This window comes from Cimex lectularius, unplaced genomic scaffold, assembly GCF_000648675.2.
Source record: "Cimex lectularius strain Harlan isolate CLEC.00 unplaced genomic scaffold, Clec_2.1 scaffold5, whole genome shotgun sequence".
Taxonomy (NCBI): domain Eukaryota; kingdom Metazoa; phylum Arthropoda; class Insecta; order Hemiptera; family Cimicidae; genus Cimex; species Cimex lectularius.
The window spans coordinates 3,339,555-3,480,431 of NW_019392993.1; the positions used below are offsets into that span (position 1 = coordinate 3,339,555).

Genomic DNA, 140,877 nt, shown 5'->3' on the forward strand with positions numbered 1-140,877 from the left:
CAAAACCTGCAGCTCTGTAAACATACTAAGATTCAATAATAAAATCATTGCTAGGTTCAGTTATAAAACATAAAATAATAAATGTTGTGGGTGTTAGTGGTCGCAATAGTTAAAGAGTTGACATGGTGACTCATCAGTCATCAACAGAGCCTGGCTTTGTATGCATTGCATTTTTTTTTTTTTTTTGCTAACATTTACAAACATGGTAATCAGATATTTTTTCTTTTGAGCTAAAAGATTAAATGCAGGAATTATATTACAACAGTATTAAAAAAACATCCTTGACAAAAATACTATAATATTTTTCAATTTAAATGAGTAATAATAATATATAATTTTTCTCAAATCCCGCCTGCTGAGAGAGAGGAGTTTCTTTGCTTTCCTTTTTGAGAGATTTATACATCTTTTTGACTTTGGTCCCTGAGACATCATCTCAACTTCCAACTATTTGAAATTAAATAACATTATATTAAATATTAAAAAAATATATAAATACTGATGTACCTATACATCAATAACAACTCCTCCATTACCAATTTGTGAATTGTTGAGAAACTATTTGAATATTTTGCGAACAAACAACACATAATTCTGATTTAGATATATTAGACTAAAAACAAAACACCTCAGCACCAGGATTTGGTGTTCAGGCAAAAATGATCGCCAAACCGACCAAGCTTCACATTTGTTGTTTTAAGACAAATATTGTCTAGGAAACATTGTAATCACAAATAAAAAACATAAAATGGGATAAAACAGCATCATGATCTTGAAGAAATGTTACGAAGGGTTTTTGCAAGCTGTAACGGCGCTAGGTCAAGTGGCGTATGTCCTTCTTTATTCTTAATGTCGAGTTTGGCACCGTGCATTACCAGCAGTTTGGATTCCTCTTCCCTATTTTCTTCGCAGCTCAAATGCCTAGAAGAATGAATTCATGTTAGACATTGTAATTTTTTAAATTGCATTTAGAACATACAGAGCTGTGTTCCCATACACATCGGTAGCATCTATTTGTATTTGGTTCCCGAAATCAAGAAGGATTTTAAGCACAGCGGTTTTTCCTTGTGAAGCCGCTCTGTGGACAGGACGAGCACCTCTTTTATCCGCGATATTTATGTCGGCGTGGTTAATTAATAGCATTTTGACAATCTGAAACATCATTTTTTATAATGGATTAACTGAATAAAAGTAAATGTACAAATGCTCAATAAATATGCAAGGTCTTACATCATTCCAGCCTTTGGAAGCGGCGTATTGCAGAGCGGAATGTCCTTCGTCGCTTTTGGCATTTATTGTCGCTCCTTTTGATATCAGCAAATGACAGACTTGCACTTTTCCTGCTGACGCACCAAGTATCAAAGGTGTCATGCCAATCTGAACATAGATAATTAAAATAAAAAACTATTGTTTTAATATTGCCAGTCTTACATCATCTGGGTGATTGACAGGACTTCCTTTATCAAGTAAGTACTGGACAAGTTCCAACTTTCCACTCAGAACACTCCAATGCAGTAAGTGTCTCCCATTCTAAAAAAAGAAGGAAACTTACAAAAACACCAACACAAGAAAATATCAAAGAGAATATAAACTACAGAGTCAAGTTTTGTCGTAAGGGCTGGGTCCTCTTCTATTTTCATTTTGACATATTCAAAGTTTCCACTGTAGGCCTCGTTGAAAATTTTATTTTGCTCGTCTGCCGACATATCTGCCTTGAATATTTCCCCAATTTAAAAATCCTGAATCATTTATGTTTACAAACAGAGATCGGCACAGGGAGGTTGTTTGTCTGCCTTGAAGAACAACTAGCACCATCTAAAAGTCTCATCTAAATATGAACTGTCTTTGTAAATACCAAAAGTACAAAATTGGTTAACTTCATATTATTTTTCATGACAATTTCAGCATCTTATTAAAGGAAAAAACTTTAAAAATGTGTGCTATGAATATACAATATATACTATCTTATTATGGAGTAAAATCAGGATAGACACTATCACAAAATACTTTAGCCCACTTAGTATGATATAGTTGTTTTGTTTAACTTCTTAACTAGTTCCATAATTATTTTTGTTTTTATTTGACTTATATTTATAAAATTCACCATTTTTTGGCAGGCAGAAACTTTAGTGATTGAATAACCATAACCATTTTAGATTAATGATTGATTTTATGAGGGTTTTAAAGTATTGTCAAATCTCAAAGTTGCCAGGGTTTTTTAAAGTAATTTCTGGACCTCTTACAGGTCATCAGAAGTCTCCAGAGAACGTATACTTCTATTTTGGTCATTTTCAATTATATTGATCCAAATATCCTCTTTGTTTTGGCATGTGACATGTTTTAGCACTGAGTATCATGTCTTAGCTTGTTAGGTCACTTGTATATAGCCAGGACTGCATGCAGAATTAAATATTGGAATTTGGAAGGACGATCCTTGCAAATGTCATATCTTGCATAATCCTTCTTAACAATAAAAACAAATGGACCTAAATAAATAAAAACAATATAAATGAATAAATTGCACAGAGCAATTCTTAGGCAACACATTCTCAAATTAAGAACCTTGTCAGCATTTCTTGATTTTTTAAAAGTGCTCAGATAGAATTTAATTTTCTACTTTGTTGGTTTTGATTATTTTGCTCCAAATATCATCACAATTTTCGGCACTGCTTTAAATCATCTGCTTTGTTTGCCAGGCCATTTGTATAAAGACACGGTTGACAATATAACACACACACACCTACCTCTGAAGTTGGCAAGAAGCAAAAACTCTTTGACATGACAGAACAGTGAGGATAGCCTGACCGCTTAAATGAAGTGAACTACCTAGGCGACTTTTGGTTTTGGATTAAGGGTTGATTTTTTAATGGTTTTGAAATAGCCTTGTGTAACATTTACGTACATCCAACATTGCTCTAAAGTGACCAAAATTAAAGGTCCGGATATAACTCAGGACTGCATTTTGCTGGTTGAGTAAAATCACCATTTTTTTCTTTCTTTAAAAGGTTCACAACAACATATTAGTCATATAAACCCTCTGAGTGCCAGTGATTTTGAAAAAAAAGCCCATGTAAGGATTATTAAAAATAAATAGAATTTGATATAAAGTAATTTAATTAAAGTAGCTAGAATACAAAACGCCGTTGTCCCAAACAACCACAACTGCGCAGTTCTCCGTGCGTACTACCGTTAGTCCCGTTTCTTTGTTCTTCCCTCTCGTCAACACCAACCCCTCAGCGTTGCCAANCAGCATCGAGTCAGGGTTGTTCTCCACCAAAAGCCTGCCAATATTCTCTTACACTCTCTGCACTTCCTGTGGAAGAAGTATCATCAATTATACCAATACCAGGTTGAAATGATGCAGCATTTGTGTAAGGCGAATGTTGAATCACCTGTCCCTGCTGATTTTGCAGCATTTGAAGCTCGTACTTTTGAACTGTTGAGAAAATCTCGGACTTGGCTAAATGTTGTAAATAAGGAGGCATAGATTTCATAGTTGCCGATATCCCGAACAGGAAACAGTCGATAGGGTTATCTAAAGTTACGGTGGGTGTATTTTTTTTACCTTCGTTATTCTCGATAACATACTTCATAAGTGCAGAAGCTGCTGTCTCATGTTGGGGGGTTTTCTTCCTACCAGTCACAGGGGTAGGTCTGGCAAAGCAAGCTGCAGAGGTGGAGGGTATATCATTGCTAGTTGTAGGATGTTCTTCGAATGGTGGGCTTGATGGCTGGTTCGATGATTGTGGAGGAGAAACAATGTTGTTTGTTAGTCGAGTTTCTTCTTCATTGTCATCGTTAAATTCTCCGTTTTCTGAGTCAGGATGCAATCCTATGTTTCCCTTCGTTTCACGTTCTTCCATGAATTCCAGCAAAAATTGTAGCTGGTTTTCAAATCTATACGGTTTTGATTTCTTAGCAGCTTGTCCACTTTTTGTTTTCCTTTTTCCCCAAGACTTTTTGAAGTTATCCCGTATATTATTCCACCTGGATTTGCACTGACTGCCTATAAACAGAGAAGGATAAAATTGTGTAAACAAAACATTACACACAAATATTTTTCATAAATTGACCTATCTTCTAAAGTATGAATAATATAATAATATAGTAACAAATATTATGGCCTTGTCACAAAATTATTCAAAAAACTTGTAATACTATCAACCATGTTTTTTTTCTAGATATCTTGCTACAGGTGATTCGTTCAAAACGATTTCGTTCAGCTACCGGATGGGGCACTCAACTGTTCAGTCAATAGTGACCGAAACATGTCGTGCAATAGTTGAAGGTTTGATGAGTGAAGTGATGCCTGAACCATCAGAAGAAGATTGGAAAAGAATCTCACAGGATTTCAAAGGCTATTGGAATTTCCCGAATTGCATCGGGGCTGTAGATGGATCCGATCCGCCTAGCTAGATCCAAACTAACAATATTGCATGCACTTCCGGTATCAATGTAAATATTGATGTTTTCACCATTCGACAAGGTGCCAACACGCAAATAAGTATCATTAAAATTTATATTAATCGTCTCTACTTGAAAACTTGAGCCAGAAGGCTTTTTAATTTCCATCTGTATCCCTTCCTGGCGAGACTTACAGTTTGCCACTGTATGTCCTTCTGCTCCACAATTGATACACCTGTCCACCTTGGGTAGTGGACAATCCCGGCTGACATGACTGCCCAACTTTTGGCAGTTGTAACACCTGATGAGCCTCTCTTCTCTTCCGCCTCAGTATTGTCTAACAGACTCTTGCCTCTTAGGACGTTTCGCCTGTGGACGGGTCGTCTCTTCCATGTCTCCACCTGTAACACAGTATGTCTCCATACTGGCTAAAAATTTATTGTAAAGTGCTTCCGGTGTTCGACACTTAGCCGCATGAGCATTGGCCTTCAATTCTTCAGGAAGACCACGAATTATGCAAGATACTGCATTCTCGCCTTGTATGCAGCATCTTGTGCACAATTCAAGTTTTGCTCGATAATACTCATGGTCTCAGTTGGTTCTTTACGCCTCAGAACCAACTCTTCCAAGACGGCAGCAAAATCGTATCGCCTAGGGAATGCCTTTTTGAGCGCCGCCTTCCACTCCTCCCAAGTCAAATCGTACCTTTCAAAACGATTGAACCACTTCTTAGCAGCTTTCGCCAGCTTGTGCTGCATAATAATGTTCTTTCGTCCTCAGACCATCCATGAATTCGACCAAGTTGGTCTATTTTGTTCAACCACCTGACGACATTGACTTCGGAATCATCCGGGTCAAAGGGATCGATGATGTCGCCACTGGCCGCGAACCGACGCTTACTTCCCTCTGTAGACCCGGAAGTCCCTTCACCAGTCGACTTCGATGAATCGGTCATCTCACCCAAAACCAACGCCGTCTGTAGCTGAATTGTCCGCCTTATAGTCTTTTTTGTGTTTGATTTCGGCAATTTTTGTTTCTTCACTAAGAACACCAGAAAAAACGAAAATTATTTTAAACTAATAAAATTTATGCATGTGGGATACTGTAAGAAAAAGGAACATCATAATAACAGATATTAATTTTACAAATATGTTTTATTTTGATATGTACAAAAATAATAGAATAAAAAAAACAGATACAAGTAGAAAAAGTAAAAAATACAAAATATAAATTGATGAAAAAAAATCAGATACGTCTTCNCAAAACGCCGTTGTCCCAAACAACCACAACTGCGCAGTTCTCCGTGCGTACTACCGTTAGTCCCGTTTCTTTGTTCTTCCCTCTCGTCAACACCAACCCCTCAGCGCTGCCAACAGTCCCAGTCTTGCCGCCGGTCCTCTTCTAATGTTTCGGAGGGGCGCCTCTTTTCCCTCCTCTTGTCCTCTTCCATAACACCCATTTAAAAGTGTGTTGGGTTCAAATACATGGCTGCTGTATTCGAATCTGGGACCTTTACCTTACAGTGATGAGCGCCATATCAACACCTAAACTGCTGTGGTCGCTGACACCCATATTTTTTTAAAAATATGTAATCGGTTTTAATAGTTGAAAAAGATGGTTTTACTCACAAACTGGTTTTGCAGTGATCTGTATTTTGAGCATAATTGCTCATTTAGACTATGCAAGTTATCTAAAGTACGTATTCCACACATATTATAGAACTAGAACGTTATATATACTCATTAATCATGCATATTTTACAAGAAAATTTCAAATGAAGCCCAAGTCAAGTTCATCAGTCTTCAGTTAGGGCACACCAGTGACACAAATTATTTTTATATTTAATTCTCTTCAATTGACAGTGTGCTTAATAATAATTGTAAAAAAAAGAGAAAAAAAAGAAGAGGATTTAGTAGATTAATAATGCAGATATGAAAATAAGTTTAACTTTATTCTGAAATTAATTTATTTAACAATTACCTAGAGTGAACACAGTAAACAAGTTATAAAAAAATTAAACACAACATAGTATGTTCATTTTCATAATTTACAAAATAAAATGGGAAAGAATTTTTGGTTTCTACATGATAAAAAATCACCTTGGAGTTATCAATCTTTGAAAATTTAAAAAAAAATTAATTAAACTATCAATTTAGATAATTTACCCTATCAAAAATCGACTAGATTTTCGTTAATGCTTATTACAACAATATTAAAACTATACTATAAGTCTGATATTCACTGATATCTAGTTTCAATGAAAAAAAGTTTTGCAGTAGACGTTAAATTGATGCTATAAAATGGAAAATAAAATGAATTTTTGTGTATGTATAGATAAGGACTGAAGAAAATTGTTATAAAAAAAACAACAAAGGAAACCTTACAACAATAAAAAAATCGTTTTTATGTTTTTTTCATATAATTTACAACACTGTACAAAAAAAAGGAAATTGTACATTTTTCCTTGAATGTAATTGTTTTAGAAATATCCAATATGAAGACTATACATTTCAACATACATCGTCTATAAATAAAGGCAACTTCATTTTCTAATTTTAATAATAGTAAAATAAAATTGTCCAATTGACAAAATTTTAACAGGTTTTGAGTGTGGTCACTCTGCACAAAAACATTCAAAACAGCATCTAGTTCAGATATACTTATATAAAAATATATAATATATACATGTATTGTGTATATTCAAACAAATATGGTTAACACAAGGCATGAGATACATATATATATGTAGAGAGAGAGGCCTTCTAAAAACAATTGCATACGTCTGAAATACATTTTTCAAGTTTGTGAAAAAAGAAAAAAAAAAGAAAAAAGCTCTATGTGTATAGTGTACATATTCAATTAAGTAGACGATTCAGAAGATGCTGTTGTGAGGCATGCAAGCTCTGTTGATTGTTGAGTGTCTGGTAACGATTCGAGGGTCGTGATACACTCCTGTATTCGCTTGATAGCTTCCTTCCTTGCAGCTCTCACCTCTTCTCGTCCCTCTATTTCGATGTTATCTAACTTCAAAAGATTCCTTGTGAGCATTTCATCAAGATATATATATTCCCTGTCGTTTTTCGCAATGGACTTTATGGAATATATCTTTTCTTTTAGATTTTCAACCTCTTTTTGAACGAAGGCAACCTGATCGAGTGGATCTATTCTGGGAGGGGGTGGAGGGGACTGTGATTGAGCTTGAGGCGGAGGTGTTGGTGAATTTTGGTTTTGCGGAGGCTGAGGAGAGGGCTGGTGCTGTTGCTGCTGTGGCTGAGGTTGCGCACAAGGCGGTGCTTGAGGCATCTGAACAGGTATGGGAATTGAATAGTCCTGCTGAGCCCTTTGTTGTTTCCTTACTGGCCTCATCGGTTGTTGGTTTGCAGATTGTGGCTGGTAATGTTGTTGTGGATGTGGTGGACAAGAGGTAGTTTCAGTCGCTTCCTTAGGAAGCAAAGGTTCATCTCTTCCTTCCACAAAAATGGGAATATGTCTCACAGTCGGTCCACGCATACCTTGCTGGTGGTGCTGGTTATGATGAGGAGGCGGTGTACAGTTTGGCGACTGGTTAGTATTTACATAATCATTTTTCTGAATAGGAATCTCTTTTTGAAAAGCTTCTGGGGGAGCAGACTGCGATCTCTGAGCCCGGTCAACTTCATCCTGGACCTGGTTGTTATGCTGCATGTCAGGTACGGTATTCCGTAAATTGCTGGCTCCTTTTGGCGCGATGTGCGCTTCGTTTTGTCTGTCTGGGACGTCTTCTTTGTTATCACTACTCGTACCACTTGACGGACCTTCGTGCCTTGGTCTCTTCTGAATGGTATTCCAATCTTTCAGCTGCTCTGCGATTTCTGGATGCTTTTGGGCTAGTTTGTCCAAATGTTCATCGATTGTGGATTTCCCAGATGTTATATCATTATCAAAAGGAAAGCCCTGAAACCAAAACATACATTAATTTATTATTATTGTTTATAAATTATTAATAAAAAATAACACAATGATGTAATAACTAAATTATGTTTATAAACCAAATTGAAAAATAATAATAATCTGAACAAATCAATAAACCTAGAAATAATTTCCTACCATTGAATTGACCTACACTTGAATTAATATAATTTTAAAACTCCCACTCGTGACATTACTTTTTCATTTCAACCAAGACCTTACATAAAAAGATTAATTAATTGAAAGAAGTAATTTGGTCAATCAGACCACTAAGTATAATGGATTTAATAATTTTAAAACTTTTATCACATACTAACTTAAAAAAATTAATGTAATCAATTTCAATCAAAATTAATTACAACTTATTTTATAGCTATCGATTTATCAAAATTTCCCATCATACTCCAAGATAAGAAAAAAAAAAACTGAAATAATTTTATATATTGTTGATGAAAATAAAAAGTCATATGGGCTTTCATAAAAGGAGAATGGGTTCAACAGGCAAAACAAATAGAGAAGATATTTATCACTCGATGTATTTTAAAATTTTCTGTTGGATTTGTGAGGAGTGGTCAAAAATAAACACATTTTTTAAAATTTTTCATGGAAAAACCCCCTGTTTTCTAACCCTTACATGGGCACTTACTCTTTTTCCGGAATTTTTCATTTCCGGATTACCACAGCAAGCAGTTCTATTACCCAGTTTGGATGGTTAAGAAGCCGGTCTGGTTGAAAAACTGATAAACGTGTGGGAGGGTCGAGAACCTAGTGGGGGAGATGCTTGATTGGAGGGGATCATACAGAAACCATGAGACACCACTACGCTTTCTCAAGTTCATTGTCTGAACTTGGCTCAAAGCAGCCTGGCTAGTTGAGTTGCTAAATCCAAAAAATTGGGATAAAGCCAAACCAACTATAATTAGAACAGAAGGGATTTCAAAAATTAGAGGCTTGGGCTAATTAACATGAACTCATGTAGCCTCTATTTTAGCTCATTCCAACAACAAAAAACTAAGCAATTTATAACTGTTCAGAATCTCAACATCACTCATATAATTTTATAACGTACAACTCAGTAGCAATTGTACATACACTTTAAATACTATACGACATATCAACAAACTATTAAAACTTAGCCATGTTTATATAACTTAATCATTAATCCTAAATAATATAATTTAAATATGTTCAATCATGCATGATAGCTTAGTATAAAATACATTCAAAATAAATGATTGACCAATTTTAATCAAATGAAACAACAGAAAAGATATTTCGTTCCATATACGATACGAAAATTTGTCTTCACTGTGATACAAGTTTCTAGATCCACTGTAATAGGAGAATCTTCTAACGTACATTAGCATGAATGTATAGAGTGAGAGTATAGATGGCACTTATTAAGTTGAGTTGAATATCAATAAATTTAAATTTGTTTAGTCCATGGTGCTTAAATTATGAAATGAAAAAAAAAAAAGTTAAAATTCAGCAGATAAAATCAACTGCCTAATGCAGCAGAGTGGTAGTCTGAAGACTTGCTAGGAGAAAATGAGGCACCAGTTTAAAAATAAAAAATCTATTATGTAACCACGATAAAAATCAGTATGTTCAATTATTTCTACAATTGCCCATACAAATCAATATGTTGGTTAAAAAATGTCAAAATAAAACGAAGAGTTGATTTGAATTTTATTTATTAGTTAAGCACAAATAAGAGCTTAATATTTAAAGCATGTCGGCTTAAGGAAGGAAATGAGTTTTCTTTCTAATTGGCCTTATCCCTTTATTTTCAATGTAAAAATGTAATGCTAAAGGCTGATATTAATTATAATGGTCATATTTAATCTGCTCTCTCAGGGCAAAACTGGATGAATAAAAAACACGACTTTTCAAGATTGCGATTTTAAAGCTTAGATCTTTGGAACAAATTCCATTTTTTGTGGTATATTTTTTTATTGTGTTTCATCAAGTTTAATGTAATTGTCCTAGTTAAATTTATTTCATTAAAACTTCATTGACTACAATAATGCCACTGCACAAGGTTATTTATTTAATTATATTGACTTTTTGGTACTTATCACATGAACTCGCTAATTATAGTACCACCAATATGCAGTTACCAAAGTTAATATACCACTTTTTTCAGAATTCTCCGATAAGTCTATGTGGAAAAAATTCTAAAACAGACAGAATTTTGAATTAGAATTAATACACTTTACGTCTTCAGCAAATAAGGATTTATATTATAGCTAATTTTATTTATAGAAACCATACTCTATAAGAGCAACTAAAACAATAGTTACATAGACAGTGATTTACAAGGCAACAAAATTAAATGGATAATCAAGTCAAAATGTGAATTAATTAATAGCTACAATTATATATAAAAGGTCAGGGATAAGGCAATTAAAAAATGTGGACACTATTTTTAACAATTTAAACAATTACAATCATGACATCATATAAATGTTCAACCGCTTTTTGAATTTCAACATGATTGAACATCAATATGATGTCATCGTATGTAAATTGGACAATAATAAGGAATTGCACAAAAACTATGTATTGATATGGAAAGGTCGATGTACTGAAGATAGAAGTCACAGTGGCTCATGTTAGAGCAACGGGGAACAATCCAAAGACCGTAGGTTCAAATCCCATCCGTGACATTGGCTTTTTTATCTCAAATTAAATTAATGAATTTTTGTTAATTCATTATTAAAATTACCTTATGTATTATTTATTGTAAAATTCAATGGTATAATGACCAAGGAGTATTTTCTAAGTCTCGAAGTGATAAAGAGGATATTACATCTATTTTTGTAATAAACTGACATTTATTTATATAAGCTTGGTTCTGCATGTACAGTTGAATCTATGATTTCTTATGGCCTCCTGCTTTTAGTTTACAATAAATTACCGGCAAGCTTTGAGAATCACCCACCCTGGGGTTACAGTCTGGGGCCAAACACTCTTACATTCTTTCCTACCACCTACCACATATTAGGATGGTGGAGTACTCAATACATAGCATAAAGGTTTACATGTTATGAATGTTAATGAACTGCGTTCAAAACCCTCAAGCATAGCAAGTCTTTGTACACCTTAATTAAAAACTATGAGTTACAAGTCTCTGTTATTAAAATTACTGATATAAAATAAATTTTTTTTAAAAATATTATTTTGAAGTAAAACATGTATAAGTATAATCATTAATTATTCAAAAAATCATTAAATGATGGACATTAGGGTCATTTCGTGGTCTCCCTGCTTCATATTGCACCATCAACCCTCTCACCCTAAATTAATAAATGCATTCTCTCGCAATATACAAAACAAAATTCTTTCAGTGCTATATACATTAAAACAGCCCTCTATCCTCCAAAAATAGTAACGGGGAGCCACATGCTCAAGCACAATCCTCATATCAGGTGGTATTCGTACTTGCTCACTGTACGGAGCCAAAGAATGATAACGTGTGATACGTGCAACCTTTCTCTACATGCTGGACACATACAAGGGCTTTTGCTCGAAAGCGATTGTCCATGTGTCAACCTCGCATGGCCTATTCTTAACCAGGTAAGGATGACTCTTCTACAGTACAGATACTCCAAGGGCCACCCATCGAAAGTGCACTTTTTTTAATAACGAGTATTATTATTAAAAAATAATTCTTAAAAAAGGATCTTTCCACTTTTTGACACGCTGGGAGAGTGTAATTGTAAGTTTATGTTGATTAATATAATAATGTTTTTTACAGCAATTTTATTCTGGAGGATCTGTAAAAACACCTATTAGGTAAACCTGATAAAATCATATTAGATTTCAGATTAACATTCAAATCGACTGTATTTTCATTTATTCAAGTGGTCATACCAATATATACTTAAGTTTAAAAAAAAATCAAAATAAAACCTTGTATTTAAAATTTATGTTAAACAAGAAATACATTTTTTATTTATTAAGCTATTTAATTACCACCTTGTTAGAATTAGCATTTTTCTAAATAGTTTTTAAATCAAGGCAATTAGGTCATATAAACAGAATCTTTGTCCTATAAAACAATAGTTAAAAACCCTTATTAGATCAGGAGAGTTAGTCAATATTGATTTTTCCCAGTGAAAAGAAACACTGTGTCAATAAATCGTGTACCTTTTCAGACTCAAAGTTGTGCCCTACTTTTAAAGCCTTGAAGTGGTGTGCTTGTGAAGAACGGCAAAAATTTTGTCGTTTTGTAAAGGGCCGGATTTACAATTTGACGTGCATATCGTAACAATATCGACTTACTCAGTTGTGGAACGTCGAACGGCGAAAACTGTGGACGTGAAGGGTCAGCCCTTTTGGACAAATCAATCGGGACGAGTGTGTTAGAGACTGAACCCGGTGGACGAATGTTCCCAGGTGTCCTTGGGGAGACAACGATAGTGAGCCGGAGAACCGGCTGGAAAATGGAAACGGCCATCTGCAAAGTGGGCAACGCCATCTGCAATAAACTCCCGCCCAAATTTGAATTTAAAAAGTATTTTCGCAATAAGGAGGGTTACGTTTTTTAAAAGTGGACATCTCGTAAAGCGCGATTCGTTGGGTTACAAACGTGAATTTTTCCCAACTACACGAAGTAAAAAGTAGTTTTTAAAGTAAAAAAAAAATTTTCACGCAGAAAAATTTTTCTTATAAAATAGAAAAATAGTGACGTTTTGAGCCAAAATTTTAGTTTATGACCAGTAAGCAGAAAAAAGGCGCTTTATCTTTTTCAGCATTGCTGTTGATAGTTGAAAGTGAACAAGTGGGCATGCCAAGAGTCAATACTTCACGAAAACAGCAGCAAGTTTCGGCTTTTGGGAAGGAAGACTTGCATGTACATAGTTGTCACCTTTTCTTTTTATTTAGCTAGACAGTAATAAAATAAAACTATAACGAAATATTATGAACCCATTGACCAATACTAAATTTTGGACTATGCTAAATATAAAATGATAATACGCCAGATACGGTTTAACATGAAAACCAACTTTTAGGACAAAGCTTTTCATGGCCGAGTATTAAGAGAAAATACTCGCTTTGCCTTTTGTCCCTTGAGCAATCCAAACTGTTTTTGAGAAGTACACCTCTGTCTTTCAGGCTGAAATACATGCTATTAATGCGTGTACCTTGTGGCAAAAGAATCCTCAATAAATAGCCTCCTAATAGCCAAGCTTTTAGTGTACAAAATGTATACAAATTCTCTAGAACTTGGGAAAACACGACAACCTAGTGTCAGGACGCAAAGAAATTCTGATTAATTAATAAACGGACAAACTGGCCAGAGGAGGAAGTCCATATACAGTTACCATAAGTTACCTATGGTATACCTATCCTATAATTGGGATAACAAGGACACTCCATCTCAGAATGGTACAAAAAAAGTAGACAGCTCCAAAGGTGCCAGCCCCAATAAACTTATAATTAAAAAACTATTACCGAAACTGGCAATTATATTGCTACAACTAGAGAGGGTAAAGCTCAGGGAAATGAGCCTGGTCACTACAATCTGAGAAAACGACTACCCAACCTGGGTGTACTCAATGATTAAGAAGAAAATGCCACCTATGTTATTCAAATGTGAAGTAACCACTCAATGAAGACATACGCTATGATGTCAAGAAGACTCAGGGGAAAGTATTTAGCAATGATAGTCAATGACCTACTTTTTAAGAGAAAAATCGAGTCAATGTACTAAGTAAGTTCACCTCTGTGTACGATTGCTTCCTGTCTAAAAAGCTAATGCAAATGGCTAGTATCGAGGGCTACACGAACACTCTGGATCAAGGTATGGTCTTGAAAAAGAAAGCAGATTTAGTTGTTACTGCGAAACATTCGACCAATTTTAAGGTCTCATCAGGGCAAACCAACATGCGATATGTCTACAGATGGACAATTTTTTTTTTTTTTTTTTAAACAGGGGATCTCAAATTTCCTTGAAGTCAGACTCAGTCCCAATACTGCCAAGGACTGTGAACACGAGGACTACCACACCTCCGCCGGGGGATCAACTGGTACGCTATAGTAAACCTGCCCAAGCAACCTACGCCACAATTGCTAAAACCTATACTTTACTTACCACCAGATACCTCGAACAACTTCAATGGCGCAAAGGAAATTTACCCAAAGACTAAGTTCCACGCCTACTCAACACCCGATCTCTGCGACAACGACAGCATTCTCGAGTCACCTCTTTACAGTACATCTGGGTAAGTGTCATAATCCTCATGCAATGGCTCTATCTAGAACTGATTCTTAGGCGCTAATTGCCATAAATATGTACATAGCATGTAGGAGTGTAGGTATACCGCCGCGTGATGGCATAGGTAGTCATAACCCTGCTAGGAGAACATTCAGTTCACATAAATGAAATTATATAAGAATGGAAACAACCAAACAACATTTGCATTTATGTTTAAAATTTGGTAGCTTAGATAAAATATATCGACCTGCCAGCATCGGAGTTTTCGTTTCGTAATAATATTGCCAAATTTGTCTCAACGTTCTTTTTTTTTTTTTTTTTTTTTTTTCAAAGCAAAAAGGGAAAATAATGCTTTGAATGAAATATCACTACAATATAATCTGTACACGAAACTCTTATACAATTGGTAGGAAAAAAAGTTTATTGCAAAATAATACAGTGCGGTATGTCAATTGCCAACATTCTTATGATAAGATAACAACCGACAATTCAAACTAAGGGGTTCTAGTAATATTGAACGGGAGGTAAGCGATATTAATTATTATGAATGAACCGATCTGATAAATCAGTAATTCATACAAAGAGACAAGTTCAAATGTGTCAAGGCAATGACCTTTGTTTAAAAAAGAAAAGAAAACGGACGGAGTCATTTTAGGTACCAAGAGGAAACGGAAGTATCATTTTAGCGTAACTAAATTGATACTTACTAATATGCACGTGACTATGCCAGAGGCATTCAGTATCCCGTTGACATTAAATCGAAGATAGTTTTGAATTTCTTTAATTTCTGAACAAAATAAATGCAACTGCTCATAGGGCAAACAGAAGGACGATCTCACAAGGAAAAGGAACATCCAAATCGCTGACAATTTTAGACCAGGCGTAATTCAAAGTGCAAAGCAGTTAGATCTTACTGGAAGAAAACAAGCAGCCCCATGCAGACGACAAATAGTGTCAGAAAACAGTAAGAAACATAATCTAGATAAGACACTGAAGTCCCAATAGACACCTTAAGAAGATTGAGTTAACCGGCATGTGTTGAAACAGCAGTCACAACCCTGGTACATTCCTCTGTAAAATAAAATCTTTCAGGACATAACACTACCATGAAGAAACTAATAATATCGTACCGTATACAAAAAGGGATAAAAAATTTCATGATGTGCGAAGTTTGAGCATACACCAGATTCTGTCAGCTACCAAGTGTAAGTGAAGTATGTGAAACTAGCTGTCAAAGACAGCTTGCAGACAGCACAAATTTTGTATTCGAAACTTTTTACCTACGGATGACAAGTTGGATGAATCGGATTCTATAATAGCTCACTCAGTATTTATATAAAATTGGATAAGGTGGCGTAGATAATAGCAATGTTAGCAATGCGTAGCTAAATTTTGTTCTGCCAATCATCGCTGTGTTGGTCCGTCAGACGCGTTTCGGTATTACGTCATCATCAGTTGTGTGTGTTTACATATTACAAAAACAATAACAGCAATAACCTCATATGTCCTATTCCATCTGAAGATGGCCATAAGTTGAAGCGCGTGACAGGCCAAAACAGCTTGTATAGGCGTACCCAAATTTACGACCGAGTTACAAATATGGTGGGCGCCAGTTTGTTTTGTGCCATTTTCTGCCCTTGGAGTTGATTTTATTATCCAACATAAATCTCGGTTTGCACACGTTTTGGACAATTGTCAATTGAACGTTTCCTATTCATGCCAAAAATCGTTTCACAATTCGCAGTCATGTTTTTCAACGAAAAAGCACTTTTATCATTAAAAAAATTATCAACGTTTCAACTACCACAGAAATAAGAATATTTTTGTCAGTTTTGTCAAAACTGTCAAAAATCGAGGGATGCAGTTGCAATTAGATTTTGAAATAAAATAACTTCCCGAGATGTTTATTATTTATCTTTGCTGCCTGTTCAAACAATTAGCTTCTTATGCTAATTATTTTTTCCCTTGCCCGACGAGGTACATTATAAAAGGAATGTTCTAAGACTTTTAACTCTGAAAAACTTGAGCCATTGTGTTCACAACTATTTAAGACTGCTATGGTTATAAAAATAAATTCTGCTGGTTTTAATCTATTTAAAAATTGCCAAGAAGCGATCATTATAATCTTTTTTTTATATTCAAAAATTAGTTAGTTTTATTTTGAGATGTCTTGAATCTTTACGAAGTTTTATGTAGTTTTTGTTTCAATTAGTCAGATGAATGTCATGTTTGTGTATTTATTATAGTATATTTTAAAAAAAACTACTGGAATTAATATTGTGCGTTTGTTATTACACATTGGTTGGTGTACATCTGTAAAAAAAAATTAAAGAACAGTATAAGGCTTACTTGTAAGGGAGGACTATCCATTATTACCGGCGCCGACTCCATTAATTAACAAACAAAAATATTTCCACTGTAATTTAAATTATTTTTAAATTATCCAAATGGCTCACAAAGGTATGTCGGGAGATTGGAAACGTGTATGAAGCCGGATCGGCCGGGTGGGGAGCATTTAAGGCAGCTCTCCCCACTTGGAGGCTACATGGGATCTACAATGTCCTAGAAAGGGCGAGACTGGTCTGGCCCACGGATTCCCCTTTGGTCGTGATACGATCGATAAATTTATTACAATTGCACATTTGGCCTAGTGACTTGAAAAGGAAAGAGAGGAAAGAACGAGGCAAAAGTAATAGGTCACAAAAGGCACACTATGGTATGTGATTTTTGGGCAAGACACGCATTTTCAGGATGGCTATATTTTGGCGTTAATAAATTCAATTTATTTCCTAGAGGTAGCAAGTAAAAAAAAAAAATTGCAATTCATGATGCAACTATTATCTACGACATATGTACTATTTAAACAATCAAGTTTGTGTTAGTTGTTACTTAGGCTAAAGGTACCCATAGAACACCATTACTTCCTACCACTGAACCTGAATAAAATTAAAATCTACAATACTAATTTTTTCAATAAATAATTGACAAAAACTGACACAAAAAAAATCAACCAAACAATTGACAGAAACTGAATAAGAGGGGGACAATTTTTCAACAGTCTTTGGATACCATAAAAGGAAATCTGAAGGCAGCATGCGTCGGGCTAGTGCGATATTGTTGGAAATGCGTTCATACATCACAATTCCATTTGTAAATAAGTCGGCTTAGTTTTAATTATTGAATATTTCGAGATAAATTAATTTATTTAAATACAGATCGGTCGCACTATAAATTTATTCTTTTATGTTGTAATTTCAATCAAATGAATTGATTTTCGAAAGTTTTGCGTGTCAGAGCTTCGGCATTTTACCATCTTTAGTTTCCCTCGTAAGTGTTATATTTTGTGCCTTTTACGGATTATGTCTGTGTTTTTATATTCCTTCCAGCCGTTTTCTTTTGATGTACGGTATTTTATAATGTTGTAAATTATGTGTCTAAATTGGTGTTGATTTGTGGATTCATAAGTTTCCTCGTGTTGATTGCGTACTGTAATCTCAAAGGTTGGCGATTTTTATACTCGTCTCTATTGTTTTGACTGTTTTGTAAAAAAAAGGTTTATAAGATGAATTTGTTGGATATTCCATCATTGGCCCTTTAATAATTTTAAAAATCTTTATTTTCTACCAGTCAATCTTGAATCTTCCCCGCAGTTGCAATTTAACGAATGAATAAATAATTTTTAGAAATTCGATTATCTCAGTGGGTTTTCAACTGTTTGTGTTGTCATTAGTGCGATTTGTTTACCTAATTTATTAAATGTAGGTTTTATGTCCCAATGTATATCCAGCTTTAACATAGCAGCCCAGCATAGCAGGTTTGCCTAATTGCTAGGCGTCCTGAACTACTAAAACAAGAACATATGTCGTTATTTAGTTTTATATGTGATAATACATTTTATGTTTTTAACTTAAATTTCAAAATATGCAGTATCGTTCTGTGTCTTTTTGTTCTCTCTACCTCCTTCTGGTTTTCTTCTCACTAACTCTCTCTTTTCTCATTGTCTCACTCGATTTATTTTCTTCCTTACTACTTTCTCGTCTTTCACACTCTCCATTTATATTTATTTGCTTTACACTCTCTGTGTTCTCTCTGTTTCTTATTATCTTGATCGAGATATCAATCAATTATCCATGGTAGGTGGTAGAAAGGATCATTTGGCGAGGTAAAATAAAACATGTCCACCTCACTTTCAGTGTCTATTTACTTTTTCCTGCTGGAGTCGTAGGGATCTCCCGTTTTGCCTTTAAATTATCTTCTATTGTGTCCTTCACTTCTCACTTTCAACCTCTACCTCTTCATTTCTCTCTGTCCCTCTAATTCGCCATTTTTCTCAATTATCTACGTTAAGTGGTATTAAAGTCTTCATGACAGAGATTTCTCTCTCTCTCTCTCTCTCTCTCTCTCCGTTTCTTTCTCTCTCTTTTTTTTGGAGTTTGGATTTCCGCTTGTGTCTGCCATACCGTTTTACTTCTCACTCTCACTCTCTCTACCTCTCAGTTTCTTTCTTTCTCACTCCCTCTGGTTTCTTACTCTCTTAATCTCTGTGTCTGACACTCTTTCTTTTTCACTTCTCTCCCTCTCTCTCTCTCTCTCTCTCTCTCTCTCTGTCCCTCTTCGTGTCTTTCTTCCCCTTCCCTCTCTTCCTACCTCTTTCTTTTTCTTTTCTGACTATCTGTTTTTGTAATAATTCGCTAGATTTATGTTCTCTCACATTCCCTATCTGTTTCTTACTCTTTTTTTGTATCTGTCATTTCAGCACAAAAACACCTTGATATAAATGTCGATTGTATACACGTGACAAAATACATTTTGCACTTTTCACCCCCATTTTTCAACGAGCAACTATTTTTCGATAAGGCGTAAATTTCGATGGATCGATCGGAAAATAATTTTGAATTTTTTTAAAATTGGCAAACTGTCCAATAGTTTTAGTAATGTTTACCTATCGACACTTTCCCCAACAGTTTCACACGCCCTTATCGTTGGCAAGATGCGACAAAATGAAGTCTATTTTCGCTGCTTAACGCCATTTATTTTCGGTAAGGGAAAACCGGTAGAGTTAGCCCGTCGGAAAACTGCGCGGTGAAGTTGTTATTGGCTAACGAATGGGGGAGGTGGCTCGCCAAGTTTAGAGCGGAAGATCGTTCAAGAAGAACGATAAGGCAAGATGGCAGTACAAGTTTAACAGTTAAAGTGTATTTCATTTACTATTTGGATGAAATTTAAGATAAGACATTTCAATTTGTAAACTACTTTCAAAGATATAAGATTTTTGAAGAATGACAATTCAAGGGTTGAAAAATTCTTTCTGTATAACACACTCATCATTTTTCTGCTAAGAAATACACAAAAACGAATAATTTGGAGCGAATAGAGTGTAATATTTTACTAAGATCTACTTGGCTAATTCTATTTGTATCGAATACTGATCTGAACTTGACCGACTTCTTACCTATCAGGCCTGAATAGGCTGAAAGAAATGTGAATCCTTTTCCTTTATCCTAAATAACATTGCAAGGTCTAGTCATATTTTTTTTGGTGTCGAGGCGAAAGGTGGACAAAGCTGCCCTCAAGGAAAAAATTGGATCAGTTTAAAAACCAAAAATAATCATAAAATACTTCCGATCGACTTACATTTCTATTTTTTTTTTTAAATTATCAAATGGCAAGATTGTTTAAAAAATAGACTAGATTTCTTAATATTTGTTTTAGCAATAACAATAACAGTACAACACTGAAGTAAAAATTAAATAAACAATCTACAATTAATCCGACACAAAGAAGTGAGGAATTTTTCTAACTTGTTTATTACCAGTACGTGACCATGGGAGCAATGCTCATCAGACACGAATTAGCTCTTGCTAGATAAGATCTTCAAAAGCAATAGCTTCTTAGTTTTTAGTTAAATTCAAATACATTTTGTTTTTATGTTTGACTTTTTAATCGTTACATTATTATTACTTTTGTATATTGTTGTAGTAAATTTGTATGTAGGAGATTTTGATTAAAACCGTGTAAAAATTATGTAAAATCGAGATTCATCCTCGCAAGAATCAGGTTTAGTTTATATGGGAATCAGACAGTTTTGTTCAATGAAAATCTATCCTATTATTGAAAAATGAGCAATATAGAAAACAAGATGAACATCTTATAATCTAGATCAGTCACAACACAGTAAAATTTTAATTTTAGCCTAACCTCCTTGTTCTTATTTTTAACTTCAAGACTAAATAGTTACATAAGTAACTTCTTATAAATCGAATGGATAAGACAAGTCCGCCCAGGCTTTTAAAACAATAGACTTTCGACTAGTTCATATGCATTATTATAAAGAAATTGTTTCATTGTTATTCTTTTTTATTAATAAAAGGACTCCTCTGTTATAATTAGTTTATTATACATTGTGTATTTTTAAACTATCTGTTCAACGACTATTGGCTTATAGTTTGGTCATAGCATATCTTTATAGGGTCCTTTTTGTTTTGCCGCTGTTTTTGATAATACTGTATTTCTTTTTGAGGTTTTCTGTCTATGCCCATATGATGAGATGATGGGTTTCGGTATGTGAAATAGGCACTACGTACATTACAAATGAAAACGGAGAAATATGACTGGAATGTTTACTAAAGCTCAAAAATTGAAATGATTTATACCTACTTTACATACATTACCAGCAAAATAAATTTAGAATATTGCTTCTTTAAATCTCACATTCGAAATTTTTGGTTTTCCTTTAAAACACATTTAAATGTTAAAATCTGATGTCTAGCTTTAAATAATTTATTAAATAAATGTTAGAAATCAAAATATTAGAAGGGAATATGATGTTTAAACATAATTTAAAATATGAATTTTCACAATCTTTTTTACTTGTGCAATCACGATAAGATTATTAGTGCAAAATCTATTCTTTGATTGATGGTGCCAAAGTAATTCTGACTGATGGATTATTCCATGTAGGCCTACACTGAAACATAAGTTGTTCTAAAAACGAAAGAGGCCCCATATTATTTTTATTCACGATTTAAAGCATGCAGTCAGAAGTTGAAGCGAAGCTAGAAACTGGGGTATAAATCAGCTCCAGAGACATCACACATCTACGTGTAATGTCTGCCAAAACTACATTAACTCCTATATAAATAAACTGAGGGGGGATTACGATACGAAATTTCGAAAGTTCAGAGATTGACCCCATTGCGAAGAACAGATCGAAAGGACGCCCACCGTCGACCAACTTGCCTATAGATCAATGATTCCAAGGAAGTAATAAAATGTAATGTGAACGCTTTTTTCAAAAATAATCAAACACGCAATAAATAAGAGGATGATCTTTGCCCTTGCTGAGTGGAATTCGCGTTGATTTACTTCTAAAAATACATCATCTACCCTCTCCTGGCAATGTTTTCCTTTCTCTACTCAATAGATCCGTCCGTGAAAGTATTTTTCTATTACGTACACCCACACCCGGGCAGTGATTAGACACAAACAAAATGATCTTGTCAACACAAAAACCGTTTTTGGCATAGGAGTCATTAACCACTAAGTTTTGGAATAGCACAGTCAGTGGAAACATTGTCTTTCAAAGGACAACGTTCAATTTACCAAGTTATTTCAGTTGTTTTTTCCTGAAACTTTGATTCTTAGAGGGTCCGATCATCAATTGCCGATGACATCTTCAATGGTTGAGGAAAGAGCGGTCACACTGATTGCTCAAGAATCATCAAGATAGAGGGTTTATTAAGTTTTAGTTTTTAGTTTTAAAAAAACTATTTATAATTTATCTTCAACATTCCAGCCTTTCTAACAAGTCCATTTTCTTTCCAGTTCTGTTTCGTATTTGGACCATTTTTTAAAAATGGAAGTCGACAAAAGTTATTGCAGATATTCAATGTAAATATAGATATATTTAAGGGGTGCCTATAAATATATTAGAAGGGCCGGATGTAAACCGAATACCGACCACCTACACATTCTAATCGAAGTCTACTTTCTTAAGGCGACGTACTTTCGGAATGAAAACTTCCAACCTACCCTCCAAAAAGCAAAAACACAAATTTATGTAAATCTGTCTAATAAATTCACCCCCTCTAATGTTTATTTTATTTTTGTACAACTTTGCGAATATAATTTAAAAAATGCTAAATATTCGAACATTTTAGCCAGCAAGTTAAACTAATGTATGAAATGCCTATCGATTTTCGGGGGATTTGTGACTCAAATCTGGAGATCAAATGTCAACAACAACAGAAAGAATAAATATCCCATCTACTTTAGACCTGTACATAGAATATAATTAGAATATATAGAATATAGAAATACCGTCTTATAAATTAAAACGACGAAATTACATACAATAAGTTTAAATAATGATGAGGGGAAACATTTCTACAAAGTTATACGAACTCCCAGAAAAGAATTATGATTATTTATATTCATATTTACGTAAAGTATAGAACACTGATTACATTAGCCAATTCTTACCACGCAAATAAATTTAATCTTCATTAATTTTATGATAAATCGCGATCCAAAATACGATGTTAGTAGTTTAATACACTACCGCTTTGCTTCTATAATTTATTAATAATAATACAAAAACAACACAAAACGCATGGAGACTAAAAAATCTACCACAGCAATCTAAGGCAATACTGGGAAATGTGTACTATTTACATAGCGGTGGCCTGAAGTTATTTGGCCAGAAATTATGGTGGATAAATAATAAGGCGAGATTTTCCTGGAATACATGAAGACTCACCTGGCCTTAAAAGGGTATTAAAGCCACCCAAAGACTGTAAACGGTTTTTTTGGAATGGCAATATTGTTTTGGGCAAGTTTCAACTGCCCTTGATTTGTGTATAAACTGTTGTTGTAGGGGGGCCATCGACTTCCCTAAACTTCTAGACAAAATAATAATAATATATAATACACTCATTTTTTGTGGTAAGTCTGGTTTTAGTTTTAAAAAAAAACCAACCGTCCAATCTGACTAAAAGACTTGCCGAACAGATTTATTTTTAGCAGCTGGAAAAGCGAAATGGCGTAATTTTCAAGAAACATAAAATATCAAGTTACTCAATTGTAACTTTGAGGTACAAAACGCGTACCTCCGTACATCCATTTCTTCGGGGTTTTTTTATACGAAAAATAAATATCAACTCCTTCAATTTTATCCTGGAATTTTTATTACACAATGTTATAAATGAAACGGTACAGGAATAGACTGGGGTCAAGACTGACACAGTTTTGGGGAAGATGAAAACACAAGAATAAGTAGACGAATTCCCTTGCAAAAGCACCTCCTGTGCCAGCAGTAAACAAACGACCATTCATTTTATAATTTGTTGCAAGCTTGTTTATTTACAATTCGGTTTAATTGGCATACTGATTTAAATATATCATCACATCAGTGAGCACGAAGCAACAATGGCAACTCATGTGATGACAAATCAAACCTAAGCGATACAGCAATAATTAACATTCTAAACATTGATCTAAACATATATTTTTTCTACTTTTTCTTTATCCGTCGTTCCGGAAAATTCCTCTAGCCTTGTTGTCACTGTTCCGGATCGTTTTGACTCCATGACCTACCCACAAAACGCGTAACAGTCGAGCCTGGTCATAATTGCATAATGACTATTTCCGCCAACATCCCACGTCCACTTGTGGTTGTGGGCTGGATGGCACGTTGAAAAACAAATTCGCTCAGCGGTATTTGACGGATGACGAAGACGTCAATTCGAATCCAGTGGGCGTGGGTCGTCGCGACGTCCCCCATCAGCATGACATCAATTAAAACAAGGAACGGAAATCGTATTTTCAAATTAAAAATGAAAAACTCAAATCGCGTCGAACTTTGGAATTTCCACTCTTCTTCAAACAACTAAAGTGAAATCCCAGCAATAAATAAAATACATAAATTGTTTCGAAGCAGAAGCAATCTGTTACTGTAATGCTACTAAATATAAACATGCCAGGATGTGAAATAACTGGATGGAAAATTGGCTTAAAAAATAGCTAAACCTAAATTTAGTTCCGACTGATGTTCAATTTAAGAAAAGGTTGAACTAAAAGATTTTTATGAAAGTTGTGTGCGAGTGAAAAAACTTTTTGATAATTGTAACGTAATGCTTTGAGAATTTGTCCTTCATTAATGGATAAAAATACTGGCACGAATGCCTCTCCACCAAATAATAATAGAGTTATCACAGAAATATGAGTAGAAACTTTTTTCTATACGAATTTGTCCTTCATTAATGGATAAAAATACTAGCACGAATGCCTCTCCACCAAATAATAATAAGGATAGCACAGAAATCTCCGAGGAAACTTTTGGATAATTGTAACAACGCTTTGAGAATTTGTCCTTCATTAATGGATAAAAATACTGGCATTAATGCAATAATAATAAGGATAGCACAGAAATCTGCGAGCAAACTTTGGGATAATTGTAACTTAACGCTTTGACAATTTGTCCTCCATTAATGAATAAAAATACTCCAAAAATACTCGCTCAAATAATAATAATAAGATAGCCCAAAAATCTGCGTAAAAACTTTTTGCTATGAAAATGTCCTTCAATAATGGATAAAAATACTGGCACGAATGCCTCTCCACCAAATAATAATAAGGATAGCACAGAAATTTCCGAAGAAACTTTGGGATAATTGTAACAACGCTTTGAGAATTTGTCTTTCATTACTGGATAAAAATACTGGCATGAATGCCTCTCAAGCAAATAATATAACAGAAAATTTTTGGATGGTTATTTTTGGAAGGTTCCAGAAGACGACGTGAGGGTGATATTCGAGTTCCAACAAAACTTCTTAGAACGAAAACGAAAATTAATGGGAATCATTGGAATATCAAGAAAGGTACACAGTTGGATCAAGACATCGATATACAGACCTAAAATCATATACCCCCAACCCCTGGACACATACAGCATCTTTCACATGGAAATTCACGCTAATTCAGTAATAAAGACATAGCTTTAGTGACAGATGGCCAAGCATCACAAATCTGAGCATCAAACGAGAAGATAAAAGTGTGATGCAGAACGGTCATCACTAGGTTCCAGGAACGGTTGACTGTCACCAAGCAAATTTTTTACCTCATCTCTAACAATATCAGACCCTTCTTTTGGTTAGTAATACTTACTATCTAGTATCTAATACGTTTTTTAAACAGACGATAAGGGAATAGATTTCTCACCGGGCTACAGGCTATCTTAAGTATCTCCTTGGAGGATTTGGGAAAAAGCAATTTCAGGATGCGTAAGATGAATCAGAAAGAAATTCAGGCAATTACCAAGTTTCTTTACAGGACGTTGTCCGCGAACAAGTAGCTTCTGCAGAAAAAAACCGACAGTAGAAAAAGCAAAAATACATTAGTACAATAATTATTGAGTTGAACATTAAACATTCAATATAGATTTATAGGACTTTATCGCGAAAGGTAAATTTCGATAATGCAGATATAATTTTGCAAGTTTAGGTTCAGAGTTGTACTTTGAAGTCATAACCATTTTCGCTTGAGTTTCGGATTTGTATGTAGCGAGCGCACTTATAGATTCTAAATGTTTCATATCATCCTATTCAAGAACTAAAGAAAAAGCTTAAAGCTAAAAAGCTCACTTATAGCTTTCTCTATTAGAGTGATAAGGTTTCTGTTAAACCGAGATCTGTTCATTCGACACGCTAGTTAATTTGTATGAAGAAAAATTTCTGTCTAAACCCAATTAAGGCAAAATAATAACCATTAAAAATCAAAAACTTAATAATTTTTCTAGGCAAGAATAGAACTTCAAATATACTTATTTTATCAGTTTAAAATTTGTGTTTGCGTCATGATCGTGTGCTTTTTTTACAAGAAAAAAAAAAGAGTACGAGTTGTAACAGAGCATTTTTCAATTTTGGTATTTGAAAAAGCACAAACGTTTCACAATCATTTGAAGCGACGAGAAGGATGCAAAAAAGCGTCAAAAGGAAAAAAAGAAGTTAACTTAAATTATCTATTTGATTTAAAATTTCTTTTTCTAAACGATATATATACATATATATTTTTTAAATGAAGCCAAACGAGAATTCATTAAGCAGAGAGCATATTGATCGCGAAGCATGACCTACATGACCACCTTTCAAAGCAAAGGTGATAATCTGACAACAAAGAAGAAAGAACTAAGCGCCAGACTTCACCTGACTTACTCTGTTCGATGTCAACCTTTTCTTTGAAAATAAATTGTGTTGGAAATTTATTAAAATTCAATAAAAAATTAGTTTTTTTAACTTGGCAATATAAAAACATTTTACAAACTTTAACTTTTCTTATTAGAGACTTGACTTTAGTGTTAAACATATCTCTTTTTTTAATTATGTCACACAATAAAAATGTGATGACCATGATACTAATTTCCTTTTTTAAATAGAATAATAAATGTTTAAACGAAAAAAGTTCAAACTACTGCCATTATGTTATATACACTGTATACCATTATGTATTCGACAGCAAGGAGAAGCAATTATACAATGGATTGTTCATTCTTTCAATGCATTTTGCATGCCTTTTAGTTGTGAAGTGAACAATATTGTTTTAGATAGGTGAGAAAGGATTAAAAATAAAAATTGTCAATGGCTGTTTACAATAATGCACAAGGCCTATAATTAAGCAAACAACATAATAACAAAACCTTTGTGTCAGAAAAGGATTTTTAGCCTATTATCCCCAGTGGACTTTGGACAATTTTCCATTATCATTATATATCATCATTATTTCAAGACTTTTTAAGTAAATATCACAAAAAGTAATTTTACTACTGGCCATACTGTATGGCCATTTATCCATTCCATTTAAGATTTTTAAATATCACAAAAATTAATTTTATAACTGGGTATTAAAAAATATATTTTGTTCGTTTCCAGATATTTTGGTTCTGCTTATACTTGGCATTCTGGTTTGTCAGACAAAACTGAAGAAATAAATGTAATTTTATGACCTAAAGAACATCTCTTTTGTTCAAACACTGGCTGCTAATTTATTTTTTAAGACATAATTTTGAAAAAAAAATATTTCAAGAATTTTATTTTCGTTCCTTTATCAACTACATATATGTTTAGTTTTAAGTTGAAAAAAATTAGATTTGTTAAATATCAACCGTTGTATATTGAACTAATTGACTTCGGTTAAGAGTTACATTTATCAATTCCATTTGATTTTTAAGTATAACCAAATTAATTTTATAAATCAACAACAAATATAGTTCAATGGTTTCGGTCATTTTGGTCTGCCTATATATTGTTTTGGTAAAATCAGACTTCCTTCGTTCGTCAATTACATATAAGACTAATGTTTTAGTTTTTAAAAAAGCAATGTCAGGGTTGTTAAATATTAACCATTGTGGAATAAAAGAATTTTTGACTTTGATAAACATTTGCACTCATTAATGTTTTATAAGGTATTTATATAATTATTATAAGTCAGGTGGATTTTGTTTAAACAACACTGGTTGGTAAGGTATTATTTTTGGTAAAAGTGTTTAGGAATTTTATTATCATTAAGGATATGAATTTAACTTTTTTATACAATTACAAACCAGACAATGTCAGAGTTGTTAAATATTGACCGTTGTTTGATAAAGAATTTTTGAGTTTGGTACTCAGTTGCACAGATTTATTTATTATTTTATAAGGACATTTCTATGATTATTATAGGTCTTGTTGATTTGTTTAAACAACACTAGTTAAGTTATTATTTGTAAAAAATGTTTTTACGAATATTGTTATTGTTGCTGATTTAAGTTGAATTTTTTGAAATAGTTACAAAAAAAGGCAATGTCAAGTTTGTTTTTAAATATTCTGTCATATAATAAAAAAAATTTTAACTTAGGTAACATTTTCATTCATTTATATTTCTATGATTATTGTAGCTCAAGTAGATTTTGTTTAACAAACTATATTATTATTTTTGAAAAAGTTTTTAAAGGTTTTATTATTAATGATTTACCAAGTTTTTTTATTGATTTTTAATATACTTAAAATAACAGGCATTGTCAGAGTAATTGTTAAATATTAACCGTTGTTATAACAAAACAATTTTTGACTGATTTAAATTTATATGATTATTATAGGTCAAGTGGATTTTGTTGAAACAACTGGTTGCTCAGTTATTTTTGAATAAAGTTTTTAAGAATTTTGTTATTGTTGCTGAAATAATTTGAATTTTTTAAATAGTTACAAAAGATGCAATGTAAGGTTTGTTAAATATTAATCGTTGTATAATTAAATAATTTTTGACTAAATTATATTTGCGTTATTATTATAGGTGAAGTGGATTTTGTTGAAACAACTGATTGCTCAGTTATTTTTGAATAATTTTTTTAAAAATTTTGTTTTCGTTATTTCAAACAACAATGTTTAATTTTTTAAATGATTACAAAAGATGCAATGTCAGGTTTGTTAAATAAATATTGACTGTCATATAACAAAAGAATTGTTGACTCATTTACATTTCTATGATTATAGGTCAAGTGGATTTTGTTGAAACAACGCTAGTTGTTAAATTATTACTATGGTATAAAGTTTTTAAGAATTTTGTTATTGTTGCTGATATTTTTTTTTTAAATAGTTACAAAACAAGCCATGTCAGCGTTGTTAAATAAATGTTAACCGTCATATAACAAAAGAATTATTGACTCATTCATATTTATATGATTATTATAGGTCAAGTGGATTATGTTGAAAAAAAAAATGGTTGCTAAGTTATTATTTTTGAGAAAAATTTCTCAGGGAATCGTTATCACTAATGAAGTTTAATTAATTCATTTATGATAGTTACAAAAAAGGTACTGGCAGGGTGGTGTAATAAACGTTAATGTAATTCCTTACTATGCACTGGATAGATTGAGGAATGTTTTATTTTATAATAAAAGGGAAAAAATACTAATTAGCCCTTGTCCTTTTCTTTTTAAGGTTAACAACCGAGTTTCTTTCACAGGAAAAACTGTCCTATTAATAGATAATCAAGTTTCCCAAATGTCGAGGAGGGTGTTCCAACCACTGGCAAAACAAACAAAAAAAATGTTAGTAATTTTAGAACACAATTTAGTCAATAAACAAAAACCGTTATATAAACATTGAACAAACAAAACAAAAAATTATGAACACACAAGGCTCAAGCTCCTATAGCAGGTTTTCTCGAAGGTATTAGGAAAACACAAAAGGCATTCTTTCGTTTGTTTTATTTTTTTGAGCAAGGAGACTCACTTTGGGAAACTTGGAGGCCGCATGTGATCGTGAATGTCCCCACTTTGGGTTTGACTCGAAGAATTTCTTTCTGTTCTCATCCATTGATTGCCTCATTTCTTCAATGATCTCGTTTCCGGACTTGCCTCGAAAGCCGTCCCTGAAGCTGGGCCTGTCTTGGAAAGGAAACGACATTGCAACGTATGACAAGAGACGGATGAGAAGGAAGAAGAAAAAGGAGCGGCGAGCACGTCCGAGTTCCGACTCTCTCCCTTGCCTATAAAATACTACTCAAGTCTCAAGAGAAGCAGCGTTAGAGTCGGCCCTCCAAGAAAAATGGTATCACAATTAGAACTGACTCGACAAACCCTAAACTGACCAATGAGGCTCCTCCTTTTTGAATTCAACAACCAATCCAAGCACGTATTAATTTCAGTACTGGTACAAAACTGGCTTCAACAAACGATTAATACCAACGATGGTTACGTTTAAAAAAAAATTCCATACCTAGATTCCTGTAAAATATTTTTCATTTGTTGATATTACAGTGGAAAATAGTTTAACAATTTGTGAAAGATTAGATTATAGTACACTCTGATAAGAGAACCCGCCAATATTTAAAAAATCCTACAAACCACCAACTTTGTGATCATGACAATTCAAATTTCCAGACTTAAGTCGTATTATTTTTTTTCTTCAATAATAATAATAAAGACTTTATTGTTCTCTAACTTTTTATAATATGCAGATCTTAATAAAAATTGAACAAGTAAAACTAAAAAGGAAATTATAAATAAACTTAACTTTTTTTTTTAAATTTAAATGAACAATAAAGAATACATTTGATGAAATACATTAGCGGGAAAGTTGCTACATGCTAATTTATATAATAAAATAATTTTAATTAATTATTCTTTTTCCCTGCATAAATTGTTAGAATTTAATAACAATAACAGTTTTCATGTGCTTGTTTATGAAAAAATAATAATTAAAAAAAAACTTTTTGCCTGTTTTTCCGGCAGATGGTTGTTAACCATAGTCGTAGTGGGTTTTATTTATTTTTATATTTACAATTGTCACTCATAATATTGAATAAAGTTATTGTCATTTCATAATCACTAATAATTCAATCATCTTGCATTTCTCACCACACCTTAAATATCATCAATTTAATTATTGATTAGGGTCTAGAAGAAATAAATTTAACATTAAAAAATTATACTTTTTATCTAAGGTCTGTGTTGAGATGGAAAAGTTAATGTCACAAGCAGTATTCGAACCCACGACCTTCGGCTTAATACGCTGCTACTCTAATCACTTGAGCTATTGTGACCTCGAATGGTTAGAGCAGCGGCGTATTAGCCAAAGGTCATGGTTTTGAATACCATACATGACACTAACTTTTATAAATCAACACAATAATATAATACCTTTTAATATAACCTTAATAATATAATACCTTATATAATTTAATCAATTGGACCACTAAATGTAAACGGATTAATAAAAATAATTATAAATGGTGAAATATAAAGTTGCTAAACTTGAGGCGATTTAGAGAGCAATCACTGACCAATTCATAGCTATATTTTCAAGCAGATTAACAATAACTCAAAAGAGGAGCACAATTTTGAAAACCACTCAAATATTCTATCACGTCTCTCTGGATAATCTCGCTTTTCCTGAATAAGCCATAGAAAATTCATTTAGAATAGGGCAAACCCCCCCCCCAAAAAAAAAATGGTACTGGACATCAATTGCTCCCATGTTACATAGAGCACAAATTGGACACATTAGAGCTCTGAAAAAACTCGTGTTTAAATGCACTAAAATTAAATCACCCCTGGCTTTAAAAATCCACCGCATATGATTTATGGTTCTGGTCAGTCAGGTAATTTTTACTTTTCTGATCCCAATTCAATTCTTTATAAATTCTGCTAGAATTCATTGCTTTAATTTTAAAGTTCTGTCTAAATGTTGGTGCTAGTTTCAAAATTGAGTAAACAATTTTGGCCAATCCTCAATTTTTGGTCATTTAAGTTAAAATTTAAATGAAATTCAACAGAAAGCTTTTTTAATTCATTAATCCAAAATCTTTTTTTAATAATTTTATTAGTAATTAATTTGGTATACCTATAATGTGCTAATTTAATTGTCTTATATAAGTATTTCTGATGGACCTTAAAATATACAAAAATGGATGTGTTATGTTAGACTCTAAATAGATTAAATAAAATGGTGTAAATGTTGATAGATTTGGTAACTGCTTTGCAAAATGACTCTGAACTTTACTAATTTTCTTGAATTGCTTGCAACCCTGAGTTTGTGCTTCCTAACAGATCATGGTTCTCGAGACTGAATAAAATATTTTTAATTTTAGTGAATATGGTACTTTATTGTTATTAATAAAATCTTTCTAAATAGTGGCCTAACTTCGTTTTCTCAAGTTTCTCAACAAAGTGCACTCTATATGAAAGAGGGGGAAGCAAAAGTATACTATATCTATTTACTTATTTTGTTCTATATATAACTTTCATTTGTTAACATTTATTTTAAGCATTACCTAGCATAATTCTGAATGTATTAATAATGTACATTGGTCAATAGTGTGATATATTTATTTGCCATTTAATAAAAAATCTGGATACAAACAAAATTCTGGCAACAATGATTCTATTTGTTTGTCCGAACCTTACCCTTGTGTCGGTGAATAAATAACTTGATGATGCAACAATGTATTTGAATTTTTTTTTTTTTTTTTGGTATTGGCTTTATAGCCATAAACCATGTGTAGCCATGCCGCAGCCAACGCCCCGTGAACCGCCGGAATGGGGGAACCCATCTACCCCCGGCACTGCACCCCCATGAAAGCCAGCATTCTCACCTTTTTTTCTTACTGTATTTTGTTTGTTTTATAAACCGTGGCTGACTGTTTTCGAAGAATATGCATGTGTGCCATGCCATTCACATCCTTCTCCAGTCAGAGGTAGAAACCCAGCTCAGCACCGGCAGTCACCGAAGTACCGCCCCCCAAAGCAGTTGACCCCCACAGACCAGTGGCCCCTGCGTCGCCCGGCCGCAACCACTGTTTGAATTTTATTTAAAACTTATCCAAGTGCCAATTAATAAACAATCTGAGCGAAGCATTGCGGTGGCCGCAATGGTTTAGGCGTCGACACGGCACTCATCACTGTAAGTTAAGGGTTTATATGACCTCTGCTGTTGCAGGGGGATGGGGGAAAAATATACAGACAAAATCAGAGCAACAATGAGTCTATTTGTTTGTTTAAAACGTATTTCTACTAAATTAAATAAATAATATGCATAAAGACAAAATTAGAGCAACAATGAGTCTATTTGTTTGTTTAAAACGTATTTCTACTAAATTAAATAAATAATATGCATAAAGAAAAAATTAGAGCAACAATGATTCTATTTGTTTGTTTGAAACTTATTTCTACTAAATTATATTGTTCTATGATTGACGATGATTCTATTTGTTTGTTTAAAACTTATTTCTACTAAATTAATTAAATAATATGCATAAACACAACATTAGAGGAGCAATGATTCTATTTGTTTGTCTAAACCTTATCCCTATGTCAGCAAATAAACAATCTGGATTTTGAATAATATATGATTTGATTATGCAACTATGATTCTATTTGTTTGTTTACAACTTATCCAAGCGCCATTTAATAAACCATCTGGATACGGACAAAATTAGAACAGCAATGATTCTATTCGTTTGTTTAAAATTTATTTCTACTAAATTAAATATATAATCTGCATAAAGAGCAAATTAAAGCAGCACTGATTCTGTTTGTTTAACTCTGCCAACTGCCATTTAATAGACAATCTGGATACAGACAAAAGGAGAACAACACATTCTATTCGTTTAAAACTCATCCCAACTTAATTGAATAACGAATTTAAATAGAAAAAAATAAAATAATAATGTGTTAAATAAAATTCGTAAATTATAAACGTTGTTAAAATTTACGAGATATATATATTGGTGGAAACTTCTGGTATGATTTGAAAGCGAAACAATTTTAGATTTTCCCTCCTTAGTGAACCGTCATTTCCGGTAGATTTATTTTAGAGTTCAATTCGACTTTTAATTACAGTTGGATTAGATGTTTATTAAAATAAACTGTAGAAAGCACTGAATGGTTTTAAGGGCTATTGGTGCTTAAGGATAACATATGTTTTTATTGCATATATAAGTCTTGGATCTTCAAGTGCCGCGTACAAACAATATTTAGACCTTTAGGGAAAAAAAGGCGACTTTTCTATTTTCCAAATTTTTTTGACTTTTGTGGGAAAGAATGTCTGAAAGTGGAGAAAGTAGTTGAAATCCTGTCGACGTTAGCGGCTGGAGAATCGGGCGCAAAGCGGTGCCGACTTCCGGCGAGGAGGGCCAGTTATCCCCTGTAGATCACACGAGGTGTTCAATCCCCCTGACGGTGCGATAGGGAGGTGTTTTTTTTTGTTTTTATTTTTCCCCCATTAGAACGTCTCTCGTTTAATAGCCGGGAATTGGAAAAATCGCCCCGAGTCCTGAACACAGGAGAAATGGCAAGCAACGCGGCCCCAGATTCTTGGGAGCAACAAGCGGATCTTTCCAGCGGAGATGCGACCACGGCCGAACAGAAGGACATGTCCACCAAGTTCTCCACGTTGAACGTCAACGCGGCAGAATTCGTCCCTTCCTTTTCGTATTCGGAGCCCCAGGAAGAAGAGGACTCGGACCAAGTCGAGAAAAAAGCCGACTCGCCGGTTGCCAACGGTGAATACCAACGATATCTTTAACATTTTTAACCACAGACATCGTTATTTTAAGGTTAACTTTCTAGAACTTGTCAGTGTCACACTTTCAGGCAATGTGGATAGTTCAATTCCGTTATTAACGCCAATTCATCTCTTTTAAACCGTATTTTCAATTACTAACAGACCTTCTTAGTAAAAGTTTAAATCTACTCTTATCCAAAACTGGAGAAAATATTTTTTTTCTAAATTTTAAAAGAATTGACCTTTTTCCAACGTGCAATATTTCTAAATAACGTGGTAAAACGATTCGAATAACAGCACTTCTCAATATCGAACCATAGATTTCTCCCAGTATTAAATAGTCATTTGTTTTTAATAAATCAATTTTCACCAATAAGTAGTAGAACTTTATTAGGAAAATACACCAATTTATGTAGATAAGGGGACAAAAAAGATGAGTAAGTCTACATTGATTCTTTTTCAACTTTCATATTTCCTTAGACAACACTTCTATACTATTTAATAGCTTTTTAACTCTAGAATACATCTGTTGGATCAACCTGCATTGCAAAACTTAATTTTTTTGTAATGTACTTAAATTCCAATAAGAAAAATGAGTCAGTATTGAATCAAGATGTATTATAAATTTTGTAATGTACTTTTGATAAACGATGTACTTTAATCTCTTGTTCATGAGGTGATAAGAAAGATGAGTAAATCTGCAAAGTCGTTCATATTTTCTTTAGTCTACACTGCTTCTATCTTATTTGGCTTAAACTCTGGCTTGTGTTAAGGTGGCTCCAGATGTGTACTCGCCGAGTGCTGCCGAACATTTGCCAATTGTTGAGACGCTCGTCTTGGCATTGGCCAAATAGCATGCCTACGTTCGTACAACTAGACAATTTGTGTGGAAACGAATACAACAATTGGAACGTTCCTTCATTAATACATCTGTACTAGTTAGGAATAGTTTATTATTGAAAAGTAAATAGTGTTGATCGATGATTATAGTTGATATCCGTACAGTACAGTTGATTCCCGAATGTGTGGATGATTTGAGTTGGCCACTTCGAGAAAATTTGTGCACTTTGAAGCGGACAAGGAAACTGACAATTAGCTGAGCATGGCGAGCACTGAATGTTGTTGCTTGGCGAATAACCAAGCAACCATCCCCACTACTTGGGATTTGATGAACCTTTAATCAGCATTCAACGGATCCTGTACGTCTGGAACCACTCTTAGGTCACATATTTTATAAAATGCTCAAAAGGCAAAAAAAAAATTATTTATTTTCCATAACTAAGCATAATGATTAATAGTTCACTTAAAACGTAAACTCAACATCAATAATTTTTGTTTATCTTTATAGGGTGTACTAATCATTGTACACTCTTTAGATTAAAGTAAGGAAAATCAGTTCAACTTCATACCTTCAAGAGCAAACTTGTCAAGCGAGTTAATTGTTATTATTATTTTTTATTAAGCAATAAATTTTGAGTAAACTTATCATTCATTATATGGCCCAATGGTCTATAGAGGTTTAAGGCCACTGGAAGTTTCGATCGAAGAGAAGGCAGTGGTTGACCATACGATGGAGGCAATCACTTTAATGCTTTTCCGTACTATAGAACCATCATTTAATGGCTTCCTTGATATGCACTCAACTCCACACGTTCGTAATGTAAGGGTGAGCTCTGAAACAGACATCAGAAGGCTTCGGGAGAATTCCTCCTCTATTCCAAATCAGCATTTTGCTTTGGCACTTGAACAATGCAGGGCCTGCTCTCTACACTGATGAATTCCAGTTTAGTTTGTAGCAATCAGATGTGGAGAACGTTTTGTTTCTATGCCAAACGTGAGTTACGCCTTTTCAAAAGCATTCAATTATGGTATGAGGTGGAACCAGCCTGTACCAAACTGATTATCATAAAGAAGGGATCTTTGATTGCACTAAGGAAGGAGAAAGTTATTTCTGGAAGATATGATCCCATTTGCTTCCATTATTGGGGACAACTTCATATTAATGTGTGATAATGCTTTACCATTTAGCTCAAGTTGTCACCCATTACTTAGTGTATGATTGCCACCGTAAATTGGTCTGCACGTTCTCCAGTCATGAATCATATAAAGCACTTATGGATCTTGATAAAGATACTGGTTACACATTGTTCGCCACCTCCAACAAGCATTGAGCAGCCTCAAACTATTCATGCTAAAGAATGGAATTTTGTTTCACAAGGCAGAATCTGATCGCTTATTTACTTACCAGGATCTCCGTGAAACCAGAGGGTGTAGCAGGCGTTATTAAGAGCAAAGCTTGGTAATAAATTGTTAGTAAAATTTTAATCTATCATTAAATGATTTTCCGGTGTTTTGATGAATTTTCTTTCAAACCATCATAATTACATAATTTTTATTAAAACTCATGAATTCCGATTCTTGTATAGTTTGGTTTACATTAAAATTAATATAACCATAAAACTACATATATTTTGAAATACACAACAAAATATGGGCTGTTGCTTGGCTGAAGGAAAATATGAATAAACCAACATGTTCAGGAATAAGAAGAATTAATGTACAACAAAAAATAGTTAACGATTAAAGTGTATTATAAAATTCAATATAAATTGAGTTCAGAGGTTGAATCTCATTGAATTGGCTACAGGAAGTAAACCATTAGATGTAGATTCGTGGGGGTGTAAAATGACCATAATCATTAAAATGACACGGCCCATTTGTTTTTGTAAGTTTTTTAAAATTAGACTTTTTATTTTTACAGGTGTTGGAGGATACGAAGCACCACCGGTTGGAGTTGCTAGTGAAGAGGACATGGAACTGCCTGTACCACCAGCTGCTGACTCTTGGGAGGCGGCGGCCGAGGATTCAGACCCTCCGACCCTACTCACACCAGACGACGAGGACCTTGACCTTGAGGATGAAGAGGTTGTGATCAAACCCAAAAAGAAACCTGTCCGCGCCGAGGAGACCCGGTCGAAAAAGGAGCATGTCAATGTTGTCATTATTGGACATGTCGGTATGTAAACTGAAAGTTAGGATCTTCCTCCAATAGTCCTTTTTGAATTAATTTTTTTTTAATGTCTTGAAATGTTTTATTTACGATCTTCCTCCAATAGTCCTTTTTGAATTAATTTTTTTTAATGACTTGAAATGTTTTATGAATACCTAGTTTTTCAACTTTATTTTTTATGTTAATGTTTTTCTCTTATTTTTCATTCATGTTGTACAATTTATCTTTTATATATAATTTTATTCAAATAAATATTATTCTAAGTGTTTTAATTGTTCATTATGTAATTTTTGAGATTATATGATGTATTTTATTTTTATTAGTAAGTTGTCCTCCTTTTTATAAATAACTAAAATTTATGTCTTTTAATGTAACATATGTGCATAGTCAGGAATTAAGCAGCTAGTAATGACTAATAAACAAAACATATTTACAAATACAATTAGTATTTAAGTTATTACTAAATTAAATTATATTTATGATCCTTAACAACAACTGTTAATCTGAAGAAAATTAACACATTCCGTAGTAAGTTTTTACTTGGTCTCAAAGGTGAGCAATGTCAACAGATTTAGAAATTTATTATAGTACTTTATCTTATATAGTATTTAGAGATCACTTTCTTAATGCTGCTAATTGTAGTAGTTTGAAAAAAAAAAAAAAAAGAAAAAAAAAAAAAAGATTTTTAGGCTCTAGTCCATTATAGTGGATAGCTGAATTTCTTTTTTATAATTAGTGTATGGGCTGGTGATTTAGTTTATAAAAATGACCTTATAGTTTAAACTAAATTTCTTAAAATCATTTCACTTTAAAGCAAATGTCTTGTACAAGATTAACTTAAATTACTAGCCATATTTTTGTTACCTACTTGAAAATAATTTTGTGTGAAGTGGTTGTGTTTGTTGATTGTTGAAAAATAAATTGATTCATTTTAATTTTTTTTTTTTTTTAATTTTAGATGCTGGAAAATCAACTATTGGTGGCCAAATTATGGCTTTGACTGGTATGGTCGATAAAAGGACACTGGAAAAATATGAGAGAGAAGCAAAGGAGAGGAGTAGAGAGTCATGGTATTTGTCCTGGGCTCTTGATACAAATCAAGAAGGTATGTAATTAGATTCTGCATAAATAAGTAATTAATATTTAATTGCTATTGCATTAATTTTCAGAAAGAGAAAAGGGCAAAACCGTAGAAGTTGGTAGAGCGTATTTTGAGACTGACAAAAAGCACTTCACAATTCTCGATGCGCCTGGGCACAAAAGTTTTGTGCCAAATATGATCGGCGGCACTGCACAAGCTGATTTAGCTGTTCTTGTATGTATTTATTGTTCAATGAAAAACTCTAATTTAATCGTTGTAACGGGAAAAATAATTTATCGGAACATTTTTCCATGCAAGGTGATATCTGCTAGGAAAGGGGAATTTGAAACAGGTTTTGACAGAGGAGGCCAAACTAGGGAACATGCCATGTTAGCAAAGACTGCGGGCGTGAAACACATGGTAGTTCTTATTAACAAAATGGACGATCCGACTGTCAAATGGTCTGAGGATAGATATAATGAATGTAGAGATAAAATCCTTCCATACCTTAAAAAACTAGGATTCAACACCACTAAGGATCTCACTTTCATGCCAGTCTCAGGACTTACTGGCCTTGGCCTAAAAGAACAAATCGATGAAAAACTGTGCCCCTGGTATAGGTGAGTAGAAACTTTTCATTGATGTATTATCTTTCTTAACACATTGAATGTTGGGTTTGCACCCAAATTGTGTTGAATGAGAGTTGGGAAGATCAAATGATTTTTATATATGACTAAGAACATACTAAGGTCTGTGAAAGAATGAACTAATTTAATTGATTTAACCATTACGATGAGAACTTTTGTATAAAATAAGGCAAGGCGCATATTGAGAGGCATGCAATGTGAAGAGAATTAGGTCCCCCTTTTGTAGCATAAGGAAATTAATGGATCAGGGCAAATTGAGATGCTATCAGCTCAGCACAGCTGACAGACGTGTGGTGCTGTGGCAGTGGCACAGATTTTGCGTGTTGGACTTTGCATTATGGGATGGGATATCATTCTTCTGGATGTCATCATCATTCTTTTGTTGGAATGGACCTTCTGTTCCATCTGATTTCAGCAATTTTATTTTAGAATACAGCTCTAGGATTCGTGATGTTCAAAAAATTTAAAGATCCGTTATATGCAAAAGAAATTGGAATAATAAAAAAAAAAAAAAATATCTTTTTAACTTCAGTTTTATTACAAAATTGTTCATATTTTCACATTTAATAAACTTATAAAACAATCAAATTATAACCTCATCTGGCTTAAAAATAAATAAACAGGAATAGTATTGAACTATTTTGCATTGTGCGCATCATCAGTAACATCATGACGTTCATCCACATAATGTCACCGCGCATTAATATGCGCCTTAAAAGAAAGTGGTCCTATGACGTGCGTGAACTGAAAAATGCTCATACGTTTCTCCACTCAAAAGTCTATATTCACTATAAATACAATATTGAAATTATATTAAAATCCCTTATTTAATTATGGAATTTATTGGTTCAGTTATATTCTTTTATCAAATTGTCTTATGATTTACTTCTACTTTTCAGAGGAGTGCCATTTATAACATTCATCGACAACCTTCCATCTCTTAACAGAAAAATGGACGGACCGTTTCTCATGCCTGTCGTTGAAAAATACAAGGATATGGGAACAGTAGTCATGGGAAAGGTTGAAAGCGGCGAAATGAAAAAAGGACAGTCCCTCATTTTAATGCCTAATAGGGTAATTTGATGAGTTTTTAAAAAAACATTCCAATCGTAATGTGTTATAATGAGTAAATTTTTGCATTTCCAGACCCCGGTAGTAGTAGATCAGTTGTTTTCAGATGATGAAGAAGTCACGTCTGTAGGTCCTGGTGAAAATATAAAAGTCAAGCTGAAAGGCATTGAAGAGGAGGATGTTTCTCCTGGGTTTGTTCTCTGTGATCCCAACGCACCTGCCAAGACCGGCAAAGTTTTTGATGCTCAGGTATAAATTATTAATAAAAATTTGCTTTATTATTGAATAATACACAATGTATAATGTTTAGGTTGTCATTCTCGAGCACAAATCTATTATATGTGCGGGCTATTCAGCCGTTATGCACATCCATTGTGTCGCTGAAGAGGTCACTGTCAAAGCGTTGATTTGCCTTATAGACAAGAAGACTGGAGAAAAAACTAAAACTAGGCCAAGGTTTGTCAAACAAGACCAAGTCGCCATCATGAGGATAGAATGCGCCGGAGTAATCTGTTTAGAGCAATTCAAGTTGTTCCCACAAATGGGAAGGTTCACTCTCAGGGATGAGGGTATGTTAAATCAAACCATTAATAATTTATCGGATTTCTTATTATTATTGAAATTTCAGGTAAAACCATTGCAATTGGTAAAGTGCTCAAAATCATAGAATGAAGATGTGAGCAGTGCCTAACCAGGCGCCTCCGTTTAGTTCTTCGCGAGGATCAGTCACTAAGACGAGCGACTTGCGGGGGATGGGAAGTCAAAAACTGGGGACAAATGGAATTGATGCAAAAAGCAACAATAAAAACACAAGGGAGAGAGATTAAGCAACGTCATCTGCAGGCTCCCAATATTATCATCAAATCTATTAAACTCACTCTATTGTTATCTCTCTCTCCCCCAACATCTTACTTTCACTCCCCTGTTATTGCGCTTTTAAGTAATGATTCGAAGATAAAATAAAAATAAAACGATATATAAAGATGCGCATCACTTATCAATAGAATAATAATTGAAGATTTGGGGGCAAATTTCTTTTTACGTTGATGATTTCTCCGAGTTTTTAATAAAAGGAGCTCTTAGACAGCATATTTTTTAAAAAATACTAACTTCCTAATTATTATTTAGAATCCCTTGTCTTTTTATTTATGGATTTGAAATCAAATTATGTTATTGCGTTCTCAAAATAATTTATTTTTCAACTTATATTTTTTTGTCATAATTTTTTAAAATGTAAATATTATAAAAAAATATTTAAAAAAAGAAGGAAAGATAGACCATAAGTTTATCTCTTAGTAATATAATTATAAAAATTACATCTAGCCTAATTAATATCCATTAATTATTATATACAACTGGTATTTCAACGTTTTTATTTTTTATTTTATGATCAAATGGAAAAAATGATAGTCTTTATTGGAGGTAAATAGGGTATCAATCTAAAGAATGTAATTAATTTTTGACTATTATGATAAATTTGTAGGAATGGCTTTACACTGTAAGGTCAGATAGGAAACAAGATTATCAAAATGGGTGTGGTTTTTATTAAAAATCAAATAACTTTTTGTGTATTTGTTTATTTTTTGTCACATAACTGCCTTAGGTTTTTGAAATCGAGCTAATAAATGAAATAAATTCTCTATATGATCCATATATTTTTGCTCCTGTTTGTATTAAAAAAAAAATTATGAGGAGGTGTTGATTTTTTGTACATGAGTTTGAGGTTTAAGGGTTATGTATTGTTTAATTGCATAAGTTTGAAAGTAAAAGATTCTTTTTCATTTTATTTTCGTAATTCCGAAGGAATGAAATATTGTTTTTGAACTTCTTTATTTGGAAATAAATGAGATGTAAAGATTACTGTTATTTTGTATATATTGTTAATTGTTGTTGCTTTGGCAAAATGTTTCTTTTATTATTTCACAATGCAAATATATTATTTAAAGCAAACTTTTGCAAAGTCAAATTATTCGCTTCGGCTCAATTCAAAATTTGTTACTCCTCAAGCTAACAATTCCAAACGGCGCTAATCACAGCGTTGTGACAGTTATTGTACTCACACACAAACACACTCCTGACAATTAATTTGTTATTTATAATTTAAAAGCCTTTCAGTAGAATTACAAATCTAAGTACAATTGTAAAATAAAACTCCTATGACAAAATTTTATGATGAACAAATATATTTAACTGTTTTCCCTTGAAAACAAATGGAGTGAAAGTGTTTCATACAATAAAGGAATTGGAAAAGCTAAAATTCTTTTTCTCACTGTTTTCTAATACCTTTTGGTGTCTATTTTTGTCATTTCTTCTGTTCCTTGTCAATTATTACAAAGAGTAATAAGTTTACACTGTTTTTTTTTATTAGTTTATGTAGAACATTTTTACCTTCTTTCTTACATTAGCTTCTATTTTTTTAAATAGTAATGTGAAGCTGTATTACATGTGGCCATAGAATTTTTTTGCATTGGCTAAACATTAAATTAATTTGTCTGATTGTATGTTTTCTCACCTAAATGCTGTTTAGGTTTGAAAATGACTTTAAGAATACTTATAAAGAACACAACTCAAGCTCCATTCTGCTCACACAAGATGCCACTATGAAACACAACTGTTTGATTTTTCCCTGCACTTGTGACCAAAAATAGTGAGGTCTGCTAAGTGAACTTGTAGTTTGGTTATTTCGTAATGGTTTCGGTCTGTTGTTTTTTGGCATTGACCTTTTGTCTTCAGCCATGTTTGAGACTCTGTTCATGTCTGTTGGATGTGTTTCGACTTGTCTTTTTCAGTGGTGGATTTTGACCAAAATTATTGTTAAAAGTTTAACGGCTTGAAGCCGGAATGCACCTAACAAGGTAAACGCAAGGATAGTTCAACTTTTGTTGTCAATGTTGTAAGAACCTTCAGAGTTGAACTATTTTAGTTTATTAATGTTTTTTATGCGATCAACCAGCATTCACTATGATGTTGATTAGGATTCGGGTTGTGGTCTGGTTTTATTATTTTAGTTGGTCAAATCAAGTTTGAAAGAGTCCAACTTTTGTCCTTCGAGTCAAGAATCCGTTCCAGTTTATGAATTGAAACATGACTTGAGTGTGTGAATATCTAATCAGCAGAGAAGAAGTTTTGTAAAAATGTATATTTTGTAATATTGTGGCTAGTTATTTAGGCTGTGCTGATTTAAAACCAAACTGATTTATATCCAAAAATTATGAGGTCTGCCTAGTGAACCTGCGGTTTAGGCCTTCGTAACCGTTTTGGTCTGTAAGATGCATTTTACCTTGTCATCATCCGTGCTGGTTTTTACCCAAAATTATTATTAAAAACTGAAGATGGCGAGAAGCAGAAATATACCCGATAAGCTAAAACTCGGTTGACAGATCTCTATTCAACTCTTGTTGACAATCTGTGCCAGGGAACTTTCAAAGCTGAACTATTTTTGTCCTTCAGGTCAAGATTTGTATATGTATTTCTTTTTTAACAAATGACCAATTAAAAAATGTAAATAATTTAGCATTTTTTAATAAATTTATTTACAATATTAGTTGAAAAATGTGTAAAAAGGAAGAATACAACAAGTTCATAAAAATATAAAAAGTTAATAAAATAGGAAATAAAATAATCCCACTTATGTTGCTAGCTTTTTCATCTTAATCAAGATCTTAAATAAAAAGTATAGTTAATTTAATTTATTTGAAATAATGTACATTTTTAAATTTAAGTAAATAAAACTGTAATTTCAAAATAAAAATGTATTACAAAAATTAATGAATTATACAAGTGAAATTGTTTAGTTAAATCATAAATAAAGAGAAAAAAAATTCAGTTGAGGGAAGTTTTGACCATGTTTATTATTCCATCAAGAGTTCTCCATATTTAGAGTAACGATATTCAATTAAAGAATTGATAAATACTAGAAGGGAGTAAGTCAATATCATTTTTAATAACCTAATAAGTTATAATTAAGGTATTAAGAGATAAAAAAGTCAATGGCACGAGCGGGATTCGAACCCACGATCTTCGGCTTGATACGCTGCTGCTTAACCACTTGAGCTATCATGTCCTTGATCCACTTGGACACCAACCTCCCGCAAAACTAGTGAATCTAACTAACTAATAAGTTATGGTGAATCTTCATGTATCAACGTGAATTTCGTTATTAGGGTTGCAAACAATTTTTAAAATGTTACAATTTTGAGGACAACTTAATATACCTGGGTAGGCCAGTGTAACCCAGATTATTGTTGATAAATTTACGTAAAAACTAATACAGGCTTTTCAGAGGTTAAAATAATGAACAAATAGAAAATGATTTATTATGAGCGTTCACAATTTATTATTTGCTTTATATAAATTAGGAACTTTTTAGTAATAAGACCCAAGGTAAGTGACACTTAATCGTCCTGATTCAGACGGGGCACTTGTCGCTCTCCAGTACCACCAGTTGTACCATACTGAAAAAAAAGTAAATATTAATTTTATACTATAGGAAATAAGAAATTAAAACTTACATATATGGTTGGGAGTTAGAAGAACTGAAACTCGATGACATGAAGATTGACATTCGGCCGAAGGCTCTAAAATAACAAGGCGGGTTCCGCTACCTTGCACTAAGAACACTGTTGTGCCTTCTGTTCCAGGCTAAAAATATTCAAGACATTAATAAAAATTTAATTTTATTTACAATAAAACTTACAATCTGGTAAGGTGGTGAAAGCTTTTCGTCTATCAGTATATATTTCTCTGGAGTTACCCCTGAAACATAATTGGGCAATTTTTTTGGAAATCCGAACAATTTTCTCACTTCTCTCGTTGGCTCAAGTCTATTCAGTTTCCTAAAGAATAAAACAATTTTTACAAATAGGTAAAAATTCTTTGTATTGTTAATTACCAAGATGTATGGACGTCTCTAGCTTGAGATGGATTGGTGTTTAACGGTTTGTTGTAGAAAATATCCTCACTCGTTGACCACCCCCCTGTGCTTTCAATCCTCGGCGCGTCCCGATCAAACATGTCTTTTTTTGAATTGTACATGTTTTTCAAGTCTCTAAACCTTACAAGCTTGAGAGTTTCATCCTGTAAAATTTCCAAATAAGAAAAAGATTTTGACTTGCATGGGTTAGGGGGGATAATGATTATTCACCTTTATAATAAAAGGGATTCCAGTGTGGAATTCCTTACTCATGAGATTGCTCTGTGTCAAGTTTAACACACTCCTGACCCCTTTGCAAGGCCAGCAATCTATGTCTGATACTCTAAAGTATGGATTTGAAATTAAACAAGCCTCATCGTACCACTCTGGAATTTAAAAATGCAATAAATCGAAATTTGCTATAAAATCAGATAAATAATTTTTAAAATGTGCTTTATAAAACTTGGAACATCAATTTTGAGGCATAAAAAATGTTATGTAATACCAAATTAGGTATTCAATTTCAATAATCTATTTTTATTACATATAATTTTTTTCTTTCAAGTTTGCTGATTGAGAGCGTTAAGTTGCTATGTTCACAATCACCAAATAGATCGACAATTTTTGTAAAATATTTTTTTTTTTATTATTAAAATGAGGTCTAGTTGAAGCTTAACTTGTTGTAAATGTCAAGCCTGAAAAACGAAATTAAACAACTAAACTGGCACTGAGCCATTGTAGACTGTTCCTCACTGAAGATGGAGTAAGGCCGAAATGCATTTGAGGCGACATTTTTGACATAAAAAAAGATAGATGCAGTGCTGGTTCAACATGTTTGCCGACTCGCAGGCCAACACTCGCCATCAACTTTAAATATATTAAGGTAAATGTACTTATACATATGTACATGTTTTATTACATGTAATACATGCACAATGTAATGTGCATGTATTAAGTTAAACAAATAATTCAGATTACACAAGTATCCATCAATAACAATAACATTAAAATTGTAAAGAGTATTAATCAGTTTGAGAAAGATTTGTTTCAGCAAAACAACTAACTGAAATTTCCTCTATATATTAATAGAGGTGGAATGAGTACATCATTTCACTAGTTGGAAAAGATAGTTATACTCAAAAACTGGTTTTAGCAGCTATCCGGATTTTGAGCATTAAATGCTCATTGTTAGGCTGAAATGTACAAGCACATTTTTCAACATGAATGCCTATAAGATGTGAACTGTTCAGATGTCATGTTGAAAAACGTACTTGTACGTTTCAGCCTGACAAAGGGCATTTAATGCTTGAAATCCAGATAGCTGCAAAGCCAGTTTGTCAGTAGAACTACCCTTTCCAAACACATTTGAGAGACGAAAATGATCAGATATGTCAACAGTTCAAATACACTTAATATTGGACTTTCCTACTGACTTAAGTTTGTGTTTTATTACAATGTTTGGCTGAAGACCTGCTGTTTTATCGCAATCCTTTGGGTCAAAATACAACGTGAAGGATAGGAGAGTGGAGATGGATTATGACTGAACACATAAAGTAAATATATTTTATTTGAACCGGCAGAGGGTCACTTACTGGTCCTGCCTACACTTGTGAGTATTAACAGTACTCAAATGCGTGTTGGCTGAAGTCATCTTCAGTGAGGTACGACAGGTTCTCTTGAGTTTGAGTAGCATCAATACTCGCGAGTATAGACAAACCCCACAAGTGACTTACTGCTGGTTTAACATGAGTTCACTGACTCAGACCAACACCACCATTAACTTTAACTATATTTTTATATATATTTTGAGTCAAATTGTCTGGGTGTCATTACGTAAAATTGAACCTACAAAACATGCAAATAAAAATAAAACATCATATTTAACCCAAAAAATGGCTATATTTTCTTATTCATGCATGTGGAGAACTACCAGATCAGTCTGACACATGTTTAATACAAGTTGGATAAAAATTTTAGTATAAGGTCTGCAAATTTTCAGGGATTCAAAAGTCGGGTGCATAGTAAAAACAGTTTATTTATTTATCAATTTCAAGAAAAGAGAGATATAATGTTTTTTAATGAGATTATTTCATACAGGAATAATTAAAATATCACAGTCTGAATACAAATAGAGAAGAGCTAATTCAGATTAGAAATAATGATTGCATATGAAGATGCTTCATTTTTCGAATCCCTTCTTCTAAGAGTCTGCAAGTGAGAAGAAAAAACACAAAATGTAATTATTTACTTAATTTTTCTAACAGTAATTAATTAGGTTAATACAAACAAACACACACAATAACTAATAATATAAATCATCAAATCAAATTAAAATGAAGAACCTGTAATTGAAGGAAAAGTCTTGACGATCGGAAGCATTATTTTCCTTAAAAGTTTCATCCCAGGATAAATGAGTTCCTGTATGTTCCTTTCAAGGTAGTTATGTGCAGTCTTACGGTAGGTGAAGAGAAGACCAAACAGGACAGCGACCAAGCAAATGACTATGGATAAGCCGATTAAACTAATTTGACTTTTTCTCTTTTGCAAAGTGTCCTGTTCATCCTGAAAGCCATCTGCTTCGAGGAACCTGAACGACTCATCTATGATCCTGTCAATTTCTTCGTCTGTGAGATTCCAGTCCTTTCCGATTCCACGGATTCTCTCAATCTGTGAAAAAGCCGTACTTATGATACACAATTTTTTTTTTGTACATAAATTAATGGTTCCAGTAACAAACAATATAACAACAACTATGTTTATCTAATACAAAACTAAGGTGGGTTTGAATTTAGGGCTGCTGAGATCCAAACCTAGGATGTTCCATTATCCCTCCAATTTTTTTGGTTTGTTTTACTTCCTTATTAGACAAATCCTTGCTTTAAATTTTAAGTTTATTACATGGAACACAAACAAACCCTCACTATTTTAGCAATTGGATTATGAATAATATTCTTTAAATAATCAACCATCTCATTTGTTTTAGTCTAAAGCTCTCTAATGGTTTAATTTATCTTTCTGTCATTTTATTGTTTTTCTATATTTTATTATTTTGTGACACAGATCCAACAAGAATCTTCTTGTTAATGAAAGAGAGGAAGTCAAATATGTGGCCAGATTACTCAAAATTCCCAGAACAATTATCTTAAGAACTTGACACATTGTCATGAAGAAGTCGGTGGGTAGCCAAGAAAGAAAGCCTGATTCACCTTAATGTCTCACATCTTGACTTGATCTTTTGTGGTGTGATTCCACTGTAGTCATTACTGCACAGCCAGGGCAAGGAGGTGGTCAGAGATGTTAAATTAAGGTGAAGAGTTTCTAATGCTAGTGAGACAGTTGATATGACCTGCCTCTGGTTTACATCTTCAGATAAGTTGGACAACGATTGAGAGAACTGAGAATGATATTGACCTGTATACAAATTTCAAAAAAATTCAATTGAATGAGGTTGAGGTTTGAGCAGAGAAGCTTGCCATTAAATTAACTCTACAAATAATGAACAGGGAAAATTCTCATTAGTGTTAAGTTGCATAGCGAATACTGATTATTTGGAGATCATGAGATGCGATCTGGTGTGACAGAGGTTTAGAAAAACATTTTCTTTATCGTGCCATGTTTCGATCTTTATTGAGATCATCTTCAGAGTCTGGGACATTGTTTAAATTATACAAATACATGTAGGATGTGGAAAAAAATTGAATTTATACAATGCTAGAAATTTTAGACTCAATCAAAATATTTGTACTCATCACCAACTAATGGTCACTAAACACCACACATAGTGAATACTTTTCAAAATCAGAGTCTCAAGCTAACCAAGGCCTAAAATTTAAGCACAAAAGTTCTCCACTGTTAAAATAGTCAAGCATTTCAAAGAAGCTAGTCATCAGATTAAGCTGTATAGGAGAAAACGATCTTAACACAACAGCCGACTGCCCAAGGCGAGCCTCCCTGACTTTAGATTTTATCTGGGCGAACCTATCAGGCACGTTGTACAAAGAATCATTGAAGTGTGACATGGAAGAGATTTATGCAATGTCTAAACCGTAAGACTTTCTTATTAAAGATTTATAAAGAAACCTCAAGAAGAATGTGGCTTCAAATGAAGGTGCAGTATAAAAGTCACAAGGTCCCATGTTCAAAATTTAACTGCAGAGTTAAGAGTGGACACCAGCAAACAACCTATTGTAAAAATATCACTGGAATTTTGTCATAGAGGTCCTCAAAGTTACGGCTACAAAACAATGTCAGCAAGATGCTATTCAAAACTTTGTACTGATTGCTAATTTATATAAGCTCAATTTTGCACAATGCCCATCACACATGTGCAGAGTTGAGCCTATCACTTCTTGCAAGTCCACTGGCAAGTCCAGCTTTTGTAATTTACAATAAATTACGGACAGGCCTTGAGAACCACCCACATCAGGTGTTGGCAGACCTCGGTCTTATCCGTCTGCCCACCGAGGTTGGGCTCCAGAGGCTATCAACAGTTAGCATTTCAGCCTATCATCAGATCAAAATCCAACTAACTCTTAAATACATTCTTTCCTATATACATACCATTTACTCACTTAAAGTACTTAGAATTCCACCATCACCTTCCACATAAGTTATATAAATAATCTACATGAGGGTCAAAAGGGTTCTCAATATTCCTCCAAAAGCCCTCTCACTCTAAACATTCACGCCAATAAGTACATTCACTCTCAACACACTTAAAGCCAGAAAACAATACATTTATATCAGTACTATATAAAATAAAACAACCCTGTTTCCTCCAAAAATCAGAACGGGGCTCAGATACTCGCTGCTCAAGCACAATTCTCATATTGGTGGATTACATATCCTCTTGATGGAGCCAAGGAATTGACCCCTTCAATTAGGTGAGACACATCAAGCAACCTTCCTCAGTTGATCCAAAAGTAAGTCTCCGTGTGACGACTTCGCACGAGCTATCTTAATCAGGTGTGATTTTCTAAAAGTCAGATCCTCTGAAGGCCACCTATTGACAGTCCTCTTGATTCGTGAGTTTCTCTGCTGATCCAGTCCATTAACTTTGTAGTTGAATGTTTTGTTCATAATAAATTTGACCTAACTCAACAGAGGAAAGTTTTGCTTATCTTCCTTCAAGATGAGGGAGGAGGGTGTAAACCCAGGCTATTAATGCCTTCAAGATAAGTGAGGAGGGTGCAGCCCAGGCTATTTATGCCTTCAAGATGAGGGAGGAGGGTGCAAACCCTGGCTATTTATGCCTTCAAGATGAGGGAGGAGGGTGCAGCCCAGGCTATTTATATTTCACCCTTGTCAAACCGTCTTCAAATAATTGGAAAGGGTTTTCACTCAATACTTGGAATGGCCGGCATGTCGTCCTGACCTAAAACTCACAGAACATCGGCAAAATGTCTTGTCAAGTATGGTAAAAAAGACTCACCAAGACTAGATAAATTAAACATTAATTTCCAGAAGGAGAAAGTCAATATTTATCAGTAATGGTTTATTATAAAATCAACGTCATCAATGCAAAATAAAATATACTGACTGAAACGTTCTTTTCTGTACACATAAAAATATAAATAAAGAAAAAAGTTATACATGTACAACACATCAATAAATATTAGCAAAACAGAGGAAAATGCAGAAATTAATTAAAATTAGAACCTTTTCAGTCAGTAATACTTTAACGTATGCACGTGAATATTTTTATTTGAAAATTAATTAATTGTTAAGCAAAAAAACATTGCTTACTTAAATTTTGAGAGGAATTTAGATCTGAAAACGACCGGTTTTTCGATAACATAGCTGAAATCACATCAAGAACAGTAGTTTTGTCTCCTTGGATAAATTGTGGTTGATGATATTAAGATTTAAGAGAGCTTATTAAAAAAAAAAGAACTTTTTCTTTGGTTGTTTATTTTATTTAACATCAGTACCTTTGGGAGATTCTTTTATGTGCACAATGGACTTAATTTAACATTAGAGTGAAAGTAAAACAACAGCGAATACCTCTGTAAAGTAATTACTCAGCATCTCTCAGGTCTCAACGACTCCGGGTTCGTGAGAAGTTAAAGCACAAAAACCCAATGCCAGGGACTTTTATTTGTCAACAGAAATACATGATTGACTTTGAAACCCGATTCCTGAAAAAAGAAGGAAGGGGTCTTCGGGTGAATCACAGAATCCTGGCGGTGCATTCCAGGGTAACAGAGGGAAATTCAAATATGACCCCGCCCACCCGCTCTTTTTCTCTTCTTCCAGGAACAGGAGTGAGTCACACGGATAAAAGAAGGCATGATGAAACAACCCATGATGACTTCTCACTTATACTTTCAAGAGTTTTCATTTGTCATCTAACATTGTTTGAAGAATATTTCTCAATGCACTGGTTTTCAAATGCCTTGCAATTCATTCTTCTGCCCAGTTCTGTACTGTTCAGTAGGATTTCTGCTAAAAGCTTTCATTACATATATAAAGGCATATTGATTACATATATAATAAGTTGACAAGCACTGCATAATGAAGTCATCCTTGAAGACAACAGTTCCTTGATTTTTATAATGAATGTATCAAAGATCTAGCTTTCCTATGCATGCATGAAAGAAAAAAGTAATATCATCAGTAAGTTCATACATGATAGAAGTATTCACAGAAGTCTTCTTGGATTGTCAGGACTAGTTTAAAGAAGTATGTGCCTTAGTTTGGCCAAATCCAATCATCTTAGTCTTCCAATGGTTAGTTTTGTCTATTAGATGTATCTCATCACAGTACCATCTTAAATAATGACCCTCTGATTGTACTTGTAAAAGTGTATAATTAAGTTTTCTTATTCTTTCCTTTATTAGCTGACCTATTGCATTTGTGGAAAAAAGTAATCAAAGTTCATACTAGGTAACTATTTAATTCAACTAGTTAAATGTATGGTGTCAAAGAGTTTAGCCAGATAGCAAATGATTGGGAAATTCCTGAACCCATTCACAGGTAGTCCACTCTCCCTCATCGTTACTAGTATTCGTTGACAACACAAATGATAAAACTTGTCATCCTTCATACCAGTCGCCTAGTTGAGTCAACTGAGATCACCTCAGAAAGCATTGAGATGGCTAGTTTCAATGATGAACAGTTCATTGAAGAAATTTGTATTAGTTCTGATAAGGGGTATGAAGTGTGAGGATTGAAGCAACAAAATTAAAAGCATGATATGGCATTAATGGGAATTTGCCCGTTTTCTGATTTTGTAACAACAGATGAACCCATACTTTCTTCGACTAGGTATCAACATTTTTCACTTCACTTGTTGCAGAAGAGCAAGTACGAGATGTGCTCCTGCTTCCTCAAGTTCTAACATTGTAGTGAACTCCCGTTGGTAAGAGATGTTGATTCCACTAATTACCTCGTGTAAAATCAGCCAAGAAAAGTCTTCACATGACTGACGACAGTCAACTAGCCATTGAACAAGGTTGAAGCAACTTGGTTAAATCAGCCATATCACCTTACCTGAAAGAGCCCCCAGTTTAGTTGATTCTAATCATCCTAGTCTGCATATGGTTAGTTTGGCCTGTCAGATGCATCTCATTACTTTGCCATCTTCAGTGGTGGGTCTTACGTTGTATAAAGTTTTAAAAGGGCCCAATTGAAAATTGAAAATGACTGTAAGAACAGGATGATGAAAGACAGCCAAACTGCAGGTTCATACAAGAAATCTCACAACTAAGGAACATTAATTAAAAAAATTAAATAAATAAAGTTCAGTGGCTTTGAGAAATTATTAGTTAAAATTATTTTATTAAACAATCAAAACTGTGAGAGGATCAGAAAAATTGGACTAGAATTAATCAGCCACTTTTTTAAAATTATTTATTTATTTTTAAGAAATAGACACAAACTTCAAGGTTTATCAACCTACAAAAATGATTTTAAGATTAAATAAGATAAATATATATACTTCCTCGTCCACAACTTGTCAAGCAGCTTCTTCATCATAGGCTCATGAAGCAAAATTGTGTGCACTGCCTTGTGTGCAAGAACCTGGGATCCCATTGTCCCAGGTTACATACAAAGCATTGTTATCAAGGACCCAGTCCGTCTTCGGAGGACTTGCCATTCAATGTTCGCATTCTGAGGACTTTAAGATTGCCCTGTATCAGAGACTGTGAGGTGAAGTCAGTTAGTTGACGATTCAGGTTCATCAATGCAGTCCTGTGTTCAAGAGTACCCAGTTTAAGTTCAGCTGTGAGATAAGTCACCTGAGTCTAGAGGTTGTCATCCCAAGATCATCAGAAGAGGGCCTCCAGCAATCAACCTTCAAGTTTGACAAAGGACAACATTCCATGGTGAACAATAAATCTGATTTTAAGCCACGGAGACCACCTCTTAAAGTGAAACATTTATTCAATTAAAACCTTTTTCCTGTATAGGACCGCTTTACCTTTTTGTGTGATTTATCCTGGGGTACACGAGAGATCAAAGAGAAAATTTATGTAAGATAATATATATTTTATTTGTTATAAATTTATTTATGTTTAAATATATTTAGTACTTTTTTTTTATGAATTACAAATCTAAGCCTCTAGAGAACCGTAATATAGACAATTTTTCTCCGATTATTTTTCTTCTTGCGACCGTTTCACTGTTGAATCCCTTGCTTCTTAGTATTGAAAGTATTTCTTCAGGATTATTCTCATCAATTGCTACAAAATATCCCAAACAAGTATTTGACATTAGCTCCTCCAAAATTGGCAACAACCTGAAATAATTTCATGTAATGATTTGACAAATAGGAAAAGAGGTTGTAAAATTTACCAATCTATTGTGCTCCTTCCTCTCTCCAAGCCTGCCCACGCCTTGTCCAAAATGGAATTTTCATCTGAGCCATCAGATGGTACATAAGGTGGGTTGAAAATAAGCAGATCTACGCTTTTATTAAGCCTGAGACTTTTCACTAAATCACTTCTAATTACATCAACCTAAGTAAAAATTGATATAATAATTTGTAAAGTAGTTTTATTTTAAAAAATTACCTGCGTTTTATTTAGCGCAGCTGTATTTTTTGTTGCTACACAGGCTTTTGGATTGATATCTAATGCTAAACAATAGAGATTTGGCACAGCTAAAGATAATGAGGTTATTACAACTCCAGAGCCAGATCCAATTTCTAATGCCACCATAGCATTTGATTTTTTAATTAGATTTAAATCGGTTTCGAGGGCATCCATTAATAAGAATGTATCTTCACGAGGCTCATATACTTCATCTGTGAATTCATTTAAGTTCCACAGAGGGGTAGGTAATCTGTAAATCAATGCACATTTGTAATATAAGTAAACACTTATAAGACAGTAAACGTACTTATCCATAATTTAATTAGGCTGTTCACCAACTGGGCTAGATTTATCACTTAGTGTTCTTGTTTGGGTTTCTTTTTGTATTCGGGCTTGAAGTTTATCAAGGCGGTCCTATAAAAAAGAAAAAAATAAGAATATTTGAGAAAAGAAGAAAAAAGGGAAGACAAAAAAGAAATTTAACCACCTGCGAAGCTTGAAGTATGTTTCCAACTACCAAAATCTTGTGCCTTGTGCTTACGAGTTTATTTGCATAGAGTTCAAGATCGAGTGGGCAATTTTTCTCGGCTGCTATTTCCTTCAGATCTTTTGTAAGGGCATCAAGACTCTTTTTTAGTTCAAGTTGGCTCAAGCTGAGAAAATTGAGGTTTATTTTTTTTTTAAAAATAATTTTTTAATTTATGAAATGAAAAAATTAAGACAGGTTAGCTCATTGTTGTCTGCTAATGTTTTGCCTGTGTGTTATTTTGTCAGTTGTGTCTCTTTTATATGCATGTGGCAACCACACTGTTTGACAGTTTTAGTAACCTGTATTTAATAAACAATTAATATAAATTGCCATTTCTAATCATCCTGGTTTGGCATATTCTCGCACTAACTCTACACTAAAAAAGATAAAAGTTGACTTTTTTTTGTTGCCTAAAGTTGAAACTCATGGCAAGCAAAATAAGCTACAATTGTAATGTTAAAGGTTGAGTACTAATTATATCAGAGAAAAATTCTCAAGAATAAGGTCCAATTGTTAATTTTTTTTTAAATTTCACTGGTAAATATACACATCCAATGTCAGCTAATTGTTACCTTGTAGTTTTTGTAGTGTGTGGGCGTGCATTATTGTGTACGAGCAATGACCTTTTTGTTTAACTATGCCTGGACGAAAACTTTAAGTTTCGAACAGCACAGTTTCCTGTGATTATTTAACCCGGAGGCAAAAACATTTGGCAATCCAGGAAATAGCGAATAAAACCTTTTTTCAGATAGACATCAGGCTTGGGAAATTTCTTAGCTTTTTCATCAAAGGAAAGTAGTTTGACCGCTTAACATTATTGAAGAAGACCCATTTTTATTATTTTAATAATCTCTTTTAGGTGGAAGCTAAGTAAAAAGCTATATGTAAACCAATAAGATTACTGGTGTCGGTTAAATTATTCAGTACTTATTTATCTAACCCCAATAAAATCATTGTGGCTCCCTTTACCAAAGAAAGGTTACTAGGAGGCCTAATGAATTTATCTATTTGACCTTAATAGATACTTTGGGAATCAATCTCTTCAAGTTAGCGACTTGGGAACACCTGAAAGCCTTAGTACCTATTCTATTGCTTGTGTCCTGGTAAATCTTAAAAACTGGCAAAAAAATCCTCATAAGATCTGATAGCCAAGCAACTATTAAAGCATTAGCATGTAAAAAAATCACATCAGAATTAGTCAGTGAATGCATCGAAAATCTCCAAAACCTGGGAAAACACAACCTGATATTCTGGGTGCCAGGGCACAGAGGAATTTTGGTTAACGTGAAAGCTGACAAACTGGCCAGAGGAGGATCTGCAAGACCATACATAGTGGCGCTAGACACAGTAAACTTGTAATTAAACAACCCTCACCAAGACTGGTAAACACTGCTGCAATTGGAGAGGGTTAGATTCAGAGGAGTGGTAGGACTACTAACTGTTCACTGTCATCTGAGAAAACATCTATACAACATGGGCAGATGATCCCATCTGCAGATTATGTAATGAGTCAACAGCCACCTTTATCATCTTCAAATGCAAAACAACAGCCCAATGGAGATTTAACCTAACATATGAAAAAAATCTAGGGAATAAAATTGTAGCAGCAACAGTCAATGACACTTTTAAGAAGAAGGATTGAGTCTACTGCACTGAACTAAGGAACTAGGTACAATAAGCCAGACGGCTGCAGTGCCTGGGGAGCACAAACCCTGCTTCCTAGTATCCTTATTACCATAGGGTACCTCCCCCATCGCTCCTGCGATAAGGAGTCTGGCCAGGAGGGGGGTCACTCTGATCCCTAGTTGTGCCATTGCCCTATCTGCTTCATTTTCAGGGGTGACAGGTATACCAAATTGCCAAACTTCTCAGTTCAAGGAGATTTTATTCCAGGAGATAGGCATGCAAACAAGTTCATTAAAGGACCATCGCAGAAACTGAGGATCTAAACCCTAGGATGTGTAAATGGAATGACAGTAGGACAACTGACTGGACAATGCACTCGGAGCAGAAATAAACCTGGGCAGATATTCTCTAGTTACTTCCAGACTATTTTTGTATGAGCCCTACACTAAAAATGGCAAAATTCTGAAGCAAAACAAGCTAGAATACAGACGGACAGTATTCAAGCTATGTGATTTAATAGATTTACAGTATAACTAGTAATTTTTTTATTGAAAATAAGTTTGTGTTAAAAAAAAATCAATTCGTTTGAGTATACCGTGTAGCTTTGACTCGTTCATCAAGTTGGTCAATTGTGGGCTTGATAACGCTCATCAACCCCTCAGCAAGAGAATCTCTGGTCGGGTTGTCACAGAAATCATCAGTCTTGTCTTCCAAAGATGAAATATTGCTGACGATCTCCTGTTCCATGACAAAGGCAGCCTGGAGGGCGAAATAAATTTTAAAGCGAGTTGAACTGAACACCAGAGAAACACGAAATTCAATTTACTTTCTAATCACAAGCAAATGTCATCTTATCGCGTAACATTGTAAACGTTTCTTGTAAACCTGAATGAAAGGTGCCTTCCTCAGTGTGAAATTTAAAGTAAAACTCCACCGTCGAAAATATTAAAACTTTTACCATCATTTTCTACAATTTTCATCAAATATAAATATAAACGATTCCTCGAGGAAATTTTCAACAAATATTGACAGTTGATTTTGACATAAAGATAACGAAGCATTTTGGCGGTAAAACAGGGTAACAGCCTGGGAGTCTTTTAAGGTTTATCTGAAATTTTGTTATTTGTTGTGTTTAACTTTAAGGGTTTTCTTGTTATAAATATTGATCAGACATGCAAACGTCTTAACGTTGTGACTTATTTTTATAATCTCACAAGATTTAAACTATTGATTTGAAAATGAGACCGCCCAAACACTCAAGTATTAGCTTCGGGGAGCAAATTGAGGTAGTCAGTTTAGCGTTAAATTTAAATACTAACAAATATGTCTTATAACTTTAACTTGTATAATTTTTTTTATAACTGTTTTTGAACCTACAGGATTATGAGGTGCTTAATTTACTTGGGAAGGGTGGTTTCGCTTCTGTGTACAGGGCAAGATGTCTCAAGACTTTGATGGAAGTCGCCATTAAAATGGTAAGAGATATGAATTTGTAAATTCATACTTAAAATATAAATTTATTTTAATTTAAAACGATCCTTGAATGGTGTGTTTGTATGTCGCACTACTCATATATATAAAAAATTGATTACTTGCTGCAACACTTATTTATTTAGTTTCAATGATTAACAGCTTAAGCCTTTTACATAAAAACTAAACATAAGCAATACAAATAATAATTGAACAATATTATTATTATATATTTTAAAAACAAGAATCCAAAGAGAAATCAATATTAACATTAAACAAGACATTTTAAAATATTTAGTTTGTAATATATAACTATTGTATAACATTATAAGATAAAACATGCAAGATGTGCTATTGAATGTCAAAGGAAAGATAAAATAAACATTGATCTCATCTGGCGTGTTTTCAATTATCCCAGTCATATTCTTATAACACAGTGTATGTACAAATCTGTGGCATACAGCGACCCATTTCAGCATAATTTTAACATAAATACTTAAAATACTAATAAATTTTTAATGCTTAAATGGAAGCGTTAATTTATTCCTCCCCCCCCATCAAGGCAACGAAATCCACCATTGGCCTTTTTAGCAAATAATGGCAGAAAGCACGATATAAGTGTGAAGAAATATTGACTCGAGTCAGGTTGGGTGGTGTGCGTCTCGTTGTGTTGCTGGTTAGGGGTCGGTTTTCTGCGAGGTGCTTTGCTGGTGTTGAATGAAGCACTCTAGATTGTTTTTTTTATCCCTGATTGAAGGAATGGTATGAACGGTCCCACATACCACCCCCATTATAGGTAGTCAGCTTACTTAAATGTCAGATAAGGAGAATTTTAGTGAGGGAAAAGTGCTGGTAGTCATGGGCTGAGCTTGGCAGTCAATACCCTTTCTGGCGGTATGGGGGGGGGATGCTGCTGCTCAAATCTTTTGTGTCATGGTTATGACATCAGCTAATACAAAAAAAAAAAAAACGTGAAAAATATTGTCTCCAGGCAGTTTATTAGATATTCTTTGAATTCTGTCTATTAGATCATGATAAGTTTAATTAGTTCTGTGATAATGAATTAACAAAGCATTATCTACCTAAAGATTTCTAAAGTTAAGCTGTGGGGAACATTGATATTAATTTTTGAAAGTAATTCTGGATAATCTATTAAATTATTCCAATTAAATATTCTTTTATCTAAGGTTTTTGGTTAAGTCGAAAATTTAGTGTATGAGCGGGATTTGAACCCATGACCTTTGACTCAATATGCCGGTACTCTAACCACTTGAAGGACTTCTTTTTGAAGAACTTCAAATTTTTTCTGTCTGTTAAGTTTAGAACGAATAAATAAAATTATTATACAAAACTAGTTTATTTTAGTATATATGTTTCAACTTTATTAGCTTTTGTTAATAATTACAGATTGACAAGAAGTTGATGGCTGAAAATGGGATGGTAAGCAGAGTGCGGCAAGAAGTCGCAATACACTCAAGATTGAAACACCCATCCGTGCTGGAGTTGTACACATTTTTTGAAGACTCAGACTATGTTTATTTAGTGCTAGAACATGCGCAATACGGTGAACTTCAAAGGTACATTAAAAACAATGTGCTCTCTATAAACGAGGACGAAGGTAAAAATAAAATTCTGTTTAAAAAGACAGTGAAATTACAATTTGAACTTTTTTATAGCTGCGCATATAATGAAACAGGTTGTGGAAGGGCTTCTCTACTTACATTCCCATAACATCCTTCATAGGGACTTGACATTAGCAAATCTACTTTTGACGAAGAAAATGAGGGTTAAAATCGCTGACTTTGGGCTTGCCACACAACTGAGTAGACCTGATGAAAAGCACATGACAATGTGCGGGACACCCAATTATATCTCACCTGAGGTTGTTATTAATTTTATCTAAGTGTTTTTTAAATTTCAAAGAGATTATTTAGGTTGCAATGAGAAGCAGTCATGGCCTGGAAGCGGATGTATGGGGTCTAGGATGCATGCTGTACACTCTTCTAGCAGGAAAACCACCTTTTGATACTGATGCAGTTAAAAGCACCTTAACTCGTGTTGTCATGGCAGAATTTCAGGTTTTAAAACTTTTCCATAAGTTACAATAGAATTTTTCTATTTTGTGATATATTTTCTAGATGCCTTCTGGAATTTCACCCGAGGCGAGGGATCTTATTGAAAAGCTTCTAAGGAAAAATCCCAGGGATCGAATACACTTAAGTGAAATCCTTGAACATCCTTTTATCTCCCGTTCAGAAGTGGATCAATCACAACGAGCAAATAAAATTTCTTACGTCAGTTTCATTATATATAGTGCAACCTTAATCTTGTTTTTGTTTTAATTGTAATTTTTCTTTACAGGGAAATTTGGCTTTGATGGATAGTGGAATGGGTACGATGAGTACTAAAAGCACAAGGAGCAGTTATTCTAGCAGGTATAGATCAAGGTATGTTTCACTGCACATAAGTGAACTCCTGAACTATTCTTTCATCCCTCAATCAGAAGTGGATCGATCACAAGCAAATAGAATTTATTAAGTTTGTTTCTTTGGATCAAAAGTTACAAAAATAAGCATTTAATGACTTTCTTTTTAATTTTTTAAATATTTATTCTTTTAGCTTGATTAATTGACAAATTTAAATTTATTTCAACTTCTAATGAAATTGATTTTCTAAAAATTGTCTAAAACTAATACCAATATTTTTATTTTACAAATTATGAAGCTATTAAGAATTATGAAGCTTGTTTCTCTTAAAGTGTTACAGTTATACATACAGTATTGTAATAAAACTTAAACTCTATGATTTGCTTAGGTTGTATAAATTTTATATTTTGAAACTTGTGAAATGTGTAACTAAATTTTAATTATTATAGATCTGAAGATAGAGAAAAAAGAAGGCAAGCGCTACAAGCACCAGCTCTTCCAACTGTTAGGGACGAGGAACTAGATTTGGTGAACAAAACCTCAAAATCTCTTAGCTTAAGAGGAAACGGTTGTTCGATGGTGAGCAAAACTGGAAGCACAATGGGATCTCGAATGGCACAGCATCAAAGCAAAATGCATAGTAACAATTACGCATTAACCATGTCAGGGAATCAGCCTTTACTGGATTTTTTTGGCAATCCTATTTCCCAAAAGGCTGTTCCAAATGAACGTAAGGAGCCTGTTTCTTCTATAAAAAGGGAAGAGAACCAAACTGAACCTGTTGAGCTTGGAGTGCCTCCCCTTAAAACGAACAGACTTCAACCAACGAGGCACAAAACCAAAACGGCTATCCTATCACTTTTGGATAACGGAGAAGTCTGCATCGAACTGCTTAAGCGAAAAGGAGGCAGCAAAGCCGAAGAACGAGTCGTGGACGTTTGTAGGATATCGAACGATGGCCTACGGATAGCCATTTACAAAGTCGGGCGGCATGGGAAAGGAATACCCGTTGCCGAAACACCGCCTCCCCTCCCAGTCGAAGGTGCAGATTCGGTTCATTCGTACGAGCATTTACCCAAGGAGCACTGGAAAAAATATCATTATGCAGCGAAATTTATTTCTTTGGTCAGAGCCAAAACACCAAAAATCACACTGTATACAAATGATGCTAAATGTATTTTAATGGAGAATTCTCCAGATGCCGATTTTGAAGCTGTGTTTTATTCCGGTAAGTGTACATAAAGATTTTTTTATTTGTACCCCTTACATATTACAAATGTCTCACAAAACTTTTTTTCACATGGTCACAGCACTAATGTAATTCCGGTTCCCTGAGAAACCGCCTAATACTGGCACTCAGTGTGAGGGTTTAAGGGGCAAGGTCTTGAGGTCTTCGTCCATTAAGGCGATGTGGTGGGTTCTCGGGATGGGAATGTGCAGAGAGGGCTCGAGCAGTAGGTTAGGATGGATCAAGACGTTGTTGTGCAACTTTTGGAATCGAGAACGGATCAGTTAGTTGGGAATGATGAGGTTGTTGTGGATAGTGAAGTTAGTGATGTAGTGAGGAGCTTTGACATTTTTGAGGATGTTTGATCTGAAGGATTGGATGTGCTGGCTGTCAGATGGCTTGGCAGAACCCACAGTTCCACTCAGTATGTCCAAACTGGTTGCAGTAAAATCTTGTACAAGGTTAGTTTAGTTTGTGCTGACAGACAAGACGGATTGCAATCCTAGAAGTTATGTATGAGGATTCCACGTTAGTCTGCTGTCCAGGTATAGTCCTAAATATTTGACTTAAATGGAAGTCGGTATTTATTGTGGATGTCTCACAATTTTCTCATCACATTTTTCTTCATTCAGTCTTGTCCTCCACATTTACACCAGTCTTTGATAAGCTCAAGGTGTTCTTGGATGTTGGAGGTAGCTTGGATAGGATTTGAGTTAGAGGATAAAATTGCAATATCGCTCTCATAGGTGATGATGATTGTATTATTAGAGTGTGTAGGTACATCAGCAGTATAAAAATGAAGGATGAACAAACAAAGAACTAAAATTATTATTTTATAATTTCTGATGAGAATGAACACAATTGTAAAGTATCGAGATCTTTTTTCTCCCAATGTTTTCATATTAGCCAAAGGAGATATAAAAAAAATTATTTACAAATAATAAAATGAAGTCGGTCTGCCACACCATCCACAAAGCCACCTAACCAGCCAACAAGCCGGTAGGAGAGGCATCAATGACTTTGAAACCTATGTAATGAGTGTTCTAGTGCAAAAATTAAAATCCATGGACATATAACATGGAAAAGTCCATATCTCCCAGACCACCAGAGCCACATTTGGTCAGTAATCATTTTGGTCTATCAGTTATGTTTTAGTATTTTGCCATTAACAATGTTGGTGGACTACATCAATGTATATATCCTGCATATATTTAGCTGATTTAATTGGAGTTATATGTTACTAATATTAGTAACATATAACAATTACTATAAAAATAATGGCAATAGAATTTTTTTTAAAGGAGGTAAAATTACAAAATCGGAGGAAGGATATAAGGCAATTGATAAAGATGGAGTTGCGACCATACTTCAGGAAGATGTTATAGATACTTACTCATCTGATCTAAGGACTATGTGGGACCATTTTAATGAGGTGATTTATTCAATTACTTTTTAATGTAAATATAAATCATAGAGTGTGTCTACTAATTCATTGTTTTTATAGGCTCATAGACATAGTCTTGCAATAGAAAGCGCTTTAGAGTTGACGTCGAACTGCTCTGTAGGTCCTGTCTTCCCTGTTATCGTTGGAAGGAGGCCGATTCATGCCACTCTTAGCATTCAGCCTTCGCAGTCTAAAGAAAACAATTCACCCCAACAACCCATGGTTGTTAGTGTTTATAAAACTTAACTGTTTCAGTTATTCAAATTTTTTATTTCAATGTTTATTTTTAGTTTGGAAGTTTCAATGTGACAAGTTGCTATAAATCCAGTTCAAGTAGTAAAATTACAAAGCTGAAAGTTTTAAACTCAGTTTCTATACCAGGCATTGGAACTGCGTGCCAGGTAAATATATTTTGTAATATCATAGATAATATATTATTATAATAATTATTATTTTTTAGATGTCTAATGGTGAAGTAAGAATAAAATATAGAGATGGCTCAGAGCTTTGTGTGAACGGTGATTCATCGGGTGGAATCCTCTTTAAAGACCAGCGGGGCATCGAGACGAAATTTGATCAGAGTGATCATCTCGATCAAAACTTAAGATCTAGGCTTGCACAGGTGCCTTTAGTCTTAAGACAACTCATACCAAAACAAAACGCTCATCTTAGGTAAATAAACTAATTTAATAGCCTATTTCAATATTTAATTTTAATTTTTTTTTTTTTAAAGGTGACTACAATTCAAACTCAGTATTGGTTGAGAACAATCAAAAGAGTGTATGCTGTATTTGAATTTCTGCACTATTTATAATCAATATTGTTTTTAATTTAAACAAACAGTGCAATATAGATAATTTATTTATTTTTTAAAAGTGAAAACTATTTCTTCTCTTAATTAGATTTAATTACTGGTGATAATCGACTTGGAAGTGTTGTTTTGTATATATTGATTTTAAGTGACATGGTGTATTTGAAATATATTTTTTAAATTTATTTATTTTTTTAATTAAAAAAGAAAAGAAAAACAATTGGAAAATAAAACATTTTCTGTACATATCAATTTCCTCGTAATCTTTGTATTAAAAAATAAAATTAAAAAAAGCGATAATACAGGTAAGTATATATTTTATCGATGTACAATTAAAAGTATAAAATGCCATTTTTCTAAAAAATGATTCTATCGCAAAGAAAACACTTTGTTTGTTTTAACTGGTACAGATAATCTTATGTAACTTGTTATAAAAAGCAAACAAAACAGACTGGTTCTCTGGTCAGAATTACATAAGCTCCGGAGGAATCGAAAGCACTTACGATATGAATTCCAATCTCATCATAACAGACTTGGAGGTAAAAGACGTAAGATTTCCAACCTCTTTGTACCACGATGGCTCGGACGCTATGGTAGGTTTACTTTTACTATTGTAAAATTACATCTTTCAGACTAATATTACAATAATAACATGGATGCGTTTGTAATTACATGTACAGTATGCTTATAATAAACATAAAAAATGTAATGTTTGTAGGTTGGTTATTTTTAACACCCAAAAGAAATGCAGGATATTATATAATAAAACAACTTGTAAACTGAATAGCTAAAAAATGGCCATTATTTCCCTGTGGTGCCATTACTTGGAGTTTAATAGTTTTTTCATATTCTGAAGTATGGTGGTGATTAGTGACTGTTAATCGATAAGTATTCAAAAATCGTGAGATGCGGTCTGGTGTGACGTAGGTTTCAGAAAAACATTTTCTTTATCGTGCCGTTGCAATCTTTGTTGAGATCGAAACGTTGGCACGACAAAGAAAATGTTTTTCTGAAACCTACATCACACCAGACCGCATCTCACAATTTCTGAATAATTCTGAAGTATTGAAAGTTTCTAATTTTTGGTCAGTAGATAGAAGTGTCTGAAGGCACAAGGTCAGGACTATAGGATCGGTGCGTTATAAGCTTGATTACAACTACTTTTTTGTAATTTGTCTCTGTTTTCACCTCGTCTTCACAGACAGTACACAGTTTGACACACGCTTGGGGATATTTAAGAAGAAAAAAAATCATTAAAAACATGATTAAAAGAAAGTGGCAGTAGGCTGGATCGTCAGAGAAGCTCTCATGCATTAAGAGCCCAAGGTGGCTCTTGGAGGATTTGACTCGTCAAAGAGGGGGTCATCCTCACCCATTAAGAATAGGACATGTGAGGTTGACACATGAACCCTTCTTTTATATCAATGTCCACTTTATAAAGTACTTTATAGATATTTCGTTTTGTATTTCTTTGTGTATATTGATGCTATAGTGTATTAGCGTGAATGTATAGTGTGTGATTGCCATTGGCAGAATTTTGAGAACCACAGATTAGTTAAATATGTGTAGAGATGTTGGAGGAATATTAAGTAATCAACTACCCTAACTGAGTGAATGGAAGTTGTGCAAAGGTGAGCTTCACATAGAATATATACGAGATCTTTGTCAATTTGTTTTTTACAGTTAACTAATGTCTTATGCAGAATCTGCAGTTTGAGCATCTCTGCTGTTAACTATATTGTCACCCTGAAACTTGCCTCCTTTGCAACATCCACTTTTCAATTTTTCAAGCTACTCTGGACAATCTGCTCATATAGTACATCCTCATTTATAGACAAAAGTGATATTATCTGCTTTAAGAATGTTACAATATTATGGGAAAATGAGCAAAAATTGGATGTTTTTCAATCGTTAAAGCCACCTTTCATTGCTGTTTTAATCTGCCACACATATTTTGGCTTCTAACAATCTTAAGTGGTGGATTTATCTCATTCAGCATCAAATTGTAAAAGGACACATTTAATAATTTAACACACAGACCTATCTCTGAAACAGTTCATCACCTCCCAGATCATGCCTTTTCTACTGTATCGTACTGAAAGATCAAATATATGTATGTATATGTATATGTATATATATATATAATCTTATGTAAGAACCATTTTTGGTGGCTTATTGGAGAAATACAGTTTATTTAGCACATTTGTATTATGTTAATGTAATGAATCTGATGTGAACCTGATTTTAAATAATTCAATATTAAAATTATAGCATAAAAATCCTGACTATTCGTGTGCATATGTTATACTTCATACCACAGGGGACGTTAAAGGACACGGGTTAACTTTCACACTAGGAAAAGGAACAGAAGTCGGTGAGCTAAGTTTTAAATTTATAAAATAAAAAACAAATATTTATTTACTTATTAATGTTTTCAGTTATTTCTGGTATAAAAGCGTTGAGCAGTTATGTCATTGGTGAGTCCATTGGGGTGATTTTCAAAGATTTTTCCTCATACTGGAGGAAACTAACAAGCGACAGCCAACTGAGATGGGTATTTATATTGCAGAATTTTGAAAATTGCCTTTAACTGCCTATAATTCTTTATTAGATAGGGCCAGAGAAAGGTGTCATGCATTTGGCAACAGCAGCTATAATAAATGCCCTTTGGGACCTGTGGGGAAGGATTGAGAGTAAACCCGTATGGAAACTGCTGTCCGACCTCAGCCCAGAGCAGCTTGTGTCTGTCATTGATTTTAGATACATGTAGGATGAAATTCAACAATTAAATGAATTTTTAAGAGACCAGTTATTTATTTACAGAACTGATGTTATTTCCAAGGAAGAAGCAGTACAAATGTTGAAAGATGGTATGAAAGAGAGGCCGGCAAGAGAAGCCGAATTATTAACAAACGGCTACCCTGCATACACTACTCAAGCTGGTATTGAGTATATATTTTGTATTAGAATGAGCAAAATGAAAAAATTGTAATACTTTTGAAAGGTTGGATTGGTTATTCGGATGAGAAGGTACGACACTTGTGTCGCAAATACCTTGGTATGGGTTTTGACTCCTTCAAGATTAAAGTCGGGCAGGATTTAGAAAGTGATAAACATCGTTGCCGCCTTGTTAGGAATGCTATAGGTCCAGATAAAAATCTAGTAAGTATTTTATTTAAAAGAAATTTCTAGTAATTAAATGCGTGAGGAAAATTACAGATGGTCGATGCTAATCAAGTCTGGGATGTGAATCAGGCTATAGAATGGATGAAAGAGCTCGCCCAATTCAAACCACTCTGGATTGAAGAACCGACTTCACCCGATGACATCTTAGGCCATGCGACAATTGCTAAAGTAATGTATTAATTAAATTTTAGGACAATGAACAAAATATTAAAAAGCTTATTTTTTTAGGCTTTAAAAGAATACAATATCGGTGTCGCAAGTGGTGAAATGTGCTGTAATCGAGTGATGTTTAAGCAGCTCCTGCAATCTCAAGCAGTTGAATTTTGCCAAATTGATTCAGCAAGGATTGGCGGGGTTAATGAGATCCTTTCAGTTTATTTAATGGCCAAAAAACTTGGAGGTTAATAATATAATTTTTTTATTCATCGACTAAACAAAGCGTTATGTACATGAACACTTATCTGTTTAATTAAAAAAATCCAGTTTTCCGATCTATTTTTCGTTCGATATTTTCAGTCAAGGTCTGCCCGCATGCTGGAGGAGTTGGTTTGTGTGAAATGGTTCAGCACCTTCAATACTGGGACTACATCTGTCTCTCTGGTACTAAAGACTCACGGTGGATTGAGTTCGTTGATCAACAGCACGAGCATTTCAAAGACCCAGCACTCGTCATAGACGGCAATTATATTCTGCCTAAGGTAAACATGTAAAGCTTGTAAGCAACGTAATATAAACCTGAGAATTTTTTTCCAGAAACCGGGTTACAGCACTGAAATGCATGAAGAAGCACTCAGATTGCACGAATTTCCTGTTGGACAAGTCTGGGAAAAAATTTCTTGTAAATGTTAACTAGAAAATGGACTTTCAACCTGATTCTTCTTAATCACTCAATAGTTAGTAAATTTATTATTAATTCCAAATTGACTCTCTCTTGAAAGAACTAAATTTTTATGCAAATTATGTTGTGTGTAAATCAATGAAATAGAGTTACACTGAAATTATAACATTTTTACCTGCGCACAATTGACACACTCATGTACATGCATTACATATAATACATTAGAAACAAAGGAGACAAAATTAGTTGTTAATTTATTAGTGAATGTGCTGAACATTTTCTTAATTTTGATTATTTAGAATTATAGAATTAAATCTAACAATAAATTAAATCTTTTAACATATTGTAACATGCTACACATGCATGCAATCGAACACACACCACAATTATATAAGTCATAGTATTTAATTATATCGCAACAGCCCAATTCTATTAATTATCAAATTATTAATGTAAAACACTAGCTTTTGTATAACCCAGTATAACATAGGAATTGCAGATAGATAAAATTTCAATTTTTCAAATTAAAGCAAAAAATTAAAATAAATAAAGGCTGATACAGGAGTAAAAAATAACAAATATTTCATAAAAGAATATATTATCAAAAAAGTATTTTTAAATTTAACAATATACATATAAATTGCAAACAAATAAAAATTTAAATAGTTTTTACATTTATGAAGATCATTCAACAAACAAAGCATAAAAATAATTAATACATTAGGTAAAAATGTAAAGTTTCAAATCTCCCGTAATTCTAAAAGAATCACCAGAAAGTATGTTTGTAAGTAAAAAAAAATGTCGGTTTCAGTTTTGAGAATGAGACTTCACTGTTGGTAAAAAAGGTCCATCTAGCAGATATATTAAAACTAAAGAAAGTAACTAAAGGTTGAAAAAAGTTGTCTACAAATTTGTATATTGAAATCAGACAAAATAAATTCAATGTAATGCCTAAATGCTTTTTCCTTTTCTTTTTCCCATAAAGTTTTTTTTATTATTGAAGTGCTATGATATAATTTATAAAAAGTTATTTGAATATGTATAGATCTATCTCTTCTCAATCACTATACAATTCTTAGTTTAAAAATGTAAAAACCTGCCGATTCTTTATAAATACAAACCTTCAGATTCCTTTTTTCTCTAACCCGTCTTCTTGTTTAACTGCTTACTGAATTTTTTATTCTGTAAATAATATATTCACTTTTGTCTTTTGAAATGACAAAATGGTCTAATTATTATATGAAAATATAATATACCTTGGTTTTCTTCCAATGAATTAATTACATATTCTGGTGGTACGAACCAATAACTGTTTTCTCTGAAGATCGCTCTAGCTATGAAAGACATATTTGATGTTGGGCCTATTGCATGAAGATGCAGGTGAGGGACACTGTAGAAGGGTGGCCAGTGGAATCCGAATCTTAAACGTCAATCAATCCTACTAATGAAAATATAGGGAAAAAAGATTGCATAAACCTACCTTGCTGATGATAAATTGACCCCTTTTTGTTCGAGAAGCCTTTTTCCTGTAGCGTACATATGTTCAACTGAAATACAATGAAATTGTAAATTATTACTGTATATCATTGATCTTTGTTGTAAACACTTACCTATAGGTTTTTGACCATTTACAAGAACTTTGGCATTCAAGATATGCTCTTTTGGAACAATCAAGTAGTGGAATTTTGCAACAGGTTTTATATCAGGAAAAGCGACAACTTGATTATCCTAAGAACAGCAATAATTATGGTATAAAATATTAATTTATTTAGTAGAGCACTATTTTTGGCTTGTTTAATAAAAGAATACACTGGTTAATTTTTTAATTTGTGCCAAAACATGCAAAAAAAGGAGTGAATGATACTAGTTGTGTAACAAAACTATACAAATATGGAAAAAGAAGGAATTAAGTAATTTTTTATTTTTAACTGTGATATTTTTTCCTTTTATTTTCCTTATTTCAAGTCCTCAATGGGAGATCAATATGGCTATAAAAGTTGCTGACAGAATGAGAGAATAACTCAACCTTGACAGACCCAGGAAGGGGCCCTAATGAGTGCACAGATGGATTGAACATGGAACAGAGAGTAGATGTTGGAGTAAAAGGCTATACCTTAGCAAAGCCCTTTGATCTAATGCCAACAATTTTCCAAGATGAGGTCCATGCAATATAACTCTGCACTGGAGTTAATAAAGAAAAATAGGAAAGTTGCCCAGATGCAGACAGCAGGCAGCTATGAAGGCACTAAATGCATATGCTTTTAACTCTAAACTTCTGGAAGTCTAGGAAAACAAAACAAGATTACCTTAAAGTGAGTTCCTTGATATGAAGGAATAGAATGAATGAACAGGCTGACCAACTAGCCAAAAAAGGGGCAACCCTCTCACCCTTGATATCAGAACCACAACCAGGTGCACCATTGTTGGAACTGAAAAGAATGGCTAGAGAAAGAAAAACTCAAGCACTGGACAAAAGCACCATATATGAGATTTTTGAATCTCTCAAACAGGAAGGCAAAGGAACTCCTCTCTCTCATGCCTGTTGAGATTTGAGGAAAATTGTAGGCCTCTATACTCGTACCTACCACCTAAAGAAGATGGGCAACCAGAAACACAAACATGCCAGCTCTCTCAGGAGTCAACCAGAAACATTGTCACATGTCCTTTGTGAATGTGAAGCATTAGCCCGGTTATGGTACACTTATTTGATAAGAAAATTCTCACAAAAAGAGGGACGCAAAGAGCCACTGAGGAAAGTACTTAGTTATGGAACAAAGTGCACTTTCCAAGTTATAGCTATAATTTTATAGGGGTTTCACAATAGATATATTTAGATCACAGTGATTTAAAATTAATCCTTAAGATCAACTCAAAAGGTTTGGCGGGCAGGATCTCTAACTATTTTTATAAATATTTAGTTCAGGTTTTTCTTGTTTTTGGGGTATGTTAAATCCTCCAAATTTGGTGTAACCACCATGTGTGCACCCTAGGGCCATTTCGAGCACTATTATCCTAGTGAGGGCTGGTCACATTAAGGTATTTTGCTCAAAAGCTGGATTCTTCGAACAAATGGCTAAAAATACTGTGCTCTCTGTCCATATGAGTGCAGGCTATGGAGAGTGAGGACCTCAGTACCATTAGGGAGAGGGAGTATTCTAGGGAGCTGATTGATCACGAGTTCTATGAGTGTCTTCTTAGTATGTATGCATCCTCTTGTTCCCACTACTACACTCACTGCTTTAAAGAAATTTCTATAGTGTAGCACGATGAGGGTTTCCACAATACTCCATATTTTTGCACATTGAGGTTTGCCACACACTCATATCTCAGGTCTAGGACAAATACTCAATCCTTGCGCTGGATGCAATGATATCTGGCTTGAGACAGTCCAATCCTGTAACTGCTTGGCCTGGTATCCTGAGTCATTGGTGATTAGGAACTGGAGGCATTCATTGTGCCTCCTTACAATTTTCAAGTGATATTCTGAGCACTTTTAAAGAATGTAAGAGCATCTTTGTGCAAGCCCCTCATCTCCTACTTCAGATGGCAAGTGCAAGTGGCTCTTATACTACACATACATGCTAATAAATACATTCAGCCTGAATATGGATAATGAAACACAAAATGAGATATCTATAAAGTACTTAGTAACAGTCCTGTTTCCTCTAAAAATTGAGACAGGGGACCCAAATATTTGCTGCCATGTTCAAGGATAATTCTTATATCGGGTGAAGTTTCTACATACGCTCTATGTAGGGGTGAGAGCAATTATTGATCAACGATTTAGATTCTCTGAGGGCCACTGACCTACCACCCACTTGATATGCAATAGCATCTCTGCTACTTTGAAACCACTGACACTGTTATTTTCTTATTGTATTTAATTAATGTCAAAGGACTGGACAGCAGTGGGTAGGTCTGGAGGTATAGCTTTTAAAAGCAATTGTACATAAGTTGAGAACAAAATTTGTATTATTGACATTTGGCATATAAATAATATAGTAAGGCAGGCTAAAAAGATTTATTTTTGTTTTAAACATACCTCATAAATAATTTTCTCTTTGTCATTCCCATTGATGATATCACAGAAAACGCACACCATGGTCGAGGGTTTTGCCTGGAATAAAATAATCTTTTTTAAATCATAAAATAAACCTTTTATAAGCCTCATGTTGAAATAAAGACCAATTTAAGTCAGTTATGTAAAAAATAAACTTCCTTGTACGAAAACGTCATTCCTGATAACGATTGCGGACTTGGCATCGGTACGAAGTACCAAGGTAATTCTTATGTAAATAATAAAACAATTCTTATTTTAAAAATCTTAAAAACTTTACCTATAAGACTAGACCTTGACTTAGATGTTTACAGGATGTCTTCACGTTCACAAAAATTTCTTCTTTTAAAATTTGAAATCGGCGAAAGACAGATCTTATCACCTAATCACAACCAATTACTGACATTTGAACCAGTGCCATCGTTAAACAAATCGTTGGTATCACAATGACCAACGATGATTCTGATGCTTCTCTGAAGAAATAAGAATAAAATTGCTTTCGATTAACGATATTTTTTAAATAAATTCCATTAGACAAAACAGATATGGAAAAGGTTCAAATTTTGAGATATGTTGTGACCAGTTACATAATTTATATTAACGTTAGTACTGTAGTTAAGAAATAATGGATTGACAAGGGATAAAACCAAGCACAACCCTTAAAATAGAGTGGCTCAGATTTAAAATCTTTGTCATTAAATGTTTTTTGCAATAATAATAATCATAATAATGAAGAATTATTGTCATTGGTCCACGTCGCATATTTAAACAATTCCTGCAATTTAATTGGTCTATTTACAAGGCGGCAAAGAATATTTCACATACCTTAAAATTAAATTATATTTTCCCTTTTAATATAACAAAAAAATTTCTTTAACTTGCAACGTGCAAACTTTTCACTCTGGCAAAAATTTGTCACTAGAAAAAAAAAACCTATTTCCATAATTGTAAAACCTACTTCATATTTCCATAATGATTTTTTGCTAGAGCCATGCCAATTTTATTTTCTCCATCAGCAGGAACAATATTTACTCCAAGGATTTTTGTAAAAAGCTCAAGATTAGAAAGCTAAACTATAAAGGCAAAAATTTGTTTAAAAAATAAACAAAACAAAAATTACACAAAAACTTCGTCTCAGGGCTTTCAAATTAAAAATAAAAATTGTTTAACCAATGTTGGATCACTTATTGGGTCCGTCTTCACTAAGGGCTTGTTGAACTAAAATGTGTTTCAGTATTGTGCCATCTTCAGTGAAAAACTGGTTCAACTAACCTGTGAATGAAGACAGACCCAATGCTGGTTCAGCAAGAGTTCACAACTCACAGGTCAGCACCCAACAACAATAAAAAAACTTTCGCCTTTTTTATTCAGTAATTCCTGCCAACACAGAGTTTAATTCACATCTGCTCACTATATGATTACAGATGTTTCTATGCAGTATTAATAATTTAATTTTTATTACAGTCAATATTTACTATGGAAATGATAATGATTTAAATAAGTTCAGTGTGCTAGTTAGTTAAGTGAAGCTTGTTAGTTATTAATTTTTTTCTTTTTTATATGATAATTTTTCAAAATCCATTGTGTTAGTGAAATTGCTGTAGGTCATATGGTGCTTCTAAATTAAGGATTGCATTGTTATTGGCCAGGCATCTCCTTCTAAAGAGATGGCTCTTTTGCATGATATTTTGATATATAAAAATTCCATAATTACTCACGTTTTGTGCTTTTATAAAAAATACCTTATCCTTCATTTGTTTTGGAGTCATCTGTATACAATATCATTGTATCTCATGATCTCCTGAATTCTTCAACTTTATAGTTTGTTGAGATTTTCTAGGATGTTGTAATAAGTGTCTCCAGCATCATGTAATCAGTCCCCATTTCTAAAAAAGGGTGTCTGATTTGTGTGCCCAAATTCCCATCCAGTTTGATTGTTTCTGGAGCCTAAATGAACGTTTCCTTGCTTCTCCTTATATAAATATTTTCAATTAATGTAGGTTGTGTTTTTAGTGCAATTGATGGGGTTTTCACCCTATCATACAAAGGTTTGCCAGTCTTTGTCTGCTGCCTAATGTTTGGGTAGTTAGTTTTTGCTGAACTTTGGTTCAAGAGGTCAGTGAGCCATTGGTCTCTCTCTGTCCTTTGGAACGAAAGAAGTTATTTGCAATGGTAGGGCAAGGTTGTTTGCATTGACCCTATGATACAGACGTTTGCCAGTCTTTGTGTGTTGTTTGGGCAGGGTTGTTTTCATTGCACCTGTGATACATAGGTTCACCAGTTTTTCAGTACTGCCTAACATTTGGGTAGCTTGTTTTTGCTGAGCTTTAGTCCGTCAGATCAGTGAGCCATCTGTCCTTTGGACTGAACGGAAATATTTGCAATGGCAGGGCAAGGTTTTTGAATTGACCCTGTGATACACGTTTGCCAGTCTTTGTGTGTTGTGTAATGTTTGGGTAGCTTGTTTTTGCTGAACTTTGGTCCACCATATTGGTGAGCCATTGGTCTCTCTGTCCTTAGAACCGGATGGAACTTTTTGAAATGGCAGTTTCTTCTGAGGAGAGTTGACTCCTCGATCGAGTGACTTCATCAGTGAGTTCGTGTAGACCCGACGGCCCATCGGTGTAGCGAATAAAAACCAATCTTTTATTTTCATTAATTTTCTTTTAGGTGACGCTTCATGGAGGCATAAAGGTTGGTCGATGAGGCGCTATGCAAGGAGCGTTTGTCGCCGTGACGAAACAAATATAAAAATTTTCATTGCAAAAGCACTTTTTATTTAATTCTTACCGCATTTTCATAAAAAAATGCCTATTTGTAATAAAATAAATCTTTGAATTTATAATTTTGTTTATCGTATGATTTTAATTTTTGAATCAACCCATTTCATTCATTATATTTTCCATAAAAGTATGCAAAATTGGTTCTTATTTTTACAGAAATATACAATTTTGTTAGTGCAAAATTTGATTCCCTGGCATTTTACTCATTGCACCCTGAATGCAACAAGGGGCTGAAACATTAATTTAGTTTAAGAGTATATAATATAGAGTATAGTATTTAGTACAAGGGATTCAAAAATCGATTGTTATTTAATAAAATGAAACGATAAAGTTATTTGTATTTTTTGGTGTAATATTTTTACAGGGTACGGAGTAGTCTGCAATGGTGATAACTGATAACTTCGCTCTTACTTGTTACGTGTCTGTTGAAAAGACTGTTACAAATTTCTTGTATTCTTTTCTTACGTTTGCACTTTTATACTCGTACATCACGATTTTTCTCGATTCGACCCGTATTTCACGATTGCCGTCCGTAAATCGTAAATGTTTATTTTAAGATAGGAGACGAGTAATTTTGCGTCCCGGTTTTCAGGTTATAGGGCTACACTGGGCCCGAGCCCGAGAATCAAACTATGGCAGAAAATATGGCATCACAGAGGGGTCATGGTGTTCAGAAAGTAATAACTAAAATAGACAACCTGGTCAAAAATGGCAATTACTACGAGGCGCATCAGATGTACAAATCGTTGTATTTTAGGTAAGTCGAGTTAGCCATTTGGTTATCACGTTTAACACATTTACGACGGCGATGGGATGAGTAGGAATCCGGTTTCTGGACGCGGAATACGTCCGATTCAATATAGTTTTGCCTTTTTGGCCTATTTAACAAAGTCCAGTGCCGGTGTGACTCAGTCGTCTTAGCTTGGTTCGCAAGGCTTGATTTCCACTACTCTACCATGCAAAGATTCGTCGTCTGTTATCAACTTTTACTCATGATTGATAAGAGAGTGAGGACCTTTTATGGTCCTTTTAGCTTCCAATACGCACTTGAGCCATTAAAGCTCTAAACTCCTACAATCAACAACTTTACTTTGCCAATTTGCGTTCCACAATCGCAGAACTTCATAAACATAAATTCATGTACCTGATCACTTATCAAAAATTGTCTTCCTTCAATGTTTGATCCGTTTTTGTTTTAGAATAGATTTGCATAGTTCAAATTGGTTAGTAGCATCATCGTAAAGCTTGAATATAGAATAGGCAAGAACGATGTTGAAGTGGGTCTCAGAACTTTTGATCTTCCTCCAGGATAGATTCACCTTTGAAGTAGTTGATGATGTGGAATGTAATCAAATAGTTCTTTTTTATTTTTGTCATTCTACGATTTGTTATAAAGGAAATTCTTAAATGAAACTTCCTTGTTTTGCCAATTAATTCCGATTTATTAAATCATCATCAGGGCTACAAAAAGAACTGGATGTTACATTCAAAGTAATTTATATAATACAATGCGCCACAAAAAAAAGTTACATTAAAATCTAGTTAAATAAAAAATAAATGAATAAATAAATAAAAAATTAAACTTTTTTGAAGAAAATATTAAAACAATAAACTTATTATACATTTTCATGGGCATCGGTGGTCGCAACGGTTTAGGCTTGATACGGCGTTCATCACTGTAAGGTAAAGGCCCCAGGTTCGAACCCAGCAGCCCAGTTTTGCCTTTTCACAATTTGTTATAAAGGAAATTTTTAAAAGAAAATTTCATTTTTTGCAACTAGTTCCGATTTATTAAATAATCATCAGGACTACAAAAAGAACAATGTTACATTCAAGGTAATTTATATAATACACCACCACATTAAAATATTCACTTTTTTGTTGTGCTGCAATTTTCTACCTCAAGACATATTTTTTATTATACTTTTATATTGTTTGTATGTCTAGAATAGGGGTGAGTACTAAAAATCGAGTTAAATAAAAAAATAAATAAATATAAATGAAAAATAAACTTTTTTGAAGAAAATAATAAATTTATTATATTTTGTTGGGAGTGTTGGTGTCCGCAGTGGTTTAGGCGTTGATATGGCGCACATCATTGTAAGGTAAAGGTCCTGGGTTCAAATCCACCGCCCTGCAATCGAACCCGACTTACTGACAATAGCTTTTTTCAAAAACACCGGTACCCTGATGGTTCATACAACATTGTAGTTGATAGACCTCAGGGAAAAAGAAGATTACTACCTGTAATATTGACTAAATTTCAAATAACATCTTGCAGGATTTCCTCCCATTAATGTAATTCTTAATTCTGGTGTGGTTGGAGGAGGGTTTTTTCACTGTTGAACTTGTCTTCTGAGTTGCTGCTAGGTGCTCTATGGGGTTGAGGTCAGGGCTGTGAGCTGGCCATCTTAATGTGTGAATGCTGACATCCTGAAGATATTGCAAAACACAATTAGCAACACATGGTCTTTCATTATTGTGCATTAAAATGAAATCACCAATAAAGCGGTGGTACCACATAGCCTTGAATGATGTCAGTCGTGTACAAAGTTGCATTAAATGATAGCCTGTTCTGGAGATTGCAGAGCAAAACGGGACTCCTTGGAGAACAATACATTTTTCCAATTGTCCTCAATCCAATTCTGATATTCTCTAGCAAACTCTAGGTGGGCTCATGAAGTGAATAATGGTCTTCTTGCTGGCCCTCTGGAGCATAAATTTTACTCAGCAAGTCTTCTTGGAACAGTTTCAGCACTGATGTTGACATTATGAGCAAGCTGGCGGGCTGCCATCAGTGGCTTGTCTTTACATTGTCCACTGCGACTTGTTATAAATTGGTATGCTCTATTGAAAATGGTAAAATGCGTCCAAACAGTCGAAAACATGAGGATAGGCAGACCAGAGTGATCATAGATGACCATTTATATTATTTATAAACCTATGAAAAAAAATCAATTGCCAAAAAAATCACAGACCACACACTGAAGGTGGCAAAATTACAAAACATATCTGACAAATCAAAATGAGCACCAGGATGATAGTAAATTATCAAACTATAATTTCATGATATACTTCTTCCTTAAGTCAAGTAGTTTTTCATATTAGTTAACTTCGTAAATTATTAAAAATAGTTTTAAAGTCCTGATGAAGGAAGTTTTTAATCATAAATTACCTTATCCCTGATTTTTAATATAAAATCATAATCTGTATTTTTTAATTAGTCTAGTTAACCAATGTAATTATTTAAATTGATTTACAATTTTGTATGTAAAGTGTGTTGAAATGAAAAAGCCAAGTCGTGGGTTCGAGTGAGTCTTGCTTGTGGCACAGATTTTTCATATCAACACACTTTACATAAAATATTATAAATAATTTTAAAATACAATATTAAAATTAATATTAATTATAACTAGGCATAATTTCATTTATGTTTACATATTTCTTTATTTGTTGGTGAGGATGTGGTTTAAAAAAAAGGTGGTTAAAAGAAATAAGTTTTAGAAATGCATCATCGTTAGTTCCAGTATTGCTGATAAGCTTGTTACTGTTACTGGTGTTTTAATACATATTATATTTGTAAAATAATTATTCGTGCAACATCATGGTTATCATTAATTGTATTCTGATGTTAATGAAATCCTGATCTGCTCGTTGGCTAAAGCATTAGCACATAGGCTAAATTAATTTCAGTTTTACACTATTTCCTTAAGTCTTTACTTCATTACTTTCATACTCATACTTTATTCCCATTTATTCTTATAAGCTTATTATGTATTTTAAATAATTAAACATGAAATGTGGTTATAGTTTGGTCGTTCGTGATCATCCGGGTCCTGATTATCCAAGCTGATTTGCCTTGACAGGTGTGTTTCAGCATTTCGCCATTTTCAGTGGTTGTTCTGTTGGTTAAGTTGTCAATTGTGTCCTTCTACAAGTTTTTACAGTTTTATAAAAACATCAGTAAAAAATCCATTACAGTTCGTGGTCCGATTGACCAATTAACATTTTTCAATTAATTAATATTTATGAAAGGTATTGGTTGAGATAAAAAATGGCAAAAAGGAGGTTGAGATGGGAAGTTGGTGTCCGAGTGGATCGAAGTCACGAAAGCTCAAGTGGTTAGAGCAACGGCGTATTTAACCGATGGTCGTGGGTTCGAATCCCGCTCGTGTCACTGACTTTTTTGTCTCAACCAATACCTTTCATAAATATTAATTAATTGAAAAATCAGTAAAAAAGAGGAAATGGCTGAAATTCATCTGACTGACCAAACCAGCGAGGTTTGAGCAGACTGACATCTGAAAAGACAGAACTATACATTTATCAAGACAAACTCCAAAAAGAAATCATGGCTATATATTTATGCATAATAAGTAATATACTATTAGTTCAGTATACAGTTGATATATTAAAGGAAAAAGTTAAATAACTTAATCTTTGGTCCTCTCATTTTAATTTTTTAAAATTCTCCATTTTATTAATTAATTTAATTTCTTTTCATTAAAGTAAATTGCTTTGTTTCAGATTATTAGGGCAGAAAAAGTATGATGGATTGTTGAATCTTCTCTATGAAGGTGCAACTACGCTCCTTAGTCATGACCAGGTAAATTTAAAATTTCCCATTCCAGAATGAAACTTTTACATTGAATTCTGAAATTTAAAAAAAAAAAAAAACCTTGTGATTTTACACATCATTTCTGCAGAGATGGGGAGAAAAAAAAAGAGAGTAATTGGTGTTTTACAATATGTAATTGACTTTTCAAATGACAAAGATTTTCTTCCCAAAAATTAATCAAAATAAATCAAATTTACAGTTTGTACTGTGTGTAGTTGGGTTTTAGTAAAAAAGTGGCAGTGTTGGTGAGCTGGATCAGCAGAAAAACTCTCACGTATCAATAGCACTGTCGATAGGCGGCCCTTGGAGGGTCTGACTCAACGAAGAAGAGTCATCATCACCCAACGATGCAAGTTTGATACATGGACAATTAATTTTGGGCCAAAGCCTGCAAAATGTAGTATGAGAGGGTCGATGGTGAAATATCGAGTACAACATCGACCCTCAGTTAGATTAATTATATAATATTGGTGACGATGGCATATCAAGTACTCCACTACCCCGAGTTGGATTTGGAGACTGTTTGCATTGGGGGCTGAAATGACCTAGCTGTTGATATCCCCTGGAGCCCAACCTTTGAACGGGCAAGACAGAAAGCCTGACCTCAGACTGCCACATCTGGGGTGGGCGATTCTTAAGGCTTGCTTAACATATTTATTATAAGTTAGAATTGCCAACTAGCAGCAAAAAGTGGTAGAAAGATGAGTAAGTAAGAGTTCAGAGATGATAATCAGTAATCAGTAACGACCAAGAAAAATATTGAAGACAGGATTTACACTTTATGTCTGAACATTTTTAGTAGAAATTTGATGAAAGTTTTATTATAATCTTAAATAAAACAAACCGTACACTAAAAATGTATTTTTATTGAATAGAAAATATGTGCTGATTTAATTTTAAATTAAATTAAAACATATTTGAGGAAAAAAGTGTCATTAGACTACAGAAAAAAGAAAAAGTAAACACTTCTATAATATATGTTTTATAGGAATATTGTTATTGTGGATATAATTTTGTATTATTTATGTGTTTTTTTTATGTGTGTTTCAGCAAATAAGCGGTATAGATTTAGCCAATTTGTACATTGATGTTCTAGTCAAGTCAAACATGAAACCTCTTGATGATAACATTAGAAATCTAGCAAGGTAAGATGGTTTTAAACTAATAGATTTTGGTCATCAATATATTATCAAGTCTAGTTGTTAAAAAAAAATTTCTTTACAGAATATTTAGCCTCATAAGTTGTACACTTCCAGACAGAGAAACATTTTTAGCATCAGCAGTGAAATGGTCAATGACTGGAGGAAACCGAGGAGGTAGTCCTTTCTTACATCAACTAATTGCAGAAGTCTACTGGAAAGGTACAACTAGGTGTATTTATTTAAAAAAAAAAAATCATAAAAAGTTCTTGTTGTTTTATTTATCAGAAAAAAACTACACGATGGCAAGAAGACACTATTTGAGATCCTATGATGGTCTGGGCTTTGGAACCATGTTGGTTGAAGTTCACAAGACAAGTGGATATCTCTCAGAAGTAGATCTTTTTATTGCCCAAGTTGTCCTTCAGTAAGTTAGGGAAATAGTAGTTTTCTTATAGTTAAAAGTTACTAATTTTAATCGGGTCATAGGTGCCTTTGTTTGAAGAACAAGAAAACCGCTGTGATTACATTTGAATGCTATACGACTCAACATCCTCAGATTAGCAAGGGTCCTCCTTATCTTTTACCTCTTCTCAATTTCATATGGTTCCTCCTACAAGCTGTTGAAGGGTAATAATTTTTTATAAATTGATACTTTTTTGCATGTTTTTGTGTGTAGTAAGATATTTCATGTCTTTTGATTTGTCCTGATCCTTATGGTCTGTCTATTTTTTGCTGTTCTGGTCAGTCATCGTTTCATTGCTGAGGAAGAGTTGATATGCTGAAATGCAATTGACCAAAACAAAGTGAGAATAGTTGGACCAGGAAAATTGCAACAAATAAAATTTCAATTTCAACAACTTAAATTTCAAGGTTAATATTCGTACAGTTTTTTCCAACTTTTCAGCATGCAACAATCCAAAGTATCTATTGAAACAAATTGTATGTAATATTTAGGAATTCGAGGCTAAAAATTTAAAATTTTAACCTAATCTCCAAATACTTTTTAACTTACAATACAAAACAACAGTTAAGTAATTACTTTTTAATTTGTAATACATATTTGTTGTCAGAGGTCGGCTAGCAGCCTTCACTGTACTTTGTGAGCAGTACCAGCTAAGTATAGAAAGAGATCCTTCTTATAGTCATTACCTTGAAAAAATTGGCCAGCTGTTCTTTGGAGTGACCCCTCCAACTTACAGGCGTCCTCCTCCTACTGGTATTTTAGGTATGTTTGTTTATTTTTATTTACATTTTTAATAAAGTCCAATTATAATTTTAATGAATAACAAAATTAGTGTAAAAAATATCTCTGTCATTTGGATTAGCATAGTTGTAAGGCATAAGTATTTCTCCAATTTCTAAATTTAACGATTCCAAGCTGCTTTTGCCAATTTGAAGGGTTTATATTTTCATCGATTTAAAGGATTGACCATGGCAAACTATGTTTTCTAGTAAAACCTTAATAGTTATCTGTGCATGGCATATAGCCTTCTCATTCCAACGATATGCATAATTTCACTAATTTCGTGGTCCGCTTGACCAATTAATATATTTGCTATTAATTAAGGTTTTTAGTTGAAATAAAAAGTCAAAATGGCAAAAAGGAGGGAAAATTCAAAAGGTGGGGTTGAGATGGGAAGTTAGTGTCCGAGTGGATCGAGGTCACGATAGCTCAAGTGGTAAAGCAGCGGTGTATCTAGCCGAAAGATCGTGGGTTCGAATCCCGCTCGTGCCATTGACTTTTTTATCAACTAAAAACCTTAATTAATTGTAAATATTTTAATTGGTCAAGCGGACTACGAAATTAGTGAATTTAATGACTTAAAATGAAGTATACTTCACTAAAGCTCTCCATGGCCATTTCATTTGTCGTCGAGAATCCAATCCGATTACATGACATTTGAAAAATGGCAAAAAGGAGGGAAAATTCAAAAGGTGGGGTTGAGGTGGGAAGCTAGTGTCCGAGTGGATCGAGGTCACGATAGCTCAAGTGGTAGAGCAGCGGCATATCTAGCCGAAAGATCGTGGGTTCGAATTCCGCTTGTGCCATTGACTTTTTTATCTCAACTAAAAACCTTAATTAATTGTAGAATGCATAATTTATTTTTTCTGCTGGCTTTTGGACAGGCTGAGGCTGCCATATTAAATGTCTACAGTTTTTTACGTGTTTACTTTTATAAGGAAATATTGCCCAAAATACATTTATTATTACTTAAATCAATCAATCTTTATAAACATAATACACAAATACATGAATAAAGTGGGGAACACACTCGATGCAACGCAATGAGACATGACCCGAAGTCACCCAATGCAAATCCAATATTCAATTTTCCATATGATTGTATTACCTCCGTGAATATCTTCCTGATGTCACGCAGCGCTACCCTACTCTACGCTATGTGATTCAACAAAGTTCCCCACTGTCTGATTTTCGAGTACAGTTGAAGTCAAAAGGACAGGACACTGAAATTTTTATTTCAAACTATAAATATTTTTGTCATTATATTAATTACAACATGCTTATTTTAATATAAACCATATTAAACAAGATCAAAAATTAATGAGTTTTATAAAAATTATTTAATTATAACGGTTTGGCAGACTTTATTGAAACACCGGAAAACCATTTATTGATAGAATGAATTTAACTGACAATTTATTATATGGTTTTACTCATCAAATTTAACTAACAATTTGTTACACAGTTAGCCCATAATAATGCGTTAAGAGCAAAAGAGACATTGTGACTGTGATACTGATTTGTGATACATGCTGTGTGACTGTCTGTGGCTTTACGTCAAATAGATGTGCGCACCCTACCAAAACGAGACAAGGTGTCGGGTCATGTCGCGTTGTGTTGCGTCCGATAAATGTGTTCCCTGCTTATGGCAAGTTGATACACATCTTTTCATTGCTGTATAACTGTTCTGGTACCCATATGTTTCAATATGATTTTAAAGACATTTCACTTCAAAATCATTAAATTTGCAGTTAATTAATCTTTATGTAAGGTACTGGTTGAAATAAAAAAAGCCAGTACCATGAACGGGATTCAAACTCACGACCTTCAGCTAAATACGCCACTGCTCTACCACCTGAGATATCGTGGAATTAAATTTACATTTAGTTGCTCAGATTTTTATCAAACTTTTTTTTAAAGATCTTTATAAATATTTTCAGGTGACCTTTTCCAATCTTTGGTACAGTCAATTGATGATTATACAACGTCAGACGATGAGGATGTGGCGTTTACTGGTGGGCAGAGAGCAAGGCCAGGACAAAGGCAACAACAGGGAGAGTCGAGCCGAGGGAGGTCGAGCAGGCCAGGAGCATCTGGGAGTAACCCAGCCTCTCCGATTGTAATGGACACCGAACTGGATTAGCGCCTGAGACTAGGAACTAGTCCATTTTCGTCCGTCCCTTACTGTTACTTCCCTTATGTTTTTGTATTATAAAATTGTACAGCGATAAAGAGAGCAATAATTAAAAAAAAGAGAAAAAAGAGAAAGATAATAAAAGTATTTAACTGGCCTTTGTTAAAGGAAAACTATAAAGAGGCTGAAGAAAGATCGACAGTGAAGACTTTTGCCTTTAACCGCACAGGGGGTTAGTTTAGGCAATAAAACAGGATAGTTTGTTATTAAAACTTTTAGACATTTTTTAAGTGGATTTCAAAGAAAAAAATAACAATCCAAGCGTGGGTAATTATTTTTTCAGTGCTATACATTTTTTTCCTGAGCAATATCTGTGACAGAAATAATATATTCTGAAAAATCATGAATGTTGAAAAATCTTGAGTTTAGATTTCATTATTTGTATTCTGTGGCATGATAGAAGGGAAAATGTACTGAGACTTTTGTGTGCTTTTATGTTTATTAGCCATACTGATTTAGTTAAATAGTTACCATTTTTTTTCTTCAAAATTTTAAGCAAACACCATTTTTTAAGTTGCTACTTAAGTTGGGCTTTAAAACAAATTATTGACAATTCTTAACACTTAACGCGGTAATTTATATGAAAAATAAATAAATTAATATTCATTGTAAATATTTCTATTGCCTTTTATATTAATTTTAATTTATTTTAAAAAAATAAAGCATTTATTTAGTAATGTAAAATAAAACACAGTATTTTTTAATTTATTGGCTTATTTCAAAGATATGAGAGAATTATCCAAACATAGTCTCAATACACTAATTGTACATAAAGAATAATATTCTTCCTAAACCAACATTTTAGTATACATTCAATTTATTTTCAATCAATTACAAACGCTAAATTTGTAAAATTCGGACCATCATTGGTGGGGAAGGGGCCACCCATAATTGTAAATCATCATCATTAAAAAAAAAAAAAAAAAAAAAATAGAAATGTTAATTAAAAATGTCGAGTTGAAGCAGACTCCAAGTTCAGCGTTACTACTATACTGAAAATTCATATATTTGATCATTTCAAAATGAAAGGGTTGTAGTACCTAACCCGAATTTACTGTTAAAACTTCTCATGATATATGGATTTTTTCTGTGTAAATGTTTCATGCTATGAATAGAATTATTTACAATAACATACTGAATTCAGTTGTGTTGAAAAAAATTAAAACCCTTTAGCTTTTCACCCTAGGATTTAATTGTAAGAAATTTTATTGTGATATTATTGCTATTTTATATGGCAGGCAATGAATGACTATTGGGTTTTTATCATATGTTTGCTTATAAAAAACAAACAAACAACAAACTTATAAATCACAAATTTACAATGCCGGCACAATAGATTTACCATAAATTGAAAAAGAAAAAGTTCAGTCATCAACAATACATAAAACATGTCCTCATGTGAAATTGGAGGTCCTAGAAAATTAGCAAGAGAACAGTTAAGCAAAGGTGACATTCACAGTAAAAATGCTTCTTTTAGCTCTGTATATAACAGGGTTATACAAATTGAAACTCAAAAGTTAAACACAAGGCTTCGCTTGCTCAGGAATTTGGCACAAGAAACCTCGACAAAAGAAGGCGCGATCTTATCTCGATCGCAATCGAAAGAGCAAGTTTGTTTAAAAAAGGCAAGCAGATGTAAGTGTACTAAAGGTTTTAAATGTAAAAAATCATATAGTGAAGAGTCATTTAAACCCATTTCATCTCTTACTACCCAGAGATTTGAAGGCAGTATAGATGCGTCAAAAGCTCAAATATGTATTCCAAAAAGTTGTACCTCATCAGTAAAAACAGTCAAGCAGATTGGGCGCGATTCAGACACAAAAAAGGTAGAAATTTCACAGAAAAATCACTCTGAAGGTGAATTTTCAAGGGGAAAAGATTTCCCTCGTTGTGCGTCCTTTATCAAAAAAATTGAGCAATGCAGACAAAACATACTATACCATTTGAAATTTTGGGATGAGAAGATATTCACACTTGATACCCAAACAAAATTAAATAAAGTTGGTACAAACATAAATAATCGATCAGAACCAAAGTCAAATAAGCTTTATTCAGTTTCAAAGAAGTGGAGCTCATGCCATTTAGAATTTGAAGATATTTTTCCTTTCCAAAGTAAAAAAGCCAAAGCGTTTTACTTAAAAAACCCAAAGACTTTAACTTCTTATCTCAGTTCTTGTGAAGAATGCATAAGTGACAAAGAGACTGATATGTTGAACCTGTTGAACGATTATTTTGATTCAAAGAGATCTCATGATATTGACTTGCATCCTGAAATCAATACAATTCCCACTTTTAAAGCATATTGTGACTTAGAGATCCAAGAAACAAAAAAACCTTGCTTATGTATAGATGTACACAATGATCCTTGGACTATGTTTTCACAGGTTGACAATCGTAGAAAACCCGATAGAAAATCGCAGGATGTAAAGAAAATAATTCAGTTGTTGACTGACAGATTTGAAGACATGCATAAACCATCTTCACCTCGGTCAACTCGCATTACAGAAAGTGTAGAAGATATTTTGTTAACTTTGATGCCAAGTCAATCTGACTGTCAACCTGAACCTTTCTCAGTACTATCAGATGATATCTAAAGATCATTTGGAATTTATTCTCAAATTTGATCTCAGTTTTTGCAGGAAGAAAGCTTGATTGTGAAGTTTTTACTGATTCTTCTGCAACCTTGTTCAAAAACGCTAACAGCCCGTCACAATATTAATGCAAGTTTCTCTTTGCAAATATGGTTGTTTAAATGTGGAACCTTGACTAGAAACTTCAAAAACTGAGATAATTGGCTAATTTCTCATGCACAAAAATTTGTCCATAACGGTGTAGTCTACTTCTAAAAACTAATAGTACAGCACTTGTTTACACCATCTGATTTTGTTTTTAATTACAAATGGCATAGATTTGTCAACTTTTTGTACAACTTTTGGAATTTTTTTTGCTATGCTTTTAATACTATTATGTCAATGAATATTATAAAACATAATGTAAGAAAAACTTGTCACCCACATTGATGATGGAAAATTTGGTATATTTCAAAGTATAAACAGTTTTATTGGCATATAGATTCCTTTTTATTATGGAATTATCAATTTCAGAATATATCCTTTTAAAATGCATATCATATTTGTTAAAAGGGTATCAGTCTCTGAGCAAGATTCATAATTTTTACATACAGGAATAATGTTTTTATTTTATAAGTTGTATTTAATAAAAAAAAAAAAAAAAAAAAAAAGGCCAGAATTGTGTTCCTATTTATAACAAAATTATGTTAAATGCATGTTAAATACTTTCTTTTTTATATAAATAATACATATGATCAAGGCTCGGACTTCACATTACTATAGTATAGATTAACACACACAATATAAACACTGATTTTAATTTACACAAATTATATATGTCAGTAGAATCCTATAGACTTTAACAGTAGGCATTAATTAAATTTGGACATAAGTCCATTTGCATCTTTATCTGACAGTGAAGGGGAAACACCACAAGTGAATCAAAGGAAAATGCAAATGAACAAAAAGGCTGTAAGATACGTCAAGAAGTATTAAAGAAGCGTTTATCTAAAACGGTCAGTCCTTCTGCTTGCAAATAACTTCAACAATGAGTGCCGAAGGAAACTTTCAATTATCTACACCCCAGAGAGGAGTTGTGTACCTTCATGATGAGAAAACCCCAAGAGAATTCCAGGAGATGACGCCGAGATCACCACGACAAAGGGTGTCTCCTCATTCGACACCCTTTATAGGAGAGGTGTACCTTGAAGATGAGACAACCCCAAAAGGATTTCAAGATATTACACCAAGATCAACAAGACAACGTTTATCTCCTCGAACTCCTCGGTCATCTCCTCAAACTCCTCGGTCATCTCCTCAAACTCCTCGATCATCTCCTCAAACTCCTCGGTCATCTCCTCATTTATCTCCTCATAGAGACAATTTAAATAAAGATGAGACATCGCCGAGAAAAATCCAAGAAAAATCACCGAGGTCAACACGGCAAGACATGTCGCCTCGGCTATCACCGAATAGAGTAGATGCATGTGTTAAAAATGAAAAACCACAAAGAGCAGTACGTGAACAAGCCGTCTCTCATCAATCATCCCCTAGATTATCCCCTAATAGAAGAGATGTAAGCCTTGAATATGAAAATTCACCGAGAGTATGCCAAAGGTCACCCAACTCAAGACAAAAATCAAGTCCTCAAGCTTCCCCGAAACAAGTTACCTCTCCAAGTAGGCATCAAAATAGAAAAATGCAGGAAAATGCAGAGGATGTTGAAGGAGGTGTTTACCATCATGAACATGCAATGGAACCAAATAAAGCTTTAGAGCCTTGGTTTCGGATGCTTCATACTGTGGACCATATAGATTCATATCAGCCTAAAGATAAGTCAAAAATGAAAGGCGATGTCTTTAAAAACATTCGTGATTTGGCCCGATTGGCATTTCGTATTCCTGAGGAAGAAATGAGTGATGATGTAGATAAGTATACTGATGATAATAAAGAAGATGTTTATATTGCATCAGAGGATGAATCTTTACAAGAATATTCAGCCGAACCGGGTACACATAAGAGAATGAACCATTTGCAAATGGAATCACAAGATTTTGATAATGTTGGAAAGGAAACTTATGAAGAAGACTTTTGCCAGAGAGATGAAGTGCCTCAAACTGAAGGAGACTTTCAAGACTTTTCTTATGGTGATGAAAATGCAAATGAATTCATGGCTCCTAAATCAGAAGAAGAATATGAAGATACAGATCCTCAACTTTCAACAGCAACTAATGAAGAACAACCTCTGCTTAATTTACTCGAAGCAGAATTCAATGCGTTAACAAATCCTGTACTTGAAGCTGCCCATACAATTCTTATGAAACATTCAAATGGTGCATACAATGTCCGAGGGACTGATATCTATCTGCAAAAGACTTTGGACTGGGCCATCTCTCAATTCAGCGGGCCTTCGTGGCTTTCGCCATCAGAGACAATGATGCGTGCTTTAACCAGGTGGGAACCTGAACTTGCAGCTGCTTCTCGAGTTAAAATTCCTAAGCACACTTCACGAAAAAAATATTCACCGAAGTTAGAGTTATCTAAATTCAAACAAGGGGTCAAAACAAATGCAATCCTCGACACAGCACATAACCTGGCTAAGGATTTTAAGCCAGAATCGTATGTTCCACATTTGTGCAACAAGATGTTTAAAGAAACACTGAAGTGGGCGCTTTCAAAGTATAGCGGGCCTTCAAAACTCAGTTTTGATAAAATTCTACTCAAAATATTACTGAGTTTAGAAAAAGAGCTCAACAATGCTGTAGGGTTAAATCTCTCCCCTTTACCTGATGTCAAGGAAATACAAAGAAAATTACCTAAAAGTAATCCTACAGTTGTAACTGCACAAATGATGATGTACATTTTATCACCAGAAGCTGGTGATGTTCAAAATGCAGATGAACTATCCTATCAAATGCTATTGAAATCTTTACAATGGGCTTTGAAGAAGTACGGCAGTCCATCTATTAGAGACCCTTTAATTAAATCGATGACTGCTTTGATAATTGCAGAACCATATTTAGAAGAAGCTTTCGAAAACAGAAACTGATATCCTTTTTTTAATAATGTGTATTTGTTTTTGTGAAATGCTTATTAAATTGAATATATTGCTTTGAAACTAGATGCATTATTTATTTGGTAGGGTACAATTGTAATTTTGTTAGAATATATTGGATATCTTTAGAAATTTATATTTTTTTACTCTACAATCTCTGACTGTTTTGCATGATGATAGCAGAAAAAACTCTATAATTTATATTAATTTTTTTGTAAAGTAATTCATATTTATATAGCATATTATAGCAAACATTTTAATTGGTTTGTTAAAATATGTTTATATATATAAAAGTGAATGTTTGTGTGGTTGTGAGTTAACCATAAAAACGAAAACTTTCACACTTTGTGTGAATTGCAAATTGGTGCCAGGTGGGTCTATAAAATGATCCTGTAACAAATAATGAGCACCAGGATTTACACAAAAAAAAGAAGATAAATAACATTTTTATTATCCTTCTGACAACACCAGGGAATATGGCAGAACTTATTGAAAAGTTATTAAAAAAAAGCATTTCACCTGAATTATATCAAATAAACAAAAGTGTTTATTTTGTGTTTTATCTATTTTAATTACATTTTATTACAAGTTAAGTTGAGAACATTTGGAAGTTCGGTAATCCAACTTTGGACTACATAAACTACTTTACATTCGTTTTTCACATGGGTGTTTGGATCTTCTGTTTCAAACTCAACGGTATATTTGATCCCAGCTACAACCTGTAAAAAATATATAAATAATTAATTTTAATTTAGGTAATGAAACTAAAAATACATTTTAGTTAATTAATTGGAAGGTGCTGTACTGAATAGTGATCACTGATTTATGTAAGCTCATATATACATGACTTCATCCTATCACTTCTCACAGTTCACTGGAATTCAAGTATGTCATTTAAAAATTACAAGCAGACGTCAAGAACCACCCACCCTGGGCATTGGCAGTCTGTGGGCAGACCTCGGTCTTATTCATCCAGCCAACAAGGTCGGGCTCTAGCGGCTATCAACAATTAAGTCATTTCAGCTTCCAACGCAGTCTCCAAATCCAAACCTTCACATTCTCAGACACATGCGTTCCTATTTACATACCATTCACTTAGTTAGTGTGTTGGAGTACCCGTTATTCCTCCACCACTCTTTATATAAATAATCTAACTGAGGGCAGGTAGGGTACTCAATATTCCACCATCGGCCCTCTCAATATTCATGCTAATAAATACATTCAGTCTCAATATACACTAAGAAACACAAAACAAAATATGTACAAAGGAAGTACTATATACAGTAACACAGTACTTGAGATTTGTGGAAACAAATTGTGGAAAGACAAACAAAAAAAGAACGATTTTATTACAATCTACATCATCAAATAAGTCAAAGATAAAACAGTACTGTTTCCTCTAAAAATCAGAACCAAATACTTGCTGCCGTGCTCAAGCATAATTCTCATATCGGTTAAAATACACTCCCTATATGGAGCCAAGAAGTGCACCATACAATTAAGTGGGACACATGAAGCAACCATATTCTACATCGGACACATACACGAACTTTGGTCTAAAAGTAAGTGTCCGTGTGTCAGCCTGGCTCGGATTAAATCATTGATTCATCATCATTGAGTCATAGCAAGCTATGCTATTTACCTTATCTTGTAAGGCAATTCACAATTATATAGCTGACAAGTATGTCAATGTAATATCAATCATTATAATCTTTCTTTATCTTCTTATAATCCATATTAAAAAATCATTATTGTCTGTAGTAAATAAATAAAATATTGTACTCGCTTCGGCGGTACATAAAAAAAACAAAAAGTTTTATTGAAGTTGAATTAAAGTAAATAAGGTAAATTAAGTTAAAATTAGGAAAATTGGTTCAATTTATTAACTATTAACTATTTAACGATTGACTATTTAATTCATTCTTTATGGAATAGCAACCTCTCTTGACATAAAAAATAAAGCTATTTAACAGACAGAGTCTAGTCTTCATAAATAATTTTACTTTAATCAATTTGAAGCTGCCAGTGGTGTACATCAAGGGTCACACTTCAGTCCTTTATTTTTTTTTTGTCATTTATGTAAATGATATTATAGATGCTTTTGTACGATCTGAATTGCTTACTCCTCACAGATGATATAAAAATCTCACTCAATTAAATCTTCAAGAAAATTTAACTCATTTTAGCCTGTGGTGTGCTGACAATGGCTTAAAAATCAATGTGAATAATGTTCATTCTGTATTCCAACATCCTAGAACTTAAATAAACAGGTATTGGTATAATCTTTAATAATCACTTATCTTTTTCAAATCATACAGATTTCATCCATAATAAAAGTTAATAAGTTGCCTAGATTTTATTATTTGAACTTGTAGAGGTTTCAAAAATCAACTATGATAATAATACTTTGTACATCTTTAGACCTGTCCTTTTTAGAATATTGCTCAACAGTTTGATATTCTCATTTAATAACTCTCAAATATTCTCGGTAAAAAGTTCTACATAAATTCATTAAATAGATATTTTTAAAAATAGTGGAAATTTGGAAAATTGCTATTTTAAAATAGATTATGAGTCAATACGTTCCCTTTGCAATTTAGAAACACTAGCTTCTAGGAGAAATAAATGTGATGTTATTTTCTTATTCAAATTAATACATAATTTAATAGATTGTTTAGAATTACTTTCAATGTTCCCTGCAGCTAATCTTTAAAATCTAAATTCTTTCTTCCCTCATTATTACAGTACTAATTACACTAATCATAATCCAATAGACAAAATTCAAATATCTAATAAACTGCTTGGTGACGCCGATATTTTTCATACTTCTTTAAATATTTTAAAACGTGGTATAATGTTATATATTTTTGTTTAGATTCATATAATTAATCTCATTTGTTCATTTTGTTTGCAATTTTGTTCATTATAGTATTGTTCAATTATTATTTTTATTTAACTTATGCTTAGTTTTATCTATGAGTTTGTATTAGAAACTGCCTATTTTTTCTTTTTTGTTTATGTAAAAAGCTTAAGCCATTAATTAAAATTCGTAAGTAAATAAATTAGTGGATTACAAATGAATAAGTGCACAATCAGAATAAATAACTACTTACTTGAGTTGTAACAGATACAACGTTGAAAAGTACATTAGAGTCCATTTCTTTTTTCACAATATGCTCCAAGTGTTTTTTGACTTCTGGTAAATTAGAGTCTTGCTTCTCTGGGCATCCTGGGCACTGAAAATAGAAATAAGGGGATGAAGTAAATTTTAAATAAAAATTAATACAGAATGTGGTTATAGTTTTTCTAATTCTCGCATAACAGACAAAACATAAATAAATCCTTTAGTTTGATTTGGCTGTAATTAATCAACACATGATTAAACAAAGAAAAATTCCTGCCATTTATTGTGAAAATAGGTGAAAAATATTTATTTTACCGAAGCATATGCAAGTGTGAAAAGTGCAATAAGAGCAAACAGCTTGAAAGAGAACATTTTGAATATGGTTGAAGAATTCAAATAACCGTTAGTGCCAGGAAAAAGAAACTGCTCGAAAACAAGTTGAATCAGGTGTATTTATACGTCTATCAAGGTGCTAAACCACTTCAAGGACCCAGTTGACCACTCCTGTCTTGTTCTTTTAAGTAAAAACCTGTTGTCAGCACATTATAAAATCATTTCTAGCTAGATAAATTATGTATTTCATTTTTGGAATTTTTTTCAAATTTCTTTTGTACCAGTTACCAATATGTTTTTTAAATATACATATTTTATTGTTTTAACATATCCTTATTAGAATTATGAATAGATTGTTAAATGTTTTACAGTCAGTGGTTTGGTGTAAATTTTTTCTTTACAAAATCTTTAATAGTATCATCAAAATATCATATATATGAAATAATCAATGATATCAATTAAACTAATATGAGTGATAAATTATATAATCTATTATGTAAAGTTAAAAAAAAGTCGAACAAAAATTGTTGAATTTATTTAAGCCTTTCAAAATTTATTAATTTTTTAGATCATAAACATTCCATTATTTTCTTTAAATAAAGTTTTATTATATTATATATATATTATGACCTTATGTCTCTTTTTAGATATTATCCTAAATTGCATAATAGTATGTTTTCACTTTTAAAACAATAAGACTTTTATATATTTTTATTTACTTGTTGTGTCCTTGTTTTTTGGGTGTGTTTTTTACATCAAACTTGTGGAAGAAAGCATTGATGAACTTAACTAATCCTTAGAAGAACTCATCCTCAGAAGCATTATAACACCATTTTAACAAATGCTTCCTTCTCCAAGTTGAATTAGACTTATACATTTGTTTGTACATAAATGAAGGGATGTTTGTTTTTTAATCATAGTAAAACATAAAAAAAAACAAAAAAAAACAACTAATAACTCCGGCCACTTGCCATGCCGGGTTGCCATAATAGTTCAGGTTTAACTTGTAATATAAAATTAATTATTAAGAAAAATAATAATAGTATTTTAACTTTCCTCATGTATGAATAGTAATTGATGTAAATGATTAAAAGTTAGTAGAGAAGTAAAACTGATAACACTAATTGTTCTTAATTTTTTCAGACGCCTTCACATGTTTCACCAGCTCCGGTTTTCCCACAACATACTTGCAAAATTTCAAACACGTCATTTTATAATTTAATTTGCGTTGAACGATGTTTTCCTTACGTTGTTTTGTCTGCTGAGCTACTAACGAAAATATTCTCTCATTTGCATGATGTCCAGGGATGGCGTAATTTGTTTACAGGGATATTTAGTAGGTCAAACAGGATGACTGGGAAAAGGGTTCAAAACCATTGACAAGTCCTGGATGAATACAATTTATTATAATTATACTTGTACTTAATGATAACATAAGTGCAAATGAATTTGAAATATTATAAATTAAATATTGAAGGATGATCTCCTACTCTATGAAAGAAAAAGATGAGCTCTAGGTGAGGTCATCGAATAAAATACATTCTTGCCATGCTTTGGGAATATATTATTCTCACTGATTTAGGCCCTGATGATGGAATAATATATTCCGAAAGCTTGGCAAGAAGAAACAGATTTTGTCTTTAGCTCATCTGCATCTCCTCATTTTCTTTCATCATAATTATTACAATTGCAATTTTTTTTTCATTATTGTTGGAATAGATGAAATGACTGTTCATCATATTGGAATGCATGAAACCAATAAACAGAACAAATTAAGGGGTCAAGAGTGATAATTTTATAACACAACCTTATAGAAAATATACTGTGAGATATAGCAAAAGTAAGATTAAATTGAAATATTTAGCACAGTTTTATTTGTGAAAAAAAATTACTTTGAAAAAATTAAATTTGAAATCAAAATTTATATATTGTGTTTAGTGATTTCAGAAATTTTTCAGATTTAAACAATTTTCTGTTTAAAATTTAAACCGAGACTAACAAGCTTGTTTTTTCCTATTAACTATCTTTCATCTTGATTATTATTTTTAATTTTTTTATTATTGGGATGAAAGATAATGACATAATATTAGGTCAGAAGGTATTTTGTGGTCACTTTTATGGCTGACTATAACAAAAAAAATTAGACATTAGGTTTTGATCTTAGAAAATTTGGAACAGTTCCAACAGGTAACTTCGTAAAAGCAGTAATAACGGGTAGACAAATTTTTTCACATGGCACAAAAATATTACTTGATTTTTTTTTAAAGATAGCCTGTTTACTGCAGTTCGAGTGCTAGTAGACAGGCAATTGAGTTTTAATTAAAGTGATAAATACTTTTGGAGGGCCTCTTAGCCAAAGTAACATTCTTTTAAGAATCATGAAAGTAAATTAAAAAAAAAAAAAAATGTAAAAGTGAAATTTTAGATAGTGATTGAACTACTGTTATTAAATTAGCAACAAACTTTGTAATATTTGTTCCGATTTTTCATTTAATTCTCTTTCATCTTAAATGAAAAATCTAATCTGATCAGCTTCAATGTTATCTTTAATTCTAAATCCTATTCGTTTAAGAAGAAACAAATCAAGAGACAACCAACTCTGTAAAATGCTCTTGTATGAAAATAGAAACATATATAACATATGTTATATAATTAAAAACAAAGTTCTATTTTTAAGTAGATTTAAATTAACATAAAACAAAACCCTGTCCATAGGCAATAATAATTAGAATAGTATAATTATTGAATTATATTGTTAATTAAGCAGTAACAGATTACATTATGCAAATGTGTTTTTTCTTTAATTTTTCAAATATGCTTCAAGCATTAGATGACGTCAAGTCAATACTAATGTTGACTGTTGTTATTGTTGGATTTAATCAGAACCATTAAGATATATGCAAGGAGATTAATTAAGAAGTTTAGATAAATAATTTCAATGAATTTGACAAAAACAAACCCCTCTGTAAATTACCTGCTTTGACGGATTGCAAATATTAAAAATGAGCCTTAATTTTACATGCTACATCTGAACACGTGATTCATCAGGACAACATTTACAATTATGTTACAGTCCTATGGAATGTTAATTTAATAGAATGATGTAATGGAGATTAGTGATTAATGTTAGATTTCAAATGCAAAAAAATCAAATAAAAATAGGCCAAGGATTATCAGTAACCATGTTGATAAATAACATTAAAAAATCTATAAAATAAACAATTTCCTATTATTGATCCTTACTGCATTTTGGAAGAGTCCATATTTGTAAAATCATTTTAAAATTCACCCTCTAGCCCCAAGAAAGGTAAAAGTTACCCATACCATTCAACTTTTCAGAACCCCTTTTCTTTTTTAGGTAAGATTTAGCCTTTTTGGGTTTCTGCAAGTCTAGCAAAAGTAAATTTTACTGCCGTCATGGATAAAAAAAGTACAATAATTTCTGTCATACAGGGATGCTTAACAGATTTAACGTCCAACTACCTGTTAGGTGTCGTTGACAAGGGGTCAAACCACTTTGCAATACATTTTTCATACCATTATCAATCAAAAAGCCATGAGCTCTGCTGGGATTTGAACCCAGAACCACCAGCATGGTAACTATGTGTTGGACACACTAACCATTCGGCCTCTGCAGTCCCCTCATGGATAACTTATTTGCAACTGTTAATGCAATATTTATTGTTTTTATGAAGAATTCTCAGAAATGTGTGATTTAGTTTAACAATAATCTGATAGAACTAGATGATAAATTTTTACAAAAGTTTACTACTATTCTATTTATTACTATTCTATTAAATTATGTGGATTGGTGTGTGTTAGTTTTAATTATTTGATGATACAATATATTTATAATTAATAATTTAAAGATTTATATGTTGCATTTTATGCGAAAAATATTTTTTTTCAAAAAGAAAGAACTGCTGTTTCATCTTTTTTCCCTTATTCATTGGCCTCCTCCCTGATACTCTTGCAACATAACATAAAACATAAAATCGGAAGACCAGTAAAAAGACATGTAGTAACATACTGCAAATAAAAATAAATAAAATGTTTTAAATTAATTTCATTTGTGTAAACTCAAGTTTTCAGAAATAAACTGTTTGGACGATGGCACAATATGCCGAAATGTCACAGTAAAATAGTAAAGTAAATTTGTTTACCCACGTTCAATATTGGCCAAGAAATAATGAAGAAATATAAATAAATAATAAAAACAAAAGCTTGACAACAGAGAATTGAGTGTTTTCTTCCTTTGAGGCCCAATCCTTTCAAACGAACTATATAAATATAATAAAAAATAAACAATGTATAGATAAGAGTAATTTTTACTCTTTTCCAAGTTAGTGCAAGTTTTTATGTCAGGGCCAGTTGTAGCATATTGTATATTTTTAGCATGTTTGTTAGTCTCAGAAATCATTATGAGCAAAGTTATGATCATGCTAACTTGCCAGAGTATGCAAAAAAAAACAACAAAATTTGACGAATTGAACATTGTGCAGTTTATAGTAGATGATGGGTTTTGGTCTGCGAATTGGTGAATCATGTTGAACCGGCATACAGCCATTACGGGGTCTGTCTCCACTTGCGGTTTTTTTGTTTTCAAACGTGTTTCGGCATTATGCCATCTTCACTGTTCAGTTTCTCACTGAAGATGGTGCAATGCCGAAACATATTTGAATAACTCAAACAAAAAACCCGCGAGTGGAGGCAGACCTAGTAAGTGGCCATTTGCCGGTTCAACATTGTGCAGCTTGCTGGATATGAGCCCGATATTATTGCAAAACTAAATGTGGATATGGAAGCTCTATTTATGGATATAAATTTTGGTTGCCCAGTTAAAAAAAAGTTGTAAACTGCTATCTAGGAACAGCACTACTGCTCAATGGAAAAAATACCGAAAAAATATTAATTGAAATGTATTTGAGGTGAAAAGGTGGTGAAAAATTGCACTGGATGAAAACTGTAATGCTCTTAAATATGCTAATGTTCAATTTATCATATTAATAAACAACTCTTTTTTTAATGAGAAAGTTTTTTATTGTTTAAATATTTTTTAGTACTTTACTTTTCATAATGTAAACCTTGAGATATCATGGTTTTTCTTACTAAGCGAAGTGTGAGAATTAATATCAATTAAAGCAATAAAAAAATAATTTAAATAATTGAATTTGTGTTATTTTAGTTTAAGATGTCTATAGTTTTAACCAACCCCTAATGATACATGACAAATAACAGAATGTAATGTATTATGATATATAGAGTAAATTAATATCTAATAGAAAAACTAACAATAATAACCAACGCAATAATAATAATTCGTGAAATATAGCTTTATAATGATTTTTTTCTTTTATTCAGACTAATCTAATTGGTCGGCCTTGAGTTCACAGTGGTGGATAAGATAAACTATATAAACTGACGTTCTATTCACTGCTTATCACATTGAGATTGAACTTGGTAGTTGTTACTAAAGGAAAATAATTATGATCAAATTCGTTTTCTTTGTTCTCTTGGCAGTAGCCATGGCTTCTGCAATGGTATGCATCTTTTCTTATGTGTTTTTTGTTGTTTAGAATTACATTATTACTGAAAATAATATGTTGCTTTTGTCTGTTTCAGAATGTCAGACTTGTCGGAGCACCAGAAGAAGGCGACACGAACAGTGTGGAAGTCAAAGAAATGTTAACCAAAGTTTTGGCTTCACAGAATTCCTCTGACAAAGTGACGAAGGTCTTGAAAGTTACAAAACAAGTAAGTTAATTTTAATGTAATACATTGCACAACTGCCTAATTATAGGATGGTGTGGGGGTTGGTGCTAATGCTCCAGGACATTGCACCTGCAAACAGTCAAATCATGTATATTTTATTCTCAATCCTTTTCTTCCATTAACCACACTTCCCTCCCTCCTTTTGGGTGAAAGAGGATTTCCAGGTTTCCTGCAGCCTCGAGTGATAGGCGTACACTCCAAATGTAGGCAGTTTGGTGAGACTCTAGACAAACTAGTCCCATAGTGAGAAAAAAGTATAAAGTACATAGAGAGTCCCATAGCGAGCTATCGGGTTTGGATTCATAATAGTATGTGGTGACTCTTGGAGGGTAGTCTAGAGAGTTTATCCTCTAGGCGTGGTTAATATTCCACATAAATAAAAAAGCGGACCTGCCTGTTGGAAGCACAGGGGTGTGGCCTCCACTTGGGGCTTTGATAGAGCTGCCTTCACAGCTTTGGCTGCAACAACGGTCGGGCGGTATAAATGCGAGCCCGGCGTAAGAGACAAATGTGGGAGCCTTTTTAAAGGCTCTGCACGAAAGCCTATGGTATTGCACAATACACCGTAGGCGAAAGTGGGTTGTCTTCCTACTTGTAAAATGATCCCGTGCTTGCATAGGGACCGATGTGGCCTTCGGCTAGGTGCAGTCTTTTTTCAGAACAATCTCTAATTATAGGAAATACTTTCTATCTCTCTTCTTTTTTTTCTTTCTTTCTTAATCTCTCTCTGTTACTTTCTTTCTCTTTCTCCCTCTCTTTCTTTCACTCTTTCCTTTTCTTTCTCTGCTCTTGCTCTTTTTCCCAATATCTCTCTATCTAAATAAATATATTTAAAGTGCTATTTAAAGACTAATGTGTTTTTATCCATTTATGTTATCAATTCTTAATTATTATTTTTTAACAGTTTTCTGTTTTTAATATACATTTAAATAAAGGTTTTATAATATTTTAATGAAAGGCCATTTTATTTTCTATACACTACCATTGGAAAGGTGGTATTCTTAAAAGAACTTTGTTTTTCTGTTATTGTTAAGTAATAAATAATATTATTGTTACATACTAATACTCCACAATTAAATTTTCAGGTTGTAGCCGGAGTAAAGTACACGGTTGTCTTTGAATCAGAAAATGCCGAGGCTGGTACAAAGTACACCTGCACTGCTGATTTTGTAAGCCAACCCTGGGTTACTAAAGAACCACAGGTGCTTAGCTATACATGTGATAATAGAGTGTAAAAATTGTAAATGTAACTTGCTATTTTAATAAAAAAAACTCATAATAACAAATTTCTGTTTTCTTTTCTTTTTAAAAATGTTAAGAAACTTTTATAATTGAATACCACAAAGTCTGGGTATTCTTGGTTCAATATTCAAATCGAAGTTTCACAAGAATAAAGTTCTTTTAAACAGTTATCAACAACTATGCTCTATAAAGGATTATTGTAATCATTCTTTACTAATATAAAGAAAATGCCAGTGTTTCTGCCTCCAATTCTGGACAGATATTCTAGGTGAACCTTTTTTTCCTTTCTTCGGAGTCACTGGTGAACAGTCTTCTTTTCTTCCACTGCGACCAAATATTGTTGTGTGACCCTTCTTTATTTTCACATTTTGAAAAGTGCTCTACCTTGAAGGTAATTTAGTCTTTCCGCGGTTCCTTGTAGCTTATTCCTTTAGGCGTAAATATCCTTTAGGCTGTGCTGTTTCCAGGTGAATTCGTTTTATAAAGACATTCTCCAATTGGAACCTCGGGCATCATCGGCTGAAGCCCCTTTCCAAATAATGGAAGGAGCTGGCATTCTCTTATGATCAAGACACTGAAAGGGACAAACATTACGGAAGATTGATATCAACCAGAAAATCATTTAGTTTTTTGTAGCATTAAGCACTACAGCAGTGATCTTCTTTTTAAAAAAAACTTTTTTCATGCTGAAGCAAGTGGCATGATCAATTCTTTTGGAGAGATCTTCCTTTTATTTAATTAATTGGTTATTTGTTTTACTTCAACTATTGTCATCAGACAAAACTTATTATTGTTGAATTGGTTTTGGAGAGAATTGGAGGTGTTCACATTTTAGCATGTTTCTGTCTCAGTTTTTCACATTTTGAGGTAGTAATTAAATGGCAAATAACCAGTATGAAGGCCTATTATTTTTCTTCAATTTTGCCTACTGAGAGATGGGTAGATTTTTGCACCTGGTGAAATTATCCAAAGAGTGGGCATTTCTTTCTCCATTTTTTCAGTTCTATTTTTAGCATGCTTTGGGAGTGCCAATTTCTGGTGCCAATTCAAAGAAGGGCAGCTACTTCTTTTTGCTAGTTTGACAGCCTGTTTTTGTCCTTCAACCGCCTTTTGTACCCCACATGAGAATTACATTTTGCCAAGAGCTGGAGAAAGGGATTCCCAAACAAGGTGTGAACTGAAGGTGGAAGAGAAGTCTTTGCAGTGCTGCTTGTTGGAAAGATGAATATTCTAGGTGAGTTCGTTAGATCCTTGCTACATGGACGCCAATAGAGAAGGTCGATTTCTGCCTTTTTACCCTGTAGTTGGTGTAAAGAATTGGCTTGAATGTGTCGAGAGTCAAAGAAGAATTTGTTAAATTATTTGCTCACAATATTAGGTTAAAACAATGATTTTAAACAAAATTTGTAGTCAAAGTCAAGTGAAAGGTAGAAAATACAGTTAGTTTTACATATTTATACATGTATTTAAAAACAAGCATTTTATGTCAACCAACTTTTGTCTATGCCACCATTCTATTTGAAATTTTTTAAAAACCTTTTTATTTATTTTATAGAGTTAATTTACTGCAAACACTTTGCATAGGCAAAACGTATTTTACATACTTTAAACAAAAAGTAAAAACATTACAATCAACTATTCCACACTCTTGAATGTAATTTATTAGACATTTTGTAAAAGAAATTGGGCTTTGTATAACATAGTCATTAGTCAAAGTCAGTACATAAAAAAACTCAACTTTCCAGGCGAAATGTCAACAAAACACCCCTATTAGAATTGAGTGTAATAGATAAAACTTGGTGCATCGAGAATTAAACAAGAAATGTGAGAGTTCTATGAGGAAGTACTGATTTTCATAATATGATACTAAATATGATCAAAATCATATGTTTATTATTCATTTTTTACAATTAGCATATTTTTAAGCAGAATTTACAAATACGAATTGCTTTGTTTTATTTGCGCAGCATTAACGTTATCAGACTTTCTGACCATTTGGTAAGTAAACTTCAATTTTTAAGATGCCTGCAGTTGGTATTGATTTGGGAACGACATATTCTTGCGTGGGTGTATGGCAGCATGGAAAAGTAGAGATTATAGCAAATGACCAAGGAAATAGAACTACACCTAGTTATGTCGCTTTTACTGACAATGAAAGGCTAATTGGAGATGCGGCTAAAAATCAAGTTGCCATGAACCCTCTCAATTCGGTCTTTGATGCTAAAAGGTTAATTGGCAGACGATTCGATGATCCCAAAATTCAGGAGGATTTAAAACACTGGCCTTTCAAAGTCGTGAATGATTCTTCAAAGCCGAAGATTCAAGTGGAATATAAAGGCTCTGTGAAAACATTTGCCCCTGAGGAAATCAGCTCGATGGTTTTGGTCAAAATGAAAGAAACGGCTGAAGCTTACTTAGGAAGTAAGGTGAAAGATGCTGTAATAACTGTACCTGCTTATTTCAATGATTCACAACGCCAGGCAACAAAAGATGCAGGAGCGATAGCAGGTTTGAATGTTTTAAGAATAATCAATGAACCTACGGCTGCTGCATTGGCCTATGGTTTAGATAAGAATTTGAAAGGAGAGAGAAATGTTTTGATTTTTGATCTGGGAGGTGGAACATTTGATGTTTCAATTTTGACCATAGACGAAGGGTCGTTGTTCGAGGTAAAATCGACTGCAGGTGACACTCATCTAGGAGGGGAAGATTTTGACAACAGATTAGTAAATCATTTTTCAGAAGAATTTAAAAGAAAATATAAAAAGGATCTGAAATCAAATCCCCGTGCCATTCGGAGGTTGAGGACTGCAGCAGAAAGAGCAAAAAGAACTCTTTCATCGAGTACTGAAGCTTCTATAGAAATCGATGCACTTTATGACGGTGTCGACTTCTATACAAAAATTTCTAGAGCAAGATTTGAAGAACTTTGTGCAGATTTATTCAGATCAACCCTGACTCCAGTTGAAAAAGCCTTAAAAGATGCTAAACTTGACAAAGGCTCCATCAACGATGTAGTTTTAGTTGGAGGTTCAACAAGAATACCAAAAATTCAAAACCTCCTTCAAAACTTTTTTTCTGGTAAGGGGCTTAATATGTCTATAAATCCTGATGAAGCTGTCGCTTATGGTGCTGCTGTTCAAGCGGCCATTTTGAGTGGGGATCAGAGTTCCCAAATTCAGGATGTACTTCTTGTAGATGTTACTCCACTGTCATTAGGCATAGAAACAGCGGGAGGTGTAATGGCAAAGATTGTCGACAGGAATGCCAGAATACCTTGCAAACAATCTCAAACATTCACAACATACTCAGATAATCAAAATGCTGTCACGATCCAAGTGTTTGAGGGCGAGAGAGCTATGACAAAAGACAATAACCTCTTAGGGACATTTGACCTCACAGGCATTCCGCCAGCACCTAGAGGAGTTCCACAAATTGATGTGACTTTTGATTTAGATGCAAATGGAATTTTAAACGTTTCTGCGAAAGATAACAGTACGGGTAAATCTAAAAATATAGTTATAAAGAATGACAAAGGTCGTCTTTCCAAAGAAGAGATAGATAGAATGGTCCATGATGCTGAGAAGTACAAAGCAGAAGATGAGAAACAACGCTCACGAGTAGCAGCGAGAAACGAGCTTGAGGCTTATATCTTCGGAGTCAAACAAGCTGTAGACGATGCAGGAAACAAGCTCAACGAATCGGACAAATCCAAACTGACAAGCAAATGTGATGAAGCAATGAAATGGCTCGACCGCAACCAACTGGCAGAAAAAGCAGAATATAAATCGAAGCTGCAAGAATTGCAAAAATTATGTAGCCCTTTAATGTCAAAGCTACACGGTGCGGGGGGACAAACTGCATCTTCTGGAGATTCTGCACCGTACACTGTTGATGAAGTTGATTAAATTTTTGCTCAAATATTTTCCAAAACATAATAAATAGATATTAGAAAGCAATTTCTCTTGTAGTATAATTTTCTAATATCAATAAAAATTGGAAGCTGTAAAAAGTATTTATTATTATTAATTTTATAGATTTTACAATTTTATTTTATGATATGTCCCAGGGTTTCCTTTATTTAATAATAGTTTTTGTTTATTGCCTCGGGTAAAAGTTTAAGGCCACTGGCACATTCAACCATGCTCTCTTATTGGTCAAACTTGAATCCTATGACGTTCATGGTAAACATCTAATATGGTTGCATTGGTAGATCCTAAATAATTTGAGTGAAATCCTATAATTCAAAAGAAATTGTGCCCACTTGGGGAGTTCTGCAAGGGTCTCCTTTGAAACCACTTCTTAATAGTGATATTAAACCTACTAAAGTTTCATTTTCCCTATTAGCAGATGACCTAAAAAATATCAATCCATTTAAATGATTTTCCCTTCTTCAAGAAACTCTATGCCTTAACTGAGGGGTGTTCTCAAAATCAATTGTACTCTTATTTCCAAATACTCCATCATTACCTACTCTTGGCGTTTCCACACTCTTCTCCATACTTACAATCTGAACTCTTTCTCTCTCTTTAGGGTCTCATATGTGATTTTGAGGTTATGTTCCTCATCATTCATTTTCATAAAATCTTTAAAAACCTTGGGCTTCATTATCCCGAAATACCCGTGGTTTTACCAATCCATCCACTCTTTACATGTTATTTTTATTTTTTTATATTGTTTTTAACGAGGGTTCGCAACAGCAGAGGTTATATCAACCCTCGGGGTGCCGGTGTTTTTGAAAAAAAGCCCATTTGTAAGTATGCCGGGTTCCAATGCAGGGCCGCTGGATTTGAACCCGGGACCTTTACCTTACAGTGATGAACGCCGTGCCAACGCCTAAACCGTTGCGGCCACTGTCGCCCTGACTTTACATGTTATTAGTGATGCTTATACTAGAATATACTTCTACCATTTGGAATCCCTAATACAACAAATATTCTTACTCTGTTGAATCCGTTAAAATTCAGATTCAATCAAAGTAAAAAATTTGCTGAACTATGGTTTGGGCAGAATTGTTCATTGAATGCTTTCATATACCTTTTTGTGTATTAATTGTATTGTACTCCTTTTGCCATTTTATTGTGGCATATTCATTTGTGTGTGCAATTATGTCAGTAACTGTGGCTACTGCTTTAACAGAACTGAACTTTTTGTTGCTATGGGCTTTCTCTCAAATCAGGAACGTATCTGTACCATTTTTACTTAAATCTATCAAACGCTGTCTAATTGTTGAAATCAACTAGTCTTTACTCTGTTGCTCTAACTGCAAAATATAGGAGGAACAGAAGATAAAATTTGGAGTGCATGCGTGATGTTGTTTTGTACGCTTTCGTCATCCTCAGCAATGTAACTCTTTGGCTCTGTTTCAAAATGTTTCTTGTCTTTCTTTTCAGCTTAGGTCATACTGCTCAGCCATAAGTTGCACTGGGAAGGTAAACACTTTTAGGGTTCGTAGGGCCTTTGAGCTTAATCCCCATGTAGATTTGGCAATGTCGGTGAGTTTGGCGTATGTGTATCTTGCTTTTTTCTCTCACCCTTGTTAGAAGCTCTGAGGTACAGAGAATTTTGCCTATTTCCAACCCCAAGTATCTTACTTTAGCACTCGGCTGATTGATTTAAATTTGAATAATAGGTACCATTCTGATTGTGCTTTTTAAAAGTAGGGTTTATAGATAGATGTATGTCAGGGTGTATATTGTACTGCATCCTTTAAGAGCTATTGTATCCCCTATTCAGTGCTTATAGTACACCGGTGAGAGAAACTAGTTCATCAAGGCCCTTGTGATTAGTAAGCCCAGTTTCAGTGGTTCAATCTCTTTTACATTGTATGTCCCAAAATACTTCCTTCTGTGTAGGAACCACAGTTTGTTAGTAGGTGTGTTGTGTTGGAGTCTCCTTTGCTTCTTTGCAGAATCTGCATGTGCTGTGTTGGGTTATGCCTACCTTTTTCATATGTCCATTTAGTTTGCAGTGTCCTGTCAGGAATTGCAGTTTTTTCCGGCTTCCTTTAATGCATTATTTTACCTCTTTCCTTCTAAAGTTTTTAGGAGGATCTAGCGATTTTTTCAAGATTTGTTGTACTTTTGCGTTGAAACTCCATTATCATAGGTTGAATGTCAATAAAGCCTTTAGTTCCAAACATTAAGTTGGAAAAAACAGTTGGATTTAAAGGCTTTATTGACATTTAACGTATGAGGAGGATCTTGGATTGTTTGTGTCCATTGTTTCATCATTTTCTTTTTATCCTTCTATCTGGGATGAACATTGGTAGTGTGGATTCTTATGCCACAGGTGGTATAGCAGTCCCTATTCTTGCAAGGGTTTGGATATAATAATAGCTTATTTGTTTCTCCCTGCATCAGCACGACTAGGGCATCAACAGAGGCAGCGAATTTGACCTCTTCCTCTTTTAGCCTCCTAAGTATAGCGTCATAGATCTTGCTCCAGAAGAAACTAGAGAGTGCTTAGGACAGACCCTTGAGGACATCCTTTTGTGACGCTACGACGTTTTGTTTTGTGTTTTATCTTATGTTTTACATTAGTAACAAATAAAAACTAGCCAAAATGCATGTAGTATTAAAAATGAACGTTACCTGACAGAGAGAACTGTTTTTGATTTAAAAATGTACCATTGAATGACACAAAGTGCAATCGAGAAGGATCGATTTGGTTTTTGATGGTTAAATCGACAAAACTTGTGACTTTCGAGTTTCGTCGATTCTCGAATCTCGCTTATGTTTTTGTGGGTGTCAGTCGTCAGATAAGAAAATAATTAAGAGAAAATATTTTTATTTTGTCTTTTTACACTAAGCGATGGCACCTCCTCCGGTCGTGACGGGTGTGTCGCCGAAAGAAGGCCCACCAGGAACCAGGGTCACGATCAGAGGTGAATTCCTCGGTTCCAAGCCCAACGATATGATAAGTAAGTCGAAACTAATTTAAAAAACAAAATTATTTTGTTTAACCAGGTATAACTGGTTTATTTACAATATTATATTGTGTTATACTATCATATTATTATGTTTATATACAATATATTAGAACAGAAAATTTAATTTGTGAGGTGTTGAAATATGTGGCTGCGAATGTGTCCTTTCTGCGGATTGGAAATCACCAACCAAGATAATCGCTAGGTCTGGTCCTGGCAAGGGTAAAGGCAAAATCATCGTGACAACACAGTCTGGAGGTGTTGGAACCTGTACTGTCGAATTTAGAGGCTACCACGAACGGATCGGACCACTGAAAGAGAGTGCGGTCTGGGTGGAGGAAGCAACTCCGATAGGTGGTAGCGTCTGGGACAAAGGAGCTCCAGAAGATCCGCTGGGTCTGAGTGTTGAAACCAATGAGTAAGAAATTAAGAATAAATTGAAATATTTTGAAAATTGAAAGGTCTGTGAGGTCATGAACCTGTTGATCATCTCTGATCATCCTGGCTTCTCTTTTTCCCTGCTACAAATGAAATGCAAATATGTTAATTTCTTTGTGCTATTGCTTTTCCAAAGTGATGAAATCTTTATCTATTCTAAGACTGCTTCTTGTCTGAAAATCAGTCAGTATCTAACATAAGATCTGACTGGATTATCAAAATATAAGAATTATTCCAATTAAATTAATCCAAAATTAGTGGTCACAATTGTCCATATAAATTATTCTAATTAATTATTCTTTTTAGCTAAGGTTTTTGGTTGAGATGAAAAATTTAGTGTCACGAGCAGGATTTGAACCCATGACCTTTGGCTCAAAACGCTGCTGCTCTAACCACTTGAGCTATTGTGACTTCGATCTGCTCGGACACCAACTCCTCATCTCAACCTATAACCGTTCGAATTTTCCCTCTTTTTGCAATATTTTCAAATGTCATGTAATCAGGATTTGATTTTCAACAACTTGTGAAGTGGGAGCTGTTAGTGAACCCCCTCATCTCAACTTACAGCCGTTCTAATTTTTCCTCTTTTTGCCATATTTTCAAAGAGGAATTTGTTTCTGAGGGGATTTAAATTACTTTAAATTAAATCAAATAGTTAGAGTGGTGGCTTATTGAGCTGAAGGTTGTGCTTTAAATCCTGCTTGTGACACTTATTTTTCATCTTAACCAAAAACTTAGATAAAAGAATAATTAATTGAATAATTAATATGGTCAATTATGACCACTAAGCAATTATATGAAAAATCAAATGTGAGTTGGATGTGGATGGTGGAACTGGCATGCACATCCCTCAAAAATGACTAAAATGGGATAAAAACAGGGTTCACGGTTGCCCTGTGCATGGTGTTTATCGCGCCCTCTTATGCGGGGGGTTTGCCTGGGCTCTTCGCCCTCTCACATAATAGAAGATTAAGGTGATAACCCTAGTGCCTGGCAGCCTTTTAATTTATATATAAAAAAATTATGTGTTTAACATTCAGTAAAAAATTTATTTAGTGTTTCTATTGTCATCAATAACTTGTAGTCAGGAGTGCTAACACAACAACTCAGTGCTTATTAATCATACAATTTTTATTGCATACATACAACTTGTACAACCATGAAATACAGGGTGTCTGAAAAATAATCTCACACTCATTTTATGGAAATCAAGAATAGCGAGAACAAAATTGTAAATGGTAACTACCTTAATTTTTGGCTTACAGTTTGAATACATAAACAAATCTGTAATTTTTATACAGTTTGTTCCAAAATCATACCTAACTCTTTAATTTCAAATGGCACCACATATTTATCTCTTGAGTTTATGGAACTAGATTTGTTTATAAGGAAATTAAAATAAAAATCCAGAATATTGATTGAAAATTAACATTATAATCAATTAAATTATACTTGTTTAAGGTTTTACACTTGTAATGTCAAGATTATACTTCTTTTAACAAAAACTTAAAAAAAGTCTTATTCAAATATATTTTAACTGTGTAATTAACATACTATTATGTTTTACATTTATTACTTATTTCGTCCAAACAGCTGTTCAGACTTAGCACCACAACTTCTCAAACACTGGTTGTAACCCAAGAACAAGGCAACCCCTAAAACTTTTAGCTCTGTAAATTTTTAAGACACACCGAATTGTACCTTTCTTATAACCCAATACAATTGGTCTTTTTGTAAAAAATAATTTGAATTTTATAAAAAGGAGTAATTACAGTTCCATATCAATCATCTAAAGTCTTTGGATGGAATACGGATATTAATTTTGACGGGGGAGCCAATTGTTAAACGAAAATTGTCAAATCTGCAGAGGTTGAACATCAATGATGTTTTTCCTTCAAATGTTACTCTTGAACTTGTTAATTTTCTAAATATTTTTTTATTATTAAATCTTAGATCAATTAAGTGGTCCATTACTTGTAAATTGACCAAAAAGGCTATTCACATCGCTGTTCAAATGCATTTTGGTGGTTTTAATTTATTATTAAATTTATGAACATACTTGTTAAAAGTATTTTACTTTGCAAGTATGCATTAGGGGACCGTGGTAGCCGGGTGATAAACGTGAAAGACCATCGATCATAGACCCTGCAGTTGTGCATTTGATTTCCACTACCGTCCCATAAAATTTTTTGCCCCTCTTTCTATTTTAATTCTGAAAATATTAATGAACATGGAATCTGGTTAATAGTAAAAGCAAAATACCGTTAAAAAAAGTTGAAGATGAATATTGAAATTCGTTCTTGAGGTAATGAACCTGTTTGGTTATTTCCGATCATCCTTGACATAGGCAGAGATTTTTTTTGCTATCTTTGGATATCTGATATACAAAAACAGCAAGGGTAGGTAGAAGAAAAATTATTGGCAACGACTAATGCTATAAAAGTTTTCTTTGAGGCAAAAATAAAATGATAAATTTGATTTGAAGTTTGGCTTTTTTTCAACCACGTTGTTCTGCATATTTTACTCATGACATACCCAACTGTGAGGTAGGCAGACGAGGATGATCAGAAACAATGTAACTATATGTTTATCGCCTCACAGACTTCAACAATAAATCTCACATTTTAGTTTTATAATTTAAAATTTTTGTTTTAAGAACGAAAAAATTGCCAGAGGATGATCTAATTGAGTTATTTCCCGGCTGCAACGGTGATTTGTCATCAGAGCAGTTCTCGCCCGGTTGGTTTCTTTTGCAGTATCATCAGTCAACATCATTTGATGACCTTAGAGTGGGACTTGCATACTTAAAACGCAAAGTTGATGGCCATAAAGAAGGGCAGCTCTCATTTCTCAAAGTATGTTATTGTTCAGTTTGATTTTTGTGAGAAAAAAATTGGAATTATTATTTTCAGGGCAATGTTTCTTCAGTGATGGAACAGCTTGAAGTTCTTGAAGCCCTAAAAAATGCTTTTCAGAAAGACATAGATGAGTTTGGACTTGATAGGTCTTCCAAAATAATCGATGCAATCAACAGTAAGCTTGTGATAGTCGAGTGCCAATTGAGTTCATTTAATTGACTCAATTATTGCAGAAAGTCGTGAACAGGGAAAAATACTCTTCGACGGCGTGCTCAAAGGGAGAGAAAAAGCCGAAAGGACCAGATCTGCCCTTGGTGTTCTTCAAAGATTCAGGTTTCTGTTTACCCTACCTGCTGCAATTGACAGAAGCATGGAAAGGGGCGATTACGACGCTATAATAAGTGATTACTCAAGGGCCAACAACTTATTCGGAAAGACTGAAGTTAATGTACGTTTTTATTACATTAAATAGCTCTATTATTTTACACTACTGTAAATTTATTTTTCACTTTAGTTATTTAAAAGTGTTCTGGCAGAAGTCAAACTGAAAGTTAATGAAATAAAAGGAGTCCTCAAAGCAAAGCTTCATACAATGCCATCAACTTTAGAAAATCAAAAGAAGATTATAAGGTTTTTATTGTTTTATTTTTTCCTTAATAAATGTTCAACAAAATTGCATTTTTTCTTTTCAGAAATTTAGTCCAGTTAGAATATGAAGGAGATCCTGGCTGGGAAGCGATTAATGTCCATTTAAAATACATTACTGCACAACTGAATGAATGCTACCGTTTTCATATGGTCAACTTGGATAAATTCAATTCTCCCGGTAATTGCAAGAATCTTTTTGGTTTTTTGTTTTAAAATGAACTAATATTTTTTTCATATACTTATCAATAAAATTCATAATAAATTTTGCAGATTCAAAACAGAAAAGCAGCACCAAAAGAGACAAAGTACTTGAAAAACAGGTTTGAAGTTAAATATTTCATTTTTTATTAATCAGTATACTGAGTTGTTAGGAGTAAAATTTGGACTATCTAGGATTTACTTCTTTACTTTTAAATTACTGTTCAATAATACAAAATAGGCTCTCTTGATCGACAATTGTTCCTAAGTTGTTTTAACTTAACTTTGAAGAATTTATGTAATATTTAAGTTTTTCACTATCAGTTTTAATTTTTTCTTGATCATTTTTGTTTTAGTCTAGTGTCACAGAAAGGGTTGATTGTATTGAGGACCTTTGTGACATTGTATCACTTCTAGTGCCTGAACTGTGGTCTCTTGGTCAGTCTTATTTTAGTGGTGATCTTTATATAAAACCAGATCAGAGTAAACAAGCTGATTTTAAGGTAAAATTAATAATATAACTAAAATACAAAAATAAAAATAAAATTGTTATTGCTATTATAGAGAAACACTATAGGCTGTATCGGGGAAATGGCTAGGCTCATTCGAAGTACTATTGGCCAAGGTAAAAATTCGCTCTTGGGTTGGTTTCCGCATTGTCTGCGCCACTTGAGGCTTCTGGGAAACCATTTGAATCAAATACCGCATGACCCTCTCAACAGCCTTATCCACCATTTCAGGTATTTATTTACATTCAAATAGTTTGTATAAAGCAATAAATTTAACAAAATTTTTAAGGTTGGAATGCGTTAAGAGTGTGTTAATGAACACCGCTGATCAGATTAAAGAACTTAGCCAGAAAGAAGAATGGAAACTAATTCATGATCCTGTATACGGGCTAATAACTCAATTGGTAAAACAAACTGTACTCATTTTTATGTAATTTTTTCTAATTGGAAATCTGTTGCAGCCTGGCTTATTTGAAGGAGTAGTTAGTGGTTCAATCAACGTTCTCAAAGAATCAGCACTTAATAAAGAACCCAAGGAGTCCAAACTATTTGACAATTCGCACATAATTAAGGAAACAGAAGAACTTTTTCTTAACATTTTGAGTAATTATTTCGAGGTAACAGTTATCCTTTGTTTATTGGTGTAATTTAGTCATATTAATTAATATTAAGGAGAGCAAACTATTACCATAATCACTTTTAATAATCCATCATAATCAATCTAGAGGCCTGTTGCTCCATTCTTTGATGTTAATCATTGAATAAAACCTCTATTCAAATGTTTTTTAGTTTTTGTTTAAAAAAAATTCTGTGTAGTTAAAAAAAATTAAATTCATTACTTATTTAAAAATTTATTTAGTTTTGGGAATTTACACCCATCATCAGCATCTACATTTTTAAGACATAAGTATAAATCTTTAATTTTTTTTAAAATTTTCTCTTAAAAATGGTGAAAAATACAGAAGTATTGGGCATGACTGAAACACGATTCCATCCATTTGGAGAAGTTTTTAATATTATTTATCTTATTTTACACTTATATTTATTTATTTCTAGAAGACCAATAATCATTAATTGTTGTTGGTGATAAGCTAAGGCCAAAGTATACTTTCGGTATATATAACAGCACATTCTTTTCCCAAAAACAAAACATTCTAATTGTGTTATATTTTATTTCAGATATTTTTTCACATTTATTTATGTTTCAAATGTTTGAATTATTTTTATTTATTTTAGTGTATAGACAGCCTTTCTGCAAATGGCGAGGAGGAACAGTCAATGGCTGTTTCTCAGCTGGGAGCAACAACATACAGACAATCTCAAGCTTCCTTGGTAAAGAAATTAACAAAAAATATATAAAATGAGTTGACATTTTAGTTAGTTTTTTTATTTAGAGTTGGGAAGAAAGGCTCCTTTCTTGTATATGCAATGTAAAGTATTCAAGTATGGTGACTTTGCCTAAAGTCTGTGCTTTGGCTGCAACTGTCGGACTTCCTTCGCTAGACAATGTATTAAAGACAGCGTCACACTCACTCATACAACCTTTAATGCAACGGCTTGAGTACGCTTATGTGGAGGCCAAGTGTGATCCACTTGTTGGTACGATTGAACCTTCAATGTACATTGGCCATTTCGACTGGGACTCGGCTGACCTACAGGTGACCAGTGTGAGACCTTATGCAAATGAAATCATCGCCAATATAATAGCAGTTCATGCACAGGTATTTTGAGAGCATTAAGAAATTTCTAGGGACAAAAGTCAATTGTGTTTTTGATGTTTAGCTTGAGAGGTGCTGCAGTTGGCTAAAAGATTCAGTTCTCTGTCAGATTGTGGAAATGGTCTCTGAGGAGGTTTCACGCCTGATGTTGTGCGCAACTGGTATGTCTAGGGAAGGAGCTCAACAAGCGAGGCTCGATATTGCTGTGCTTCGCCACAATCTCAGTAAATGTACAACTGATAAGGCCGAGTAAGAATTTTCAGAGACTCAAAAGAAATAAAAAAAAATTCAATTGACATTTTTGCTAATTTTAGAAAGTTCTTCAATGAAGCACTCGAGGCAATACCAACTTTGACGCCAGAAGAGCAAAAGTAAGTCGCAATTCAAACAAACGTTAAAATTCGAGAATATTTTAAATAACTTTTATTGTTTTGTTTAAGATTTATAGATCAACTACATGAATCCTACAAAAAAAGAATGTATCTCCAGCTCTGTGCCTTTCCGCAAGGTTAACAAAGAATGTATATTAGAAATCAAAATGTATATATTAATTTTTACTATTATGTTAACAAGTATAAAATGTTTTCCATTTGTTACATGGTTATCATTAATTTATTGAATTTTCATATTATTTATCTCAGCCTTAAATTGTGATTGTAAAGAACAATAAATTTTTTTATTATTTGTATGTGTTTATTTGTTTCATTTATTTTATCCATGGCTGTCAAATAATATTATGTGGAAAAACAGTCCAAAATTTTTAATATGCTATAAAATTTATTTGCTTGGTTTAATAGGTTTCAAGTTTGTCAATTTCCATTATTATTTTTTCCAAACAAAAGCTATTTAAAATGGTATATAGCAGAACTATTTATATCACCCACTGTTTATTTTTTTAAAACAATATTAATTTAAAATGTATTTTTTTTTTATCCATCCAGTTCTTTATTCTTTATATAACCCAGCGTTGCCCAGGGAGATAATAAAAAGTGTTATTTCTCTTTTTGTAAATTCTGGCGCTCATTACTTGTTATATGTCCATTTTATAGTCTCTAAATTTGCCTGGCACTAATAAAAACAAAGTGTAAAAGTTTCATCGAAATCGATTCAGTAGTTTTTGTTTTTATTATTAACACACATTCTCCTGTATATCACTTTTATATATAGATAATGTTTAGGTAGTATAGGGATTTTAATAATTTAAGAGATATATAATTAAATAGTATAATAATTATAAGAACAGAGTTAATTTAGATGGGATGCAATCCAATCAAGATATTGGTTAACTCTGGTATATACGCCAGGTTTTCCCTTCGTACCACACCCGATGCCCCATGACACAACACCCAAGGATACCCATCGCCCATCCTCTCTTTGGGTGATTAGAGGTCCACCAGAATCACCCTGGAATTACATATATGTTACTCTTTTTACTATTTCTTACTTATAAAGTACAAAACATACCTGACATGAGTCCTTGCCTCCTTCATAACCGCCCACACACATCATAGTATCAAAGACTGTTTGAGAAAAACTCGAGGAGCACTGTTCCTGGTCCCAAATTGGCACTGCTACCGCCATAAGAAGATCATTCATAATTCCACCATATTCAGTAGAACCCCATCCTTTAAAAATTAATAATCCGTTAATATTTTATACTTATTTATAATTAAAATATACTGAAATACCTGCAACTATAGTGGTTTGGTTTACTTTGTAGTTAGTATCATTAGGCATTGGTAAACAAATCGGGTGGACATATTCGTCATAACTGGCTTTTTCTTTTAGTGTAATAAGCGCAATGTCATTTTCATACGTTGACCCATCAAATTCTTCATGGCTTTGTATTGATTCTACTGAAACATCGACTGTTTTGCTGTCATTCACTCTGTTGAAGTCATATTCTCCAAGGCGGATGAGTATCTTTTCAGGTCGTACACTGGCAAAAACAAAAATTATAAATCCAAAATTTGTTTCAAAGGCTGAATTTTAGGTGATATTTCAGTACTTGGGCACGCAGTGGGCTGCAGTTATGATATGCCTTTGACTTATAAGAACTCCACCACAGTAATGATATAGATCATGGGTCATCACTGCTATAATCCAGGGATAGTCTCGTATGTTTGCAAGGTGTTTTTTCATTTCTTTTGGTAGCGATTTGCTGCTGAACCCACAATCTGAAGGGGGAAAATGAGTTCTTAAACTTGTTAAATAAACAGTAACTTTTGGAATGTGAGGTCTGCTATGTGAAGCTAAATTGTCTCAGATTATGATAATCTGATAAATTAATAAATCTAATGAAATAGGCAGATGACCAATTTAGTTAATAATTGTCACTGTTATTATTTTATTAACAAAAGGTGCATAAAAAAAGATAATTGGTTATTAGCAAGGATTGGTGGATTAAAAAAAATTATTTGGTAAATAGTATATTTGAAAGTTGAAATAGGATAATTATTGGAAAAAATTAATTATAATTAAGTTAAATTTATAATTATTGTATCTTCTATTAAACAAATTCTGTTATGTTCTGATATCTGGAGGTTGCCAAAACAGTTTGGTTCTCTCTGATCATCTTGGTCTGCCAAAATATCACCTTAAGAGTGGAACTTAGGTAGGTAAAGTAAGGTATATAAGACGCATTTTGGCATTTCTTCATCTTCATGTAAACGAATTTTCGTATATAAAGACTAGGAAAATCGGAAACCACCAGATTACTTATATATGTGTATTAATGATTACTGATTTATATAAGCTGAAATCTACACACATACATGTATACACACACGTGTATACCGAGTTGAGCCTATCACTTCTCGCAGTCCACTGGCTTTTGCAATTTACGATACATTACCGGCAGGCCTTGAGAATCACCCTAGGTGTTGGTAGACTAGGGCCAGATGACAGCCTTATTTGTCTGAGGTTGGCCTCCAGAGGTTTTCAACAGCTAGGTCATTTCAGCCCCCAATGTAATCAGTACTCAGATCCAAATTCATTCGCCCTCTCACTCACTCTTAAATGAATTTTTACTTATTTACATACCATTCACTCAGTTAGGGACGATATATGTTCCCTTTACATCTATTATATAACTAACCTAATTGAGGGTCGATGGGATACTTAATCTCACACTGTACATTCACGCCAATAAATACATTCACTATCAACACCCTCTAGGGAGACAAAACTATCATTACTATATACAACAAAATCACCGTTTTCTCCAAGAATTGGAAGAGGGGACCCAGATACTCCTGTGCTGGGATCAAGCGCAATTTTCATATTGGTGGCATACCTACATGCTCTCTATATGGGACAAGGGATTGCACCCTTCACTTAGGTGGGACACATCAGGCACCGTTCTATGTAAAGGTAAGAGTTTCTACTTCAAAAGTAAGTGTTCTAGTGTCAACCTTGAATGGTCTGTACTTAATTGGGAGAAGATTACCCTTCTTCTATGAGTCAGCTCCTCTGAGAGCCATCTATCGACAGTGCTCTTGATATGCGAGAGCTTCTCTATTGATCCGGCCCACTGACATTTTCTTTTAATCATGTATTTTATTTCATTTTTTGGCAGGAGGCTGGATTGTGGTAGTTATCCAGAGGTTAGGTCATCCCGGCCTTAGCCACTCATCCATCTTTTTGTACCCTCCAGACCTACGTGTCCAGGTACCTTATAGTATGTATATAAATGACTTATTTCTGTTTATTGTAGCTATAGAGGTTGTTAAAAATGTCTTTTCACTGATGCCCATTCTCATGGTATTATGTATTGGGTTGTCCGGAAAATAATGCAGGATTTTGGTATTAAACAAAAAAAAAGAAACTAGTTACTTTAAAGCAATGTTCTTTAATCAAAATAATTTCCCATACTCTCAATACATTTCTCCCAACGTGTTGGTAACTTATTAATTCCGTCTGAGTAGAATTCAGAATTTTTAGAATTGATAAAGTCAATAAATGCATTTTCCAGTTCCGTTTGATTTTTGAATATTATGTGTTCTAAGTAGTGGTCCAGGTGTCTAAAAAAATGGTAGTCAGTAGGCGAGAGGTCCGGAGAGTAGGGTGGGTGAGGCAAAGTTTCATAGCCAAGCTCCAATAATTTTTGTGACGTTACACGTGACACATGTGGTCGAGCGTTGTCATGCAACAAAATGGGCCCTTTCCGATTGACCAAAGAGGGCTTCATTACTGCCAATTTCTGATGCATGGTATTAATTTGGTTACAGTATGATTCAGCATTGATGGTTTCGCCAGGATTTAAGAAGCTGTAGTGTATTAAACCAAATGAAGCCCACCATACCGTAACCATTACCTTTTTTTGATGAGTTGGGGGCTTTGGAAAATGTATTGGAGCTTCTCCTTTGTCGAGCCACTGTCCAGAACGTCTAGTGTTATCGTAGAGAATCCACTTTTCGTCACATGTAACAATTCTGGCCAGAAATGGGTCATTTTTGTTTCGACAAAGAAGTGATGCACAAACATCAAAGCGCTGATTTTTTTGGCGATCGTTTAATGAGTGTGGAAATCGCCTTGAGGTGGTCAGCGACGGACGTTTTACTGACTTTGAGTTGCCCTGCAAGTTCTCGAACAGTTGTTTTGGGGTTTTCTTCCACCACTGATCGCAGAACATCATCATTAAGAGAGGAAGGCCTTCCACGACCTTCTTCATCTTCAAGGCTGAAATCTCCCTCCCGAAATTTTTTAAACCACCTTTGCACAGTGCACTCATTAACACAACCCTCGCCCCAGACTTGGTTAATGTTTCTAGCCGTTTGGGCTCCGCTTCGGCCGAGTTTAAACTCGTAAAAGAAAATCGTACGAAATTCTCGCTTTGACATTATAAGGATGACTGAATTATTTCCAAGTAGCGGAATGCTACAGAGGTAAACAAACAATATCATTTGGAAGAGGATTAATAAGTGTTGACATTCATACAAATGAGTAATCCTGTAAACGTAAACAGAATATTTTATATAGATTTTTTTTAATGAAAACTTAAAATCCTGCATTATTTTCCGGACAACCCAATACTATAATTAGACAGATTAGATTGATTTAGAATGATCATGCTATGAACAAATCTTCAACACATCACAGCTCACGTAAGGGTTCATGTACAAAAAATGCATGTATAAACACAATTGTTATACATTACACAAATTACTTACTTGAGGTATCACCTAGTTTTGATAAATCTAAATTCCTTGATGCTTCTTTAGTTTCTTCAACTATGTTGATGGAATTGGATGTTTGCCTTTTTGGCCTAGTGCGACCAATTTCTGGGCAGCATACACCAATTTCCCTTAAAAAGGTAACAAAAACAATACGAAAAAACATTCTATCTACAATTATAAGAAAATTTTGATGTTTTCTCACCCGTTTGATCTTTGACAGTATGTACCGTTCTTCTTGTTCTGATTAATTTGACCCGTTTTACACTCCTTAATTCCAACGCAAGATATTTTCTCATTGGAGGTCATGTTGCATTTTTTTGCCAGGCCCTTAATAATATAATTAAATGTTTTAGATTTACTTTAGTAAAGCTGGATTGTTTGTTTCTATTTAAGTAGGTATTTTAAAACCTGAAATTGTTTCTTTTTGTGGTCTGTTTTTGTGTTTTAGGAAAATTTGCTCTAGAAAACATTGTAATAATAATAATTATTATAAAAGAAAAACCGGTTGGGCTGTACACTCACATTTGATGGCAACAGCAAATCTTGAAACTCTTAAATAAAACAGAAATATTTAATTATATTAAATACAAGAAATAAACAAGCAATTTTAGTGAGTTTATATTGTACAAATATAATTATCGTAAAAAATATATATTTCTTTGAAAGGAATTATATTACTATTAATATACCTGGTTTGTGTTCAACACTGTGCGCCTTGTCTTCTCTCACAGTCAAAAGATCATCTAAGGGACCCTTGTGCACACTTTCTTCATAATCTATATATAATAAAAAATATGAAGCATAAAAATTATAAATATTAAATAACAAATGAAATTATATTTAATAGCCTAGAACTCGGATACAAATGTATTTATTTTTTGTAATAGGGGGAGAGGCAAAACCAACAAGGGGAATATTTTTAACCAAAAACTGTTTTTACTGGAGTTTTATGAGCAGGGGCAAAAACACTCAGTGGGTTGGGACATGAAGCAGTTGTTGTGGACATTTCTTAAGACTTTCACAGGCTTCGATAGGATGTGCATGTGTGAGCGACCATTCACACCCTTCATGCCTGAGGGTCCCACTTCACAGGGATATTGCTGGCCTATCCCTTGGTCTACAATATTTTAAACATTTGGTTTTTATAGGTTGAAGTGTTAGACAAGAAACACACTGGTGACACATAGAATGTGCATCTGGGGAGGGGGTTCATGGACCATTAAATGACCCTTGAAAAATCTTCAAAAACGCCAGTCTATATATATATATATATATTCAAGCGTTGTGGGTTACTGTGACTAGCAAGTGAAAGAATAATATTTGGTTTTGGTGGACGCTATAGTGGACTCAATCAGAATAGCTTCTTTATGCACAAGAGGAGTAGAAAGCTGTATTTTGGTAAATTATCTAGTAGATTATATTAGGAAGTAAGTAGCTAAACATATATAAGGAAGAATAGACAATTAAAATAAATTGCTAGTTCAATAGTTTGTGACTATAATTTAAGGGAAGCTTTCTGCAGATGGGACTTGACCAGAAGTCAAGGCCTTGACCAGAAGGCTCCAGTTGCTATTGGGAGTAAGTGTTTGGATGATATTGAGTTAATTTATTTTCTTTCCTCTGGTGGAGCTGTAAGCTAATCATACTAAACTCTTAGATGCATGTCTCTTATGGTCAGCTCCCCATCATAATGAACTGACAGTTTTAAGTATAAATTTTTAACACTCACGTACCCAAAATGTTATGCAGTTAGAAGGCTATTTGCCATAAAAATTGTACAAAGCTAATAATAAATTAACAAACAAAACTTACCTTCTTTTGCAGCAATTTCCCAATATTTAGTGTCTTGAGGTGCCAAATTAATCAATTTCGGTGATAATTTGCTATAAACAGGATTCCTCGCTTGGTATTGTTTCACTCCATCTTCTGAAAAGAAACAATAAGTATACATTTCACCTTAGCAAATTTATTTCACAAGTTCAATCTTTTTGGACATTTTCTTCAAGAAATTATTATTTTAAGTATTATTTTGGGGCAGATAATTTTTCGTTATTTTTTCTACTACTGTATATGAATTTTGTAGTAGAAAGAAGAGTAATCACAAATGAAAACACTTTATGCAATCTTAATTGCAGAGTGAATATTAACCTCTAATACATTAATTTTATTGCAATCTACTATCTCTATATTAACCATATTATTGTATAAAATATAACAAGATTGGTGGTACAGCAGTAACTTAGCATTAACTCTTTTGGGAGAATGTATTTATATGCATGAATGTCAACAGAATATCAATTACCCCATTGACCTTCATTTAGACTATTGAGTGTATGTTTGTACGTATAAAGGGGGATGGAGGAATATTAAATATGGCAACACCATACTTGAGGGAATGATATGCAAATGAGACATAATATATTTAAGAATGACTGTATTTAGTTATAAATATATGCGTTAGGGGCTGATATGACCTTGTAGTCGATAGCTAAACTTGAACAGTGGTACAGATAACATAGAGGTCACCCCAGACACCAAAACACTCGAATGGCTGATTCTCACTACTTGCTGCTAGAAGTCTTTTTTTTGCCCATCCACCGCCTTACCTTAAGGAGACCATATACCAGCAGACCACTCCAATTAACTAAAATTTTCCTTCTAAAGCCTTCTTAAGATCTTACTCATGAGACGACGTACGTATGGTATGCACACATGGTGTATACATGTGCATAATCGAATCTATATAAATCAATCAATAGGTGAGATTTCTCGACATATACAGATATGCGTTTTAATATTATAACACCATTAGCACCTGATTAAATATTAGTGCTGCCTGAAAATAGATAATAATGACCCATAAAAATGATGGTGATCTTGTTGGTTTGTGAGTGGATGAATTCATATTGAACTGATCGACATTTTACAGGCCATATTTTCTCACATTTTGGCTTTATCAGTGAGGATCCCGGTTTAATGTGTTCTCCATAATAAATATATAATTTTAAGTTAAGGCGTCATATCAATTAGTGTGAAAAGAGACATTTACTAATGTAATTAATGTAAATAAAAATCAAAACCGTGTTCTCTTCTGAATCAAAAAGATATTTTATTTTATTAAATGAAAAGGCTTTTGATTCGGCACTTGGTAATTGGAAATATAATTGGCAATGGCATGAAGGAAGGTTGTTTAAATATTCAACGAGGGGAATTTGTTCATTGTGCTTGAACAGTTGAGAAATTAAACGGAACAATGCCTAGGTTGAGGCTAAAGACGGCGAGGTAGGAAGTGGCTCCTTTTTCAGGATCGACATCCTTGGGAATAACTTCTTTTCTCTTTCAGCACCCCGTGTTGCGACATATCACGCCAAATGAAACCAAAGGTTAGCAGCTCGGGTTTATTTCTTGCTTTGCTTAGAGCTTATTCCGGTCGGTAATTATTTGGAAACGTAATTGAGGCTATTAAGTTCGAAATGTAGTAAAAGATCGTTATTCTCGAACCAAGGCCGAGCCAATTATGCGGATAGTAATCTCTGTTCCAAGTCGAATTTTCAACCATAAAAGAGGATTTATTTAATTTCCTCTTCGCTCACATTCGCTTATACGAGAGGACTAACAAGGATGGGTGGAATTGAAATAAGTACGCAATTTAATTTAATTTCTCGTATTATACAGACTTTTCAAATTTGTGGTGACTCTACAGGCTCTTTTAGATGGCCCGGCTGAATTTCTCTTTAACCAATGACGCTATAAAAGCAAAAAAAAGGGTTTAATATTTTTAGTCTATTTCAAATTTTTACCTTTTGTTGGAGAAAAATTATACAGGATACCTCCGGCCCAGTTCAACTTCAAAATTTCAAACACGACCCTATACATCCTGACACATTTTAAAGGATTTTTACGCTGAAAACAATGGTGAAATCGGATTTTAAATTGGTCAAAAAATGATAAAGTTATGGCAAAAAGTTAAAAAAAAAAAAAAAAAACCCAGTCATTAGGTTTGCTATTTATTAATCACATTTCATGTTTGAACTGCCTTCCTTGAGTAAAGATGCAAAGGTTTGCTCTTTTTAACCACTCTTCACCGGTGGTTGGTGGAGATGGAGAGTCGGGGAGATGGATTGCCAAGCATTTTCTATCCTTTGCCGCAGTTCTACAGCTAAGGTTGCAGGGTTATTGGCAGGCGTAGACACTGTTTTTTAAATGGCCCCACAGAAAATAGTCAAGTGGAGTTAAATCCGGTGACCGAGGAGGCCAACTGATCTGGGCCATGAGGTCCTATCCACCTATCCCGTAAGTGACGGTACAAATAACATTTCACCTGCGAAGAATTATGTGCAGGCATCAAGCTGGAGAATTATCCTTTCTCGTTGTTGCAGAGGAACATCACCTAATAGTGTTGGTAAAACCTCTCACAAGAATTTGAGGAACTGAGCACTATTTAAATTATTTTCGAAGAAATAAGGCCCAATTAATTTATTTCCGAGAGGTACACATCAAACGTTGATACAGCCCCCTGATGATGATAAGAATACGAAATTCGCGGATTTTTTCTTTGCCCAGGTTCAAAAATTCCAACTGTTGAGTATGCCATTAGAGGTGAACTTGGATATCATCAGTCCATAGGATGTATAGAAGAACGTTTTCTTCATTCTCCCCGATCGACAGTTGTGCAAGGAACGTTAGACGCCTGTCATAATCCGAGTCCCGAAGTACCTGGGCAAGATGAGAGCGATACGGCTTAAAATTGAAAGTTCGGAGTACATCTCTAAGTTCATTTTTTGAAAAACCTAAAACCCTTTCAAATTTTGGATAGAGGGACTGGGATTTTCGCGAACATGCAGTAAAAGATTCAGCCCCTCGTCGAAATTACGCTGCTGGTTTCTTGGTGATGGAACAGCAACTGATCCGTAACTCCTCATATTGTTACTAACACGAATAAACTTTTTGTGGTTTACTCTGGGGCGATCAGACAATTTCTCGGAGTGCAACTCGACTGCCCTACGCACCACTGTCAATAAAGTAGTCGTACATATCAGCTATGCTTCTTTTAAGACATTTCTTTTTCCGGGTTTTGTTCATGTCACCGATACTCAGTCTTCGCAAAACCAAATAGGTAACTCGGATAGATAGATAAACTAATGTTGATCGGAAAAATGTGCTCTTCGGTTCGTGTTTTTTTTTGAGTTTGACAAACAATGCCAACGTCTACCCGTAAACTTCCTGATATATTAGATTATTTTATAACATCCGGAATCTCTTCAACCCATCTGGATATTTCAAATTTATTTGATTTTTCTTCTGATCATAGCCCAGTTCAATTAATTCTAAATTCTGCCCCTTCCATTGTACCAAAACATCCTTGCCTAATAACTGGACCTACAGATTGGAAAAATTTCCAATCAATAATAAACAAAAATGTTAACCTACACACATCTCTAAAAACTGCAGAAGAAATTGACAAAGCTATAGACGATTTTACAAAATTAATACAGCATGCAGCATGGGTGTCAACCTCCATACCACCACCTAGAAATAATCAACAGTTATTATTACCTCCACACATTCGGCTACTACTAACTGAAAAGCGAAGGGCCAGGGCAATCTGGCAGCGTAACAGATATCCGAGTGATCATCGACGGATGAACCAACTCGCGAGAAAGATGAAACAAGAACTGGCCAAACATAAGGCTGAAATGTACAAACAATATACTACTTCGCTTTCCAAAACAGACAAGTCTTTGTGGTACCCGTAAGATCCTGCGATATAAGGACCACACGCCTCCTACACGTAGTAACAACGCTTGGGCAAAATCCAATTCCGAAATTGCTAAATTGTTAGAAATGATAAATGATGGAGTGAGTGTGGTGTTCAATACTTTTTAAAAGGATAGTTCCTACTCACAGTAAGTTGTTTTGCAACGATCCGGATTTCGAGCCTTTTAGCTCATCATCAGGTTGAAGGACTTCCACAATCCGGATCTTTGCAAAACAACTTACTGTGAGTAGGAACTATCCTTTGAAAAAGTATTGCTAAATTGTTTTCAGAGTATATTTCCACAATTTTTACTGCACACCATGACATACTTGATCATGACCATCAGCTTAACATTGAATGTCCCCTTGCAACTCTCTTATCCTCCTAAAGCATTTACTCCATCAGACATACGACGCACTATTAAACAACTACCTTTACGAAAAGCTCAGGTTATGATCTAATTACAAAACAAATATTCAAAAATTTGCCCCACAGAAGCTTACTATACTTAACATACCTATACAACGCTGTACTCAGGACCACATATTTTCCATTGCAATGGAAGTTCTTTATAATTAAAATGATTCATAAGCCAAATAAACTTCTGATCTTCCAAATTCCTATCGACCCATTAGTCTCCTTTCTATCCTTGCCAAAATACTAGAAAAACTACTTCTCCGACGATTACTGCCAATAATTGAAAATTCTAATATTATTCCAGATCATCAGTTTGGGTTCCGCACATTTCACTCGACAACTCAACAATTACATCGTGTTGCTGACAATATAGCCTCTTCCCTCGAAGGATGTCTTTCTTGATTTAGAACAGGCCTTCGATCGAGTCTGGCACTCGGGCTTGCTTTGGAAACTGAGGAACATCCTCCCTCATACGTACTATCTTATACTGAGATCTTATCTGACGGATCGATTTTGTCGAGTCCGTCAGGGAACTGAATTCTCACCTTATATACGCATGAGTGCGGGTGTTCCTCAGGGAAGAATACTTAGCCCTTTTCTATTTTCCATATACACTGCAGATATTCCTACACACGTTAACATTTCGACACACACATTCGCTGATGATACAGCGATTCTTACACGCAATTCGGACCCCTCAATTAACACTCAACACTTACAACAACACCTGAATGAATTAACAATATGGTTCTCAAAGTGGAGAATAAAGGTAAACCTAACAAAAAGCACACAAATCAATTTTACCTTACGTAAAAATGTCTGTCCTGCGGTGAGTATAAATGGAATGCCATTGCCTACCACTGACCTTGTGCGTTATCTTGGACTTTTCATGGATAAACGACTGACTTGGAATCCCCAAACAAGACTGAAAAGACAGCAAACAAACCGACGTTATAAATTGTTAAAAAGACTACTCGACTCACGATCAAAATTAGACCTTGAAAATAAACTTTTAATTTACAAGACAATGATTAGACCTCTCTGGGCGTACGATTGTAAAGTGTGGGGCTCAACCAAGGATTCCAATTCCCAGCGTCTCCAATCAATCCAATCTAAAATTCTCCGTCAAATTATAAATGCTCCTGTTTACGTTTCAAATTACACTATCCATAAAGACCTACACATCCCGTTTGTACATGAACTCATCAAAACCCGATATAAAAATTAGACCAAAATATAAAAAAATTCATCAATCACTGAACACACACAATCTATTCGTACGAAATTTATCACTTCCAACCCTACCTGAAAATCCTCCAAGACGATTGAAGCGAAAGTGGCCCCGAGACCTTCTCATTGTGTGAAGACTATACAAGATATCAGTGAGAAGAAGTGTTACCACTGGGCAACTTCTCCTACAAGAGGCCTCAAATGATAATTCAACATATATAAACATATTTACTTAATACATCACTTGTAGTTGTAAATACCAAATAAATGTAATAAAAAAAAAACTTTAGTGAATAAGCAAATTATTGGAATTAACGACGAAACAAAGAAAATGCGTTTTTTCAAACTTTTTGCCATGACTATGTCATTTTTTGACCAATTTAAAATCCGATTTCACCATTGTTTTCAGCGAAAAAATCCCTTTAAAATGATGTGCCAGAAGGTATAGGGGCGTATACGAAATTTTGAAGTTGAACTGGGCCTAATTTTTTTCTCCAAAAAATGATAAAAATTTGGAACTATACTAAAAAATATTAAACACGTATTTTTTGTTTTTTTGAAAGCGTCATTAGTTCAAGAAAAATTCAGCCGGACCATCTAAAAAGGACACCCTGTTCACCAGTTTTTCAACAAAACCGATACCCAGAGGAAAACCACCAAGCTACAGCACAATTCAAGACATAATTGTTAAATCTCTCTTTCTACTTGTTAATTAGAGTTAAGGTGTGTTCATAATTATATTGTAAAAACGCTGTAAACATGGGAATATGTGTTCATATATAATAGAATTCACATCACTCATCGGCCCTTTACAGGACCAAATCCCTGTTAACCAGCTCCTCAAGGGCCCCATTCCCTATGAAGCGCCCTTTCTCGCTAGCCTGAAAGAGTCTTGTGCCGTCGAACTCACGGTAACAGGCTCCCGGAAGGGCGAAGAGATTGGGACCTTCTTGCTAAAGCCTTAGCGTCCTTTTCAGGGCTAACACCGCAGTATCAACATAGAGCTGCCTAATAAAATTAAATTCACCGTTTTGAAAATAAATTTCACTTTTTTACAAATTCAATTCACCCTTTCGAGAATGTAATTTTCTTTTTCAAAGCAAGTTCACCATTTTGCGAATTAAATTAACCTTCACTTAGCAAATAAATCTGTGCGTTTTCTAGGAAACGACTGCCGATCTTTTTGAGCTTGTTGTTTTGTTATACCAGTTGTACAGAAAGTTATATTTTTTGACAAATTTTGTATAAAAAAACTTAATTGGAATGGCCATGTTGGAAAAATCGCAAACTCAATACTCTACAATGCATTTCTCACTTGACCAGCGAGACCATCAGTCTTTTCTTTTACCGTCCAACTATCAGCGCAAATCTGGACTTTGGAGGACAGTATTACACAACAGCCAGGCTGGAAAAACATTTTACATCCTTTTACTAAATAAATTCAGTTTTGCAAATGAAATTCACCAAATTTTGCAAATCAACTTCACCCTTTTCCTAATTAAATTCACCCTTTTGCTAATTAAATTCACATTTTTGCAAATCAAGTTCACCCTTTTGCTAATTAAATTCACCTTTTTGCAAATCAACTTCACCCTTTTGCTAAATAAATTCACATTTTTGAAAATCAACTTCACCCTTTTCCTAATTAAATTCACCCTTTTGCTAATTAAATTCACCCTTTTGCAAATCAAGTTCACCCTTTTGCTAATTAAATTCACCCTTTTGCTAATTAAATTCACCCTTTTGCAAATCAACTTCACCCTTTTGCTAAATAAATTCACATTTTTGAAAATCAACTTCACCCTTTTGCTAATTAAATTCACCTTTTTACAAATCTATTCGACCCTTTTGCTAAATAAACTTTCTTCACGAGGGAAATAAACAATTAATTTGCGGATAAAATGATTTTCCACTTTTATTTCTCTAGCAGGGTACAAAGTTACAAAGTTGTTAGGTTTTGAAATAGTAGTAAAATGATGATATAGAAAAGCAATGTTTCACTCATACAATCTTAATTAATTAAAGATTATATTAATGATTATTATAATATATCGTTTGATTTTAAGAATTTTGCTGTTTACTTTAAGCTTGTAAGACTTCCTTGATCTAACATCCTCTTTACATTTCGACTAGTAATATCAAAAATTCAGGTTTTTACTTTTTGCGTTGATCAAATTTTATGCTTCTACAACTCTTAATTGCCCGAAACGGACGATATTTTGTTGATCTATGTCTGGCAAATGAGGTTTGCGAAAAATATGTTCCAAAACAGGTGAACATTTTTGTCATCAAACTATGATTTTTTAATGGCCAAGTATGCGACTGTAGCAAGTTTCAGCCATATTTCAGACAATTTCGTTATGCCGTCCTCCCAAAAGTTTCTTGGCTATCGATCGAACGATACTTGTAATGTATTTTTAACTTTTTCCATTGACCCACAGGTCGTTGAATTTAAATGATTTTATAATGCAGGATCAGATGAAAAAGCCGTTCAGGGCGAAGGTAGCAATATTGAAATTCCGTTTCGTCCTTATAAAATGAATTAAAAGTTTCAAGGATTGAACAGTTCAAGGATTCAAGGATCAATGCCACCAAATTCAATTCAAACACATAGGATGTGGTTATGAAAGCTCATCCGGCTTTCCCTATGCGCGCAGTCGAACATTATTGTTTAAACATTAATTAATAATCGTAAAGAAAGCTCGCCAAGCGCCTATGAACGTTTACTGTGTACAGGATACAATACAATAGTTATTCAACTCTCTTGGAACGTCCAACAAACTCTAAAACTGTAATTTAATATTGGTAATATTATTATCTTAATAATTTCACCTAAGTTGCTTACAATTCCTTTTAAAAAATAGGTTAAATCTCATTTGACTGTTTGTTTAGGTGTTTGTTGTTTGTTCGTTCCAGATGTTGTCAGCATACTGGTGAGTATATTAACTTTTATATTGGCTGTAATATTATCCTAATTATTATTACGTTATTGGTAATGTTTGTTAGAGTGTGTTTCCATTGGTACAACACTAACAACATGTGTTAGTGTGTGAGTGCTGTTGTTTCTGGGTGTAGGTAGGATTTTCTTTCGCTTCTTGCAGTGTTTATTGTACAGCGACTCACGTGAAAAGTGAGATAAAAGTGGGATATCTTGAAAGAAAGAACAAAAACAAGAGAAAGTTAGGGAATGAGAGAGGTAAATGAAAAATGGAAGGGTGAGAGGGTGAGGGAGGGAGTGAGTGGGGGAGAAAGGGAAAGAGAGAGAGAGAGAGAGAGAGAGAGAGAGAGAGAGAGAGAGTGAGTGAGTGAGTGAGTGAGTGAGTGAGGTTGTATGATTGATTGATTAAACGTTGTATTTAATGATACAATGTTAGGTCTCGTGGACCTTTCTTCTCTTCCACTTAACGTGAGTTTTACATTTTACATTATGCATTCAACTTATACAGATAAAATAGAGAGAAGCGAAAGAGAAAAAGAAAGAAAGAGAGAGAGAGAGTGAGTGAGAGAGTGAGAGAGAGAGTGTGAGAGTGAGAGAGAGAGAGAGGGAGTGAGTGAAAGGAGAGAGAGAGAATGAGTGAGAGAATGTTGTTTTTGTGTTTATTTGGTTGATAGTTTTTGGTTAGTTTTTGATTCTGTGCTCGTGGGCGTTCTTAACATTTGTGTTGGTTTATTTATGTTATATTGTTTTTTCTTTATTTGTGGAACAGTTCCGACGGGTACCTAATAATAATATAGCAAATAAAAAATATCAAATCCAAATACTTTCAAACAGCCTGAACGTAAGTGAAAATAATAAATATCGTTTTTTAAAATGTTGTATAGAAAGCTATAAAAAATTACGTGGTATTATACTATAATAAATCCTTGATGAAAAATGTAGCATTGTTTAGTCAATGCACGTAATGCATTGCGTGTTTACATACTAGTGGTCTAGTATATTTCACTTCCATCTTCAATTTCTACATTATATTAATTTAATTACATTGTAATTAAAATAATGTAAAATATATTTAATTAATAGAAAAATATAATTATTTTGATCCCTTTTCCTATTAATTTAAAAAAATTGTCTATTTAAATGAGAAAGTAAATTTAAAAAATAATATATCAATAAAACTTGCCAGTGATGGTTAATGCCAGTCCTTGGTGTATTTTAGCGGCAAACAAAATTAAACAAACACAAAGAAGTAGTCGAGGTGATTTTTGCCCCATGGCGGTGGTTGATGGGACGATACGATGGGAACTGAAGCGAAGAATGAGGCTGCCGGTTGGGAAAATTTATATTCTCCAGATAGCGCCGCAAGAGCTTAACAAATCGTTGTCTTTCACGTTCAAGGACTCACTTTGATGATGGACATCATACCTAAATGATTAAACGTGATGACCGGAGATTTAGAAAACAATAAACAACCATTCTGGGAATAAAAATTGTCGAGTCCTTGACTTATCTGTTGGATTTTTTTCTGTTCCGACAATTCACATCGTTCCGCCCATTGAATTATGTACATATACATGTTAAACAGATCAAAATCCTTTATCCTTATAACGACCTCTAAGGATAAAAGTTTCATTTTTGAACATTTGTGAGTCTATCCTAGCCTTCTTCTTTAAAGTAAAAACCATTATTATACCTCATTTGATCGTAGATAAACTAATTCTGCAACAATTAGCAAATATATTTACAAACGGTTAAACGAGGGTTTGTATATGGCAATTGCCAAACTCCGATTGGTTTTGGCAATCAAATATTTTGTACATCAACGTGAACATACAAACAGAATTATTTATTTAAATACAATGTCACACATACACATACACACTCTCTGTCTCTCACCCTCTTCCTTTTTCTATATCTGTCATTTACCGTTCTCTGTCACCAACTGTTCACCTGTTCTTGCTCTGTCTTTCAAGATATTTATAGCTCGTTTTTTGTATGTATCTCGTTCCTATCTCTCATTCATTCTCTCTTGTCTCTCCCTCATTTCTCTCTCTCCTCTCTCTCTCTTTAACACACTCACTCTCTCTCTTTCTCTTTTTTCTCTCTCTCTCGCTCTCTCTTTCTTTTTCTCTATCACACATTCCCATTCACTCTCTTCTTTTTCTTATCTCTCACTCATTTTCTCTTTTCTTTCTTACAACTCCCTAATCCTCTTTTCTCTTCCACTTTTCCTATCTATTCCTCTACTCTCTCACTACTTCTCTTTCGTATCTCTCATATATTCTCTATTTCTCTCTCTCTCTCTCTCTCTCCCTTATATTTTATCTTTCTCACTCTCTCTCTTCTCTTCCGTTTCTCTCTTTCATTCTTTTTCTCTCACTCTCTAATTCTCTCTCTCTTTCACACAGCGACCGTCTCTCTCTCTCTTTCTATATCACACTCACTCACTCTCTTCTTTTTCCCATCTCTCTCTCTCTCTCTTCCTCTCGATTTGGCGACCCATTCCAAAAGAGTTTAGATTAGAACAGTATAACTAAACAGATTTAATTGTAAAATCAGTAATTCTCTGTTTGAAAGCATTATTATTAACACAAATTGATTTGAATTCGATACGTCAATATTTTTTATGAAGAGAACTCATAAATTTTGTAGATTAGAAATAGTTAACAAAAAAATTCACATGTCAAAGGTTAAGCAAGATACAGCGTTTTGATCGAGGCTAGTTGTTAATATGGCTGTTAAAAATAATAGTGTCATAAATGAACAATGTAACGAAAAATTAAATATAGAATCTTCTATCAAATAAAAAATACATTTTTATATTACACGTTAATATAATTATTATATAATAATTTATTAGATATCTTATTATTAGTTTTGATATAAATAAATATACTATTTTCAATCATCCAATTTTCGTTATATACATTTGGGGTTTGGAATTCCTTTTGTTGTTGAAGGAATGGGGAGGATACGAAGTATCGTTTTTCTTGTAAGTGACACTTTTAATAATTGCTGACACGAAACGGGCCGTGGGTACACGTTCGAGATCACTTCTGAATTAAAAATAAAATTGTGTTTACTTTCAAAGATAGAATTATTGTTTTCCAAGTTCGTGAAAATTAAAAACATGACAGCGACACTTTGAATAACGCATTTCCCAAATCCCAGACACCCGTAAAGTAGGAAAACAATTTTTTACTTTTACCAAAAAAATTGGCAGCTTACTTTGACGAAAATATTTAGATTCGTTCTTATTGCACTAGTTAAAGTGTTTAAATCAATATAGAAAGTTTAATATAAAAGTACTCTTAAAGAAAACAAAATAATATATATATTTCAAAATAATATATGTATTTAATATGTATATAACAAATTAACAATAGATTTCTCCAAGGAAAAACAGAAAACAGACAGAAGACAAGATAGAAGTGTCTAGGAATAACGCAATATCAAAAAGCAAGAAAATATAAACAAAACTAATCCAAAAGGTGAAGGCCATAAAAATTGTAGGTCAAAGATTTTGTAGTATAACACGGGTTATCAATACAAAAATAGCCTACCTCGCTATACAGGGTGTCTTTTTTTTATACAGATGGCTGTTTAAAGTTTTGCAGTCAATTTTGGAGGTGTTCCAAAGTTGTGGTACTCGTGTTGTGGCACAGACAAAAAACTAATTTCATTAAAAAAATTGAGGTCCCGTTCGAAATAAAAAATTGACGTCGTCGCCGGTGATATGTCGTCGAAAAAATTAGTGAAACCCCACATCAGTTTCCCGGCCTGAGATCCATACAATGGAACGCAGTATACAATATGTCCTCAAAAAGAGACTGTGAATGCAAAGTGAATAAGCGAGACAGGCAAGCAGCAAGGCTTCATTCACCTTGAATTCGAAACTATATCGGGAATGCCTAACATAGCTCCAGCTCCAGGAGTAAAAAGAAATCAGGATAGGAGGGAATTGAAGGCAACGAACAAGCTGACAAACTAACAAAAACAATGTAAAGTGAGAGTAAGTAAGAAGATTAAAAAAACTCATCAAACGTTTTATTTTATTTCTTCAGTTGTAATTTGTTTCAACCATTTCGTGAAGTTTATATTGTCCTTAACTCCTGTAATGTCTCGGGTGGATCAGGGAAGTCGTTAGAAGTTATCGCATTTTTTTGTAATTTTCCCAAAAACATGGCAGGCATTTAGAAGGCTGAAATTTTGAGGTGATTTTTTTTAATTTCCCACGTTTTTATATTCAAGGGTTTTGAGGTGCAAAAATATTGAGATTGTTTGTAGCAAAAAATGTCTTAATCTACTTTGTTACGTTGTACTCACTACGTTAAAATAATTGCATTATTATCGTAGGTATTGAAATATATAATTTGTGATTCCTAGGGCAACAAGCTCGGACCCATACTATTATTTTTCGACTTAGTATCTCCAAAAAAAGTTAAACATCGGTACCTATACTTTTAAGTTTAACATAATAACTTTTAATTTTTACCTAATTAAAAATTTATCCCACTCATGTTAAAAATAGGAGGACAATTTTATTTAATATAAACAGTATTTATAAAACGGTATATATAATAAACGGTATAATAAATATAAAACGGTATATATAAAAACCTAACTAAAAGAGGTCAAGGGCATGATTCGAACAAAACCAATTAGATAATTAGGTATCTTCCTTCTATTATGCAATGTGAACTTTCTCTGAGAGAAAGTGTCTATTATATTTAGGAGATGGATTATTATCAAAAGAGCCCATTGTAAAATTTAATAGTAATTTAATTATAATAAACAATTATTGGTATCTTGTGTCGAAATACTTTTCGATTTTAGGCCATCATTTTACAATCGTTGGCAAATGCTATTGTAATCGAGCTTATGGACAAATTGGACACGTTTGCATTTTGTTATATTTAATGTTACCCAAAACTAGGGTTAAACATTATATATGACAAAATGCAAACGTTCTTTTTGTAATAAGCTACAATATTACCCAAGATTTTTATTTTCTTCAAATCATCTTAAAAGGTATGGAAATAGATACCCATTTCCAGCAGGATATAAAAGCTGCTCGAGTATTCCACTTACAAATATAAACACATTCATTTTTAAAAAATGTACGGCTAAAATTGTCAAAAGCGAAGCTATCACGACGAAAGATAGTATTTTGGTCTGGATCAATATGAAAACTTATATCAACTTTAATTTCAATTTAATTTCAAATTTTTAAACGGTTAAGGAATACAATTTGAGATATTTTTTTTCATGAGCAATATCATTTTGAATGTAATTGAATGAGGGCAAAAACAAATTATTATATACTTCTTAAAATAAATTAAAAGAGGATGTTGAATTGTAGGAATTTGATGCGTTGGAGGTTGGAACGTTTTGTTGAATCCCAAAGCTCCATGAAGTATGTCCATATGAGTCTCAAAATAGTCATATAAACTGGTCAAATTTGAATAGGGATATTTGTAATTTATTCTTATTCTATAAATTTTAATTAAATTAACCGATATATTCTTGTTAGTTGAATAAACCACAAACCAAAAAGAAATAAATGTAAATCCTAATTTTTAGTAACGGATTTACTTAAGAATAGTAAACATGAAGATTACACATTTTGTAAACCAACACCTTTTCTCGCCTTTTCTCCATTTTAATCCAGTTTAATTCTATTTAACCATGGAAAGACATCATCTTGAACCAGAAGTTCGCAATATTATTGTGAAAACGAGTCATCGAGGTCACCTGCAAGTGGATATCGCAGAAGCAGTTAGCGTATCTAATAGCGTGGTCTTGCATTATGATAACTTTGGAACTGCCGTTTGATTAATAATGAAAAAAGCCTATAGGAGGCCTGGTAGTGGATCTCAGCGCATTACGACGCTAAGGGAGGACAGGAATACTAGCCTTGCTGCAAGACGGAACCCTTTCCATAGTGCTCGCCAGGTCCTAAATGAAATGGAAGATGTTTTAGCCTTTATCAACACAAACGATTCATAATCAGGGCGGTGTAATGTCTGAGCTAGGATTTACACAGGAGGACGAACTGGACTCTTATTGTTGAAGGCAACCTCACCCAAGTCCGTTATTTCCAGCAGATTATTGAGGAATACATCCCTCAAACCAGGGATTTCATTGGCAGGGATTTTCGATTTCTGGATAACAATGCCAGACCTCATAAGAGCAGAGTTGTTCATCACTGTTTAGAAAACCTGGGAATTTCCCATCTGCCCTTTCCCCCATTGTCTCAAGATGTTTTGGCAAGGCCTTTATAAACATAAACGATTCGTAATCGTTCGTAGGAAGTTGACCACACATCGTATGTCGCTTTGAGACGACCTGCAGCAACAGCGCCACCAGCAACTCAGGAGAATATGGTGCAGCGAGCGTCTAGAAGAGAACACCAATTGGTATACTGTTAGGTTTACTTATGAGTCTCGTTTCTTTCTGTATTGTGATAGCAGGTATCGAAGAGTTTGCCGAATACAGGGGATGCGTACAATGCTTCAGTTCATGCCCCTTCTGTGCAGTTTGGAGGAGGCGGTGTAATGGTCTGGGCTGGGATTTACACTGGAGGACGAACTGAACTCCATATTGTTGAAGGCAACCTCACCGCAGTCCGTTATGTCCAAGAGATTATCGAGGAATAAATCCCTCAAACCAGGGCAGGGATTTTCGATTTCTGGATGACAATGCCAGACCTCATAAGAGCAGAGTTGTTCATCACTGTGTAGAAAACCTGGGAATTTCCCATCTGACCTTTCCCCCATTGTCTCATGACTTCAATCTCATTGGGCACATGTGGGATGCTTTGCAGAGAAGGCTTTTCGATCACCATCTGCAACCAGTTGACCTGCAACAACTGAGAGCAGCGTTGCAACATCTAACGAGTGAAATTCCTTATAAAATTAGTGACAACCTTATTAACAGTATGTCTAACAGATGTATTCAGGTTTAGCTAACAGAAGAGATTATTCACGGGATTAATTGTTTAAAAAAATTATTTTATCCAATAAAGAAAATTATGGAATTAAAGCCGTTTATTTTGTCATTTTTCAAAATCCCTTAATTAAATTTTCCTTCGGTAAAAATATAATTTCTAATAAATTTTAATGCAATTTTTAATAAACGTAAAATTAAAATTCTAGGTAAAGTAAATACTATAAAATTGGCAATATTCCTATTCATTTTTGAGAAGTTTAAAAGAATCGTTTGTCCAGCAATCTTTTAAGAAGTTTGAATCGTCTGTTTATTTTTTGTCTTTTAAGTTTATGTGGGTTTTTTCTCATTATATAGCAAAAGATAGCGGACTACATTATCTCGTGGGAGGGGATACTATTGCAGTAGATGGAAGCAGTGGTTATTCTCCGAAGGGTGAAATGTAAGTTCATTGTCATCTTCCACCGCTTGATCCAATGTTCAAGATTTGAGACGTGTTTTCAGGTTTCCGGTTCTTATTACCCCTAAAATCTTCCGAAATCTACCCAACAAAAAGCAATATTGCAACATACAATGAATATTTCATCCAATCTATTTCCCCAACTATCTTTAATAACCCCAATACCAAAACCTCTTACAGGCCAATAAGCCTCCTTCCTATTTAATAAAAAATCTTCGAATGTCTCCTCCTTAAAAGACTAATTCCCATATTCGACTCTGAAAACTTAATTCTCAACCATCAATTTGGATTGCGATCCCTTCATTCTCTGGTCAGCAGCGCTTCAGAGTCAACACGATATCCTGGCCTCCAGAAAAATTACTCAGTCGTATTTCTGAGACGCACGGAACCTTTCGACAGTGTTGCACCCGGTCTTCTTTACAAATTACTCCCTCACACATTTCATTCTGAAGTCCTTCCTTTCGGATCGATGGCACCTAAGACCAATTCTCTATGTCATCTACACTGCTGATATACCTCAATACACATCAAAACTCACAACTCAAAACCTATGCGGATGACACTCCAATCCTATCTTAGTCACAGAAGCAATCCAACCAGTAAAATGTTGGCTGTCGATGTAGACTGTTTTCTCCAATATTTCTAAACTAATTTTAAATGTGACTATTATTAAACCCTTTAATTAGCACAAATTTTTCTGGTTACCTGGTAATAAGGAGCCCAGCGGGTGAAACTTAAATTTAACTATGACTCTGTTATAATAATCATTGTAAAATTAATGGTTGGACAAGTTTTTGTACCCCAGTTTTTATAAATGAATCGATTACTAAAAAATGACAGAAAGAAATTATGTACCTTAAATAAAAAAGTTGATGGAGTAAAAAATTCCAAGATTCAATATATATACAAAATATGTTTTCAATCAGGCAAATGTATTTTCATATTCGGTTTTGGCAAAAAAGCCTTTTACTCCAGTATTCATTGTATGAAATAAAGAAATACAGAGAGGTATCAATCTGAATGGGCTAGGTCTGGAATGCGAGCCGTACCCGATTCCGCCCAAGTTGGTAAATTGTTACACCCAAAACTTTGTCGAATTTAACAATTCTTATCATTCATCCCTTGGATTTGAAGAGGAACAGCCTCCGCAATTCTGAATGATAAAAAGGACTAAAGTAATACCATTCAATAAATATTTAGAAAAATATTGGTATATGACGAAATATTGAAACATACTTGGGACATCCATTTGAAATAAATTTAGTCTTCTCAATATATTATATTTGTTGCTTTATAATGACATTTTATATTTAGAGAAGGAATTTAATTTTTTTCTACTTTTTTCCACCAAGAAATTAAACAATAAATCATTCATGTAAGGACATTATACTTAATTTATTCTTTGATAGTGTTCATTAACACCATGCATTTTGTTTTTTAATGCTCTACAAAACTTAATCAAGCATATTTTTTATTTTTGTCCATGTTTGACTGGGTGGAAAATGCCATACTACGATAAATTTTCCGCTATCCATTCTAAATATTCGTTCACTCGAGTGTAGACTCCTGGTTTCCCTCTCTCGCCACACTTGATCCCCCAGGAAACGACCCCAAGGGTGACCCAACGTCCGTCGTCCTTCTGAGTCACCAACGGTCCACCGGAATCACCCTGAAACCGCAATAATTTTGTTTTATATTTTCCTCGTAAATTTACTGTTTATAATAAAACTTCGACCGACCTGGCATGCGTCTAATCCTCCAATGTAACCAGCTGCGCATAGTGCCGTTTCGTAGATAGACTGAGAGAAGCTGTAGACACAGGTGTTCTGGTCCCAGAGAGGCAATTGGACTTCTTGTAGGACGCTACTTGTGTTGCCATTGTACATAGTCTTACCCCAACCTGGAAACGATTTTCAACATTTCATACGACGTGGTGAACATCTATTTTTATCATTTCCGATCATCCTGGTTTGCCTATTCTCGCTTTTTTATCTGTCGGACGTTTTTCAACTTTTCTCTCTTTAGCACTTGGTCACGGTATTATCACATAGACAATTGTGTCATTTTCTCAAGTCTTCAAGTCTAAATAACGAAATAAACCCACAATTGAAGATGGCCGTGTGCCGTCCGACAGACCAAAAGCAAGGAGAGTCATACAAAAGTCATCAGATTCAGCTAAAAAAAAACTCTTGTATCTCTAATATGGCATGAATTCCTCTATTTTGGCCTTCCTGATCATCCAGGTCCACCGATTCTCGTTTGTTTTGTCTGCCAGATGCTTTTGTACATTTATCTATATTTAATGGTTGCTTTCTTCGTAATATTTTCAAACGTGTCTTTTTGGAATTGTTGTGGCCTGAACAATGAAACAAACCCACAAATTGTAATGGCGAATTGCCGTAACGCCTTTCGCAGGCAGGACAGAGGAAGGCATACCATACTACAAAAATTGTTTGTTTGAGAGATACCTGAGATGAACTTGTATTTTTGTCGTCAATTATCGTCCTGATTGTTCTTGTCTACTTACTAGTTTATACAATGTGACAAAAACATAGATAAATATGGCAACAACCCAAAACCGGCATGACAGATCAAACCAGCGAGGAATGGATCGGGACGGTCAGATATCACCAAAATCACGATATTTATGATGTTGGGCAAATAAAATTACCTGCTACAATCGCTGTAATGTTTTCTTTGTAATGATTGTCATCAGGTTGCGGAAGGCAGACCGGGCTGACGAATCCGTTATAATTCACATTGTCTTTCAACGTTAAGATAGCGATATCGTGCTCTTTAGTCGCCGGGTCATAATCTTCATGGTAATTGATCTTTTCGACTACACCGTCGTAAGAGTGCGTTTCGTTCTTGTCGAAGTCGTACTCGCCGATTCTAACCAGGATTCCCTCTGGAACTACGCCCCTGAACGAAAAATAAATGAAAACAGTCAGGAAAACAACATGAGAGGTTTATTATAAGCATTGGAAGTTACTCTGGGACGCAATGGGCAGCGGTAAGCACGTGCTTTCTGTCGATCAAAGCTCCTCCGCAGTAATGCGCCTTGATCTTCTTGATCACGAGAGCAACAAGCCATGGGTAGTCACTAAACTCCGTTTCTTGTTTTCCATGGAACTTTTCATTGATAACCTTCCTGCTGCGTCCGCAATCTGAAATTACCCAGGTTAAAATAAAATTACGGTGTGTAAGTTTAACTTTACGATAATTACTAGTGATGTCGCCGAGTTTCGTCAAATCGATTTTTTTCGAAGATTCATTATACTCTTCTAAAATATTAACGACGGCGTTGCTTGCTGCTCTCTTTTGCCTACTTTCTTGTACACCACCTTTAGGACAACACTCGCCTAAATACCTAAGATTACGATTTGGATATGATTATTCAGTAAATTTTAAATCCGGAAATTCTAGCTTACCCGTTGGGCATGAGGCAGTTCTTAGATTTATATTTAGTCTCGTAGTATTGGATTTCCTCTCTTCTACACTGGCCAACCTCGACGCATGACGTTTTGCCTTTTGCAGTATGCCTGCAGCCACTCTTTTACAACCATTAATATAACACAAAAATAAATTGAAATGTTTATTTAATAAGAAAGACGAAATGAGAGACTAATTGAATAATAATTATAAACTCACCAAATTTTTATTGATAAAATCGTCACCAAATTTCTTTCCTGGAATATTTAATTGATTTACTTTCTGAATGATCTATTATCTTAGTTAATTACCATTTGTGCCACGTTTTGAATCTTCTATGATTTTTTCTTTCAGATCGCCTGTTGCTTTCAGCTGTACAACTCCTGAATTCATTAAATCAGTGAGAACGCAAGAAATATCATCAACTATTCTAATTATTTAATGATAATTATTATCTTTTATTGGTATAAAACGGCGATGCTTGGTTAGACAAGAGTATATTCAATTTTTTGTCGTACATAAACAATTATTTTTTTCTGCGTTGTAGACGTACGAATTTTACATTATGTTGATTTGTCTGATATCAGAGTTTTTAATAAAAAAACTTTGTACGTTGTATAATTGACCAACGTATTCAACGGAGATTTTATTATTAATTATGCTCACGCGAGAGGCTACAACGCAGAAGTTTTGATAGTATTGGAGAACTTAGAAAAACAAGTTGATGCCACTACGATGAACCGTCATGGCCGCACTAAGATTGTCACTTTTGAAACAATCAATATTTTGATAAATAATTTACATTCTAATTTAGTTTATTAAATTAACTTAAGTAAGTCAAAGGGCGTATTACTTTTTTGAATTAAAAAGCAAACAAATCTTTTCACATACTTTTATTTATGAAATTGCATATACTCATATATGCAAGTGAAATCTTAATCAATCTCACATATGAAACAATAATGTTTAACTGTTTCTATAAGTTTTAACAGTCGGAAACAGTAACGATATTTTTCAACATGCTTTTGAAGGATTGCATCCTTTCTTCTAAAGTCCTTGGTCTATTCCTCGGATCTCGCAAAGACCTACTTACAGTTGGGTTTCTAATAGTTTTAACACTTAATAAAAGATAAAACAATAAGTAAACTTACTATCGGTCGTAAAA

At 33.7% G+C, this 140,877-nt stretch overlaps 16 protein-coding genes across 26 annotated transcripts in view; 7 read left to right on the forward strand and 9 right to left on the reverse strand.

Moving 5' to 3' along the window:
• Positions 1-586: 586 nt before the first annotated feature.
• On the reverse strand, positions 587-3,011 carry LOC106666268 (26S proteasome non-ATPase regulatory subunit 10-like). The gene is made up of 6 exons (XM_014393348.2): positions 2,742-3,011; positions 1,593-1,812; positions 1,429-1,527; positions 1,228-1,374; positions 977-1,149; positions 587-918 (listed from the first exon to the last, which is right to left on the reverse strand). The coding sequence occupies exons 2-6, from the start codon at positions 1,701-1,703 to the stop codon at positions 762-764; spliced, it is 687 nt and encodes a 228-aa protein (XP_014248834.1). The 5' UTR covers positions 1,704-1,812; positions 2,742-3,011; the 3' UTR covers positions 587-761.
• A 233-nt stretch (positions 3,012-3,244) lies between these two features.
• Positions 3,245-5,356, reverse strand: LOC106670533. The gene is made up of 6 exons (XM_024229653.1): positions 5,231-5,356; positions 4,938-5,153; positions 4,596-4,802; positions 4,071-4,077; positions 3,390-4,003; positions 3,245-3,310 (listed from the first exon to the last, which is right to left on the reverse strand). Exons 1-6 carry the CDS (start codon positions 5,354-5,356, stop codon positions 3,293-3,295), a joined length of 1,188 nt encoding a protein of 395 aa, XP_024085421.1. The 3' UTR covers positions 3,245-3,292.
• Positions 5,357-7,141: 1,785 nt separating this feature from the next.
• On the reverse strand, positions 7,142-30,172 carry LOC106666210 (BAG domain-containing protein Samui). 3 transcript variants are annotated; one of them, XM_014393237.2, is made up of 2 exons: positions 29,836-30,172; positions 7,142-8,334 (listed from the first exon to the last, which is right to left on the reverse strand). In XM_014393237.2, the coding sequence occupies exons 1-2, from the start codon at positions 30,007-30,009 to the stop codon at positions 7,261-7,263; spliced, it is 1,248 nt and encodes a 415-aa protein (XP_014248723.1). In that variant the 5' UTR covers positions 30,010-30,172; the 3' UTR covers positions 7,142-7,260. The 3 variants fall into 3 exon arrangements, with proteins under 3 accessions (XP_014248723.1, XP_014248724.1, XP_014248725.1); XM_014393238.2 differs by lacking the exon at positions 29,836-30,172 and adding an exon at positions 16,922-17,063; XM_014393239.2 differs by lacking the exon at positions 29,836-30,172 and adding an exon at positions 8,996-9,060.
• Positions 30,173-34,079: 3,907 nt separating this feature from the next.
• On the forward strand, positions 34,080-42,674 carry LOC106666199 (eukaryotic peptide chain release factor GTP-binding subunit ERF3A). Of its 2 annotated transcripts, none has more exons than XM_014393215.2 (9): positions 34,080-34,606; positions 37,370-37,624; positions 38,577-38,723; positions 38,788-38,933; positions 39,018-39,319; positions 40,246-40,420; positions 40,493-40,666; positions 40,728-40,986; positions 41,046-42,674. In XM_014393215.2, exons 1-9 carry the CDS (start codon positions 34,393-34,395, stop codon positions 41,087-41,089), a joined length of 1,716 nt encoding a protein of 571 aa, XP_014248701.1. In that variant the 5' UTR covers positions 34,080-34,392; the 3' UTR covers positions 41,090-42,674. The 2 variants fall into 2 exon arrangements, with proteins under 2 accessions (XP_014248701.1, XP_014248702.1); XM_014393216.2 differs by lacking the exon at positions 34,080-34,606 and adding an exon at positions 34,942-35,045.
• A 2,037-nt stretch (positions 42,675-44,711) lies between these two features.
• On the reverse strand, positions 44,712-51,506 carry LOC106666266. The gene is made up of 7 exons (XM_014393344.2): positions 51,333-51,506; positions 47,672-47,996; positions 45,561-45,715; positions 45,309-45,493; positions 45,114-45,252; positions 44,929-45,058; positions 44,712-44,871 (listed from the first exon to the last, which is right to left on the reverse strand). Exons 1-7 carry the CDS (start codon positions 51,354-51,356, stop codon positions 44,783-44,785), a joined length of 1,047 nt encoding a protein of 348 aa, XP_014248830.1. The 5' UTR covers positions 51,357-51,506; the 3' UTR covers positions 44,712-44,782.
• A 2,330-nt stretch (positions 51,507-53,836) lies between these two features.
• Positions 53,837-57,573, reverse strand: LOC106666219 (SNAPIN protein homolog). 2 transcript variants are annotated; one of them, XM_014393254.2, is made up of 6 exons: positions 57,115-57,277; positions 54,852-55,017; positions 54,672-54,778; positions 54,344-54,614; positions 54,126-54,289; positions 53,837-54,069 (listed from the first exon to the last, which is right to left on the reverse strand). In XM_014393254.2, the coding sequence occupies exons 3-6, from the start codon at positions 54,677-54,679 to the stop codon at positions 53,877-53,879; spliced, it is 636 nt and encodes a 211-aa protein (XP_014248740.1). In that variant the 5' UTR covers positions 54,680-54,778; positions 54,852-55,017; positions 57,115-57,277; the 3' UTR covers positions 53,837-53,876. The 2 variants fall into 2 exon arrangements, with proteins under 2 accessions (XP_014248740.1, XP_014248447.1); XM_014392961.2 differs by lacking the exons at positions 53,837-54,069; positions 54,126-54,289 and adding an exon at positions 57,346-57,573 and having other exon boundaries at positions 54,500-54,614; positions 57,115-57,278.
• A 34-nt stretch (positions 57,574-57,607) lies between these two features.
• LOC106666218 (serine/threonine-protein kinase PLK4) lies at positions 57,608-64,064 on the forward strand. Of its 2 annotated transcripts, none has more exons than XM_014393253.2 (13): positions 57,608-57,805; positions 57,899-57,994; positions 59,397-59,607; positions 59,666-59,871; positions 59,924-60,067; positions 60,128-60,283; positions 60,351-60,436; positions 60,865-61,643; positions 62,945-63,075; positions 63,148-63,309; positions 63,378-63,488; positions 63,548-63,759; positions 63,821-64,064. In XM_014393253.2, exons 1-13 carry the CDS (start codon positions 57,758-57,760, stop codon positions 63,822-63,824), a joined length of 2,346 nt encoding a protein of 781 aa, XP_014248739.1. In that variant the 5' UTR covers positions 57,608-57,757; the 3' UTR covers positions 63,825-64,064. The 2 variants fall into 2 exon arrangements, with proteins under 2 accessions (XP_014248739.1, XP_014248738.1); XM_014393252.2 differs by having other exon boundaries at positions 63,148-63,312; positions 63,821-64,063.
• A 281-nt stretch (positions 64,065-64,345) lies between these two features.
• Positions 64,346-68,878, forward strand: LOC106666172 (mitochondrial enolase superfamily member 1-like). Its single transcript, XM_014393154.2, has 10 exons — positions 64,346-64,491; positions 66,170-66,272; positions 66,337-66,452; positions 66,510-66,664; positions 66,722-66,840; positions 66,903-67,060; positions 67,118-67,252; positions 67,313-67,484; positions 67,601-67,782; positions 67,838-68,878. Exons 1-10 carry the CDS (start codon positions 64,405-64,407, stop codon positions 67,931-67,933), a joined length of 1,323 nt encoding a protein of 440 aa, XP_014248640.1. The 5' UTR covers positions 64,346-64,404; the 3' UTR covers positions 67,934-68,878.
• Positions 68,879-69,061: 183 nt separating this feature from the next.
• LOC106666174 (histidine triad nucleotide-binding protein 3-like) lies at positions 69,062-73,059 on the reverse strand. Of its 3 annotated transcripts, none has more exons than XM_014393159.2 (6): positions 72,938-73,059; positions 71,965-72,039; positions 69,533-69,650; positions 69,403-69,469; positions 69,179-69,342; positions 69,062-69,104 (listed from the first exon to the last, which is right to left on the reverse strand). In XM_014393159.2, exons 2-6 carry the CDS (start codon positions 72,022-72,024, stop codon positions 69,100-69,102), a joined length of 414 nt encoding a protein of 137 aa, XP_014248645.1. In that variant the 5' UTR covers positions 72,025-72,039; positions 72,938-73,059; the 3' UTR covers positions 69,062-69,099. The 3 variants fall into 3 exon arrangements, with proteins under 3 accessions (XP_014248645.1, XP_014248644.1, XP_014248648.1); XM_014393158.2 differs by lacking the exon at positions 72,938-73,059 and adding an exon at positions 72,260-72,399; XM_014393162.2 differs by lacking the exon at positions 72,938-73,059 and adding an exon at positions 72,108-72,127.
• A 2,114-nt stretch (positions 73,060-75,173) lies between these two features.
• Positions 75,174-84,565, forward strand: LOC106666173 (Golgi to ER traffic protein 4 homolog). 3 transcript variants are annotated; one of them, XM_014393155.2, is made up of 9 exons: positions 75,174-75,290; positions 75,355-75,519; positions 79,290-79,368; positions 80,431-80,525; positions 80,605-80,741; positions 80,808-80,946; positions 81,009-81,149; positions 81,593-81,747; positions 83,706-84,565. In XM_014393155.2, exons 2-9 carry the CDS (start codon positions 75,395-75,397, stop codon positions 83,906-83,908), a joined length of 1,074 nt encoding a protein of 357 aa, XP_014248641.1. In that variant the 5' UTR covers positions 75,174-75,290; positions 75,355-75,394; the 3' UTR covers positions 83,909-84,565. The 3 variants fall into 3 exon arrangements, with proteins under 3 accessions (XP_014248641.1, XP_014248642.1, XP_014248643.1); XM_014393156.2 differs by having other exon boundaries at positions 75,175-75,301; XM_014393157.2 differs by having other exon boundaries at positions 75,175-75,294.
• A 5,452-nt stretch (positions 84,566-90,017) lies between these two features.
• LOC106666191 lies at positions 90,018-93,151 on the reverse strand. Its single transcript, XM_014393202.2, has 3 exons — positions 93,024-93,151; positions 92,698-92,820; positions 90,018-90,303 (listed from the first exon to the last, which is right to left on the reverse strand). Exons 1-3 carry the CDS (start codon positions 93,078-93,080, stop codon positions 90,157-90,159), a joined length of 327 nt encoding a protein of 108 aa, XP_014248688.1. The 5' UTR covers positions 93,081-93,151; the 3' UTR covers positions 90,018-90,156.
• Positions 93,152-98,468: 5,317 nt separating this feature from the next.
• On the forward strand, positions 98,469-100,099 carry LOC106666190. The gene is made up of 3 exons (XM_014393201.2): positions 98,469-98,581; positions 98,664-98,795; positions 99,899-100,099. Exons 1-3 carry the CDS (start codon positions 98,528-98,530, stop codon positions 100,046-100,048), a joined length of 336 nt encoding a protein of 111 aa, XP_014248687.1. The 5' UTR covers positions 98,469-98,527; the 3' UTR covers positions 100,049-100,099.
• Positions 100,100-101,930: 1,831 nt separating this feature from the next.
• On the forward strand, positions 101,931-104,010 carry LOC106666200 (heat shock protein 68-like). The gene has a single exon (XM_014393217.2). The coding sequence runs from the start codon at positions 102,077-102,079 to the stop codon at positions 103,961-103,963; it is 1,887 nt and encodes a 628-aa protein (XP_014248703.1). The 5' UTR covers positions 101,931-102,076; the 3' UTR covers positions 103,964-104,010.
• Positions 104,011-106,754: 2,744 nt separating this feature from the next.
• LOC106666155 (exocyst complex component 2) lies at positions 106,755-114,041 on the forward strand. The gene is made up of 17 exons (XM_014393115.2): positions 106,755-106,977; positions 107,119-107,401; positions 110,078-110,276; positions 110,334-110,454; positions 110,513-110,727; positions 110,794-110,909; positions 110,972-111,105; positions 111,198-111,247; positions 111,482-111,628; positions 111,690-111,865; positions 111,924-112,038; positions 112,096-112,251; positions 112,871-112,966; positions 113,029-113,355; positions 113,417-113,601; positions 113,667-113,723; positions 113,793-114,041. The coding sequence occupies exons 1-17, from the start codon at positions 106,869-106,871 to the stop codon at positions 113,863-113,865; spliced, it is 2,559 nt and encodes an 852-aa protein (XP_014248601.1). The 5' UTR covers positions 106,755-106,868; the 3' UTR covers positions 113,866-114,041.
• Positions 114,042-114,562: 521 nt separating this feature from the next.
• LOC106666156 (chymotrypsin-like protease CTRL-1) lies at positions 114,563-130,197 on the reverse strand. 2 transcript variants are annotated; one of them, XM_014393116.1, is made up of 10 exons: positions 130,056-130,197; positions 120,342-120,455; positions 119,219-119,305; positions 119,052-119,080; positions 118,732-118,856; positions 118,524-118,657; positions 115,361-115,529; positions 115,041-115,291; positions 114,817-114,977; positions 114,563-114,756 (listed from the first exon to the last, which is right to left on the reverse strand). In XM_014393116.1, the coding sequence occupies exons 1-10, from the start codon at positions 130,144-130,146 to the stop codon at positions 114,598-114,600; spliced, it is 1,320 nt and encodes a 439-aa protein (XP_014248602.1). In that variant the 5' UTR covers positions 130,147-130,197; the 3' UTR covers positions 114,563-114,597. The 2 variants fall into 2 exon arrangements, with proteins under 2 accessions (XP_014248602.1, XP_024085402.1); XM_024229634.1 differs by having other exon boundaries at positions 120,342-120,452; positions 130,056-130,192.
• Positions 130,198-137,546: 7,349 nt separating this feature from the next.
• The window catches only part of LOC106666157 (proclotting enzyme-like), a 3,424-nt gene continuing 93 nt past the window's right edge, over positions 137,547-140,877 (reverse strand). Inside the window, exons 1-9 of the mRNA XM_014393117.2 lie at positions 140,864-140,877; positions 140,024-140,095; positions 139,932-139,969; positions 139,712-139,833; positions 139,508-139,650; positions 139,273-139,447; positions 138,952-139,202; positions 138,020-138,180; positions 137,547-137,949 (exon numbers count right to left, since the gene is read on the reverse strand). The exon at positions 140,864-140,877 is cut by the window's right edge and continues 93 nt beyond it. Of these exons, the coding sequence (XP_014248603.1) occupies positions 137,791-137,949; positions 138,020-138,180; positions 138,952-139,202; positions 139,273-139,447; positions 139,508-139,650; positions 139,712-139,833; positions 139,932-139,969; positions 140,024-140,095; positions 140,864-140,877 (1,135 nt within the window). The 3' untranslated portion in view covers positions 137,547-137,790. The remainder of the gene's footprint in view (positions 137,950-138,019; positions 138,181-138,951; positions 139,203-139,272; positions 139,448-139,507; positions 139,651-139,711; positions 139,834-139,931; positions 139,970-140,023; positions 140,096-140,863) is intronic.

Coding starts and splice junctions, on each gene's coding strand:
- LOC106666200 (XM_014393217.2), top strand. CDS start 102,077: ATGCCTGCAGTTGGTATTGATTTGGGAACGACATATTCTTGCGTGGGT.
- LOC106666219 (XM_014393254.2), bottom strand. Junction 54,290..54,343: donor CTGCGCTAAATAAAACGCAG/GTAATTTTTTAA, acceptor ATTTTTACTTAG/GTTGATGTAATTAGAAGTGA. Junction 54,070..54,125: donor GGAAGGAGCACAATAGATTG/GTAAATTTTACA, acceptor AAATTATTTCAG/GTTGTTGCCAATTTTGGAGG.
- LOC106666172 (XM_014393154.2), top strand. CDS start 64,405: ATGAATTCCAATCTCATCATAACAGACTTGGAGGTAAAAGACGTAAGA. Junction 67,061..67,117: donor TAGGTCCAGATAAAAATCTA/GTAAGTATTTTA, acceptor GGAAAATTACAG/ATGGTCGATGCTAATCAAGT. Junction 67,253..67,312: donor GCCATGCGACAATTGCTAAA/GTAATGTATTAA, acceptor TTATTTTTTTAG/GCTTTAAAAGAATACAATAT.
- LOC106666210 (XM_014393237.2), bottom strand. CDS start 30,009: ATGTCGTTTCCTTTCCAAGACAGGCCCAGCTTCAGGGACGGCTTTCGA. Junction 8,335..29,835: donor CGGCCTCCAAGTTTCCCAAA/GTGAGTCTCCTT, acceptor TTTTGGTTTCAG/GGCTTTCCTTTTGATAATGA.
- LOC106670533 (XM_024229653.1), bottom strand. CDS start 5,356: ATGACCGATTCATCGAAGTCGACTGGTGAAGGGACTTCCGGGTCTACA. Junction 5,154..5,230: donor ATGATTCCGAAGTCAATGTC/GTCAGGTGGTTG, acceptor ATTATTATGCAG/CACAAGCTGGCGAAAGCTGC. Junction 4,803..4,937: donor CACAAGATGCTGCATACAAG/GCGAGAATGCAG, acceptor ACTGTGTTACAG/GTGGAGACATGGAAGAGACG.
- LOC106666156 (XM_014393116.1), bottom strand. CDS start 130,146: ATGGGGCAAAAATCACCTCGACTACTTCTTTGTGTTTGTTTAATTTTG. Junction 119,306..120,341: donor GGAAATTGCTGCAAAAGAAG/GTAAGTTTTGTT, acceptor TATTATATATAG/ATTATGAAGAAAGTGTGCAC. Junction 118,658..118,731: donor TACTGTCAAAGATCAAACGG/GTGAGAAAACAT, acceptor TACCTTTTTAAG/GGAAATTGGTGTATGCTGCC.
- LOC106666268 (XM_014393348.2), bottom strand. CDS start 1,703: ATGTCGGCAGACGAGCAAAATAAAATTTTCAACGAGGCCTACAGTGGA. Junction 1,375..1,428: donor CTGTCAATCACCCAGATGAT/GTAAGACTGGCA, acceptor ATCTATGTTCAG/ATTGGCATGACACCTTTGAT. Junction 1,150..1,227: donor CTTCCAAAGGCTGGAATGAT/GTAAGACCTTGC, acceptor ATGATGTTTCAG/ATTGTCAAAATGCTATTAAT.
- LOC106666190 (XM_014393201.2), top strand. CDS start 98,528: ATGATCAAATTCGTTTTCTTTGTTCTCTTGGCAGTAGCCATGGCTTCT. Junction 98,582..98,663: donor TAGCCATGGCTTCTGCAATG/GTATGCATCTTT, acceptor TGTCTGTTTCAG/AATGTCAGACTTGTCGGAGC. Junction 98,796..99,898: donor TCTTGAAAGTTACAAAACAA/GTAAGTTAATTT, acceptor TTAAATTTTCAG/GTTGTAGCCGGAGTAAAGTA.
- LOC106666155 (XM_014393115.2), top strand. CDS start 106,869: ATGGCACCTCCTCCGGTCGTGACGGGTGTGTCGCCGAAAGAAGGCCCA. Junction 113,602..113,666: donor TGTACAACTGATAAGGCCGA/GTAAGAATTTTC, acceptor TGCTAATTTTAG/AAAGTTCTTCAATGAAGCAC. Junction 113,724..113,792: donor TTGACGCCAGAAGAGCAAAA/GTAAGTCGCAAT, acceptor GTTTTGTTTAAG/ATTTATAGATCAACTACATG.
- LOC106666191 (XM_014393202.2), bottom strand. CDS start 93,080: ATGTTCTCTTTCAAGCTGTTTGCTCTTATTGCACTTTTCACACTTGCA. Junction 92,821..93,023: donor TCACACTTGCATATGCTTCG/GTAAAATAAATA, acceptor TTCTATTTTCAG/TGCCCAGGATGCCCAGAGAA. Junction 90,304..92,697: donor TTGTATCTGTTACAACTCAA/GTAAGTAGTTAT, acceptor TATTTTTTACAG/GTTGTAGCTGGGATCAAATA.
- LOC106666174 (XM_014393159.2), bottom strand. CDS start 72,024: ATGGTGTGCGTTTTCTGTGATATCATCAATGGGAATGACAAAGAGAAA. Junction 69,651..71,964: donor AAGAGAAAATTATTTATGAG/GTATGTTTAAAA, acceptor TGCTGTTCTTAG/GATAATCAAGTTGTCGCTTT. Junction 69,343..69,402: donor GTCAATTTATCATCAGCAAG/GTAGGTTTATGC, acceptor TTGACGTTTAAG/ATTCGGATTCCACTGGCCAC.
- LOC106666199 (XM_014393215.2), top strand. CDS start 34,393: ATGGCAAGCAACGCGGCCCCAGATTCTTGGGAGCAACAAGCGGATCTT. Junction 34,607..37,369: donor CGACTCGCCGGTTGCCAACG/GTGAATACCAAC, acceptor TTATTTTTACAG/GTGTTGGAGGATACGAAGCA. Junction 40,987..41,045: donor GTTCACTCTCAGGGATGAGG/GTATGTTAAATC, acceptor TTGAAATTTCAG/GTAAAACCATTGCAATTGGT.
- LOC106666218 (XM_014393252.2), top strand. CDS start 57,758: ATGAGACCGCCCAAACACTCAAGTATTAGCTTCGGGGAGCAAATTGAG. Junction 59,608..59,665: donor CTCTATAAACGAGGACGAAG/GTAAAAATAAAA, acceptor ACTTTTTTATAG/CTGCGCATATAATGAAACAG. Junction 59,872..59,923: donor CCAATTATATCTCACCTGAG/GTTGTTATTAAT, acceptor GAGATTATTTAG/GTTGCAATGAGAAGCAGTCA.
- LOC106666266 (XM_014393344.2), bottom strand. CDS start 51,356: ATGCTGAGTAATTACTTTACAGAG. Junction 45,494..45,560: donor GAATCCCTTTTATTATAAAG/GTGAATAATCAT, acceptor GAAATTTTACAG/GATGAAACTCTCAAGCTTGT. Junction 45,253..45,308: donor AGAGACGTCCATACATCTTG/GTAATTAACAAT, acceptor TTTATTCTTTAG/GAAACTGAATAGACTTGAGC.
- LOC106666173 (XM_014393155.2), top strand. CDS start 75,395: ATGGCAGAAAATATGGCATCACAGAGGGGTCATGGTGTTCAGAAAGTA. Junction 80,947..81,008: donor ATTGCCCAAGTTGTCCTTCA/GTAAGTTAGGGA, acceptor ATCGGGTCATAG/GTGCCTTTGTTTGAAGAACA. Junction 81,748..83,705: donor TCCTCCTACTGGTATTTTAG/GTATGTTTGTTT, acceptor AAATATTTTCAG/GTGACCTTTTCCAATCTTTG.